This window comes from Rhagoletis pomonella, unplaced genomic scaffold, assembly GCF_013731165.1.
Source record: "Rhagoletis pomonella isolate Grant_MI unplaced genomic scaffold, Rhpom_1.0 Rhpom_scaffold_00004, whole genome shotgun sequence".
In the NCBI taxonomy this organism is placed as follows: Eukaryota; Metazoa; Arthropoda; class Insecta; order Diptera; family Tephritidae; genus Rhagoletis; species Rhagoletis pomonella.
This window is the reverse complement of record NW_023458558.1, coordinates 16,404,617-16,548,795: the sequence shown is the minus strand read 5'-3', so window position 1 is coordinate 16,548,795 and position 144,179 is coordinate 16,404,617. Positions and strand designations below refer to the sequence as shown.

At 34.0% G+C, this 144,179-nt stretch overlaps 3 protein-coding genes across 3 annotated transcripts in view; 1 reads left to right on the top strand and 2 right to left on the bottom strand.

The window, feature by feature from the left end:
* Positions 1-8,235: 8,235 nt before the first annotated feature.
* LOC118737105 (tachykinin-like peptides receptor 99D) lies at positions 8,236-20,226 on the bottom strand. Its single transcript, XM_036467402.1, has 7 exons — positions 19,658-20,226; positions 18,206-18,371; positions 17,560-17,692; positions 17,146-17,344; positions 12,009-12,223; positions 10,293-10,397; positions 8,236-10,205 (listed from the first exon to the last, which is right to left on the bottom strand). The coding sequence occupies exons 1-7, from the start codon at positions 20,139-20,141 to the stop codon at positions 9,069-9,071; spliced, it is 2,439 nt and encodes an 812-aa protein (XP_036323295.1). The 5' UTR covers positions 20,142-20,226; the 3' UTR covers positions 8,236-9,068.
* Positions 20,227-59,367: 39,141 nt separating this feature from the next.
* LOC118738124 (zinc finger BED domain-containing protein 1-like) lies at positions 59,368-108,832 on the top strand. Its single transcript, XM_036469045.1, has 5 exons — positions 59,368-59,666; positions 59,726-60,946; positions 60,989-61,040; positions 61,118-61,405; positions 108,645-108,832. Exons 2-5 carry the CDS (start codon positions 59,726-59,728, stop codon positions 108,830-108,832), a joined length of 1,749 nt encoding a protein of 582 aa, XP_036324938.1. The 5' UTR covers positions 59,368-59,666.
* Positions 108,833-136,013: 27,181 nt separating this feature from the next.
* Positions 136,014-144,179, bottom strand: part of LOC118737104 (pyrokinin-1 receptor-like) — a 37,896-nt gene continuing 29,730 nt past the window's right edge. The window contains exon 3 of the mRNA XM_036467401.1: positions 136,014-136,923. Coding sequence (XP_036323294.1) covers positions 136,889-136,923 — 35 coding nt within the window. The 3' untranslated portion in view covers positions 136,014-136,888. The remainder of the gene's footprint in view (positions 136,924-144,179) is intronic.

The following is a 144,179-nucleotide window of genomic DNA, read 5'->3' as shown; positions in this document are numbered from 1 at the left end:
ATTTTTATGCGTGTAGGTACTAGCGTAGTACAATAAATGTTTGAAAACAACAAAATATTAAGCTGTTTTGTGGCAGTGTGAAGCGACATTACTCAGCATTGCTGTATTTTCATGTCATTTGGCTCTTGTACTTTTGAGTTTGTGGCTCATTCAACATGGCTGCATGCAATTTTTTATGGACTATTCAAATTTTTCAAGTTTTTTTTTTTTATTACATTATTTTTCTGCTCAAGATCAAAGACGTGCGTGGGAGTGAACTTGCATGCATACATATATCGTCTTTTAAAGTACAAAACCGCGTATCGCCGTTCTGCAAAACCTCGTAACTGACATTTGTGCCAAAAAAGCGATTTGCTCACCGAAAGCTCTTGGTATCAAGCCCTTCGACATTTATACTTAAATATTAGTTAATGAAGAAGAGAAGAGGAATAAAGGAGAGAACCTTTTTGTAATAGGATATGCTTTACTCTCTTTTACAAAATCTTCACAACCTCACATACGAGGTTTTGCCTTTTCTAGATACGCGGTTTTGTACTTTAAGCGACGATATGTGTATATACATATATATACATATATGTATACATCCTTTTGCTAGCTATAACAAATCGAATAAGGGCGCGTGGTCTACATATATATGTATGTATGTAGTACGTTTATAAACCCTTTTTGTGACGTTGATGGAAATGGCGTTGGTGATGGTTTTGAGCGCACTCATACGCCACGGTGTCCTGCGCTGTGTTCAACATATTCTTTATCGGTAATGCAAGAATGCGTGTATGTGTGGTGTGCACATCATGCTTGAAATACATTTGAATAAATATACAACTGAAAAAATATGGCTGATTTATTGGTTTTCCTTTTTGCACTTCAGGTCTTAACCAAAGCTGTGAAATCTGTTTCTGAAACAGCATAATAAAGGGTTTGAAATGTGTTGCAAGAATTTGCATGTGCTTAAGTAAGCACCTTATTATGAAAATTTGTATAAATTCATATAAAATTAGGCGCATTCTCGCAAGGATATCATTTGCTGAAAGCGTGTTTGATGACACAATTTAAGCGCCTTTATTTAAATAAATGTGCTTGTTAAGTGGCTTTCTTCATTAGGCCAAGTTTTTCATTTGGTTGCTTTTTTTTATTTCTCACATTTCTTAAGTATGCGAGTAAGTGCCACAAAGCTGTTACCGATGAAACCATGGGTCCAAAACCAATTTGGAGTTTGGCAAATGGCGAAAATAGGTTTCTTTTACTTAGCATTTTGCTGTAGTATCGTAAAGAAGTGCTTAAATTTTGTATACAAACACACAAGTGGTTTTTCGTATGAGAAATCTATTTCTGGACTTCGACACAGAATACATATGTATGTATATGTAAGTATAAGAAATACAATTTTTTTACACATTTCTATTTCAATTCAAATTTTTATTAAATTTATTTACAGTCACTCACAAAATTTAGTATCCGACGTTTTTTTAGATGTTCACGATATTTACAATAGTAAAAATTTTTTAGTAATTTTTTATTTAAATATGGCTTGTATTTAACAAACACATATAAGTTTCAAACTTTGTACGAAAATTAGAATTCTACAAAACTTTATCAAAAATTGCAAACTTTACAATAGCCGTCATCGATTCGCCACTTCTCGCTCGCTATGTTTGAGTTCCGGTCGCTTAAAGAATAATTTTGCATGTGAAAGCAACAACAAAGTTAGCTAGCACGGATAGACGATAGCGAATTTGGTTATACCTCATTGAGTTCGTTCGTTTCGCCACTCGCTAACTGTTGGCGAATCGATGACGGCTAATAAGAATTAAAAAAAAAATTCGAGTATGCAGTTTTATAGCTCATTCAGTTTTAGTATAAAAATGTGGTCTTAATGTGGTTGAGCTTTTAGTTTTTTTTTTGCCGACGGTGCTAGGCATTTTCTTTCATATAAAGTACTCTGTGTTTTTGTTTTATATGGAAGAAAGTGCATAACGCCGCCAGAAAAAAGATGGTCAAAAATCAGCGCGAGTTCTACGACAATTACAAATTGCACATTATTATTTTAAAATTGAATAGGCCATAAACCTGCATATCTACTAGAAAATTTTTGATAAAATTTACAGAATTCTTATAAATTTCGTACAGAGTTTGAAACTTGGATTAATATGGTGCTCGTAAAAATATAAGCCATATTTTAAAAACAAAAATTTTTAACATGAAAACAATTGCGAATATATAGAAAAATCACCGTATACTAAATTTTGTAAGTGACTGTAATTAATTTAATAAAAAAATTTATCAAAATGTAAATGTATAAAAAATGTTGTTCCTCATGCACATAGTAGGTACATGTCTACATACATATGCATTAATTTTGTATTGAATTTTAGTTTTATGAAAAAAATAATTTCAAGGAAATGTAAATTATAAGTAGATAGTGTGACTTTATACAAAATTTAAGCACTTCTTTATGACACTACAGCAAAATTCTAAGTAAAAAAAAATCAATTTTCGCAATTTGGCAAACACCAATTTGATTTTAGATCCATAGTTTCCTCAGCAAATTTGCTTAGAATTACACGTAGAATCCTCTTTGGCTATACGCCTATAGTCGAAAAAATTGACCGGTCCTAATGTTTATATGTATGTAGGTACACTAGTTTTTTGCAGTTAAAGATTTAAGCTCAAGAGGTGAGTAATATATACATAGAAAACCCTTTTTTTTTTGATTTCTGTCGTGCCTCTTAAAGTTTATTTCTTAACTTTTAGTTTAACATTCCTTGGACCACATAGAAAGGGAAGAGCCAGTTCGAGCTTCTGGATATGGAGATCAAATTACTCAGTTTTACATAATTCTTGCGTCCGGGCATCCAGAGAAATGCGAATAACCTATGTGCGAAATGCGGTAACGAACCCAAATGGAGGTTTGGGTCTCAGTAGAAAAAATGGAGCTTTAATGAGGCCATTGATACGTGGTCGCTTTAAAAGCCCGTTGATGCCTGCAATGTCTATTCTACCAGAGGGGAAGCCTCATGAGGGTGTTTGTCTTGGAGAAAACGTCTCTTTATTGGCGCTATATGCACAAATGTATCCTCAAAAAACGCCCCTGGTTCCTGATTGTGTGAAGCGGTCGGGACTGTAGAAACCGTGCAATTGTAAATTACCGAATACCCCTTTTTTATCGACGAACGACAAACGTTTAAATGACTATGATTTGAGGGCATGCACTTGGAATGACTGTGCCCTTAATGGTGAAGGTGTCTCTGCAAGTCCTGGGAGAGAGTAATGCTGTTATTACCGTTATCAAAGAAATGCGATGGACGGTGAAAGATAGAAAAAATTTAGGATTTTGAAAAAACTACGTTGCCGAGTACTGTCATTCACTTTAGCAGACGAGTCTATCGCCACAATTCGCATACAAGTTATATTCTCTAGGATCTCGCTCATTTGCGTCTACTGACGATAGGGAAGCTCGGGGCATCCACGGATACCAACTACGAGTGCTTAAAGTGAACATATGGGCATACATTTGGTCCTTTGGTCCTACCTTTGGAAAACTGAGCCCCCACGACGAAAATACCGATAACAGACTGAGGGTGAATTACTTCACCCTTGTCCGGATTATCGTAATATCTGGATCCAGATCAAAGACGAGAAACTAACACGCTCCTGTGGAGAGAAAAATGTACGTTCAGAAATACAAGGAAAGCTTAGATTAGGTTAAAACGGTCACCTCCTGGGCAAGTCCATTTGTGATACCACTACTAGCGGTAACTGCTAGATTATAGTGAAAATTGCGAAGTTCCTTTGACCAAAAGTCAGGCAGCAGCCTGAATAATTACATATAGTTGTCCTCAATCTAGCTGCAATGAGGATCAGGATGTGATGTTTAGCCTCATTGCATGAGTCCCAAACAGTGACCAGTCAAAACACTACTACTAGAATGGAAAGCCGTAGATTTGTGAGCCTAGGGAGATCCCTAGATCGCCTCTGGTCTACGGCCCTTTATCTTTATACTCCCATTTATCCTGATCTTATACATATTCACGTTCCACTTTGTGCTTATAAAAGCAAGGTGTTTAGAATTACCTTGGTCTACATCTTTGTCTTTATCTTTAATACCTTTGCTTTTATTCTTTTACAATAATAATATCGATGAATGTATCTATAAATATATCGATAAATATATCGATAACAATATCGATAAATATATCGATTGTAAAATTGATACATTTATCGATTGAAAAAGTATCGATTGAAAAATTGATAAATTTATCGGTAAATATATCGATAGCAATATCGATTATTATATCAATAGCAATGTATTGATTTCAATATCGGAAATAGTTTCAATAAATATGTGGATAAATACATACCCTTGTGGTCAGCGGATTGAGTTAAGTAACATTTTGACCACTTTTGGCTACTTTTCTTTTGTCTATTTAATGTTAATATATTTTTTTTTTTTTTGTAAAATTTTAGCACATTAAATAACCAGCATCACATATGTAAGTCCACATTTCCAACTTCCCTGCAAACCAAAGTTCCCGAAATCTTAAGGAAATCGTTAGGAGTATCTCATTTCTGTAAAGATTTTTTTACGAATTTTCAAAGAAAATTATATGAAGTGGTTGACACGAACTCGTAAAGAAATTTCTGTACGAAAAATAAAGAAAATTCTGGAAAAATTCTGAAAGATATTCTTCACATAGCAGCATTATTTTCGTTGCTTTACAGATTTTCTTCCGAAATTTCGTAAAAGAATGGAAGTGTGCGTAATTTATTTCATTTTAGAAAATTCGCCAAAAAATCGAATTTAAAATTTAATTAATAATAATTAATTAAGTAATTCTTTAAAATTTCTTTACAGTGCAGAATACTCTGAAAAAATGGTTCGTACAAAATTTATAAAAATGAAACAAACGTTAACAATTCCAACCAAAAATTTTAAACTTTTTATTAAAAATTTTAAGAAAAATTAAAGGTATGTAGTTTCATAGCCCATTAAATTTTAGTACGTTAAAGTGTAATTTTTAACACGCTAGAGAATCGCGTTGAAATTTAATAATTTTTTTTTTGCTGACTATGTTGGGCATTTTATCCCATATAACTACCTGCTTTTTAATAGTGCCAAGTAGTTTGGCTACCAGAAATGCTCCTGGAGAACATTGAATGTTCACTTTCCTTTTTTCTTCGATAGCGGCAATATCCAGTTCAGTTTTTTTACAAGCAAAAAATACATAAAGTCAGCATGTTTGTCTTCTTTTTCCTGTTTTTGCAAGTGATGGCTAATTTTCTGTTCGTTGATTTTTTGGTTTCCCCCTCATTTTGCAGAGGATTTTCGCTTAAGCTCTTGATTGGATTGCTGCCTGGTGATAGCTAATTTTGTTATCGAACACGACTAATACCTTAGTGTAAGTGTTTAGCCGAGCTTCTTCTCCGGTGTGCAGCGAGCGCCTTTGATGTGGTCACACAAAGAGGAGGAATCTACTGTTTTACGCCGACTCCGGACGGCGATTTTATTTTTATGACAAGTTATTTGTCATGGAAGAAATACATACACTCACAGGTTTTCCACCGACTGCCAATTAAGTAATATGGTAAGAGTATCCCGAAAAAAGAATTAAAAAATTGTTTATAATTTTCCGCTGTTTTTGAAGCTGTCTGCCCCATTGTGCGACAATACGCTAGAGCACATCCTGTGTTAATATCCGGCAATCGTAAAAATGAAATCGGCTACCAAGGCGCATGCTGAAAGCATATTTGACCTTCAGGATTAGTTACTTCACCAGCGGAATTCAAAGAAAGAAATTTGAAAATGTTAGCTAATTAGGTGAAGTTGAAGATGTGCTAAACTTACTCGCATAAAATCCAAATACAAACACGCAATAAAAGATATTTACTTTAAGTTAAAACAGTTTTTATTTAGTTTTTTTTTTGTTTCAGAAATTCGATTTTTTGTTCTTAAGATTTGTAATATTACATAGCTACAATTGTGATTTAACATACACACATAAGTAAATATAAAATAACAAAATATAGTATACGGAAATACATATTTTTTTATTAACTACATATGCAAGTAAATTTTTATTTGCTACCTTGTTTAGGCCAATGCAGCGAACTTAACTAAATTTTAATTTTACATACATACATATGTATATACAATGCATACAAACTAGTTACTCATAAATACTTAATAGGCTTACGTAAGTATTAGCTATGCATTAATTTATGTAAGTAAATCGTAGGGCACAGCCATTCTCCGCTTCTTTATGTTTACAGACGCGCTCATATTTTATTTTATTTTTCAGTTTCTTACAAATTACTTATAACTCCAAGTTTTCTTTTTTTGCGAGCGAAAAAATTTCATTTAAGCAAATTTTAGCAGAAATTTGAACAATTATAAATGGTATTGTACAATAGTGATTAATAAGTGACTACTTAGTTTAAGTATTTAAGTAAATTCGCCAATACTTAAAATTTTAGCTCTTTAAAAAATTCACAACTATTTGGTTACATTTTAACACTTAAGTAACTAACAGCGTAGTGGCAATTCTTATTAGTGAGGTGTGAACACCAAAAATGCAGTGAAATGAAAAATTGTATGTGTGTGTGTGTGTGCGCGTTTTTATTTTACGCTCGAATTCACGGCAATCACTTTTCGATATTTACATACATAAGTACATTGTACCTTTTTATTGGTCATAGTGGTTTTCAGCACCAAGTAATTGAGAGTGAATCAGCATTCCCGTTATTTTTCATTTTCTTTTACGAATATATATAGAAAACAATCGAACTGGAAAGGCATGACAAGGAATTATACACGCGCTTTATTCCTTACCCATACATACTTCACAACTAGGCAATCAGAACCTTTGTCTACAAACCGAGTATTCTGATTATGTTGGCCGGCATATAAAAGGCCACTGATTTCATGGATTGTGGGAAACTTCTTCACTTATTTCTTATTGCTTTTCTGTAGCTTTATTGGCACGGAATTTTTCTTACACATCTTCCAGCTTTTTATTTTTAAAATTATTCGGAAAATTTCCAAGTCAGAACTGTAATACGTAAATAGTTATATATCAGCACATCTGAAGATAATGTAGTATTATCTAATATAACACATTTAAGGCACTGTTTACACTTATTCAACGATTCTTGAATGACAAGTTTGTTTGAAGTCGGCTAAAGAGTAGACATATTCGGCTTTTTAGTACACATCTGCTAACTGAGATCGAAAGGCCCATTCAGTCTAAATGGTTACTTAGTATGTGCGACTTCGTGGAATTGAACCGTATCAGAAGTTATGTGTGCAGCTCAGAGAGTCTCCAAAAAAAGAGCTGTAACTTGTATCGTTCAAGACGAGATATAAGCCAGATACAATTGTAGGGGATGTGCTAGGATATTCTAAAGATGAACAATATCTCGAAACTGCGAATACACTTGATGGCACTGGAATAGCTAATATTTGACCAAAACTGTGTAAACTGTGTGAACTTCGAAATGTCCTCTCTTCTGAGCAGCTCTTATATTATTTTCCTATCCATTTGTGGCCATAGTAGCCTAGCTATTCTAGAAGTGCCCTAATCTAACCATGACCTATTGGCCTATAGCTCTTTATGAACATTAATTTGCAGGTAGTCATGGGAATCCTAATTCCACCTCACCTCACTCAGTGGAAGATTAGTACTTTTCTTGGCTAGCTCAATGGCCCTGCAATTTTCTGCAATATCTCTATGTCCCAGGACTCATATGAAGCTAACCTTGAAGACTATGCTAATGTCATTTAGGGCTGAAAGGAATTCCTGTGCAACCTTTGACCTTCGAATTACCACATTCATTGGCTTGATGGCTGCCTGGCTGTCCGAGAAAAAATTTGTCGCTGTCTTTGTCGCGGCTAGAACCTATGCCTAATAGACGTTATAGTGATCCGGAATTCGTACTGATAATTCCAATCCTAAATTCTTAGAGAAAACACCAAAGCCACGTTTATTATTTAGCTTAGACATACTGAATCAAAAATCCATCTCTGGATCAAAGTTATGAAATGTAATATTTTGAGTGGAACCGGGAGGGAGGAAAGAACTAAGTTATATTAAAGATAAATTTACTTAAAGAGCGCTCTTTCTTATTGTTTCACAAAAAAGGGAAAGTCAAAATTGATTGCTCTTGAATTGAGTTGTAGTGAGGAGGAAGATGTAAGTTTTATTCATCAGTTAGGAATTTTTGCCTCTAAGATTCTCGCTAAAAATATATGACTTTGTTTTGCACAGAGAGTGTTTTTCTCACTTTGCAACACTTCTCAATTTTCAGCTGCTGAAAATCACCATTAACATATGTCACATTTCAATCGGGTTGTGGGCTTGATTTTCTCGAATCTTAATGTTATGGCATTTGAAGCGATTCGCTTGTCTGACTAGGGATTTCTTACGATTTATTTCATTTCTGTATTTACGCAAATATGGCAAATGGAAGCGATACGACAAGATACAAATGTAATGTGAATAACACCGCAAGCATTACTCGTAGTACATATATTTATGAAGAACAGCTCACATACATATGTAAGTATGCATGCATGTGTGTATGTAAAGGATGTGTGTGTGTGTGTTTTGTGGTTAGTAGGACGGGTGGCTATGCCAATAAATTGGCTTGATAAGTGGCCTAACACGCTGATGAGACAGACTGCTCAGATGATTTAGTGAACTCGCACTTAACGTGGCCGTGACTGCATAGGTGAAGTTGGTGTGAGAAGATTGTTCTTAACGTGAACTTGACTATGAAGAGCTGTGCTTTTTCTACTTAAATAATTTTTCTGTGGCTCTGTTTTATATCACTTACCACGTACATATGTATGGGCAAGCTGTAAGGGTCAGTGAGTTTGAATATGTCGGACGTTTGCACACGCGCACATATATTTGTACATATGTATGTATGAGTAAGTACGCAAGGCCTGAATTTGGCGTCATCTGGTCTGTGTGACCTGACCAAAGTCATACACGAAATATTAGTTCACTTTGTATGTACTTTGTTAAGTTGCAAAAAATGCTACGCATTGCACAGCGTGCGTGTCCCTTTTACAGCTTTTGTCCCGATATATCGGCGTTGAGTGTAGACTCGAGCATGCCTGGCGCTGTGGCCGATATGCTACGCATAAGCGCTACCCGAGTTGTGGGCGTACCATGTGTACTCGTGTGGGCGTGTGTCATAGAAGTGCTATCTCGTCGCATGCGTTTCTTGCCACCGCCATTGACAGCGCCACCAACATCGCCACCACCCCGACCAACATGGCGGCCATTTAACTCTTTTTTACGTGCTCGCCAGTGGAACATGCCGGTGAGTGTGTCGAATGTTTTGTGCGTACGTCCGTTATTTGCGGGTCTCGCATGCTTCGTCTTATCACTTTCGTATGTCGTAAACGGTGAACCAGGCACATTAGGTACGTTAACAGCGCTGCGCATTAGTTCAGCGCGCGGAATGGACTTGGCCAACAAAGTGTCCTGGTCACGTCGGCTGATAATTCGTGAAAGTTTGAGACGCGCGCGTGCCGGCGCATGCACGTCCAATTCCGCTATGGAATTTACCGGCTGTACCGGTTGCACAGGCTGCGTGGCTGGCAGGCGGCTCATCGTTAGACTAGCTGGCGATACTGGGTTTGGCAATTCGGACTCGGGCTCGCCAAGGCAATGTACTATGTCGCAAAGTTCATATTGACTGGCGTTGCTATCCCACTCCTGCGAGTTAATCGATGCGCGATCATCACACAAAGGTCGCGCATTACGCACGGCTTGCATCACATTATTGCTAATGACGGAACGTCGCAAGTTATTATTTCTACTGAAATTAATCGCCACCGGCTGCGGATGGCCGTGACAATAGCCATGTCCCGCACCCAACTCCATGTCGAGCAGTAAGTTGCTGTCGGCGCCGTTGGACCGCTGCGATAGTTGGGATTGCAGCTTGTGATGGTGTTGTTGCCTGGGTGTGGATACTGCTGTCGAACCGTTCACTTTATTCGTTGCGATTTCGTTATGCCTCGTCAGCGTCGCTGTGAGTGGGGATTGTGAACCAACTGAGGTGTAACGCGAGCGATGCGATGATTGACGACTGGCGCTATTGCCGCCTACTCCGCTCAAAATAATGCTACCCATAGCGCTGCCTCCGCCGCCGCTGCTGTTAATTGTTGTCGTTGTTGTTGTTGTTCTGATGCTATCCTGCAGAGAAAGATGATGGCTTTGGTCACGACAATGCAATTGCATAACTCGGTAAGAGTGGTAGTGATCGAGAGCATTGTTATTCACCGTTGTGTGGAGGCGCATGGAACCATTCTGTCGCAGGAGGGCGCTATAGTTGTGGCTTTGACTCTGATAGCGACCGGGGAATCCAAATTGACGTGCCAGAGTTACCTGGGAACGAGTAGAGAATACGTTTCAAATGAAATGATCAGCAGCGTGGTGAATTTAAAATAAAATAAAATAGTTGGTGGTAACGATAATGCAATGAAAAAGGGGGAGTGGTTAGAGGTGCGTTGTACCACTCCGTAAGACCTCGGTTCGATCTCTGGCGCGAGAAATATCTTATATTCAAAAAACTTGTTTTTTACAAGCGGCAGCTCATTGACAGGAAATGACAAAACCTCCGAGAGTATTTCTGCCTTGATCAAGTTTCTCAGACAACCATTTGCCACTTGGAGGGGCCATTAAATTATAGGTCCCTCGATTACATTATGTTACGCATAACATAAGGTTGCATACCACAAATTGGAGGACCAAACCAAAGCCAGCGCCAAGTTATTATTATTATTAAGGTAAAGTGCAAAGTTAAGTGAATGTAGTGAAGTGATTAAATTATTGTTATTTTTCCACAATAATTTTCAATTAAAAGCCGCCTAAAGTTAAAAAAAAAAATAGTTTAATATACATAGTTTTTTTAATTAAAATTTTCTAGTGATTTTTTTAGATTTTATTATTTTTTTATAAATTTGTTTTATTTTATTTTGTTCTTTATTTAAATTAAATTTGTTATTCTTTGTCAGTTTCATTTTCTTTTAATGTTTAGATTTTATAGTTTTGAAAATAAGAATACATTTTTTTTAATTGTTTGTCTTGTAATAAAAATATTTTTTTCTTTTTCTAATTAAATTTCCCTTTATTTATTAAATTTTATTATTTTAAAACCAATATAGGTAAAAGTAGTGGAATGGTGTACATTAATGATAAGTGAAGGAAAACGAGACAATAAAATATTTCAAATGAAAATTCCTGGAGCAAGAAATTTATAACATCATCGTTGGTATCAACCAGTTATTACCAGGTCTGGGCGACTCTAACTGCACAGTACTCTTGGGGTAGCGTCGCGTGTGCGTAAAGATGATGTTGACGGCGAAAATTAAGCGTAATCATGCATAACTTAGAACTTCGTAAATCAGAAAGAAACAGACATTGACGTGGCATTAAGTTACGTAAAGTTTCGGCTGTTCAAATATGAGCAATATCCCTTTAAGAGAATTTTCAAGTGCCAGCCTCTAAGTTACCTTAAGTTGCCATAATCTCACCTGTACTGGATTTCAAGCGAATCGGTATGAATCAGTAATTAATTTTTGCTTAATTTTTACCATAAAATTATATCGCAGTCGTCGTCGCTCAGACCTGGTTATTACCACAAAGGAATTCCAAAATGCGCCGGAAAAAGTCTACTTATAAGTATATAAATATATGTAAATACATACATATGTACTTATGTAAGCATTAGTTTCATATATTTTCCCCTCTTTGGAATAAGTTTTACTTGAAGTTTCGCATTTTAATAACGTTTCTTCTAAAAAATACTCGAATTCAGGACGTGCTCTTATCAATTTGAATTACAACTTCATTTCAATAACTACATTTGATATCAAAGGGCAACTTACGTTTTCGTATGCATACCTCGTATTTCAATCTAGTTATTTCCGGCATTTAATTTTGTTTTATGACCCCCCACCACTCAATCACTTCACATTGACGTGCGACTTCACTTACCTTAAAAGCATCACGAAATTTGTGACTCATGATGTTGTATAGCAGCGGATTAATACACGTCGATAGGTAATACAGCACACCGGATATAAGGTCGACAGCTTCGAAGACATCTTTAAAGAGTTGCGATTCAATGTTGGCACTGCTGCCGTATACAGCCATCAAGCGTTGTGCGTGAAAGGGTGCCCAGCACAGAAAGAACGCCACAGCAACGGCAACTGTTGAATGTTGTGCGCGGAAATGAGGACAAACGTGGGCGAATGGTGCGACATGCAAATAAAGAAAAAAGAAAACAAGGAAACACAAAAACGGAGGAAAGAGGAAACACGCAGCAAAAAAGGCAAGTGAAAGAGAGGTTTATTTAATTGTGAAATTACATTTATTTTCAAATCATGAAAATATGTACATATGTACATGCAGGCTATGCGGTTTCACCAGAAACTTAAGTGAAAAATCATTTTTTTCAATTCTGTCAGTATTCATATTAAATTCAAATCAAAAATTCTTTTTCGCTTAAATTGCTTTCGTGAAACTACGTATTAGTTTTTTAAATTTATAAGTAAAAAATTTGGATATTTAATAATGTCATCATCAGGGAACGGATTTTTTGGAAATTGCCTTTTTTTCTGCTAAAGAGATAGAGTATATTCGATTAAGAATGTCCACTATTTAGCTCTCCCTGATTCCATATATACACATTTGATGTTGCCTTTTTTTGCATTTTTTAAGATATTTGCCTTTTTTTGCCTTTTCTACCTTTAAAAAAGTGATTATAGCATTTAAAATTTTTTTTCAAAGATCAAAAAATATACACATTGCCCTTGCGGCTTATAGAAGCGCAGAGACCTCTTGCCAAATTGGTGTTGGAAAAAATCAAAGCCATTTTCTCAGCTAACGAAGGCTTGGAGACAATAAGGGGTGTGGATAAAATTATAAAGGGCGAGGAAAACGCCCTTATTCCTGATAATATGAACATTTCAAACGTTCCTTAGTTAAATTGGGCGCCGCTTGTATCAACTTACGTCGAGCACACATTTAGTATATTCAAGGCTTTTCTTCGCGAAAATCGAATGAAAATGCTGCCGGAAAACTTCAAAATGCATCTTGTGGATCAATGTTTCTACAACTATACAGATTAAAGTTTTATGAGTTAGAAACCCGAAAGGATAAAATAGCCAAAGATTCAAAGTACAAATTTTTCATATAATGAAACTAGTTCATTGTTTTTCTCTTTTTACTTGTAATATAAGCATTTCTAAAATAAATGTATTTTTTGATTGTTCTTCGTATTTTCTGTCTTTTTTTAGTGCCTTATTTTGCTTTTTTTTGCAATACCTAGTGCCTTTTCCTGCCTTTTTCGCTATTTTGTTTTGCCTTTTTTTGCCTTTTTTGCAACACCTAGTGCCTTTTCCTGCCTTTTTCGCTATTTTATTTTGCCTTTTTCAGCTTATTTCGTTATTTTATTTTGCCTTTTTTATAGGTTTTTAGGTCCTAAAAATCCGTTCCCTGGTCATCATTGTATCATTGTGGTTTTATTTAGATTACGCTAAGCATATTTAAATTAATGTAATGAAAAAAAAAGATGTTCAAATCGATTTTTTTATATCAATATTAACTCTACTCTGGCGGGTTTGAAATGAGGTATTTCGTACTTATTTCTATTAGATTTCCTTAAACAAGTTGTGGGGAACATTTATTGAGGGAAAATTCCAACCACAAATTGAGCTTCCATTGAAGAATGGGTTTAGGGAAAGGCCAACATGTGAATAAATCTGGAGTGATAATATCGCAAAAAAAAATGAGTTTGTTTTCAGTTAACTACAAACTGAATATTTTGTGTGTTGACAATTTTTCAATAAAAAGGACTATTTTCGAGAACCGTTTTTACGATTTCTATATTCAACTACCTGGCAGCACTGCATATATTACAAATTGCATTAGGGTGCATCACCAAAAAATCTTCTTAAAAAAATCGAAATATTTTGATTCGGTTCATACAATTTTTAAATATTTTTTTTTGCAGATCTTTGAAGCTTAGTCTCTTGTGTCCTCTGTGGTTATTTAAAAAAAATTAAATTTTTGGTTGTCTTTTCAAATGGGCACGCAAATCGTAATACTTTTCCGAATTATTTTGGCAGATGTCTGAAAATATAATAGATTTTATAATTCCTCAGGAAAAATTGTATCGATATTTTTTGTGGATGGAGGGTGATACACCGTAATGTACATAAATATATCATCAATAGACACAAATAAAGACGCGAGCTCAAAAGCTGACCGCGAAAAAAACTTCAGCTAAGAAAGACTCTTAACATTGTTGACGTTAAAACACGCGTGCATCTCCATTCGTGTATAGTGACGATATGTTTTTTTTTTCAAAAATTCACTCAGCTCTATTCAGTAAAGAAAGCATGATTACTTATACCCGAATCTGCTATATTTATTTTTACAAAAAGATTTGCAGCCATTCAAAAATTTTGTATTCATAACCATTTTGCAAAGTTTACTTTAAGCACCGCACAAAGTTTTCGTGAGGTTATTTCATATATATAACTTTTTGCTTTTGATGTTGGTAAGTGTTTGCTCGGCAACCACACTCCCGTAAAACACCACACTCAGCTGTCACGCGATAACGCAACTTTGTTAAAAGGCGACAATCCCTCAACACTACATCAACAAGGAACACATTTTCCATTCATGCCACAGGTGTGCGCATCTGTTTTACGATTGTTAAAATTATTAGGTGAAAAGGTACCAAGTGCACTATTTTTTATTTAGATTTTGATGCAGAATTATAGATAATGCGAAACTACATCTATTTTTCGTATCTCCTGAAAATGTTTAAAATAATAATAAATATGTAGTAGTGTAGTTATACCTTACACACCTCCGTAAAAATATTCATATATAAGGGAGGAAATGGTGTTGGCGGTCGGCGCCTACTGTGCAATATATGACATTAATTGCCCTGAGCGGGTGTGTTACTGTTAGCACTCGCACAAAATTATAAGGGTATTCAGACTACGCTCGTTAATGTATTAATTCGTTATCTGGTAACTCGGTAATACTTTCAACTTCGAATGCCCTTATTATTTTTCTGGTTAAAATTACCCTCGAATCAGCTGACTAGAAGTTCTTTAATTTATAAAACTTTATTAATTCCACGACAGAATGTTTTATTGAACTTTTGATAAAATGTATGCACTTTTCGCGCGAGAAAATCCCAGCAAATTAGTAACAAAAATGAATCAGCTGACATTTTAAACGCATGTGTTATCACATTATCAGACTTGCCACCTCATTAAGTTGGTAACGACATATTCGGTAATTTACAAAAACAAAACAATGGTGGGAGTTACCGAATACCGAATCAAGACCTTAACGAGTATACTTTGAATACCCTTTGTGTAAATATTTATGCAGGCATGTTTACCGGAAGTAGAGGGCGATTTGAAAGCATGTAAGGGATAATGGGGTTTAAGGCTTATTGACAGCTTAACTGGTTGAATGAGTTTTGCTTTGTTTGCTCGAACGAAATTTGTTTGCTGTGCCGCGGCGGGTATAAATTATCGAAAGCAACAGGCTTCAAGCTACGCGAGTATTGCATGTTTATAAGAATTATGTAAGTTTGATGATAAATAGGTCCAATTAATAACTGCCAAATTGTTTTTTATTATTTCGAGAGTATTTTGTAAAAGGTACTATTTACAGGTCTTCTGCACATTACCGAAAAATTTAGAAATTCTAGCATTGCATATTTCACGGGGCAATATTTTATTACCAGCTTAAGAGATAGTAACAAAAGTAAGATCTTAACAATTGATTTACAGCGCAGAACAGATACATATGTTAATAGAATAAGTGCGCCATGGCGTATGATGAATATAAAATATATGGTAAACATACAACTTTCGAATTATTTACGCTGTGCAACATAAATTTTAGGGCATCAAACAAAATATTTCCAAACGATATTATCGATGCATGGTAATTGCCCCATGTCATCACACTTTTTCAATGGTCTAAAGTTTCAAAAATTACACATAATTATTCTAACTTTTATTGTAATTGTCACTTTTGACCCTTATAAATATTGAATACGTGGGGGTAAATTAAAAAAAAAAACAAAAACAGTGTACAATTCGCCTGTGTTTCGGCGGTTTTTGGTGTCATTTAAAAACTTGACATTTTCCCTACAGTTTTATGGATCATCTTCATTATTCTTCGAAGTAATTAATAAAGGCGGTTAGGTTTAGTTAAGTAGTCGTTTCCAGTTGTGGACACACTACGACATTATAGTTGTTGTTCTTTGTTGCTCCACTCGATTTTGAACGGTACTAACAAAACGGCTGGCATTGAATGGACACCACCTGGTCATCCTTCCGACAATTGCGGCAGTAAAGGTCAAATGTTATTTTCATTCTTACCGCGTAAATTCTGACTAGCGTGGTCACCCGCAAGAGCCCACCAAAAGCATGAGCTATGGCTTTTCAAGCACAAGCCACTGATTTGACTCTCTCCGATCTGTCCTTGTCTGAAAGACCTTGCCATTGCGCATGCCATAGTTTTTCCACAGCGCTTCCATATATTTAAGATGGGGTCCTGCAGTTAATGCAGTCTCGCTGAGGCCTGGTGATTTGACGATTCCTTTCTGGTGGATGTTGTTGAACTCCCGCAAGAAAGGAAAGAGAAAGAGAAAAGTCTCTAAATTGCAACCAGCTTCTTCGGCATTTTTATTTGACCACTCGTCCCTATTTTATTTATACACCAATCAGGGCTATCGAAAAATAATGTTTTTACGATTTGTGGAGGATGTTCTTGGCTTTCATTTATTATACTTTGTATTAAGATTATTTGATTACTTCATAAGATAAAGGTGAATAAGTGGAACTATTTTTGTAGCCGATCAATGGTAAATTGCAAATATCTCGAAAACTTATACGCAGAAAAAAAGTTAACTCGATTTTCGGAATCAGCGAGCAATTCGACATAGGAATTGGATAATGACATCCATGGAACAATTTTTGCTGTAAGCCAGTGTCATACGAACGAAATGCATTTTTTCGTTTAGGTCCTAAATATTTACTAGTTTTTCAATACCTGTTCTCTTGTGGCTCTCCAAGCTTCTTGGGCTACTTACTCAGCATTCTGATCACACGACTTTGTGCGCTGATCCCGCGATGCACATCAAAACTACGCCGTGGCACTGCCTGCAGCAATCGGCTACGCTTCAACTTTATACCAATTAGTACATAGAGTACACAAATTGCCGTCATGGGACCGACAAAGAAGATAAAGCCCGAAACGGCGAAAACATGCTCGACAAAATGATTGCCAATCTGTGAATGAGAAAAGATAAGAAACGAACGCACACACACACACACACGCGTATGAGTTTAAACATCGACTGAATATGGCAGACAAAAACAAGTACATATGTAGGTGTTTCAAAGGCATAGGTAAAGGTCACCACTGCAATATTGAAACTAAAACGTACTTTTCATATTTTTTTTTTTTCTTTTGTAATCAACTCTATACAAATCGGTGAACTTACCGTGCACGAGGTGCCGCCCTGCTCTGACACAACCGAGAATTGCATTGCCTGCGGCAGGGCAAGTAGCAGCGCAGTCACCCAAATGGCGAAGATGAACTTGATGGCGCGCGATAGCTTGGACATGGTGTGCTGTCTGCAATTAGGCGATAAAAAGGGAAAAAATTCACTTCACAAAATTGACTGGTGTAGAGTATTTACTACCATTAAGCAAACAAACAAACAAACGGAAAAAATTTTGTAGTAAGCATAAAAATATATGTGTGTGTATGAAAATTAAAGTGAAAATCTTGAAAGCGTAACCAACAGTGTGCCCTAAAAAAAAGGGCAGCCGTATCGCAACAATTAATCGCTTAAGTTGTCAGTTGAAATTGAATAGTCCAAACGAAGGTAGAGCAATGCAGAAAAAAATAAATACTCAGCCAAAATTAAAAGAGATTTTTTTTTGTTGCGCTGTCGCCTGGTTCTTCTTTTACATCTCGTTCTCATCGTCGTCATATTTGCTTAAGAAAACCCAACTCAATTAAAGAAAAACACATTAAAATGATTGTAGAAATGCATTAAATTAAAGTGAAATGAAAGTGTCAGCTCAATGTTTTCAAAAAGAAGAAAAGAAAAAGAAAACAGATGCCTTCCAACTCGCACTCACCGAAATGGATGACATATCGCTATGTATCGTTCAACGGTAAATGCTGTGATTGTCAATACCGTTGCATTTGTGGCGGTTTCCGCTAAAACGCTTCCCAATATACATATCACATCCCCAAATGGAAAGGCATTCGGATACCAATAACTGTAAACGTCTTGCGGCGCGCCTGTTAATGAGAATAAAATAAATGTTACGAAAGTAAAAATAAATATTTACATACATATGAATATTTAAAGGATTCTTTAATGTAGCTTTTAAATTTCTTTCTAACCAACTAAAAAAAAACTAAGAGGTTATCAATTCGTCGGATATTTTATTTATTTTAATTTATGTACCACATAAACACTTGTTTGGAAAGCATCTTAGCAACATTTAAAGAACACCATATAAATCTCAGTTTCAAACTTTACAAAAAATTTAGGAAAATTCAACAAATTTTTATCAAAAGCAATATCAAAAAATAAATAAATCTCAAAAATCAACGCAATTTTTTTAGCCAGTTGAAACTTGAAATTTATTAGACTAAAATTGTATGTGCTATATGCATTCCCAAAAATCTTCTAAAGATTCATATTAAAAAGTAGAGATTTTTATAAAAACTTGTTGAATTTTCGTTGGATGGTAGTTTTATAGAAAATTAGCTCAAAAAACATTACTAATATTAAAAAAAAAATCTCAACGTGGTCACTTATTTGAGTCACTGTATATCCGTATCTACACAAAATAATGTCGTTAATATTTTGTTATAAGCTTTTATGATTCATATCCTTCACAGTAACTTTGCTGAATAGGCTTTTGTCAAATTGATGTATTGTGGAATGATTTTCCGTCATCCCTTGTCAAATTTGGTTTGGAGAAAAACCGGTTTCGGCATTGTGCCGTGTCATTTTTCGTTTCGTGACACTGAAGATGGCACAACGCCGAAACCGGTTTGTAAAATGACGTTTTCATACATTTTTCAATTTATAAACCTTTTGTAAAGCTATTTTATCTATTATTTAATGCCATATGGCATTAATAATAAAATTAAGTTTAGCTAACAGTAAATTTATTATTTATTATTATGCGAATAAGCCAAAATAACATTGTATTTTCCTATATTAATGAAAATGAGTGTAAATGCAATTTTACAAAAACTTAAAATTATTGAGAAAAAAGGAAAAAATATACTGAAATTAAATGAGCTAAAAAATTGCATACTCAAATTTTTTTTTTTGAAAATTCCGAATAAAAATTTTTCTATTTTAATGAAAATTTGTAATTTTTTAAGTTTTGTAAAATTTTTTTTGTTAGAATATGACCTAGTATATTTTCGTGAAAAATTAACAAAAAAATCACTATGAAAACCCATACGAATATTGTATAGAACTCACTGTACGCATAATTATTTTGACAAGTTTACATGCATACATGTTAAAGATTACTTATAAACTAGTCTCTATCAACACTTACCTGACAGCAGCAACATCAAATCGGAAACAGCCAAGTTGAATAAATAGAAATTTGTCGCTGTATGCATAAACTTATTTCGCGATATAACGATGCATGTGATAAGGTTGCCCAGCACGCCCGCCACAAAAATGATTGCATAGAAAATCGTGAGCGTTATTAATACGGACATGGAAAGCTGTTGCTGTGGTAGCTCTAAAGTTTGATTTAGTTGCGCCGTATTCAACAGATCTGTCAGATTTTCCGTTGAGATATTAAGTGTCAGTGACATATTCTGTTTGAATGCGTCACTCTGCAGCAACTGTTGAAAATCCACCAGCGATGATGAATCAAAGGCAAAGAGCGGCGAATTGCCGTAGTACGCTTGTGTGATGAGGATATCCTCATCGAGCAGCAGCATTTCGTCCGATGTTGCAGTCCCGGCTAATGCACCGGTGGCGATGGCAACTGTGGCCAATTGTGGGCGCAAAAGTGCGTGGGAAAACATTATGACTGTATATGTGAGTGCATGTGCCTAGAAGATTGTTTTAAATTTCATTTTTTTTTAGCGTCTTCGGAAATGGTGCGGGAGTATTTATCTGTAAAAAGAAAAGAAAAATTATTCTATATACGTACATAAATATGTAAGTCTGTATTTTGGGTTTTGTTTCGATTGATTAAGCGGTATATTGAATAAGCAGTGCGATTTACAACAACAATGTTTTTGATGAAGTTCGCAAGACGTAGTTGTCTATACAAATGTTTGTAAATTAACATAAGAATGTACAGTGTACACCCTATATAATACTATGCGTTTTATCGCGTATATTTTCTAAAAATTTACCGCAACAAAAAAGAAAAAGAAGATACCTATTTTTAGAACAAGAACACAAACAATTGCCACCTGCTGTAGGTGTAATTTAATGCGCCTGTCTTTTTGCGGTTTTCCACCTACGTCAAGCAGTCACTTTTAACGAAATGTATGTTTTTGCTTCGTTGTTGATCCTGTTGCTTTTTTAAGCGCCTACTAGCGTACACATCGTAAATTTAGTGGAATGACACAATTGGCAAAGCTACGAGAAAAAGTTTACAAAACAATTGAATGCTTGAACGGAAGCTCACCCATGTAAATCGCAAAACCGAAACTTGAGCAAGGTCAAACTGTAGTACGTGTTTTATATTAGCTGAAATTCAAACATGTGTGCGCAAGCCTGTAAATTTTATACTATTATACATATTGATGTATGAAGGTTTATGGAATCTACACCACTGATATTGCTTTTAGCAAACAAATCAAGTAATTTTCTTGATTACTTTGGTGGAAAAAAGCGAGATTCTTCAACATATCGCTCAGTTGTGCCCAAGCCCGACGGAAGAGAAGGGCGAGACGTTCAAGGATCTCTTCTATGAGCGCTTGGAGCGTACGCTGCTCGCGGCATGATATAAAAATTTTGCCTGTCGATTTAAGTGGAAAAGTGGGCAACGAAGGGGTCTTTAACGTCATTGTTGGAAAATTCCGCCTCCACGACGATGCGTCCGATAACGGACTGGGGCAGTTTGAGTTCGCTGGAGTACGAAAAATGGTATTATGTAATACTAGGTTCCAGCATAAAAAGACCCATCAAGCTAAAGGGCTGCCTCCAGATCGAAAAACGAGAATCGTCTACGTTGTGATGGACATGCGGTAGGTATGCTTCCATTGTATTAGACGAACGTACATTCCGAGGGCCCCAAATATCGGATTGGCCCACTTTCTTGGTGCAGAGGCGGGCGCCATGTGTTATAGGGAACTGAAGAGGGGAGCGAGTGTGAAGTAAAAATTTGAATCCCCATAAGCCCTTCCCTGCCTACTTTAATGTTGGATTTTGAGTCGCAGCTAGATTGGTCGCTTTATAAATGGATGAGAAAGGAACCGTTCAAACCCTTCCGAGGCACTGAACGGTACCCTGTAGGAAAGTTAATTAGTTTGAAAGTAATTTATAAACTACTTTATTTTCAATGATAACTAATTGAAATTCTCACTACTTTACCTACAACGAACTCATTTATTTAACATGGCGATCAGTGTTGCCAGAACTTTTTGGACGAACCGGCTAAATTGGCAAATAAAACCGGCTAAAAACGGCTAAAATGTATGTTGAAGAAAGTCGGACTGACAAGATATATACACGTAGATCCTGTTTTTTGCCCCTCTGAAAGAATTTTAAAAATTCTATGCAAATTTCTTTTATTTGAAATGCAACCGTGGACACTAGCTGGCAGAAAAACTTGCAAATTTGCGTTCGTACAGAAAATTGCAAGTTTCTCTACATGAGAGAGAATTTGGGAGAATTTTTTCTTACTATCTGATATTTTGCGTTATAATTCTCGCTGGATTTTCGACGAACAAACCTATTGTCTTCCCTACAAGGCCTTTTCAGACTGACCGATTCTCAATACACTCAAATAGAAACCAAAACACATAAAAAACGGTGTAAAAAATTCCCTTCAATTTTAAGGCAGTAAAACAACGACTTTAAGTTAACATCAACCGAGGCCATATGTTGACAAGGGATGCAAAATCACAGTTACACAAAAGAACTGGTCAGATTTTTCAGAAATCCCTTCAATTCTGATGTAAAATATGATGCCAAAAGACTGCAGATCTCCCATTTGGATGAACGGTCATATGACCGGCAGATGTCTGGTAGGATTCCCAGAGAGTTTTGCTTTACATAAAAATTTGCGCTCTTGTATTTTCATTTTGACTCACTTCAGTGTTGGTTCCTTTAATTCAAGTTGGCATTCGGTTTTTGGAATTTAAATAAGTTCTCAGCAAAAAAGTTTGTTTAAAAAAATACATATGTGTACATAGTGCTTGAAAATATCAATTTTTCCCTTACCTTAAACCTTTGGGAGTGGGCAAAAATGATGTTTTGTAATTTAGGCAGAATTGAATACGCCCTATCTGGGAAGACAATATCTACATGTAATATTTATTCTGTTTGTTGGCATTATATCCAAACACAAACGCATCTTAAGTGTCTTAACAGCGAAACAATTTCTTATTTTCTAAGTTTGCGAATAAAACTTCACACTTACAATTAAGACATTTATAACAAACATTTTATGAAGAAAATCCCTTCTTCGTTTAAAATAAAAATAAGCGAAATCGGCCCAATTTCATACAACCCTGCCTGACATGAAAATTTTCTCCACGATAAGGCTAGTAGCCATTTCTAACAGATTTTGGGTCGCTTAGTCAAAAATGGAAACATATATACATATTTGAAATTTAAGAAAACAAGGCAAATAGAAAAATCGGCTAAAAACGGCCAATTTTTTTCTGCAAAACGGCTAACAAATCGGCTTCCGGCTAAATCGAAATTTCTCCGGCTGTTTGCTATCGCAACCGGCTAAATCTAGCCGGAAAACGGCTAAAATGGCAACACTGTTGGCGATGTTCTAGGAAGCATTTAAAATGAATTTGGTTTAAACAACTTCAAAGTCAGTATCTTTCTTTTGATTACGCTTGTGTTCTGCACTCCACAGATGCTTTTTCATACATCCAAGACACAAGTTGTTTTTTTGACTAAAAAGAGTATCAAAATTCGAAACATTTTCTCATTGCATTTCTTTTAAAGTAATCTTTCCTTTAGTTGGTTTAAAAATAAATCACTTGTGTCTGTCAGGGTACCTATTTAACTGAGGGCACAATGTGCTTGCTGTTATTTATTTGAGAATGTAAATGATTGCAGCTGAACAGATACTTGAAATGGTATAATGTTCTTCAAGATGAGCAATACATTTTCGATTCCTTCGACGTTGCTACTTCCGAGTTAATTTCCTTGGAGGCAGCAGTTGCTTTTCAAGTGCAACCTGCAAACTATGAACTTTCCTAATTCATAACAACCCATCGGCTTGTTAATTAGCTGTTGAATATGCAAGTAAAATCGACTATCTTCTGAATGAGTAAAATGTAGGAAGTGTCAGCCATTTTTTATTGTATGTCAAACTTGCAACGACCTACATAATTCGCTTAACTTCTTTAAGGGTGGAAAAATGAAAATCTGCTTAAACATGCCTACACAATACAATTAGGAAAATGTATTTGACAAGGAGGACACACCTTTCAACTTTCATTTACGTCAGCAACTTTGCCCACAATTTGAACTCTTTACTGCCTCGCTGACTCAACTGACGTCCGACTGGCTACATCGCACGTCGGTTGGCATTTGTATAAACGAATATACATTTTGGGTATTCACAGCGGTGTGGTAGGTGTTGTATTGTTGTACTATGTCGTAAACTTGAAACGGCTGAAGTACATTTCTATAAAGTCGGTGTGGTTTCAGGTTCTCTAGATACTTACTAAATTATTTAAATGACACTTAGACTAGGTTAGGTTAGGTTAGGAAGACGCGTACAAATGACTCATAGTTCTACTCGGATGCATATTGGCGCATTAAAAATGCACGAAGCTACTTCATATTGTCAGTATCGTATTCACTACCCGGTTGAAACTGTGGAGCTCCGATATTCTCACCTCCGCTATCTCTTTCAAACATTTGCAAACAAATCCAAATCCTTGAGACGCCTTCTTAAGAGGACTGGGCATTGACATAGGAAGCGGTGAATCTGCAGAGAGAGGCTGTTGTTGGTGAAAGTCCTTGGAGTACAGACAGAAGCCGGCTCATTTGTTCATCTTTGAGTCATCGGGGCAGATGGAAATACCATCATTTACCGACAGTGGGCCAGCTTCCCAATCCTCCCCATTTGGAGAGTGTATGGGAATATTAAAAATAGTTATGCCAAGTTGGCGAGAGTTAATAAGCTTCGACATCTAAGTCGACCTTGATTCCGTAACGCCGTCCAGTATTAATTACCTTCAAGACCGCTGCGAGCCCGTAGTTCGTCTGCTGCCACAATTTCGATTAATTTAGTATAAGGGCCCCATTACGAATACTTTTGGTGCGACTAGGCCGATGTGAATACCACAAGTGTCTAGTTGTTTACCTTTATTAATTTGGTTAAAACTCAATTAAATTATAGAGCTCTCCGCATAATCTATGTTCATTTGGTGTTGAGACAGCAAAATGTTAAAATACCATAATACGAAAATTCCAAGCAATAAATCCAAATACTCCTCGTTTCATAAAACTTTTCACTACACTACGTCGAACACAAACAATTGCAATTAGCTTTTACTGTAGAGGTTCGTAATGGGAAGCGGCATAAATTGAGTACTAAGCCATGGGCGCTTAGGCGGACAGTTATGTATGTATGTACATACATAGTATGTATCTACCCTGTGGGGTAATTCTCTAGTTCTGAACTGGCGCACTTCAAGTGTATTTAGACCTGTACTGGAGGTCTACTCTGCGATTCGAAAAGCAATGCGATTCGAAAGTCGACACGCACTAATAAAAACTCATAGCGCCAAGTATTCGAATCCGAATAATTTGCTTGTAGAAGCGAAATGCAAAGTAGACGCCCTGGTTTGCGATAAATCTCTTTTGCACGCAAATAACTGCCTCAACTGTGGTGTAGTGGTTAGCAGTGCGCGCTACCACTCCCAAGGGCCTAGGTTCAAGTTCCAACAAAAAAGCCGCCAAACACATGCTGGCTCGTTTTTGGCGATAAAGCTCTAGTACGGAACTAGAAATTTGCTTCGTGGTTTCCCTGCAGGGTATGTATGCCTATTTGCTTAAAACACCTGAGCCTGTGCGTGTGGCTCGCTCAAAAGCAGTAAAAAATCTGCTACTGTTTTGTCATTTTGCTGACAACGAAATTCGTTCAGTTACCTACGCATAGAATTAACTCCACACACACAAGCAAACGAGTATAAAACCGTATGACGCGAAAAATGAGTGTGGAAATGTAAGGAAATACCCTGCAGAAGATTTCTCTAGTCCAAAAATAGTTCAGGATGCGTTCCATTTTCCGCAACATTACTTCCCGCTCATTGGCGGTGTATAGTTGTCCCATTAGCTTTTCAATGTACATAGTTCAGAGACAGTAGCCCCATAAGCATTCCAATGTGGACAGTTCAGAGATAAACTAAACGAAAAATTTCGTTCTTTGACGATTGTTGTAGCCGAGCGACACGTGAGCCGATGTTGCTTAAACAATAACATCGAAATACTTTGTTCGTGCATGTTGATGCTTGCACCGATGAACGAATCGTGGTTAGATTTGAATTTTTTACACTTCGTCTGCCAGCAGGAATCGGTATTTTTTTAAATATTCAGTGTCCCTCATCGCATAACAAAGCAACCAGTCCATGTCTTGTTCTGTTAGATAATATCTCTGAACAAGTAACTTTATTTCATGGGGACACTTACGCACTGCAGGGTACATGGAATATATCGGAATGTCTGCATTAGTAGCGGGGCAAAGCAGTTAGAAAAGTTTAGTTAATTTCACCAGTTTGAAAATTTAATTAAGACGCCTGAGAGTATATATGTATGTACATATATATGTGAGTATACATACGAGTATATATGTATATATGTATTTGTAAATGCTTACTTGGCACATTTCAGTACAATTAAATGCTTACATATGTATGTGTAGGTGTATGTCTGAAGCACACAGACGATTGCGTGATATATCCTTTTTCAAAGTACATATAGAAATTTGTTGGCTTAAGGTGCTTTTTTGAGCCCTTTTAAACTATGCCAAGTTGTGTTTTACATATGTATGAACTTGGAAGTGCAATTTTAAGTAAGCTTTTGTAGATTAATTAAGGAATGAAATTTTAAGGTACTAAAAGTAATCAGCTGTGTCGCAAGGTGGACATTTTGCAACAATGTTTCACACTTTTATATACAGTTCACAAACATTCCAAAAATGTTCATAAAAATTTTATAATTTTTGAGTATGCAGTTTTTTAGCCCGTTCAATTTTAGTGGAATAAAGTGCAAGTTTAAAGTCGCTAAAGTTGCGCATTTTCTTCTACATATTAAAAATTGATTTTGATCATGCATTAATAGAAGAAAATGCGCAACACCCTCCACAAAAAAAAAAAAAAATTCAAAAAAATCATCGGTACTTTTTAGCGACTTGAAACTTGCTTTTTGTGTATTAGAACAAGCTGTACACTAACATTTGACACTGACTGTAAGTATTTTGAATTGTTCTAAGATCATGAAATTGAATAATTTACCTACATACATACGGATGAGAGGAAAAGTTCTTAATATGTCACGCGCTGACTGAAGCAGTAACTTGAAGATAAGTTACTAACTGTTAATGCAGGAAATGTAAATTTTCTCCCAATAGGACTTTGGCACTTTGATAGCCTTTGTGGGCGGGAACATTCAAACAAAACCAAAACATGAAAACAATGCATAAATTAAGTTCTGAATTAAAACTTTGTGTATTATTTTTACATACGAGTATAATTTTTTTTGAAGAAGCATAACAGCAAATTGTTTTCCTATATTCCTATTTACTGCAAAACAGATTTCCATTACTCTGGTGAAGAAACTTTTTCCTCGTTTACAAATTGTTAAAAATTAGTTAAATCATACAAAAAGTGATACTTGCTAAATATTGATGAACATATATTGTTACCTGAAATGCAAAAAGACGTAACAACATTTCATAACTTTTTCATAAAATGATGCGGAGCGTTGAAATCCGTCATATCAATCAAAAAGTGAATTTTGAATTTTTTACCAGCTACGACTTTTTGCATGTTTTGAACTGCCTAAAATAGGCTACATAAAAATGAAAAAAATAAAATAAAATTGTGAAGGCAAAGCATTGAAAAAGCGGAAATTTAATCAATCAATTCGAGCCCTAACCGCCAAAATAACGTAAGCGACATTTTTTTCAAAATTTTATTTTTGATGCAGAAATATTCCTTGGGCATCTACATGTATTTCTGCATCGAAAAAAAAAATTAAAAAAAAAAATGGCGCTTACGTTATTTTGGCGGTTAGGGCTCAAAATGTTCAATTGTAAAATGCTGTTGAGCATGAAAGAAATAAGTTTGTGTATTTTGTTAAGTGATTGAACAATGAAACAATGTCAAATGGAGGCTAAAAATGATGTTCCTTGCAATTTCAGGTTAGCGTTTGGCTTAACCTTCTCTTAAAAGCGCCCTAAGCTCTACATTAATCGAATATTTAAGTGTTTGAAGAGCGAAGTATCTCATCAATCAAGTTCGCAAATATTTGTTTTATTGAAGCTTATTTATATATTTGTATGTAAATATATTTATGAGCATAATCAAAATATGCAAGCCGTAAACACTTCTTCATACTTTCAACGCTGATTTTAAATAAATTTATTTCGAGCTTATTTTCAAGTCAATTCCTTTGAAGAATTTTTGCATGTATGTACATACATATGTATGTTAATAGTAAATCATATCCCTGACCCTTAGCCGTATAGCCTAATATATGTATTGTTACATACATATGTGTGAAAGGATTATTGTGTGCGCATTTAAATATTTGTATCAGTATTTCATTTCAATTAACATCACGTGGCAATGAATGTGCTAGCAAGCACTGTTGGAAATTAATAGGTAATTCTATTTACTAGTTATACTTATGTACATATAATGTCAATTGTCACTTGCCATAAGCCAACAACAAAAACTTTTACTCATCTGCTTCCAATTGTTGATGAATACATTACGTATCACTAGGTCTGTTAATGTTTTTTTTTTTCATTAGTTCTACTATTGAAAACTTTTCCAACTGGTACACTGTATAATGGTCAGTTTAAATGGTAAATAAATATTGCAATGCAAACTAAAGAAACTGTTATTGCTATCCTAAATCACACTATAGACAATCAACGTCGTTAAAAAAAAAAAAAAAAAAAAAATATTTGTGATATGCGAAACGGTCAAATATTGATTTTAATACAACTAAGAACCGGTGCATGCAAGGATTATACAAACTCTAGGGAGGGTGCAGCACTGAATGTGCATTTGTGTTTATTGTTTCTTTTGGATTTTACATATGTAGATATGTATGCATTTTTTGTACTATTATTGCTGAGCTCGTGTCTGATTTCATGTTGCTTTCCATGGCGAAACCAATAAATAAAAAAAAAAAAAAAATAGCGTAAGCCTGCTAACGTAAAACGCGTTACATTTAAACTTCCAATTCATGGATTTTTATAACCACTTTCGTAAATTTTTCCAAAACCGTATAGATTATAAGAAATAATATTAATAAAGCCCTATAATTATTACTGAACAATGGGAAAGTTGTTTTCGTCTCGCGGGACGATTATTTTAAAATGTAAATTATTTTCATCATGTCGTAATAATTATAAGACGAAAGAAATAAAAATCCCTTATAATTATTATCATTTCCGTCTTAAAATTAGCGTCCCACGAAACGAAAAAAAATAAATGTCCCACATAATTATTTTGACAAGACGTAAATCATTTTCATTTTCATGAAAAAAATAAAAGTCCCACATAGTTATTATGAGAAGACGTAAATAATATTCGCCTTGAAATAAACGTCCCGAGAGACAAGAAAAATAAAGATCCCACATAATTATTATGAAAAGACGAAAATAATTTCCATTTGGCAATAATTATCCCACGAGACGAAAAAAGATATTTCTCGTAAATAATTATTATACAAAGACGAAAAAATTTCTCTTAAAAAAGGCATCGTTTTTGGTCTCTGAATTTTTTCATTATCAAGTATGGCGATTGCTAAAATACGCAATTAGGCATGTGTGTACTGTATATACATCGAACGTATGTAGATATTCAGTTTTATTATAATTTCCTGCAGTGCCTTCACGAAAACCAAATTTATGGCCCTATTCATAAAAAATAAAGTAGCTTTATAAAAGGGGGTATAAATTGAAAAATATATGAAAACGTCAATTTATAAAGCTTTTTAAACCTACTTTATTTTTTATGAATATGGCCATTAGTCCTTTGCAAATTACATCGTACTGCTATACAAGCAAATGAATACCGCAAATGACAAATTTATTAAAATACATATAAATCGCTACAATAAAGTAACAAAATTGCTGCAATTACATTGGTATATTGCCTTATTGCCTAACTCAATTGCCAATCAAACTTAGATACATATGTACATATATGTAAACAATGTACCAAATGTAGCCAATAAGCACAAATTTTGTAGGGAATCTATTTAGAATCAATAAATTAGGACCAAAATGGGAAAGCAATAAAATACATCTATACATACATAAATATGTATGTATGTACTCGTATGTTATTTGGGTGCCTTAGCAAAAAAGTTGCGGAACTTTCACTGGAATTATAAAATATGTATATATTTTTAAGACTTCCTCTTTTTTTGTTATTTATGGCCTTATAACAATTTTATTGAGTTTGAGGCTTTCTAATGAAAAAAAAATTGTGGAAAAATAAAAAAAATGTACACATGGTTGAAATTATAGCTGCCATTTCGGACATGACTACATCTACTCATCAGACGTCTTCATCGAGTTCACTGAATTTGAACTCGCATAACGGTCTATGTAGTGATTTTTTTAATCCTATGCACAATGGTCAAAGTTGGTGATTCTACATTTTTTTTTTAATTCTTACTTGGAAATCCATCCTTGTAAAGGAGTAGTGTATAATATTATATCTCACTAACTTCCAATTGTGTTACTTTTATTTGGCCTAACAATAATTTATGTTCAAAAATTTTATTGACTCGATGTAGAAATCGGATGAGGAGATGCAGTAATCTCTAAAATAGCAGCGATAACTTTTACCATCTGTATCATACAATTCTAAAAATAAGATGTGGGCTGTTCGTTGGACTAAACAATGAGCTGTCAAATGAAAGGACTTGGCCTTCTGATGTGCTATAAGTAATTTTTTTTTTAATAGAGTCGCCACCTGTCCAAAAAATTATAAGATTCAGACGCCTTTTATATGTGCAGTAAGGTTTTATTTTTTTTGGAAAGGGTTGCCACCTTATTTCTCCAAATACGTGTATCTGTATGAATTTTTTAAAACAATTTAACATAAAACTCACCACATAAAATTTTTCAATTAAATTCATATTTTTATTTCTTTAGATAATATAAATTAAATGTGTAATTAAAATGATAGCCTTTGTTGATAGAGAGGCAACCCTACTCAAAAACACGTTGGTGTTAAAGCTTGTCAAACACCTTCCGTTTGATATGGGTATCTTATGGTATTGTGTTATTAAATAAGCATTCATTATTTTTATAAACGCAATTATAACTTTGCAGAAAGGTGGCAACCCCACTCCAAAATATTTGTTTAATCTCTTCAAACTGTTTTTGTTTTGCTATAAAAATTGAAGTAAGCTGTGGAGCTTTTGGAATAATTATACGGTTTCATATATCTGGCAACCATGTTTGTAAAATTTTTTCCAGAAACTTTCTACACAAAATACCAAGTAGAATGAGAGAAAATAGAACAGTTACTCTGAGTTGTAAATACGTTTAAAGTTGTTACAACTGCAAACATTCAAAAACTTTTAAAGGAAATGCAACTCTTCTCCTTGCAGCAACTAGATTTATGTGTTTGTTTGCAACCCTGTTTTGTGCAAATCTTGACCCGCTATTTTCTTTTAGATTCAACAGATTTATTCTTTTGCTGGCTGAGAAAAGAAAAAAATTATATGGTGACCCTTTTCTTCATCAATGACCCCTTGTTTGCGACTTTCTGAAAATTCTCAATGGCAACACTGTTTATAACTATGACATAAATTTGTCATTTGCAAGAAAGTATGCGCCATTTTAACATAAATTACATTTGCCAGCGACTACTATAGCGGCATTGACCGTGGCTTCAATTTCGATTGGATTCACTTCGATTCGATATGCTGCTGATGAGCTGAATGGCAATTTACGATGTCGAACATACAAACGATGCGATAAATTCTCATGAAAATACTATATATGTATGTAAACGGCTGTGATGGTATATGTTTGCATTCTTATGTATATGTATATATGTTTATAGTACATACATGTGTACATACATATGTATACAAAATAAAGCATAGCTAATGCATCACTTAAACAAATGCATACATAAAACCTTGCTGAGAGCTGCATCACAGGCAACTTTAATCCGGTTGCAATATTTTAAATCTGAGACAATGGTTTTTGGCATAAATTAATACGGATACATATGTATGTATCTACTGATTGACATATACATTGATAAATCTGTACATTTATTACAAAAAAATTACCAAAGTCACGAAATTGCTATATGAGCCATTCTTTTTTAAGTCGGACGGATTTCGTAAAAAAAATTATGTCATGTCTCCGATTCGCTTCAAATTTTTTTTGTTGGTTGGTTCGAGGAATTTTTTTCTTCTTTTTTTCCTTTGGAGATCCGATCTGTCAAAGTTTGCATATTTGCGTCATTCTGACTAATCGTATACTTTATCAAATCGTTATATCTCTTATAGACTTCATCTTAACGTAATTTTAAAGCTAAGAAACGGGCTTAACATTTCTATAAATAAGATAATCAAGGTTGTCATAAAGCTAACTTAACTGTTAACAGTTGAACTTTTTGAAGTTGATTTGCATAGTGAAGACCAGTAAATTTAGGATTTAAAATTATACCATCGTAATCCTTGTTTAATTCTCTATACAACACGTGGTTCAAAAAAATTGGGGGTTTTCAAGAACTATTTTTAAAATATTTTTCTTTATGAGGAGATGGTATATTTTGTGAGCATCAAACAAATTTTTTGTATTTTTTTTCCCCCCAAAAATTTATGTTAGGATATTGGGATCAACTTGTCAAATAACCTTAAATTACAGGCATCTAACCCTAATTTATTTTTCATGCAAATATAGGTTGGAGTATTTTTTATGAAGTGTGAAGTAAAGTGTTTTGTGATCTGGCGATCGCCCCCATCACCCCCCTACCCACACCCCACTCATGTAGTGAAATTAGCTGTGGAGAGTTCAGGTGTGGTGATTTTAGGTGAGATGTGATAAGGTCAGATGAGGAGAGTTTAGGAAAGGTGTGGTAAGTTTGGGTGTGGTGAGTAAGGTTGTAATGAATTAACATATAGTGAGTATATTAGTGGCGAGTTGTCCCTATATCTGTGTCTATCTACATGCATGCATATGTGTATGTCCTTTTCTTTACAATTACTTTATCTAAACCTTTCTTCCTCTGCCTTTACTTTTTGGGTTAACCTCATCCTCATAAGTTTTCTTATATTTATCTTTGTTTTTACTTTCATTATCTTATTCATCTACATATTCACCTTCATCTTTGCCCTTATACTATATGTATATTAGTAAAGTTTTTAAATTTACCCTGATCTTCCCTTTCGCTTTATCTTAACGCAGAACCGTGACATAAGTCCAATGGAAGATATGTCGAAAAATTTGTGCGGTCGATCAATTTTAGGCCCATGGAAGCAAATATGGGATTTTCAATATTTTCAAAAGCTTGTAAAACTATTGCACCGATATGTTGGTACGGTTGGAAAGGTAATTAAAAGACTTTTTATTTGATATGTATGTAAGTATATCTATATATGGATATGTATATTATATACGTGATCCAAAACCTAAAAAACAAACTAAATCATGGGCCTTTGTTTTATTAAAAATTTATTTTAAAAAATGCGTAATTAACTAACTATTACTATTAATAAAAAGGACATAAAAATACCTTCAATTTGATGTATGACTTGTTGTAAAAAATTCTTTTGCGTAGGCTGCCCGGCTGCGCTTAGGGATTAAAACCCTTATCCTTTCTGTGTTGCCAGGAAGAAGGGGCAGAACTTCTTTCGGCGGGCGAAAATTTATACAGTTGTTTTATTTTACTGTTGGCAGTTGTTGGCTTAAACGTAACTATATAAAATTATATACCGATGTACAGGTATTTTTATGCTTTTCTGATAAACATTTCTTTTAATATAGTTAAATATGTATTTTTTATAAAAACATGCACTTAAAACAAAGGTCATAATTTCGTTTTTTAGTTTTTCTCGAAATTCATATCCATATTTTGAAAATCGTTGCAATAGGTTTTGAAAGATAAGCGCTTGAAAATATTGAAAATTACATCTTTACCCCAAAGCACTAAATAAATTTCGCATGACTTTTTTCTCATACATAACACGCTAATTGAACTGAGAAGATAAGAAGATGGCAACAAAGAGGCTGAAATTTTCTATTCGTGTAATTTATTAATGAAACCGAACATTGTTTATTCTTAAAGTTAACTTGATAATTAGTTAGCTGATGAGTCTGCAAAGAAAAACGTACATACATATGCATCTACATATGTATGTATGTTCATCGAGTAGCACATTTGCCCGCGTAAAACGAGTGTATTTTCTACATACCCGTGTGCGGAGTTTAATTAATTGCAAATCTTTAGCAGGTGCACGTGCTCATCAACTTGTTTCCAACTTTGTTTATTTATTCATTTGATCGGAGAGTTAACGGATACAATACAAAACTTAGCATACATATGTACAATGTATAGGACTAATGTACATCCAATGACTTATTACAAATATTTTTTCTTCATGATTATATACATTAAATAAAAAACTACTTCTACTATATACCTGTTTTTGTATTAATCGCGTTGAATTTATACGATCCACAAGCAGTTATATTTCCTTCCCGATCTGAATTTTGGGTTAGCTCACTTTAAAGCTATATAGTATGTATACATAAAGTAAAATAATCGCTAAAGAGGCGGTCACAGTATGTGGTTAATGGTGGCATGATTTGATTATATACAAATGCCTACATAGTTATAAGAATCGTAAACTATCTAGTATTCTTGATTTTACAAATGTAAAATGCTCTTGATGATGATCAATGTATTAGCGTGCTGAAAAAAAAAATCAGGCTACACTGAACCACCTTTTCAGTGTGGACATAAATTTGCGTATATACACACGATAAATATATGTGTACACTTTTGTTTATACATAATTTCTCATAATATTTGCATCATTTTTCCAATCAATTAATTAATTTGCAATTAGCCAGTTTAATGGGTTTTCACTTATGTTTAAGCAAAATTCTAAGAGAGAGAAAAAAAAAAACAAATAGACAAGTGTGTATGGACGCGTTTATATATGCATGTTTGTATGCGAAAACAGATAGTCGTTGAAGTGTGGCGCGTTGATGTCGCTCTCCCGCAAACGATTTAGTTAGAAATTGGTGAGGGATATATCACGAATGAAATAAATTATTTGTGTTTATTTTATGTATACATATATATGCATATGTACATATACAGTGACACAAATAAATGATCACGTGTTGATGGTTTTTTTTTATATTCGTAATGTTTTTCGAGCTAAATTTTTTTTAACCAAAACCATATATGTAAATCACAGTTTCAAACTTTATATACAAAATTTAGAATAACTCAGCAAATTTTCATCAAAACTTCAACTTTTTAATCAGAAACTTCAGAAATATCCCATACAATTTTAGTTAAATGAATTGCAAATTTCAACCGGCTAAAAAATCGCGTGGATTTTTGAGACTTATTTTTTTGGAATACTGCTATTGTAATTTTTTTCTTACATTTTTTTTAACGAGTGTAATTTACCAAAACTGGCGTTGGTTTTTTGAAATTTTGTTGCGAACGGTCTGGCGCATTTTATTTCATAAGAAATTCGTGCTTATGTGGAAAAAAGTGCGAAAATATGTCGCAAAAAAAATTCTGAAAAATCAAGGGGATTTTTTTAGCCATTTGAAACTTGCACTTACTAGACTAAAATTGTATGGGCTATAAAACTACATTACCAAAAATGTTCTAAAGATTCAGATTCAAATGCTGAAATTCTACTGAAAATTCATTGAATTTTTTTTAATTTGGTACTGTAATTTATATGGTTTTGGTTGAAGCTTGGACAATATTTTCACAGAAAAATAACAAAAAAAATGTATCTCGAAAACTATTATGAATTTGAAAAAAAGCAACACGTCGCCACTTGTTTGAGTCACTGCATATTTACAAAAAAATGAAAACAGAGTAGTGTATAAATATGCAAGGCCATGCAACAAGACGTTAGTCGTCAACTGAAAAGCTATTCCATAGTAGTTACAATAAACTGTGGAATATAAATCAGACGGAGCTTTAAGAAGACGTTGAATTGATTAATTAATACAATGCCTTTCGTGCTATTTCATTTAATCAAAACACCTGATTATGGACAATTGGTTGCAAAAAGAAAAGAGTATGGCTTAAAAAAGTAGAACATTGCTGCTATGAATCAGCGCTAGACGAAAAAAAATAATTTTATTTCTATGAGAACTCTTTTAAATCTATCTAAAAAAATTTCTTCTTTTGCGATCTATTTTATTTTTTTTTTTCGGAAAAATCATTAACATACACATAAAATGACCCACGAGAAATGGAAAGGAAATTTTCTTCTATCAAAATCTCTTAAATCACTTTTCAGGTCGAATAAAAATGCTTGCATATTTATTTCTTCAAAAAATTTACTGCGAAGCAAATTACTTTTCAGCAACAGAAATGAAGAAAAATATTTCTAGTGATTTTTCTTGAGAGCTGAAAATTAAGCCTAACAGAGATAAATAAAAAACAACACTTTGTAAATCTTTAAGTATTTATTTGCTCACGATTTTTATAGAGAAGAGATGTCTTTACATTTTGATTTTATTTTATTTTGTCTGTCTTAGCTTATCTTCGGATTTTGATCTAAGCTTGACTGTTTGTTAGAGAAAGATATCATTCGAAGAGCTGCTTTTGGGCTTTGAGCTATCTTACTCGTTTTTAAAAACTCAGGCAGAAGATTATTCGCTATATAGAAGTTATTTTGAAAACTTTATTTTTTGCTGCCTAAAGTAGGAGTTGGCTTGACCACACCGTAGTCTGCAGGAGACCTAATGGCCTTATAATGTTCCAGCGAGCGAGAAGCTTAAATATTGGTTTATAAAGCTGCAGATTCTTTTGACTGGACAACGAAGCAGCAACTCCTGATTCTTAAATGGAATTCATGATAAATAATTAAAAGCCATTAATTGAAATACTCACAACTTTTTTATAGCATATAATTTTTATACCTTTCATGAGCATGAAATGGTATTATAACTTTGGTCCGATGTTTGTAAGTACCAGAACAAAAAGAGATAGACCCATTAAAATGTATACTTATATGATCAGAACGTCGAGCTGAGTTGATTTATCCATGTCCGTCTGTCCGTCTGTTTGTATGCAATCTAGTCTCTCAGTTTTCGAGATATCCGGATCAAATCTGGTAGTTGGGTGTATTTTTATAATGTATTAATCATTTGTCGGAACCGGAAGAATCGAACCACTATAACATATAGCTCCCATACAACTGATTGTTCAGATATGAGATTTTTCGTTATAACTTCTCCATTTATGCAGCTACGAACATGAAATTTTGCAGTACTTGCATCCATTATCAACAGAATGCTTACAGTGAAAATTACGAAGATCGGGTCACTATAACCTATAGCTCCCATACAACTGATTGTTCAGATATAAAATTTTTCGTTATAACTCCTCCATTTATATAGCTAGGAAAAGGAAATTCCGCATTGTTTTCAATAATTATCAACAGAAAACTTACAGTGAAAATTAAAAAGATCGGATAACTATAACCTATAGCTCCCATACAACTGATTGTTCAGATATGAGATTTTTCGTTATAATTCATCCATTTATGTAGCTAGGACCATGAAATTTCGCGCTGTTTTCACTCATTATCAGCAGAAGACTTACAGTGAAAATAACGAAGATCGGGTCACTATAACCTGCGGCCCCCATACAACTGATTGTTCAGATATGAGGTCTTTTATCATATCTCCTCCATTTATGCAGCTAGGAACATGAAATTTCGCACCATTTTCACTCATTATTAACAGAATACTAACAGTGAAAATAACAAGGATCGGATGACTACAACATATGTCTTCCATACATCTGATTGTTCAGATATGGGATTTTTCTGTAAAACTCCTTTATTTGAACAGCTAAAACCGATAAATTTCGTAAGATATTTTATAAATAATAATACAAAGTCTACTGAGAAAATCGTAAAAATCTATGCTGTATAAGCTTTATCTGCTATAGCACTGATTGTTCAGATACCAGTTTTTGCGATATATCTCCTTTATGTAGGAAACTAAACCCAATAAATTGTGTTACCGGTTTACATACCGATCACATAGCAGTGAAAATCACTTAGATTGGTGCCATATAAAGTATATCTTCCATACCTCTGATTGTTTAGATGCGATTTTTTATATAAGTATGTAACTCCTCTATCGATGTATGCAGATGTATTCAAAATCAGTAATCTGTCAAACTAAAATTTGCAGATGTTCATGAAAGGTATGAAGCCTTCGGCATAGCCGAAGACAGCGCTGCTCTTACTTGTTTTTTCTTAAAAGCAGTCGCCCCTCGGCAGGCAATGGCAAACTTCCGAGTGTATTTTTGCCATTAAAACAGCTTCTCATAAAAATACAGTTGCCTTTCGGAATCGGTTACTGAAATAATTTGGGGTTCAAAGAAATAATGCCATAATTTTTTATAATAACAGCTGTAATGATTGTTTCTTATTAACTTCTTTATTCTTTTTTTCATGATGTTTTCTTCCTTTTTACATATGTACATACATACATATATACGCTCTAATGAGGCGTATACGCAACTTCCGCAAAAAAAAAACCATTAATAGTTGGCTGCGTATACGCCCTGGAGCAAAGCATATGCAAATATTTTCATATATATGTACATGCGTATGCATTCATGAATTTAGCCAGTTATTTAACAACAATAACAAAATAGTAAAATTAAATGAGGCATGCAAACAAACGTTGTTGCTCAGTTGCACACTTGCGCTCGTGCATTTAAATATGTACATACATATATAAGAACTTCAAATTATTTTTGCCTTATTGGATTTTCGTCGCCTCTTTTGGACTAAGCAAATTTGGCTTTCGTTAAATATAAACGAAAAAATAAAACAACTATGTACCTTAATCCTTTTCCAAACGATACATTTTTAATTTACCCTGCTTCTTTTGTTTAACTATGAGTTTTCAAAAAAAGTGGACTTAGCAACTTTTCCCTCTTAGCCAGCGATATACTGAATACATACAGTAGAGAAAAAGCGACACAATCGTGGGGATCTATGTAATTCCACACTGCAATGAAACGAAAAAGCTGCAGAAGAAGCTAGGGGATAGTGTAGGTGGTTAGGCACGATTAAAAGTCAGATCAAGATTTATATTAATATTAAGATTTCGATTGAGCCTCAAATTGAGGTTGAGGCCATGATTGAGATTAGGATTAAAAATAAAATTAAAATTGAGATTAAGTTTAAGTTTAAGTTTACGATTGAGATTAAGATTATGGTTAATTTTATGATTCGGGTCAAAATTAAAATTAAGATAAAGAAAGAATATTACTCATACGCCGCGTGCACCTAAGTAACATGCTTTCTGCCCTTATTTCATACAACAAATCTTTGCGCATTTTCATTTGACCGCTTATTATTTCGTATTTATGCATCGATTTTCTACATAAGTAACTTGATTTTGTTTGCTTTAGTACAAATGCAAAAATTTCTTATAGAACCTGTTATTTTTTTAATTTTTCTTCTGTTAAAGTTTGATTTTTCTTCATTTTTTCATAAAAAAAAATAAAAAAAAGGGAATGATTAATTAATTTGTCAGAAACTATAAGCCCTATTGGAAAGTGATGTATTTACGGTTTATGGAGAATTTCATTGGATTTCATTTGCCGTATTTTATATTAAGATTTTTAAATTGGTTCGTAAGATATACGTGATTAAAAGGAACCAATATTTGCTTTAAGCTGAATAACAGTAAATTACAAATATCTCGAAAACGTATCCATAGAAAAAAAAAAATAACCCGAGTCACGGAATCACCGAACAATTCTACATAGAAATTGGATAGTGGCGTCTTGAGAGCAAATATCAAATTAAAATTTGTGATCCAGTGTTATTTTTGAGCTTATGTAGGCTTTTCTGGGCACTTGCGAAAATCTTTTATACAGGCGAAGGTATATGTGTTTGTTATCGAAATATTGCTGTACAGCTATGAAATATACCGCTTCTCAAAGGTACTAATGGCTATTGACGCTAGTTTAGACACCTGTTCGGAACATCTTAAATAAACAATGGAATTTCTGTTCCATGTAGCAACATATTTAGCCAGATTACACAATTTCTCTTATTGTTTTCGTCTTAACAGGTTCTCGTTTTCAAAGTGGTATTATTAGTATAGTAGCATAATATTCTCACAATGTGGCTGTGAATTATGCCAACCTGAACTAAGATGAAATTCTAGTACTTCATTTGGCGTTATATCTATAAGGTGATAATACCAGAATTACCATACCAACCCTAAACAGGCCAAGATGTCAAGGTACCTGGGCCCCTTAACTAAGTCACCTAAATAAACATGGGTCTCTCGACATATAATTTCGTTATAGATATCTAATTATAAAATCTTGTTTGGGGGAAATGTGTTTAGCTGACTCTTTTTACAGTGTAGGGTACATCAAGAGAACGACATGCAAATGCAAATCTGGTTAAGAAGGTCTAAGGCCAGTATGCTGCTCCCAAGAAAAGCAAAAACTCCAAATAAATGACGTACAAGTAATGGCTAACAAATTTTCTTGAGTAAAATTTACTTAAGGCAGTAAGCAGTTCTTAAGAAATTTGCTACGCTTTCTACTACGGTTTTCTAAAGTTTTTTTTTGCGAAAAAGAGCACAAGGCAACCCATGTTCGCAACAGAAATATATGCCCGTTCCATTATTTCTTGAGGAAAGAGTGAGGCAACAGGTTGTCGCAGGCTGTGAAGCATCAGATATCAAAATTCGTTGCACACACGAAATAATGGCAGTGTTTTTCTTGACTGTTTTTTTTTTTTTTGAGAGAAAGAAAAATAAAAACATACTTGGCGCTTACACATTTTCTAGCGATTATCTAAGGGGAGATAACCAACTGCAATTTTTGCGTCGCCTACGAGCGGCAAATCGTTTTAATGAGAAGTTTTAACATTGCCTGCCGAGGCGTGACCGCACAAATATGTGTAGGTGTTATTCAATTTGCACATTAGGCTGGGCTGTCAGAAAAATTATAACTAAACACCGTCGTTTGAAAGCTCAATTTCGATAGCAAAATCTACATCATTCGACCAGTAAACTAAACCGGATTAGGCCCTAAGTACATACCTTAGCAATGAAATTTTAATTTTTTTTTAATTATTGAAAGTTCCCCTTGGCCTTAAAGAAATATTTCTCAAAAATACTGTTAAGCTAAAAACCATATTTAAAATTGGATTAAAAAACTTAGAAGATGTAAGCTTTCAAGTGTTAAATAATTATAGTACAATAACTTTTCTTTCATATTTCGGCCAACCGGGTCTAATATGCATTCATATTTACGTGTAGCTGGACATATGTATGCTTGTGGACATAAATGCCTATGTAATATCTAACTCTTAATGAACCAAAATTCGACAACAGCGCGCCCTCAGCTAAAGCGCATCCGTCATTATTATTCTACTGCACGAGTTGGTAACTGCCCGAATTAATGACACAGCAGGAATAGCAACACTGACGGTTGGGCCACAATTTAATGAACACAATGGGGTTTTCGTATTTGCATACACATGTACGAGTATATACCCACATACATGCATAAGTACTAGTATATTAAATTCCTCTGCACATGTCCTCATAGCATTACAGCAAAGAATGGACCAACCAACAAATACTTCCAGCGCTTGAATTGCACAGAAAAATTCCATCTAACTCGTGAATACATTTAGGCTGCATTGTAAAGTATTTAAGGTAGCATACTTACACCAATTCAACCATATTTATGTAGCCATGTGCTGTGGTGCTGTAGCATCCATGGGCGCATTTGTGCAACTCTCGCATAAAAAAGTATATGTAAGTATTTGGACCTCTATACATTCCCTAAAAAATCACAAATGTAGATATTCAGGCAGATTTCCATTCGTCCTGTACTGACACATACACCTAATCAAGTGCATGCCCTGCAGAAAAAAGTTATCAATTGATAAAAAATAACCCGCTTGTACTTAGGTTTTTGGCGGAATTTGGATAAGGATTGAGCTTGTGTGAGAAAATCTTTGTAATTTAAACGACGATATGTATCTATTTTGTCTCATAACCAATATACATACATACATATGTACATAGTATCATACATCTGCTTTTGCTTAAGGTTTTATTTTTTGTCGTTTTTATCTAGATTCCCAACTCTACCCCTGCTCGTTCTAATTACATTTATGTTATTCTGGTTTTCTTTATCCTCAATTTTATTTTTATGCTCTATCGATAACAAAATCGATAGTAACATCCAAAAAATATCGATAAGAAAATCGATGACAAATTCGATAAAAATTTCGATAGCAAAATCGATTAGAAAATCGATAACAAAATCGATAAAAATATCGATAACTAAATCGATAAATAATAGGATAAATTAGAAAAGATAAATAATAGATAACAAAATTGCTTTGAAAACCATAACAAAATCGATAATTAATAAATAACAAAATTGATTAGAAAATCGATAAAAATAACAAAATTTATAAATGATCGATAACCAAATCGGTAAATAATCTATAACAAAAGCGATCAAAAATCGATAGCATAATCGATAACATTATCGATAACCAAACCGATAAAAATATGGAATATAATATCGATAAGCCCCGAGAATCTCTAAAATCCCAAAATAGTTCCCAAATTAAGTCTCTGTGTCTATCTATACTCCTCTCTCTATAATTACCTTTATCTTAATATCTCTTTTTCTATCTTCACCTTTAGTTTTATCGGTATCCTCATCTTTTTTATTATTTTCTTCATCTACATATTCCCCTTCACCTTATTAAAAAGCTACACGGAACTGTTTTATGAATTTTTTTTTCAAACATTTACCTTTTTCGACTTAAAAAAAAAGTTTTTTGGGCGTAATTTTGCAAACCTTGGCTTTCCGTTACAGGAACTCTAGATCTAATAAAGGAGCTACAAACATGTTTTTTTTATACATTACTTTTTTTCGGATTTTCCGTATGCCCACTTTCATAGACATTACAAATGTATATACGTATGTATAAATTCGAATTAATAGTGCTGCCTCAACATTGTTTTTTAGTAAAGCATAAATCATTGAAATATGTCATCAAAAATTATCTATCGATAAGTAATATGCCACATCATAACCTAAGGTGATTTGACAAGTTTGACAATAATTGGAATTTTATTGACAACACTTGTTGCTCACTTACATAATTCGCACGACGGGAATTTAGATATTGTAGTGCATATGTTGTCGACATAACCTGCTGTGATAAATAACTATTACTCGTATCATATATTTCTGATTCGTTGTATGTACATATGTATGTAAAAATATTTTCGCATCAAGATATTAATCAAGAGATATTAATATTAAGATTTCGATTGAGCCGCAAATTGAGGTTGAGGCCATGATTGAGATTGGGATTAGGATTTAAATTAAAATTGAGATTAATATTAAGTTTAAGTTTAAGATTGAGATTAAGATTAAGGTTAATTTTATGATTCAGATCATAATTAAAATTAAGATAAAGATTAAGATTAAGATTATCATTATGATGTAGGTAAAATTATGTATGTATAGTGCGGGCTTGACTTATTCAGCAATCTGCTTGTAGTGAATTTTACACAACATATTCTTCTTCTTCTGATTTGGCGCTGTAACCGCCTAAGCGATATTGGCCGAGTTCAACAAAGCACCCAACATCATTTCATTGAAACCGAAAAAGGTTAACAATTAACCTCCTTGCTCTAGTTTTTGACACCTTCACAAATTGAATGAGGTGGTACAAGACAAACGTATAATATTTAACTCCATAGTTCAGGAGCAATCAATTACTATTAGATTTCAATTTTTTAGGTTAAACCATATGTGTACAAAGGCATAAAAACAAAAACAATTTAGCATGCATTCCATACCTACATTCCTGTGGCCTGAATTAATTGGCTTTCACAAACGATTCACAGACTGTGCGAAATTTATTCAAGAATTTTGATGGGGAAAAATCTCTACGTTGTGCCACCGCAATGATGCCTGTAGCGTTGGCTGAATCGTGACATAAAATCGGTGCACAAATCTATAAAATAAATTACAACAGTGGAATATGCTATTGAAGATACTACATACCTACATATGTACGTTTGTGATTATTTGTGTATGTACATACAATGTATGGAATACATGTTTCTCACCTTTGGCATAAATCGTCTGCGCTTGCAAATATGTGCGTACATACATAAATACACGATTGTTATTTATGCATGCGGATTTAGTGAGAAAGGCGACCGACTCATACATACAAACATAGGTAAATACTAAGGTGATTAACTCGATATTTCCAAGCCGGCGTCCATATGTATTTTTTTTGATCATTGTTTTTTCGAATTTCGGAAAAACGTAATTTTTTATCGAACAATCCGGTTTTTTTTTAATAACAGGTTTGAGATTTTTCGAAGTTTTCAAGTTTTATCCAGTGAGGTTTGCCGAGGAGCGACCATTATTTGAAAAAAATTGCTTTTGCTGTTGCTGGGACCAGAACTTGAATCATGTGCCTCCCGCGCAGCAGAGGGCAAAAAAACCACTCGGCTACGGGGGCGGAAGCACTACTCAAATCCGAAAAAAGTCAGAAAAAATTCATTAAAGTATTTAAAACTAAAGTTAAAGCAAGGCAAAGGTGAATTTTTCCCTAATTCGTTTACCTTTTATTAGAGCTGGAAAACTATCGATACTGTCCCCACTCGATAGTTTCGATAGTTTAAGTTTTTCACCATCGATAGCACCGGTTTGTATTAATGGGTAATTAAGTTTAGAGTTGCACTTTTATATGAACTCTTTGTTTAGTAACAACCTAAAAACGACACTATCCATTCGCAAACCACATAATCGTTATCGATATATTTATAGATATAATTATCGATATAATAGTCGATATTTTTATTGATATTTTTATCGATACTTATATTGATATATTTATGAACATATTTATCGATACTGTTATCGATATAATAATCGGCTTTTATCGATATTGTTTTTCGATTTTATTATCGGTATTTTTATCCGTATTTTTATCGTTTTTGTGACAGAACATCACACGATATGACATCTTATGGCATGACATGACATCCTGTCACATCACTTCACATTACATCACATGAAAGCACATGACATTGCATCGCATTACCTAACATCACATCACATAACATCTTATCACGTCATGGTACTATTCACAATTTTGAACTAATGGAATGCATATGTTCATAAGACTGCATCACTCGCCACACAAAAAAAATATAGTAAATTGTGTAATTCGGGCGGAAAACCGCAATTTTTTTTGGCGATGCAGTCTAATGTACTTACATATTTTGGTTTTGAGAAAACTAGATATGTATGTAGCATAAGTTTCACTTCACCAGCGTGACCGAGGCGTTTTTTCTATATTTTAGTGTCACTGCCGTGAAATTGATTTACCTCTGATCGTAGCTATGTCACTTTAATTACTTGGCTTCGCTTGGTATGGCGTACCCCTTACTGTAGCGGACCCTAACTCGTTTAATACATACCGTCGTTTAAAGTACAAAACCGCATATCACCAAAATGCAAAATCCCGTATGTGAAGTTATTTTCTAGAGACCAAAAACACTCATATTTCAAACCTGTTCTCTTTTTTATAAATAAATCGCATTTCTAGCTAGTATATTTCATGACGAATGGATAAGGATTGAGCCAAGGGCTTGTGCGAGAGAAAATCCAATTTTTGGCATCAAATGTCAGTTACGCGGTTTTGAAAAATGATGATACGCAGTTTTGTACTTTAAACGGCGATATGTATATTGTACAAATTTCCTCGAGAAATCATATTTTCCTGTGTGACTTAAATATGATTATGCCATATTATATCTATAGCCGAGATGATTGTTTCGAATACTTTAGTACCCTTTATGCTTTAAAATTTTCAGAATGCTTGCAATAACTCAATTTAGTGAATATAAAACATGAATTTTTAATAAGTATGCAAATAATTTTTCGCCCAAGCTATTAACTAAGCTACGACAGAAACATAGCTTACTATACACACCATCTCCGGCTTACGTTTCAGTAGTTAACACAAACTTAATTTACAAACTTTATACCAGTAAAAAATGTTTACATAAATGCATAAGTCATTCACATTTCTTTAAACGTTGTGTAAAAAGATATTTGGATATTAAGGCGCGTATATATGACCAATGTGTATAGTTCTCGTTCACAGACAATTTTTGTTTTTTCAGGCTTTTTCTGTAGGATAAAATTTATGTTTGCATGTGCCAATGTTACTTAAGTAAATACATATGTACATGTTTATGCACAGGAGTTCATATGTAAGTATCTACATTTGTTCACTGCCCAACTACTATACAAAAAACTATGTTTTCGCCAAAATTGTTAAAGCTTATTTTTCAAGAGAATTGAGTCCGTATAGAAGCTACAAAGGTATTCAAGCGATTATACTTATACTCTCGTATTTAAAATCAAATGAAATGTTAAAAAGTTCATTGGAATGCATTTGAGGATTTATTTTCCTGTTTAGTTTCAAGGCAGGTATCTTTAGAATGAATTTATCACAAAAAAAAAAAAAAAGAAGTTCTTCTGATTTGTGCAAAAGTGCAATATGTATTTGCATATATCCAACTGCGAAGGTTAAGATTAGCTTAGCGTTCAGTTCATTATATTCATAAAACAAAGTTTAATTGTACATTGTCGTGCTTCAATTTTGGAACTTAATAAAAACTTAAGTTTTACTTTCCACGTAAAAAGCATCATTCAATTTAAATTCTTTTGCTGTTTCTGGTTTTACTGGCCTGCGCTTTCGTACCCAAAAACTTGCAAGAAACTAGCAAAAGGGAGGAAATTGAGAGAGCGAGAATGACAGCTGAACTTGCAAGTTTTATTGAATTTTTACTGGATAAATTTTTATTAGTACAATTTAAATTGGAAAGTTTAAATTTATATTGGACAGTTTCTTACTGGAAAATACTACAACAGAGCTTTCATTTGTCTGATGCTTTATGCGCAAAATATACCACACAAATATTTGCGCATATACCAATTACTGAAAATTTTAATTGAATAAAAATTCGAAAAATATCTTATTTGTACCCATTTTAATTGCGCAAATAGTATTTGTGTGGTGTATTTTGCGCGTTACATCACTGACCGGCAGGCCATACCTCTCTGAGCACATGTGTGTTTCACACTTATACGAACAGCGTTTTAATGTGTTGGTATGCCGACCATTGCCTAAAACCGAAAGGGTAAGCAACAGGTTTGGAAAGTAAAATTTTTAAATTGTACCCATTTGTGAAAAAAGTTATACCTAAACTTAAAGAAATCTACCCAGAATGGTTTTTTTTTATGTAAATATTTTTCGATACTACCAGGAAACCTTTTCCTTGAATGACAGGCCACCTTTGAATTGACATACATTAAACAAATTTCCAATGGAGATCCAATACATATTCCACTTTCCAATATTGATTTTCAAGTGTACCTCAATGCGAGAGCCAACCCTGTCGCAAACAAAGGGGCTATTTTTTTAACGCAAAATAATTTTAAATCTCCGCTGAGAAAAACTTGGACATGAATTTGTAGACATACCTTAGGATAAATGTCCCCACTCACGCCTGGCAAATCAACGAACAGGACGGGTACTAGTAAAAAAATTTGCCACACCAATTCCTTTGCCTAACCAATTCAACATGGCGATGTCATTCGAGCGTACTGAGGGGTGCAAAGTGGCGATTACAAATAGCTAGCGAACTGCTTACGGACCAGTAATGCAAAAAACCGCTAGCTAGAATTGCTTAAATATCGGTACTGTATGGAACCATTAGCTTATGGCCGTTTCTTGTCACCAGCTGAATTCCAGCTGAACGGCAGGGTTGCTCTCTCATTACGGTCACACGCATATGCGGAACTTTTCATGCGGAAATTTTCACCCTTTCCCCAGACACTGCCAACCCCCTTCATCAAGCCGCTGTAGCCCGCAGAAGTGCCCGCTACCAGCACAGTGCAAATGTGTTTAGTTTGGTCATGCCTATCCTACATAAAAAGTAGAAACTCAACTTTATTACTGGCCATAAATCTACAATATTAATTTTTAAAAATTTTTTCCGCCAGTAGAAATATCATTTTCACTCCTTTAACGTAATTATGCAAAAGCAATTGGCGAAAATGTGAGTAGCGACAAAAAATGGTCTGCTTTTACTTGCACACATTCAAGTGTATACTTTTTCGCATTTGCCTATTTTTGTTCTTCCACAATTCTTTGTGGCTTACTTAACTGAGTCGGCCATTTATCAAATGGAAAGAATATTTATAACTGCATATAAATAAAGAGCTCGTTGGTAGTTAAATTTTTTCTTTGTGTACATACACACATACTATGTATATTTGTTTAGGCAGTAAAATTTAAAGGCATTCGACCGGTAGAACGAAAGTTTTTTTATTTTTTTCAAACATTTTAGTTGTCAATAATAAAAAAAGAGTTTTAGGACTAAAGACCGCGAAAAAATACGTAGCACATCTCAATATACAAATATAGTATGCGTTTATATTGTGTTATAAATTTGAAAAACTTAGGGAAAGACTTAATGAATAAGACCATTCAAACAGACTTAATGATATATTGACATAATTTGTTAATGCATATTCACCCATAGTGCTGCCATTAAGTATAATCTAAACCACATAAAACTTTTCAAATTCGACCAAAATGTTAATGGACGTACTTATTTTCACTAAAAAATGCTTGACTCTCATTTATCATAAAACTCGATAAAACGATATATTTATTAATAGTTTTATATATACGTATATAGTGTGTAGTTCAAAACTTTGAGCATTTGGAAATTCCCCGAATGAAATGCGAAAAGTTCCGTTAACTTATGCAATTAATATAACAATATCTATTCCTGTATGTATGTTACTGCAATAAAAATAAACAAAAAAGTTTGCGGTTGGCAGTTTTTATGTGGTGAACCGGAAACAAAACAAAAATTCTAAAATGATTTCATGGTATGCAAATTGGCTGTGAAAATCATGAGAAGAGGTAAAGTGTATGTATCAACATACACTGAAAGAAAAATCAACCAAAAATTTGTTCATATTACCAAATTCAAACTTGGAAGGCAATCAACGTGATTTTTGGTTAATATTAACAATGCCTTGGTTGATATTTTCAACAATGATTTGGTAATATTAACTACAGTTTTGTTTACGTTAACCAAACTTTTGGTTGGCGATTTTTCGTTTGAATACGTCTATGCTTTGCAATTCATAGATGCTTTTTCATAATTCGGAGATACAAAAGAACATTTTGTATTATCATTTTAACATGTTGCCTATGGCGGGATTAGCAAAGCAATAGCAGCATCTCTACACGCTCAGCTAGAGCCGCTTTATAAATGTGTCTTCAAATGTTCAAATTGAATCAATTTGCTTTGCCGTTTGATTTGGTTCTGCACTTCACAGAGGCTTTTTCGTAATTAAGAAAAACCAAAAACAGAAAAAAATAAAAATTATGTATCACGCTGACGGCATTCGTACTGCTGGAATGCAAAAAAAATAATAGTAAGCACCTCTACTCGTTCAGCCACTGCCATACATTCGAATTTATTCTTAAATGTTCAACTTATTTGACTTTGGCTTATTGACCATGACAAAATCAAACCATAACTTCGTTGATAAAACAATTGTGCTTTTGGCTCAGTTGTAGGTATAAGTTACATACGTATACAATTCCCTCCAGTACTACTGGAGTCTACAGCTACTTTTGAACCGCTACTGCACCGACTCCTAGGTAAATAGCTACTCTATTAACCCATGGGAGTGCACATGGTAGTGCAGAGTCGAACCACGCGGGAGCAGAATAGCGAAAAACTACGACAGAGGGCGTCCATAAATCACGCAAGTGACTACTTTAGTAACCCCCGGTAGTGCAGAGAGAGCCGATGGTGACTACCGCCTAGGACATTGCCTCGTAAAAGTAAACGATGAAATACACTGCAAGTAGTCTGTCGGTAATTGACGGAGTTTACCAGGTAACTACCAACTCATCAGTCCTGTAGTCGCTCCTCCGTACTGCAGAGTCACTTAGTTGTAGAACATTTCCTTCATAGTGAATTTTTCAATGACAGTTTTCATCAATGACTGTTATGTTCGGTCCCTGATCTATGGTTGAATTGATTAAGCATAATAATTAATATATTCTGTTTATTCCACCAAAATTCGCAAAATTAATTTGCAGTCTCCCAAGTTGTTACAAAGAATTATATTTAAGTGTTAATACATTAAGAATTTGGTAACCGTTAAATTGATATTAATCATCAAACGCAGGAGCCGAGTGTTGGTGAGGTGTCTTTGAAATTTTCCATGTCGGGTAGTTAAGTTAAGAAAGAGTTGAGAGGACACATGCTAAGAGCATAAGAACGCAACAACAAAGCGACAATCGCCATTTCGACGGTGAGCTGATAAGCTACACTTTTAAATGAGTGGGTGTAAAGTGTTCTTAATGAAAGCAAGCAGGCAGTAAACTTCAAATGGTAATTAGAAATTAATTTGCATATCCATGAGTACATAACACTGGTCTACAAATTTCAACTTTTTTTCTGCGAATAAGACGGGACCTGGTGTTTCTGAACGGATTTTTCGTGCTGAACACGAATCCGGGGTCAAAAATTCCCATCACGTCACGTTTTCGAGAAAAAAGGGGTTGAAACCCCTAAAAACAGCGTTTTTGGCCATTTTCGAAAAATTATAGAGCTGAACCCTGACGTGGTACAAATTTTGCATATATCAGAAATTAAAGGCTAAACCGTGCCCTTTCGAATGAGCCCTATGCCGAATTGATCGCGTGCACCCTTAAAGCAGGGGGTGTATTTGTGTTTAGGGGTGCAGGAAAAATTGATCACAGAAAGAATTTAATCTTAAACGATCATAGAAAATTAATAATGCCAAGGTTTTAACTATATTAAAAGTCGCTGATTACGAATCTGCAGTTAGATTTCAAGATTTTTAGAAATTCAACAAATAAAAAATTTTTAAGTTCGCCATATTGGATCCGCCATTTTGGACTCCTAGACACAAATACACCCCCTGATCTAAGGGTGCATGCGATTAATTCGGCATAGGGCTCATTCGAAAGGGCACGATTTAGCCTTTAATTTCTGACATATACAAAGTTTGTAGCACGTCAGGGTTCAGCTCTACAATTTTTCAAAAATGGCCAAAAACGCTGTTTTTTCCTGCACCCCTAGACACAAATACACCCCCTGCTCCAAGGGCACATGCGATCAACTTGGCATAAGGCTCATTCGAAAGGGCACAATTTTACCTTTAATTTCTGACATATGCAAAGTTTGTAGCACGTTAGGGTTCGGCTCTACAATTTTTCGAAAATGTCCAAAAACGCTGTTTTTAGGGGTTTCAACCCCTTTTTTCTCGAAAACGTGACGTGATGGGAAGTTTTGGACCCCAGATTCGTGTTCAGCACGAAAAATCCGTTCGGAAACACCAGGTCCCGTCTTATTCGCAAAACCCTTGTAGACCAGTGTAATTAACGGAAGCTCAAAATAATCGTGACTACGACAACAACGAAGCCAGCAAAGACAAGAGAATTTAAGCGGGAAATATGTCAGATAACAGCAAACAACTGTTGAAATTATGAATAAGGGCGAGAAAGCTTATATCCTATTTTGTATATAAAATGTGAGGTATTAAATTACTCACTAAGATTGTAGTATGTATGGCTGATACTAGACAGTATTTTAATGTGATTTCTGAACGTAATTTATGTACTGAGGCGTTTATTTATGTAAGTATGTATTTTTGGGTAAGCAAAAAAAGAGTTAAAGTGTTAAGGATTTTTCCAAATAGAAAAAGTAATACTCGTATTTTTGTAAAAATGGAGGCAAGTACTTTTTCGTAGAAATGGCCCAGAATTCTTGAAAATCGATATTTTCCGATCGGAAAATTCTGTTTCTCTTTCGAAGATTTCAAATAATAATACCAAACTGTTTACTTTACCATTTTTTAATACCAACAATTTTTATGGGTTTCAGCATTGCATTGTTTGAGGTTTTTGGGGGACCTATAAAATAATATATATTAAAAAATTGTACATGGAAAATTTCTTGTTCTCATTTAGAAAAATCCTAAAATACCGCAGGTGTTTTGGACCAACCTAATGTACTTATACGCATTAGGTAAAAGCAAGAGGTATGTATTTAGTAAAAAAAGGGGGGGGGGGGGGGGGGGGGGGGAATCATCTAAATATTGGCAAGTGGGATCTAATACGCTCATGACTTTGACGCAGGCTACTTTTTGATCTTGTTTACTTAAAATCATTACTCGCTTCCTTTTTTGTTTGCACATTTGCTTTATAACATTTAAATATTCATTTTATTTACTTTATTTAATTGCACATTTGCGCGCTGCTTGTTATTTTTTCGAGTGCAATGCACCAATTTAATTCCTAACAAATAACCGACTGTCTATAATTTATATAGAATTTGCTAACACAGCTAAAATTAAGGAATTAAAAAAACAATAAGAATGATAAATAAGTTGAAGCAATTAAAAGGAAAACTCTTAAAGTCAACTGATTCATCAGCTAAGAATGTATGAAAGTAATTTCACATACGTAAATAGGTATGTATTATGTACATTGTATATGCATACTTACTCATGCATACATATGTCATCCGCAAAGCATCAGCAGAAGCAAATCTCTTGGCTTGTTTGTGTCACTTCGGCAAAGTAGACTAATTAGTTTACTTCAAGCAGCTGAAAAATATGTTTTATCTAAAAAGAAAAAACATATAAAAATTAGTATTTTTTACATAAGTAATGCGTACATTATATTATTAGAGTGGTCCAAAAATACATGAGGAAAAAAAGTTTCAAAAGTCAAGCTTTCACCCATAGAATTTTTCTAAATGGAAAAAAAGAATACCCACATTTTTTTGTTAAAAAGAATTACATTTAGAACTGCCTCAAAGTCCATGAAGTTTTCCATGTTTTGTACACTATTTCGTAAAAATGGTACAGAATTAAAAAAATAAAAAAATAAATAAAATTTTTCAATGTCAACTATTTATTATAAGTCAAAAAAAAAAAATACAATGGGGGACTCAAAACCAAATTTTTAGTATTAAAAAATAGTGAAATAAACAATTGGATGTTATTATTGGCAGTTCCGGTAAGAGGAAATAAGTTTTCATATCAAATTATATTGATTTTTAAGAAGTCTATACCATTTCTACGAAATAATGTTAAATACATGGAAAACTTTGGGACAGTTCTAAATATAAATATTTTTAACAAAAAAATGTGAGTATTCTTTTTTTCAATTTAGGCACTTTTTAGACCACCCTAATGGACATACATACATATTTATGCAAATTAAGATGCTTTGCATTGAAAATTTGCTACTTAGACATGCAAATAATTATTTTTGAGGTTCCTTCAACGCACAAATGACCCTGAAATAGGGTAACGCATTTCTGTGAAAGATATGAAATAAACACGATTTTATAATTTGCCTGGTGAGAGAATTGCATTTTCTTTGTATGGAGTGTTATGTATGTACTACCCTGCAAGAAAGAATCTGGCAAAAATACTAGTAATTCTAATTTCGTGCCTTTTTTATATATTTTTTCCTTAGTTTGGAAATAACTTTTGTGTTTATTATAGGCTCATTCGGAGTTTTTCGAAAACTATCGGTTTTCTGCATGACTAGTCGGGAGTTAATTTCACATATTTTGCGATTTTTCAAAAAGCACATTTTTATGCTACAAAATCGCCGAAAATTTTTAAAATTGGACGATAACCACGCCCACATCCCATATAACGGTAATTTAGAGAAATACAAAATCTTCGATAAATCAGTAAATATTAAAGCTAATTTATTCAAAATTGATGCTTGCAACAATTCTTTGCCAAGAAATACGTTTATGGTAAAATTTTGGAAAAGGGCGGGGCACCGCCCACTTATGATCACATATATGTATATCGGTAACCGTTCTACCAATTTGTACCAAACTCGGTGTGGTTATTGTGCTTGCCACATAAAAGCAAAGCGTTGAAAATTATTGAAATCGGATTAAAATTACGGCCGCTTTTCATATAACGGTAAATTTCAGAAATGCTTGAAACTTCAGTAATTCGAAATTTAAGGACGCTAATTTACTCAAAATTGATACACCCCGGCTTACCATCTAGCGGTAGCTTTCGGAAAGGTGAAAAAACATATATTTAATACTTGCGCCGGGTATTTAATGTTCGGCTCCGCCCGAACTTAGACTTTCTTACTTGTTTTACATATTAGGAGCAAGGGTTTCAAGAATTAAAATGCAGACGAATCGCAAAAAGCGAATGGATCTCATAGAGTTTTTAAAAATCGTTATTCGTATCCAAATATAAAGCAGTACATTCATTCATTATGTAAATTCATATGTATGTAGTAGGGATGTTAATTTTTCGATTTTTGTGATACCGTGATTTTCTGGATATCGTTTTTATAATCCCTGGATCCTGGGATTTAGATATTCATCTGATAAAGTAACTTGAGGTATGATGTAATGTGGAACGATTTTCCGTCATCCCTGGTCAAATTAGGTTTGGAGACAAAGCGGTTTTGGTGTTGTGCCATCTTCAGTGTCATTTTTCTTTCTTAATAGTTTCTGTTTGTCCTATTTATAGCCGTGCCAAGCGGATTATTATTCTTTCGTTCAACCAGTAATTTTAGTTCTGTGTAAACATTCTTAGGTAGAAATCAGCTTATATCGTATGTAGTTCTTTGCTGTAAGCTTCTTTTTCCAATGGGGTTCGTTCAAGACTGGTTATTAGATGTCTAAAGGCTGCATTTTTGTGCTGTTGAGGGCGGTTTGAAGTATAAGTATAAGTTGTGTATTATCGTGTCTATGGCCTTTCTATATATCCCGAGTTCGCATTTATTGGTAACCTTATTTATTTCAATTGTTATGTCCAACTAGTTAATTTTTCCTTCGTTTTTCCTATCCATAGTGAAATGTACATTCGTGTGTTGGTCGTTGAAATAGAATAGTTGAAATAAATTTGTTCTTCCTTATCTGCCGTTACAAGACATATGATGTCATCGACGTATATTGAGTAAATATAACTTTACTCCCAGGTTTGTTGTCAGCTCCGTCATATACTTTTCCTCTAAATGTTTAATGAACACTTTCATTGAAATTGCAGATGTGTATGTCGAAAAAGCTCGATGCAAAATTAATTAATTAATTCTTTTGTAACGTTTTAAATGTGCATTTCAAAATTTGAACAAAAATTATAAAAATTAAAAAAAAAAATAAAAATATTTGCCAAAATTTCAAACGTTTTACTCAGCATTTTTAGAAAAATTCAACTAAAATTATTTTAGGAAGGCAGTTTTTAGCCCATTAAACTAAAATTGGATAAAATGCAAGTTTCAAGCAGTAAGCAAAATACCGTTGATTTTGGCGATTTTTTAAACGATGGTGGGCATTTTCTTCCATATAAATAAAAAAAAAAATCTAAAAATTCGGAGAAAAAAGTTTGAAACAAAATGGCTACCAAATGAAAGAGAACATTCTGTAGGATCTAAAAAAATTAAAATTTTTTTTAGTTCACAAGGACGAATAGGTATTGAAAACGCCCCTTTAATCAATTTTATTTTTTTAAGCTAATAAAGCTAGAGGAACTATATTCGAGGACGTCGTTGAGTTTACATTAGTCTTTAACATATAATTTTTCAAAATAAGGATGACAAAATTTCAAGGATATTCAAGGATAACATTTTAAAAGCACAGTTTCAATACCCTATGCAACAACAAATTTAATCTACTTTTTCTCTACAGGATTTTACCTTTAATTTGATTCTCATACTGTTTTTCTAAATACATTGTACCGAATTTTTTAAATAATTTTCTGAATTACTCATATTTTTAAATTTTCAAAGTCCTTTTAAAAAATCCTAACATCAGAAAGAAAAACTAAAAACGCAATTTTACTGCATAAATTTGGCCCATGGCTTCGCGAATATATGGATTTTTTGTGTGTGCAAAAATTGCCTGCCGCGTGGTGTTGGGTGTACATATATATAATTGGCTAGACATTAATAAAAAACAGCCGGCATCGCGGGATTAACATCCCTAGTGTGCATGTACATATATCAGAAATATATCATCGATTAAAAATGTATTTTATCCGTTTTGAACCGTTTGCTACAAAAAAAAATAAAATGTGTGTTTTGAAGCTATAGAAATTTGGCTATATCAAATATCCTCGTTTTCAATTACATAACATTTATATTTGCCCTTAGCTGATTAAACTCATTTAACCTGCTTGCTTTTTAAATAAATAAAAAAATCTAACGAATTAAATTTCATTCGATATGATAAATATTTATGACTTGTTACTTTTCGTATGCACAAGTGTGCACACATATTAACATAATATTTATTTAGCCAGTAGCACTGAATTGTTCTAATTATTAATGAAATGCAATTTTCGGTTGAATTGTATTTTACTCGTATTTACATTTGTTTACAACTTTACAAATAAATTAATACAAACACCTCAATTGCTGCTGTCATTAGGACAAAACAAACAAAATATATTTACACGTAAACATATTAATGCTTAATGAATTATTTTCTAAACACTAAACGAGCCGTTTATTTTAAAAATGGCATAAGTCGTTTCATGCCCTTTGACTAAAGTGGTAATTTTCTCGTATCTGATGGCGACTGTTATATTTTAATTGGAGACATTTTCAAAATGAATGCCTTGTGAATTGAATTTAAAGACAATTTCTTAACGTAGTGACACGAATATTTTGCAATGCCCAACTTTGTCGTTACATTTAGTGCCTAGTGAAAATCCAGCATTACACTTTATCAGCCTAAAACTATATTCACATTATAGCATAAATTAATTTGTTTCGATCAAATTACTTCACATAAATCAAGTAAGTCCAGATTTTCTTTCACAATTTTTCTATATATGTACGTGATTAACACGTTTACGTACGAGTGTGTGGTTTTTACTTGATTTCAAAAAACAAAAAAAAAACAAATGGTTGCATACCTTTAGGCATTTTTTTCCAAATTTCCTCAACAGTGGGGGCTAAAATAAATGAAAACTCTTTTTTTTCTTCATTTGGTTCTTGATTTATGATAAATCAACTATATCATTTATATTTAATTTATTGACAGATTTTACAGATGTGAAATTACTTGATTTCAGCATAATTTGCTTATAAATTACAAATGAGCCGTAAATTACGATAATGTGAACGGGCTTTAAGTCAAAAAGTTTTGTCATAAGTTTATGACGGTATAACTGTTTGCAGATGCATTGAGTTAGAAGTAACAACCATTAAATAAAATGAGGTGGAAATGACTTATGCCACTTTCAAAGTAAACGGCTCAAATGAAAAAACATTTAACAAATCACCAAAAGTAAACTTTGCCCCAAAAGCCAAGAGATCTTTATATGTATATCTGTGTACATTGAAGTAAGTTAAATATTAAAGATTACATATACGCAGATACATATACACTTACTTCCACTTGCTTCCACTTATAGTATCGTACAAACTTTTTGGCTTCTTACAGAGTCATAACAGACCAATATGAACTTTGAAGCTACATTTTTGTATAAAAAAACCCAAAAATTTTCCAACACCAAAAAAATCATTGTATGTACTGACTTCTTATAAATAAAACATGTAGGGGAAATGTCAACATTAGAGCTGACGGTCGATAACCGCGCAAACTCTATAATACCTATTTATTTGCTTAACTTTCTTCCTCCACATATACATGGTAACACACGCTCACGCACACGCTTACGCACAATCACACAAACAACACTTGCCACGCGAGTAAATTGTTAAATGACGATCGTCGAAACGAATATTGCAAACAAGGCAAACGGGCCCACCTAATTATGTAGGTTCTTTACAACGAAAATGAACTTACTTAGGGCCAATTTCACAATGCGTAGTTAAATCAGAATCGGGAGTTAACTACAGAATTTTGTACTGAAAATCTCTAGTTAACTGTCGATTCTGAGTTAACTACGCACCGTGAAATTGGCCCTTAGTATAGCCACTTGCTTTTTGGTGCATGAACATACATAAATACAACAAGTAAGAAAGTCTAAGTTCGGGCGGAGCCGAACATTAAATACCCGGCGCAAGTATCAAATATATGTTTTCCCCTTTCCGAAAGCTACCCCTACATGGAAAGCCGGGGTGTATCAATTTTGAGTAAATTAGCGTCCTTAAATTTCGAAATATTGCAGTTTCAAGCATTTCTGAAATATACCGTTATATGAAAAGCGGTCGTTATTTTAGTCCGATTTCAATAATTTTCAACGCTTTGCTTTTATGTAGCAAGCACAATAACCATACCGAGTTTGGTACAAATTGATGGAACGGTTACCGATATACATATATGTGGTCATAAGTGGGCGGTGCCACGCCCATTTTCCAAAATTGGTACCAAATGAAAGAGGACTTAAATAGCTTTTAAACAGAAATAACGAACGAAGGTTACCACTTCTATTTATACTCGCTTTTATAAATTAATACAAGAGTAATGCATATACCTGACCCAAGTTTTCTTCTATGGTAATTAAAAACATTTTTTATTGAAATATTTTTCAATAGCTGGCTTTCCGCTCGTTTTCCTCGTTTAAACATTTCAGTTTTAAAGCCTTTTTGGTCCTCTTTCAGTTGATACCAAACTTGTTTCATTTGGATAAGCGGTTTGTTTATTAATAGGAAAATACTTTTATTTTCCACTTAAAAATATCTGGCCAAGTTTAACTGTTCAAAAAAAAGTAACTGTTATTTACGGTCCCCAGCTTCTTTAGCACATCACCCTATAAGTTTTGTTGTTGTACATAAGTCTCGTTTTGCTAGGCTTAGCCTTTTCGTTTATTTTCAATTGGATTGCTTATTTATGTTGCCACAATAAATTTTCCAAGTATTTTGTTGACTTTTAATGATTGTCTCTTGCATATGTACTATAAAGCATACATACAAAGCGTGTCTATGGGTACATGTACACAAGTCTGTATATGCGTATGTATGTACATAGTTGCGCCGATTTGTTTAGATTTGTACGCCAATTTATAGCTGTGCGTATAAATACCTAATATACCTTTAGGATACAATTGCTGTATCAGTTTTGTGTATTTTTACATAATTTTTTATAGCCAGTCTTCGGTTGCGAGCAAATAAATAAAATATTTATGTTCTGCTGATTTGCGATTTACTCGAAAGACTTAAATTACAAGCAAGAGAAATTCGGATAAATCTCTTAGTGACAGTATATGTAATTATTAAAAAAAGTGTTGACTGTGTTTAATAAATTTGTTGATCAAAAATGAAGGACACGTCTCTGTTTTGCAAGGTAATCATAAAACAAACAATTAAATAAAAATAACCACAAACAAGTTTTAATTGCATATATGTGCCAATGTTAGGGCTGGGTATTCCCTCCGGCTTTTCAACTATCCGGGCAAATCGAATATTCGAGTATCCGTAGAACTAAACGAGAAATCCGGATATTCCGGAAGCTAAGTAAATAATCAGTAGGCTTGGGTAGTTCTTGAACTAAATGAACTAAAGAACTAGTTCATCTCAATGAACTAGCTCACTAGTTCGGTCTTTTCATTGAACTACATTTTTCACTACTAGTTCTGATTTTGGATCACGATCCAAATACTGACAATAAATATTGAACATGTAGCAGGCGCCTTATACAATTTTCCCAATTGTTCAAAGATACAAAAAATCTTGATATGGCAATCCTTTTTTTATTTGTACGCCAAAAGCAGATTTCACGGAAATATTTTCATTTGCATATTGTGTATTTGTGTCAATTGGAGATATAGAAAGTATATTTATTATTATACAATATCGAAAATTTTTATTGACTAATTTTTACTATGTGCAGATGATTGGAATGAGAAAGCGGAGTGCAGTATGGTCCCACTTCATTGAAGTAAATGATAAGAAGGCAAGGTGCCGGTACTGCCAAATAAATATCAGTTTTAAATGTGGGTCGCATGGCAATCTACAGCGGCACATGAAAGCCAAGCACCCGTTCATCTCAATCGAGCACCAACAGTGTGAAGAGAGGCAATTGGAAAAGGAGTCAGCGCAGGAGCAAGGACAGAAAGCAACACAGGCAATGCGGGAGTTATCACAGCCAGAACCAGCACAGAGAACGAGCGAGCAACATACTGTGGCTGAGCAACCAACAATTTCACATTACGTAGATAAACCATCAACGGGCAGAAAAGCTAAACAAATCGACAAGCAGCTCGTCCAGATGATCGCAAAAGGGCATCATGCACTACGAATCGTGGAGGAACCAGAAATGAAGAGGCTGATTCAAATGGTGTCACATTGTCCTAACTACCAACTCCCATGCAGGAAAACAGTTTCTGAAAAAATTTTACCACAAATTTATGAAGAATTACTTGCCAAAGCAAAACGTAAGGTTTCCGAATCAACTGCAGTATGCCTCACTACAGATGGGTGGACGTCGCGTATTAACGAGCATTTTATTGCTGTCACTGCACACTTAATAGACAAAAATACAAATCTTTGCTCCATTTTGATCTGCTGTAAGCAATTTAGCGAGAGGCATACCAGCGAAAATTTATGCAACTTTTTAAAAGAAGTTATGACTGAGTGGCAAATTTCACACAAAATTGCAGCTGTAGTAAGTGACAATGCCCCAAATATAATAAACGTTGTTCGACTAGGAGAGTGGAAGTCAATAGGTTGCTTTGCTCATCTTCTCAACCTGATTGTTCAACATGGAGTTGCAGAAATATCAGATGTTTTACATAAAGTAAAAGCAATTGTGGAGTTTTTCAACCGAAGCCCACGCGGACTTCAAAAACTTATGGATGTACAAAGACAACTGAATTTATCTCCCCTGAAGCTGAAACAAGATGTTTCAACCCGTTGGAATGCGACATATGATATGCTTGAGCGCATTTTAAAATTGAAGGAGGCAGTGGTCACCACTATAGCACTTCTGCGTTCTGATCTCATCATTGACCAACAGAGTTGGGAAATCATAGAGGGGGCTTTGCTTCTTCTTAAGCCTTTTTATGAGGTTACCATGGAGATAAGCTCAGAAAAAAATGTTACATTGTCTAAAGTAATAGTGTTTAACAAACTAATTCAAAATTTTCTTTTGAAGTATTCATGTCAAAATGAAAAAGTAGTGGCTTTAAAAGAGTCTTTAAAGAGAGGTATGCAAGCTCGATTCAGAAATTTGGAAATGAATTCTTTATATGCAGAATGCACTATGCTTGACCCTCGATTTAAGCAAAAATTTTCAAAGACGAAAGAGCTTGTTCTGTAACTATTGACAATCTAAAACGTAAGATTGAGAATATTGAGACGACTGAGACTGAAGTTGGCATATTAGAAGTTCGCGCTACTAGTACTGCGGATGTAGGAATAGAAAGTAATATCTGGGATGAATATGATGAAAATATTAGAAATATTTCTACACCTGAAAATACAACTGCTGCTGGTTTGCGCGAATTGGATAAATATCTTAATGAGGATATTTTAAACCGCAAGCAGGATCCATTAAAGTGGTGGCACGAACGTAAAGACGTGTATCCCCATCTTTACAAATACGTTTTAAAACGCTTTTGCATTGTTGCTACTTCAGTTCCATGCGAACGAGTTTTTTCGGGGGCAGGGCAAATATTAAACGAGCGTAGAACTCTTTTAAAATCCAACAAGCTTTCTAATTTAATGTTTTTGCACAGCAATATGTAAGTCTTTACGTATCGTACATATGTGCATGCATATGTTTTTATTCTATGAATTTGTTAAAGTTTTTTTTTATAAAAATACTCGTTTATTTGTATTGTATTTATACGAAAACTCTGTAAGTGATTGATGTTAAAATGAAATAAGCTACGTACACAACAAAATATTTTTGTGTAACAACAATAATGCTAAGAAGATGACCATTAGTACAAATATGCCATCCAATGAAAAAGGCTGAATAATTTTTATAAGACTTAAGTTCCTAAACATACGTTTTTTGTGTATGTAAAAGTATTCTGTGAATTCAAATTACCAAATGTTTTGGTTTGTATGTAAAATAATAAAAATAATTGAACTTTGTTTAAAATAACGTAAATGTATTCGTCAATTGAATTAAATGAAATAGTGAACTAAATGAACTATAAGAACTAAAGAACTAGTTCACTAAGGTGAACGAACTGCAAGTGAACGGTTCACTCAAATGAACTAAATTTCCCAACTCTAATAATCAGATATCCAAAATATCCGAATTTTTCGTTAGGTCTCCGGATATCAGATATGAATTAAATGCAACATAGGGAAAATGAATTAAAATTTTTTATTTCAATTCTTAAGTATACTTTGGACCACGTTAACCGATTTCTACAATGCTTTTTTTTTTTTAAAGGAAAGATGAAACCACCGGGGTGGTCTGATACCAATTTGGTTTAGATCCGATCCTTGTATTATGAGGAAATTGACAGAAAATAAAAAATCATTTCCCATTTCTATTGCTGGTGAATCCGGCTCTTACAGCCAATTTCACCAATTTCACAAAAGCAATTTATGTGAAAAATTATTTTAATTTTTTGAATTTTATAAGGAAACTGACAGAAAATAAAAAATCATTTTCCATTTAAATTGCTGGTGAAACCGGCTGTTAGTTGTTTGTATAATTTAAATTTATAAATATTCAAAATTCGACTTTGTGAATTTCAGAGGCTCCTACAAACGAATTAAAAAGTTCTACAAACAAATTGATGCATATTGAAAACTAGCTAATTCACTAGGGAGTTCACAAGGCGTTATATACTGCCATATTGTTGTATCTGGTTCGTCGTTTAAAATCCTGTAAAAATGTCAAGCAGCAAAACTACTCTCTGGAGTGAGAGTAAAATGAGAGTAACAACAAAAAGTACGGGAACAAAAAAAGCATTTTGTCTGTAAAAACGTCAACCAGTAATCGCTTGACACTTTTCATGATTTTAGTTCTTTACTTTAGCAAATCCAATTTCTCGCTCATTCTCAATTCTCGTAAATTTTCTCAAAAGGGAATTGGTAGCTTGTTCATTTCGTCCGTATTTAAAGCCTTGGTACTTACTAACCAACATTGTTACAAATTCGCCAAAATACGTTGAAATTTTAAGCTGAAAACTTAGGCTGAAGTAAAATCGTTGAAATACCGCCCACGCTATCAGCCCACACTGGTCTAACTTGTTTACCTCGACATCATTGAAACTCAACGCATAAAATGTGGAAACAATGGGGCCAAGTATTGTTTGTTTTTGCATATCAATTGCACTTTCGAGTCTTACTTACCAATATGACAAGCAACTAGTAGTGAGCTTTTGATTTTCTTTCATTCAAACTTTCTTCATTCTTAGGAACGTGTATGTGTTTGCGTGTACACATTGCATTGCAAATCTTCTTAGCAGTTTAGCTGTGCATTTGGCATTGAGAATGAGGCATATATATGAGGGTTTATGTGGCCATTGTTATTTCCTAAAAAGTCGAAGATATTTTATGTACCTCGGCGACTCAGTGGGCGGACTCTTTCATTTTCACTTGGCTGGGTTTCTTAGTTGATGTAGTTTTATATTTCTCTCTCAATAAACTCAATAGCTGTTACAGTGTCAAACAAGAAGAAGAAGCGGTATCCGCACTGACCGTTTTTCGTCAAATCAGTACTACAAGCGTAGAACGGCAAAAGCAACTCACATACACTTCCAGCTGTTTAAAATAAAAAAAAATTCAAATACGCATAATAAAGCAACAATAATGTGTGGATTTAGGTAAAAAAAATAAGTAGCTTCTACTATATTTGGAGCTCTAGCAGTTTTATCGTTTTTAGCAGCGAATTTGTTATTCGCATCTCGTCACACTAGTTACCATAATTTGAAAATGTACTTACATAAATAAAGAGTAATTCTTAAAATATCTGAGGAGCTCAACACTCCCTCGACTTAAATTTCACGTGTTGCCGCAGGATAGAATTTAAAGTTATTTTCCAAAAGACTCGTAACTGGACGATTCTTATGTATGTATATACATATATATGTACATTTTCTACTAGGCTGACTTCTAATATTCTTCTCGCAAAATGCATTTGTATGTGTCGTAACCCTGTGGAGAAAATCTCTAGTTCTGAACTGGTGGGCATCTGGTACATTTAGACCCAGTACTGGTTCGCGATAAATCTCTTTTGCATGCAAACAACTGGCGAATTTAACATGGCGATGTCCTAGGAAGTTTCAATTGCCCCCCGTTACATCCGTTTTTCGATAGTTCGGAACCAGTCCTAAATTCTATAGTTCCGAACCAGTTCTAAAAGCGACAGATGAAAGACTATCGAAACTATCATGATTTTTCGGTTCTTCCCTGCGCGATTTTTAATTATTTTCATGTTATTTAAATGTTTTTTCAATTCGAATTAAATTTGTTTGAATGATTGTGAGAAATGTACGTTTACATACATACCTTTGGCTGTGGCTGATTTTGCAGAGGTGCTCGCGGTTATTGGTTAGATTCCAGACGGTCCCAAGATGTTAAAATGTTAACAGAAACTTTTGTTTTTTATTGCCAAACTATGAAAAGTCATCTGTGAAGTGCAGAATAAAAGTGCATTTGAACGAAAAAGTCGCCAAACACCTATCTATGTAAAGTATCCCTTTTTCGATAGTTCCAAACTAGTTCTAAATTCGACAGATAATATCTAGTTCGTTCTGCATCCCTTTTTATATTATTCCGAACCAGTTTTAAGTTCGTCACCTTAGATATAGATTTCAAATAGTTTTTTTAATAGTACCACAGTTGGCTGATTTTGAACTGGTGGCGATATACATAGTTACTATCGGACCGGTTCGTTTTTGGCGATAAATATCTTGTACGGAACTAGCAATTTTATTCACTAGTCCGCGATTTTCCGGCAGGGAAGTACATAGAAGCCAACTTTGTAGCCAGCTGTGCGTCTGGACGATGACGTGCATATTATCACGCTTGAATACACAACGACTTCAAATTGCTGTGCCAGTTTTTTTGTAGACAGACTCTAAGGGTCTGAGCACACGCGCATTGCGTTTATAGATTGTCCTGTACCTTGCATAAATAAATATCTATTTATACCTTCCCTTCGCTGCGCTACACTTCAATCGGCATCATATGGCGCTAGGCCACAGGCTTACCGATACTTGATTTGATGCTGTATTTGGCCAAATATGCCAACCGCATAATGGTTGCGGAGCTCGATGTTATATTACATGCTTATGGACATACACACATACATACATACATATATTTATATCGAATTCCAGTCGAATGCACACAACGCACAGCGTTTTAGAAAAAAATATTTTGGGAGGTTTTTTAGTTTTTTTTAGGGAAATATGGGCATTCTGGGAATTCAAAATTTCAAGAATCTTTCACCCTCGTTTTGTTTTAGCGGCCATTTTGGTATAAAAAAAGGTCCTATTAATCTATAGTTTTTATATTTTTTTCAAAATAATCATGCACTTCCCTTTAAATTTGCGCAACATTTGTGATACATTTTTTTTGCTTTTATTCCGGAAAAAATACTTCTTTAAAGTACCTTATTCTCAAAACTGATGTTATGACTCTCATTTTCGCCTTTTTTCATTTTCGGTACATATTTTCAGCATGAGTGAAATATCGCGCGGGACACTTTTTTTAGTTTGGTTAGGTAAGGTGAAAACTGAAGAGTTGGAAGCAGTTGAAAAGCACATTTTGATAATAGAAATATAGCCGTCATAGCCGTTATAGAAATGGCCGTCTGAGAGCGCTAGCTGTTTGGATATCTACGAGCAATATCAAAAAGTTCTACTCATTACAAAAAAAAAAAAAATAATAATATGAAATTTAAATCGATAAAAAGTATCTCCAACTAGTCTTTTTAGGGATCGTACGGGACTAGTCCTCTTTGACACTAGCTGGAACTAGTTACTCACAACCGTATTGAATCATATGTTCTTATTAAAAATCATGCCAAGTTTCCAGTTGATATCTCTAACACTTTGGCTAAAATTGAAATTTGACGCCCTAGGTTGGCAAAATCTCACACTGTATAACGGCTGCGTCGCAAAATCTAATTAAATCTGTACATTTCGTGCCTTGTGGCAATTTCATGGTGCGCCTACTTGACACAGCAGCCAACTGTGACATCCATATATATATATATGTATGTATGTATGTGTATGTATATGCGTACGTATGGACGTCCATATATACTTATGTACTACCAAAGACCGTGCACAGACAACAGACTGTGGTGCTTCTTCAGGAAGCTGTAATCGCCACACCCACCATCGGTAACACGCAATGACACGTTGCTTCATAAATAACAATTTTCGCGCTTTGTATGTATCGGCTCCTTGTGCAGTTACTGCGGTTTTATTTGCTGTTGTTGTCTCTGTTGCTATTACTGTAGTGCTCGTATTGGTTGCATGCTTTGCATACCATTGACCAAACTTCTCAAAAGCTTAAGTGATTTACACTCACTTCCGTTCTGTTTGTGCTTTTCAAACCACTGCGGTTTTCTGCTGTATTAAGTCACAGTGCAGCTCACTTCTGCTTTGCTTTTAATGATAATTGTCGTCGAGATTCACTAAGCTGGATAAAGTAATGAAAAAAATAAATAAAATTCGATTAAGCCACTGCCAGTTAAGATTAATTCAATTCTTCGATAACACATTTTTGGCTTTTCTGCGAACATACTCCTGAATTGTATACGTGGAAAGCTAGTGTCCGTAAGTATGGATGAATAAAAGAGTAGGGATAAATTCAATATCAGAGAAAGCGATATGAATCGGAAATTTTCAATGCAGTTATTTCTGTATTCTGGAAAGACTTTCCACAATCATGTAAAATTTGGTTTGGAGTGAAGCTGGCAATTTTCGTTTTGAAACACCAACAACCAAAATAAGAAATACAAGATTAATACACTTACGTGGGTGGTCCAAAACTGCATGTGAAAACATCTAAGCTCGAATTTTAATTCTCTACCCAAACCCGAAATGAAAACAAAATCCTTCGGGAGTGTTCGAGAAGGTTCTCAACATCAATTCTATAAGAACAAAACCAAAGAGAGCAAAATGCGAACAATTCCTTCGCTAAAGATTCTAAGAAAACAACGAACAGAACGGGCGCAAAAGTCTAAGGAACTTCCTCTCGAAGACAAATTTGGAAACTTAAGTGCCAGGAACTTCCTGAACAAATCTTCTCTAAACTTTTCTCAAAGCGTTGCACTAGTTTGAAATTTTTTAATATTAAAATTTATGAAAAAAGAGTTGAAAGATAATTATGCAGATTACGTCAACGAACGACTTAAGACATAAACTTTTCTCGCAATGAAAATGAAAAATTTTTCCATAAACGATTCGGAAGTTGAAATGATGCAGCTTTCATGGTTCTCACTGAAACGTTAATATCTCGAAACTTTAGTTCTCTAGCAGAAAGTTCCTCAGAATTTGTTTCTTATTTGATCTTTCTTGAAAACGTTCTCGATACCATTTTTTAGTAACAACGATTTTTCATGGGTGCATTCTTTCGGACTTTTTGAGGAATTATAAAAAGTAGTGAGTATTAGAAATGGTTAAATGAAGAGGAAAAAAGTTGTATCGTAAAATATGAGAATTCTACACAATTTCTTCGACAAACTGTTTTTCACATATAAAATAATTATTTACATGCGAAACTTTGAGCGCTTTGAGTGACTTCTAAATATTTTTTATAAAAAAAAAAAATATGGATTTATTTTTTCAGTATAAAACAGTTATAGGGGGTGAGAGCATTAAAATTCTATTTTTACCTTTTTTTGGACCACCCTAATGTACTTACAAATGTAACATAGATAGCTATATTCATAAAAAAGCAATAGGGCGTCGAGAAAACACCATTTATTCTATTTTTATAAGTATTTTTTTTCGATTTCCCGTACATTTTATAAGGCAGAAATAAGTTACTAAAAAAAGCATTGAAAATTATATCTCTCTTCTAAGAAACATTAATCAAGAGTTACTGAATGCCGAGTTTCCATGATTATAGGCTTCAAAATGGGAAGGTAGTTAAAATGCCGAAATTTTCATAAAATTTTTGAATCTTGCATCCGCAAGGGTTCTCGATGGGACAGGGAAGGTCATATTACTGCAATGTAACCTAACTTTTCTTGACCTATTCGTAACAATTTTCATCTAATCTTACTTGATTTTGGTTGGGAAGTTAGCTATGCCGATTATAGGAATCTGGCCATTTAGCAATCGCACAAATTGTATGCATTCCCATCTCCTTACCACATTGTTTGGAAGCACTTAGTTAGGAGATGTGGCCAAAGTCTTGAGTGCAACTTGGTTTTGCCTAAAGGCACATAAATTTCTACTTGTCCATCTTTTTTCCAACACATAATTCTGCATATAATGTAGGAAATTATAAAACTAAGATTCGTTGTGACACCTTGCGAATATAGGATACATAGCTTACTCCAAAAAATATTCCTAAAACGTAAGACGATCACCTCGTTTTCTCCCTTCCTTAATCGTGTCAACACTTTTAGTAGGTCACATAATTTCTTCGGTTACGAGGGTGCTGATGTCATTTCATTTAAGCCGTTAGCTCAGCTCTTTATTATACATAGATATCATCGGTAAACCATAGCAATAATGATTCACTGCTTGATTTCTTGGCCACTGCTGCTAAGCTTACCGAACTGAATGAGTTACAATTTGTTCTTTAACAAATGCCTCGGGACGAATAGCACTTTTCCTTACTACAAACTTACAAAACGTTTTCCGCAAATAACAAAGGCAATGTATATATTTTTCCCATTGAAGCAAAGGAAGACTGACCTATATTGCTCGTATGTATGTGTTCCGATTTTTATAATCATATATACATCTGTACATACATATGCATGTATTTACTCAAGCACATGCATCCGCGTGCATTGGCCAGCATTTATATCTATGTAAATATGTGTGCACTATCATTATTAGGCACGTCTTGAACAGTTTGCTGTGTCAGAAGTTGTAAAAAGGTACAAAAAATACAAAAGTACATTTATTGTTTGTCATTCGAATTGATTTTTTACGCTATTAAAGGGAGATGAAATTGCTTAAATATAGTATGTATCTAGTATATCTGACACCAAGGAATATTAAATTTTAACACTTTCGCCAACAATTTACGAAAAATATTAAGATACATATGTAAGCTGAAACGATGTGAAAATACCCACAAAAATATCATTGTTTTGATTGCGTTGAAAAAATTTCTAAACATTCTAATATAGACCTTTTAAGCTTAAGCTCTTTTATAACACATTTTATAATAATTTCACTAAACTTTAAATACTGCAGTAAAGCATAGCTTAGTTTCAAATCACATAGACCGACAAGCATTTAGGTACCCTGCAGAAAAAATTATCGAGCAATTTGCCATGCCTTCTCGATTAAGACACTGATTGAGCTCGATTTACCATACACAATCTCCATTTTTAATTACTCGATTAGTGCTTAATTGAGTGCCAATTGGATGAATTTGATTGAGTTGTCCAATTGTGCCTAATTGGCGAAAAAACTTTACTTGAAAGTAGGCAAATGTTCCTAAGAAGTAAATACGTATTTTTGTATGTGCATTAGGGTGCAGGAATTTGTTCGGAGCATAATTTTTTAAAAAAGTGCATAGCAAGTTCAAATTCTACGATTAGTTTTAAGAAAAAATGGCGATCAAACTATTTAAGAAAAATTACATTTGATCCTCCCAATTTTGAAAAGAAAAAGCATTATGGGTGGCATACACCATGCGTCTGACTCGCGAGTCGGTTTGGATGTGTGTTGCGAAAATAAATATGTGTTAGTTACACCGACGTGACTCTAGGCATGACTCTAAATGATTCAACTAAGGTGGTCGAAGGCGAGTCAACATGTACAAAAATAACTCGCGAGTCAGACACACCGTGTATGCCGCCTATTACACTGTATGAAGAAACCACCAAAATTTTGTAAACGAAAAATCAATTTTGTTCAGAAGAAATTATAATACACTGGATTTTCTTTTAAAAATTGGGGAATGAAATTTAGGGGGGGGCCCTACCTGGCTACGCCCATGGCAGAGTATTTGAAATTGGTATTGGGAAAATTTTATAATGCATATATTCGGAAGGAAAGAGACTCATAAATGTGTGATTTTCATACAGCAAATCTCTGGAAGTATTTGAAATTTGTAATGGAGATTGGTTTTTTAAGACAGTTAAGGTATTTAGACCTTTTAAAACAATGAAATTATAAAATCTCGTCTGCACGCTAAGCTTTGTTATGGTAATATGAAATATGTTAATCCCTCTAAGTTCAGCAGCTAATTTTTAAAATTTGTAGCTCAAATTCACTAGCCTGGCAATGATAAAATACCACTGCTTAGCACTGTCTCCAAATGCCTCCAGAGCTATGCATTATGTAAATTTTAGATTATATGGCAAATACCGATCCCCCCTTCTTCATTAACTTAATTTTTTTTTTTTCAGTGCAGAAATTTTTTAAGTAATTGTTACCTGCATAAATCTATTAAATATCTCAAACTTGCACTTTCTAATGAACAATTGCATTAAATACACTTGCCAATGCATTTACGAGCAACTTTAACTCAAGCGTAATATCCAAATTTACTAATTACTCGTAATTGGCGAGTTGCTAAGCAACGTTTGGCAGATAAGCGTACCTACTTTTTCAATGAATAAAGTATTTTCTTAGTTGCAGTTGTATAAATGTTGTCAGTACTTGTTAGTTTTCATAAACATTACTTTTAAAATATGCGCCAAATGGCTTACCTAATTTGAAGAGAAAAATCAAGCTCGAGTTGTTTTTCGTAGTTGAACAGCTTCTCCTTTTATTTTGTTAAAGGTCAGAGAAATCAAATTTGTTTTTCATTAATGAAAACTAACGGAATTAAATATGGCAGCGCATACGAACTATACGTAAATATGTGTGCATTGCTCAGTGAGTATATACATAAAGCTTATAATTTATTTGAAGCACGCTCATCTCTAAAGCCATGTGCTACGGGTATTAGTAGCATACAAAGCGGAATCGTGGTAATTTAATTACAGCCCATGCATGGTTGAGTTGTTAAAAAAAAGAGAACTTTTACAATGTAATTAAATAGAATTTGTGCAATGGGGGGAAATAAATGCATATACCTTTGTACATTTAGACAAGTATTGTTAGAATGTTTCAAGGAAATTTAAGTAGTGAAATCTATGCTCGAGTATATATCGACATGTACATACACTTATTTACATACATACATATTTCCGCTTAAACTGAAATCACATTCCAATAATATTATACTTCGCTTCAATAAAGGGCTAGTGTGCCTAAGGACAGACAGTACCTAAAGAGCGCGTCAGACGTGGTGGTTTCCCAACTTTTCCACGCAATTTTCTGTCAAATTGAGTAAGAGAAATTTTATTTCCATGTGTGAACAGCCAGAAAGACCTTTCTGTCATTTTTCGCAAATCATGCGACCTTCAAAAAAAAAAAACAAAAAATTCTAAAAATCAACGGTAAGTCCTAGCTGACAGTTGAGTCATTCAGAGTAATGCCAGAGTGATGTCGGTGTAACTAACACATATTTATTATATCCAATACATTCAAACCGACCGGCGAGTCAGTCGCACCGTGTATGCCGCCTATTACTTTCCCCACACAGAAGTAGTACATAAGGATGTAAATTTTAAACTATCGCTCACGAAAATGGGGCTAAGTTATAGAGAAGAATTCCAGAAAAGATAATACGTCAAAAAAAAAATTGTTCATACACTTAGGAAGTATTTATAAGGGTAGCAAAAATTTTCAGATATTTTTAATAGAAAATAGATCTTATGCCTTCAGTTCAGTTGCAATTTACGATTTTCAAAATATCTGCAAAAATTTTGAGTTTCAAAACTAAAATGTGCTGTGAAATTCTGTAAAACGCAGTTATGTTTGAACGAAATATTTATATCTAAAGTCACAGCCAGTTTATTTATCACTTATTTGATAGAAGCGAAGCATCAGATGAGCTTTTAAATTCAGAATTTTATTTGCAAAATTATATTAAGAAAATATTGATGTCGATAGAAATTCTAAATATCATAAAATTTCATGTGGTAGACACTTGTAAAATTGAGGCTCACCCCAAGAAGGGGTTCTTTCTAAACGAGAAATATCGCAGCGAAATGTCTAAGGATTTCATTGGAAATTACGTACATTTGAAAAATGATTACGCAACCAAAACGGGAACTGGTAGAGCCACCAAAGTCGTAGAGAGGTAAAAGTGGGAGAAAATCATATGCGTACGAAGAGTTGAGCAAATATTTAAAAAAAGTATTACATTTTAATAAAACTTCAAAGACAAGGCGCTATAAATAAGCTGGACTTCGTTTTGCCCAAAAATATCGCTTTGAAATAAGGAGTAGAAATGTGTAGTATTTGCGGATAAAAAAAGTTCAACTTGGATGGCCCAGATGTTCTGTCCGCAAATATTGGAGGAACACTCCGTCAACAAAACAAAAACGTAAACTTTGGCGGAGGTTCACATAGAGTTTGGTCGGAAATCGCTTATGGCGGCAAAACTTATTTGTTTTCTATTGCTTTGATGTATCCGAAATATTAGGTAAATTTAAGATTCTAAGTGAGTTTGGAGAGGAATTAAATTTATCGTCCAACATGACCTTCCGGCTATTCGTCTTTCCAGAAAAACAAAGAACTTTTTGAAGTTTGGAAATATCAGTGGTTTGATTTCTCCCGCTATGGATTCGGTCAAAAATCCAATAGGAAACCCCTTTGGGGTGCATATTTTCAACAAAGTATTTCAGCATGAACGTCAATTTATTGACACAAAATATCTTTGAAATGCAATTGCCGACGAATGGGGAAACATCCATGCCTAGTCGTCTAGAAGAGGTAATAAGAATGGAGGCTACATACATACCATTAATGTGAAGAAATCTAATGTGCTACCTAAAAAATCAGTTAAAGCGGCTTTATATTTGTGTTTGCTTGTGAAACCTAAAATACCGTTGCTTTACTTGCATAAATATTATTTACATAAATACATACATATAATCTGAATTGTATTTGAACGCTTTAAAAATAAATATACGTTGCTTTGAAGTACATATGTAAATACTGTTATCGTGATTTACTAAGGTATGCATATGTGGCTTTATAATTATTTCGCAAAGTGTATATCACACACATACGCACATGAGAAAAAATTTGTGGCTGTACGGCATGGAAGTTAGTATTACCAGTGATATTAACCAGACCAACGCAACTCTTCCAATGAACTACGATCTCGTCTGCAGATGTAATCATCTACATATAATACTTGTAAATTTACATATTTTTACCTTTAGAGCCCTTTTTGATTACCTACATAGTATCTACATCTGCGAACACCTAAATCAATTTTTGTAATTAATTTTTTATGCAAATGTATATCTACATACTTACTATACATTTGTATCTATATTGTATGTACTTACATATATGAATGTTTTTTTTTTTTTGGTGCGAATGATTTTAACAAAATTTTGGTAATTTGCATTTGTTTTATTTTCTTTCATTAGCTTATTTTGGTGCGTTTCTCTTAAAGCGTGCTGTTTATTTTCAATTATTTTTTTTCGAAATTCTTGTGTTAATTTTTTGCATTTGCATATACATATATAGTATAAGTTATTCACGGTAAAAAGAGAGATAAAACATACAATTCGGCGAGTATAAAAAAGAGTCTATTCCAAAAGGTTAGCAAAGCGAAGATACTACATATATTTGCTGAAATCGCTTTAGCTACATATTCAAATAAAAATTGTGTGGTCAAATTAAACTGGTTTTGACCAACCAAAAAAATAAAATAAAAAATAAAAAATACTGAATATTAAAAAACACGCACACCTAAATATTTCTGCCACTGTTATTCAAATTTTGGAATCACAAAAATTGATATAAATGCGCGAAAATACATATGTATGTATGTTGGAAAATGCACATATACACCGGTATAGTAAGTAAAATATACAGCCAAAATACAAATGCAAAGTCGAATGTATATTAGAATAAAAACTTTGCAAAATCGTATTTTTAAGTAAATTTAGTAGATATAAGTATGTGTACGAGGAGAGGCCGAATTCTGAATTTTAATATTATAAACTTTAGTTCCAAATAGGGTCTCGTTCAATCCTATGCTTAGGCGCCATGGTAAGTTGCAATGCTGTAAGATTAAATGCGTTATCCAAAAATTTATAATTAGCTATTTACCTATTTGCTTTCGTAGTTACTGATTTATCGAAGTTTTCGTATTTCTGTAAATTACCGTTACACGTTAGGTGGGCGGGGTTATTGCCCGATTTCAAAAAATTTCAGCAGATTTCTTAGCTAGATCCTTAGCAAGGCTTGTATCGAGTTTTATAAGGATTGGTGAAGCGGCTACTGAGATAGAGTATTTCATCATAAGTTACGCCTATTTTCAAACATTTAATTTAAACATATAATAATATGATTATTTTTTAACAAAATTATACTTAACATACTTATTTTCACGAATTTGGATTAAATATTTAGTCAAATATCGTAGTTGTTGAATTTTTTCTAAAATACTCTTATATGGGATGTAGGCGTGGTTATAGTCCGATTTCGCCCATTTTCTATCACCTTTGATCAAGGGCAACGTACCTACCAAATTTTGTTGAGATATCTCAGTTTTTACTCCAGTTTTAGCGCGCAAATTAAAGATGATATGTTCAGGGAAAGAAACCAGCTTACCGTGTTGCACCAAAATCATAAAAGTCTCAAGATGGAAAGAGTTACTCACAACTTGCTTGTGATTTAAAATGTATCATAGTTTATACTAAGCTAAAAATAAAAATATCTTTTTAAAATTCGTTGAAAAACGTATCATTTTGATCCACTTGGATCCAAACGGCAACACTGAACTCAATCATAAAAGATTTTCGCTTTACACGAGTTTCGCTTAACCACGCAACAGACACTCACCTGGGGATTATTTTTCAGATAAACTCATATCTGCGATTGTTTGGCATTGTGACAAGCAGGAAATGCAACAGTGTTTGTCTTTTACCACGCTGAACCAACAGCCACATTTCAGCAACAGTTGAATAAGAATGTTGCTTGGCTGGCGATGACTGACAGTTGGGAATACATTTAAGTGTGGTGCAAACATAATAGAAACCCTTTTTTCGATTTAATGCCAAACAGTTAAACATACACGCATACACATATATATGTATGTATGTTGGACATATACGCACATACAATCACAATCTTATGTATGTATGTACATGCACACGGTTAAATTAGATTAAATTGTTACTTAAACTTGCAACTACCGCTACAATCGCTGGAAAATTCTTTTCTAAGAAAAGGTCGAATTTATTTCCCTCTGCTCTCAACTGCTGTGTATCTGTGGCTATTAAAAACGTTCACTTGTAATAGGTAAACAATGAAATGGGATGTGGCAGTGAAAATAAATTTTCTGCAATTTGTTCGAAGTTTGAAAAGAAAAAAAGAGTCTAACAAAATAGTTTACACTCCACTTAACATAGATCAAAAGCCCAGTTATGCATACTTTGCACTGCTATACCATTTTTACGTAAAACTCAAAACCCAACAGACTTCTCCATGTGAAGTGCTATGCGTTGGGTAATCGCGTACACGCAAACCTCATTTAACATATACCCGTTAGATATGAGTCGTGAACTAATTAATCATTCATTAAATTGATCTCGACTAATACCCGTATGAGACTAGTTGCGACAACTTAATGCCCAATTGTATCCGATTGAGTTTAATGCCGAAATACTCTCTTCAGAAATTAGTTGCACAATTTTTTGCAGGTATATTTCACTATTTTTCCTACTGTAGTAAAGAAAAAAAGCGATAAAGCACCGCAATTATTTCGCTTTAAGGTGTCACAGAACGTGTTTTTGATAAAAGATGTAAACTTTATTGCGGATTCCGGTAAAATATACATAAGGGTGAAAAAAATGTAGGGATGGAATTTTAATACTCTCACCGCATTGTCCTATATCAAAAAAATGTACCCCATTTTTTTTTTTTGGTGAAACGAAAAAATATTTAGAGAACGCTCCAAGCGCTGAAAGTTTTTCATATATTTTATATGGAAAAAAAACCTTTCGTAGAAATGGTACAGAATTCCTAAAAAATTTTATTTTTCGATCGGAAAACTCTGTTTCTCTTCGGAATATTCCCAGTAATAATAACCAATAGTTTATTTAACCATTTTTCCATAGTAACTATATTTTATAGGTCCACCAAAAGCACAAGAAAATGCAATGTGAGGACGAATAAAATATCTTTGGCAATCGCATTTCTGGTTAGTATATTTCATGACGAATATATAAGGATTGAGCCAAGAGCTTGTGTGAGCAAATCCAATTTTTGGCAGCCAATGTCAGTTACGCGGTTTTGTACTTTAAACGACGATATATATATACAGTGGCAGCAGAAATAATAGACGCGCCTTACTTTGAAGAGTTTTGAACTTGCACTTTGTTACACTAGAATTGAATGGGCTACAAAATTGCATACCAAATATTTTTTAAAAAACTCGGAATACAAAGTTTGAAAATTTGGTGGAAATTTGTCGAATTTTTATAATTTTTGTTCAAAGCTTTAAAAGGGGATTTACATATTAATGTTTGTTGTATAACTATCTATGCTTTTATAAAAAAATATTAAACATAAAATAAACAAAAAAAACAAGTAAGAGAGTCTAAGTTCGGGCGAAGCCGAACATTAAATACCCGGCGCAAGTATTAAATATATGTTTTTTCACCTTTCCGAAACCTTCCGCTAGATGGTAAGCCGCGGTGTATCAATTTTGAGTAAATTGGCGTCCTTCAATTTCGAAATATTGAAGTTTCAAGCATTTCTGAAATTTGCCGTTATATGATAAGCGGCCTCAATTTTATTCCGATTTCAATAATTTTCAACATTTCGCTTTCATGTGGCAAGCACACTAACCATACCCAGTTTGGTACAAATTGGTAGAACGGTTACCGAGATACATATATGTGATCATAAGTGGGCGCTGCCACGCCCATTTTCCAAAATTTTACCATAAACGTATTTCTTGGTAAAGAATTGTTGCAAGCATCAATTTTGAATAAATTAGCTTTAATATTTACTGATTTATCGAAGATTTTGTATTTCTCTAAATTACCGTTATATGGGATGTGGGCGTGGTTATTGTCCGATTTTTTAAATTTTCGGCCATTAAGTATGCTGCATCAAGGCCAACAACTGTGCCAAGTTTGGAAGAAATTGGTGCAGCGGTTACCAAGATATACACATGTAGGCATAAGTGGGCGTGGCTACGCCCATTTGCCAAAATTTTATAATATTCTTATTTTTCGTCTAAAACTCATTGCAAATATCAATTTTGAGTGAATTATCTTCAGTAGTTACTAAAATATCGCAGTTTTCGTTTTTCTGAAAATTACCGTTATATGGGAGGTAGGCGTGGTTATTGTCCGATTTTTAAAATTTTCAGCCATTTAATATGCTGTACTAAGGCCAAAAACTGTGCCAAGTTTGGAAGAAATTGGTGCAGCGGTTACCAAGATATTCACATGTAACCATAAGTGGGCGTGGCTACGCCCATTTTCCAAAAATTTATAATATTCATGTTTTCCGTCTGAAACTCATTGTAAGTATCAATTTTGAGTGAATTATCTTCAGTAGTTACTAAAATATCGCAGTTTTCGTATTTCTTAAAATTACCGTTATATGGGAGGTAGGCGTGGTTATTATCCGATTTCGCCCATTTTCAATACCATCCGTCCCACGCCCAAAAGAAGTTTCGTTAAGATATCTCAATTTTTACTCGAGTTATCGTGTGCACAGACGGACGGACGGACGGACGGACGGACGGACGGACGGACAGACGGACGGACGGACGGACAGACAGTCACCGCTTAATCGATTTCTCTTTTCATTCTGATCATTTATGTATACATTTGTCTATATCTATCTCGATTCGTTTTGCCTGTTACAAACAACCGTTATGTGAACAAAGTTATAATACCCTTGTGCACAAGTGCGCTCGGGTATAAAAATATAACCAAAACTCTTCAAAGTACGACGAGTCTATTATTTCTGCCGGCAGTGTATATGCATATGTGTATGCAGTTGAATGGCCGGTTTTCAACTGACAACACTTATACATGCATACACTCAATTAGTGTTGCTAAGTTGTTGTAAATTTTAATTTAATTGCATAACTTTTCCTGAACAAGTATACATATTTGTGCGTAAAAAAAATGTATCCTCCATTAAAGTGTTATGGTTTCCAGGAATATTTAAACTGTAGCCCTAAAGTTATTTTGTGCAAAATTATTTAAATACGATTACTTAACATTTCAATCAAAACAAGTAATCTCAAAAAAAAAGCTTGCAAATAAATCAACAGCAGTCAATTAAACATAAAAGAAAAGTTCGCATTCACTCCATTTTAATGTGTTTTCACAACTTTTATCAATGTGCGCATGTATGTGAAAGGAAATGCTTACTTCAAAGTGAATATAATATTTCGTGAAAAGTGTGAATGTATGTACATATTTATTCGCGTTTTTAAATTCCCAAATCTCTAAACAGCGCAGCGTTTCGTATTGACTGATCGGATCAAAATGTCAAGTCAAGGAGCCAACGTGAATGTACTTTTATATTGTATTTGAGCTTAAAAATTTTTAGGTAGCCAAACTTTCCCGTAAATATATTTGTAGATATACACACATATGCATTAATGCTCAAAGTAACACAAAAGAAACCAATACTTGTCACTCAGCATCGTAAATTTTGGCAAGCGCGTGTATGCATTAACATCAAAATATGCTTACACGTGTCTTCCATTGCATAAAAACGAATATAAATTGTATGTTCGTTTTTATTTGAACACATCTTAGATGGGTGAATTAAAATGTTAGTTTCAATCTCGATCGCAGCGAAATAAGCGACAATATGCAAACCATTAGATTCGTTGAAATGGGAAAAACAACAAATCTGTTATGTCAGCCAGCCAGCATGGCGACCAATAATTACTGAAGCTTATAGACTTTGAAAGCAATAATGGGAAAAACAAAAAGCAAACAACACTTCAACGGATGATTATGAAATTCTTCCCGGGAATGGTACCGCAAAGGCTATTTGGGTCGGTTTTCGTGTTGACAAGTTACGCTTGCGGTAACTAAAATATGACAGTCACAACGAAATCATCAATCAATCACTTACATATTCTACATTGCTCTGATTTGCAAAAGATTTCATTGCCCAACCGTACTTATGTAGGTGTACTGTTCGAGCAATTGTGGAATTGTGTGATTGCGCTTATCCTTTGATTGGGGCAAAATCTGTTGCTCATACGCTCCTACGTCCAGATATGCAATTAACAAGCAAATGAATAACGGGACGTAAGTATGAGTAATTTTGATGTTGGTAAGCAATCCATCTTGAATAGAGTTTTCTTCTCTATAAAAAATTTCGCCTTTTCATTGCCCTCTTCTTATGATTTGAGCTTAGAGGGCACTGAGAATCAACATTTTTCGGTAGAAAATAAAACGCCATTAGTTATGGATTGAATTGACTTAGTTCGACTTATGCCATTTTCTTTGAAACGTTTAAATATATTTGTTTCATCGAAACTAACACAACACAACGCGTGCAGAAAACAGCACTCGGACCACATCGTTACCAAAAGTCTCATACCTGATCCTTGCGGGAGCAGAAGCATACAAAATTGTCTGCCGTCTGATACTCTTCAAGGCGGCAAGGACAAATAGAGGTGTCATATAGTCAAGTGTTTACCCCAAGGAAAGTAACCTGTCCAAAGCCCCATACGTTTTCTGCAGATGTATCCACTAAATGAAAGGAAGTCCTCAGCTGGACCATCTGAGGCTGAGGGCAATACGAGGTTTGCCCACCTGGAAGTGGCGTGGCCCTCACTGAAGGCATGTTAACTAGCCCCTGCTTCTCCATCTATCCTCTACAACGTAGCCGATGCGTGTAATCTTTGAAGTGGAAGAAGTGAAACTTAATATGAAATATTCCCAAATCGAAAAATCTTGCATTATTTTTTCATAAGTTTTGCGCTGACTTCTTTGTTTTTTTGTTTTTTTTTTTTGTGAGGTTTATAGCATTTTAGTAGAAAACATAAAACTTTTATTTAAATACTTAAAAACAATCACTGTGATCTGGGCATCAATTCCTGTTGTGTGAGGAAATGAAGTGGAAACATTTTTTATGGCTTCAGATAAAATTACGATTCCGATATCTACTGAAAATAAATTTATTTGTGATTTTTTTTACAAAGTTTTGTGGCGTGTAAAAAGATAAGCATCGAAAAGCCTTTAGTGGCGATTATAGCTTAAAATGATAACGTGAAAAAATGAGGTTTTCAATAAGCTTGAATTTTTAATTTTCACTTCAGCATTTCAACGAACGAGAATTGGCCATCAGCTCATTTTATATATTCATGATTTAACAATTTTGGTGAGTATAAAAAAATCACTGCTGCTTAGTTGCTCGTAATTTGTACAGTTATTCTAAAAATCCAATCTCTTTTGCGGTCAAATAAAAGCAACCATTTACGCTTACAATAACCATATAAATTAATGCACAAAATAAAAAATAAAAGTCAAAGCTAATGACTGCGACAAATGTTCATAGAGTCAGAAAAACGCAAACCCAAACCATCTTGGGATCAACGAAAATGCTTTCATATTCTTTGTTTGTTATGTTGATATTATTAACGAAAATTATCGTACATTGACTTTGATTGGATTGAGATTATCATTAGCTCTTAAATAGGCTAAACTGAATGCATATTAGGATGGGCCGCTAAAAAAAAAATTTATAAATAGCCCTTGATGTGAAAGGTTACTGTGAGAGTATTTTTTCGTCATAAAGTGAAACACTTAAAACCGTCTTTTATTCACAACTTATTTTTATTTGTATCCCGCTTTAAATGTGTGACGTAGGGTTCAGAAGATAATTTTGAGTTCAAAAATTTTTTTAATTTTTTTTTTTAATTTGTGTCAAAGCTTGAATCTTGATATAAATATGGTTTTGTTAAGGAAGGGCGGTATAAAAATGTAACTCTCAAGAGTACTTTATCTACAAAGATGAAAATACATGAAGAAGCGATTTTTGCGATTTGTTTTCATCGCAGCCGAAATCCACACAAAGTAGGGCTTTTAACTAAAGATGGTAATTATAATGCAAACACTATTACATGGCGACCCGGTCTAATGCGCACGTGCTGCCACTTGCATGCACATACATTTGAAAACATTGAGCTGTTGCAATGTAAACTAAATACCAAACCGTGACCAAATGTCGTCAGTGGGAGAGAACAATAAAAAAAATGGCAACAAGGAGGCAAACAGCAAACAGCAAACAAACAAATTCATACAAAATTTGAGGTAGCTATGTATGTTTGAGTTCGATACATTTCAATGTCTTGAGTTTAATTTAATGGCAAATTATGCTTTGACAGTGTTGACATTACCGCACATGAGCGACAGCAGTTAATTACAATTTGCAAGCAAATTATTCGTACTGGATAAGCACCTAGTGTTTGCAGCTACAAATACTACAAATCTCTTAGTTCTCTTTAGAGAAACGCATGTAAACATATTAACTCAATTATGTAATGCAACGTAACTCTATTTGTCTTAAATGTGCAAAGTTAGTTTTGTTGCTTTTATTATTGTATTTGTTGTACAAAAATACACATACATACATATCTGTATTTGTCCTGTTTTTGGTTTACCGCTTGCACGCTGCTTATTAAAGCATAAACAGACGGCAGCGTTGATCCGAATCGACTCGGGCATTAACTGCAGCTGATTCGGATTAAGTTCGAGTTAATCCGCATCAACGCTGCCCTCTGTTTGAGCTTTTAGGCTCCTTTGTTAAGTCAAGTGAATATTCGCAATTAATTAATTTAAATTTTTGCGAAAATGGGTAAGTACTTCGCTTGGCGCACAATACCTCGCATACGCCAAAGGAAATACCACGTATAATTAGTCCGAAAATTTGAATGGGTTTCTATCTGAACTTACTAAATATGAGCTTATGCTATAATCATTCACTATCTATTCGATTTTCAGATTGTCATGCAAAGCCCAGGCAGAAGGTCCATTCTTTTGGGTTTACGAATGAATTTTGTTAAACAACTTAGTAATTTAATTGTGATCAGTGACGGGCATACTTAAGTACTTCGTATTTCAATTAGTAGTTGGGGTACTAAATGCCCAAAGACTTAGTATCGAAAGAAAACTTCAGAAAGAAAAGCGTTCGTACGTGGGGTTGCTAAACACTCCGGTATTTGGTATTTAGTACTTAAATACTAAATACTTTTGGACTTGGGAAAAACTAAATCAATTAAAACCTTGCCTAATACTCACCGCAATTTACCTAATCCCCAACCAGGGAAGTCAACTCGTTGGGAATTCCAGGAAGTGTGGGGAATTTCACTTTGCGTGTGGAATCGGGGAATGGGCCGTTTTTTGAGGGGAATTTCAGCTCGTGCAATCCTAATATGACAAAGTTTCAAATGGCCAAAAACTTGCGTTGGTTTTTTAGAATTTTTCTTATCACATTTGCTTTCAGAAAAACGAGTTAAAAAACTTGAAATTTGTGCGAAATTTTGTTGAATTTTTTTTTCAAATATATCACAAAGGTTGAAACTGGTATGCGGTGTTTGTTAAAGAATGAACTATATTTTTTTAAAAAAGAACTCAAATTAAATAAAAATAATAATAATAATAACTGGTGCGACTAAAATTTTTTCGACCACTGTATGTATGGAAATATTATATATGTAAACATTTATTATTCTCTATTTGTTAACTAACTTTATAAGAGTTTGGTTTGGTTTATGAATTAATAGAGGAATTACATTTAAAAATAAAATAAACAGAAAAATCAGCAATATATCAAAATATATTCATTTTTTTTTTTGCAAAATTTTATTAAAATTAAAAGATTTCTCTTACGACAAAAACAAACGAATTTCAAAACACAGCAAGCAACCGACATACTAACGAAACTATGAGCCAAATATAGCAAACTGCGTTTTTAGTTTGAAATTTTCAAGACATTATTATTTACAAAAATTGTTTAAAAAAATATGTGCAACAGTATGGGTGCCAAATGAAAGAACGAGTATTGTAGAATTAAAAAAATGAAGTTTTTTGAGTTGAATATATTAATTTTTTTATATGTAAAATTTACTGTCGCACAGTGTTTTTATTTTAAAATCCCACAATAAACACGCCCGCATCCCATATAACGGTAATTTAGAGAAATACGAAATCTTCGATAAATCAGTAAATACTGAAGCTAATTTATTCTTTAGCAAAAAACACGTTTGTGATAAAATTTTGGAAAAAGGGCGGGGCACCCGCCCACTTATGACCACATATGTGTATATTGGTAACCGTTCGATCGATTTGTACCAAACTCGGCATGATTATTGCACTTTCCACATAAATGCAAAACGTTGAAAGTTATTGAATTCGGACTTAAATAATGCCCACTTTTCATATAACTAACTTGTTTTAAACTAGCATGTTTTAAAAATATTTTTTTTTTTACTAACTATTATCTTAGTTATTGTAATACATAAACAAATACATATGTTTGTTCGTATAGATATTTATTATTGTTTATATTTATGCCAACGTACATAAGTAAACAGCAATCTGAAAAATATTAAATTTTCTTAAACGTTTATCTTCCATCTATTTATTTATTATCACAATATTTGTTATACCATTGCCCCTTAATCCAATACGCGCAACTTCAACCATTTCCATTGAGACTAAATTTTACTTGTAGCTTCTTTTCAAAATTTATGATAATTCTTTGTCTCTACGAGCTGACTCAATCGGGCGTAAATTGAAGACGAACCCAACGCAGTGCTTAATCCGACAATTTTCGCTTTTGTTTTGTGTGTTGGCTTGCGCAAATAAGAGTGCATATTATAATAGCTGTGCTAACTTTGAAGTTCTTATCTAAAAATTTCATTTTATTTTATTCACTTGCGAAAATTGCTGATTTTCGCTATTTCTTTTGAACATTTTGTTTTTATGAACATATCTTATACGAATAGTCTCTTTTGTGCTTAGCGTCTTAATTTTGGTATTTTTTTTAGTATTTTTTGCTTTTATTAAAACCGCCGTTAGAGACAACACGTTGCTTGTGCCTGTACTTGATTGTTGTTTTGTATTGGTCTTTTGTACATTGCTTTTATATTTTATCGACAATCAGTTTCAGTTCACAATATGCCGTTAGATTAAATGTGGAATGGCAACAAAATATAACACTCATTTTTCAGTGTTTACTTATAGCATCCCTGTAGTAAAGCTAAAGGATTAATGGATATAAGTATGCATGTAAATATGTATGTAAGTATGTGTTTGTAGTATAGGGGCAAATAAACCGGTATGGCATTTATGCTTTCAAGCAATAAATAGGGACGTGGCACATTAATAAGTTTGGCTATTTTTCTTTAGTTAATTCATTGCTCCTTTTAATGAATTAATACCACAAAATCGCACAAAAACCATGGAAGTTCGAATTTCAAACTTTATATAAAAATTAGAAAAATTCGAAAAAACTTTCAAACTTTTTAATCGGAATTAAAAAAATAAAATAAAAAAAAAATTTGATTTTAGTATACTAAATTCTAAGTTTGAGGTGGCTAAGATTTTTCGTTGATTTTTGGCAATTCTCGCGCATATTCACTCATACAAAGTAAGTTCGACAATTGTTTTTCGTAGGGACAAAAATGCACAATGCCGTCAACAAAAAAAAATCAGCAAAATTCACAACGATAATCCCTAGCTGCTTAAAATTTTGACTTACACGGTTTTTACTAGATACTGGACTTTAATTTTGTATAAAAAAAAAAACACTAAATTAGCAAAACAAAAATAGCCAAAATGTGTTAAATTATCGAGGCTCTATTTGTTCGGCTGCCATGGTATGTAAATCTTTTCACAAACGATGACCACCTACTGGTTATAATTTTATTCATTTAACCGCATTAATCATAATTCGAAACGGCAATCAACTTCATAATTTGCATACATTAAATAGCTTTTTAATAATTTTTTTTTAGTACTATACATACTTACATATGTATGTATGTACAAATCTACTTATTTTTCGTTACAAAGCGCATTTTTGTGAGTGAAACCTCCGTTTTTTTTTTTAAGAAAATTTTCGAAAGCGCGCTTAGGCTTAAGTAGTAATTATATTCACGCGTTATTTTTTTTACATATATACATATGTGGCCGCACACGTATGTACATGCATAATAAAACACCTTTTGTTCGCAAAACTTTGATGCAAATAAGGCTACCAAAATATTTTTAGTTTTAAGGATGAAGAGAATCTACCGCTAATAAAAAAAAATTGGATGCTGACGGAACCAGTCATTGAGCCTATTTTGCAGGTAGCATTATAGTGCGTACCTCCGACTGATGAACCCCAACAGCCGGTGTACTTTCTTTGCGTTTTACGATTTAAAAATTCGACCGTTCTTCTAGTTTTTGAAGACCCTTGGAGAGGTTTCCTAACTTAACACATCATTCGACTTATAATGTGCAAAAATCACTTACCGGGGAATCTCCTGCTTTGGAACTAAATTCTGCCATTTGGCCAAACTTTCGTGCGTTTTACTACTACATACATTTTCGATAGTTCTCAAAGCGGTGCCAACAAAGAAAACGTTCATTGGGTCAGCACCTTGATAGATATAAAATCACTTTATTTTTTTTATTTTTGTGTCAAAATCAATTAGTCAAACTGAAATATTATAAAATATTTTGCCATCTGTTAGCATGAGGCATTGGAACAAAATAATATTTTTTCGAATATTAGAATTATAGTAAACAAATAACCATAGCCACATCACTTGTGCATTGTGTACATAATTACTTATTTCTGCAAGTACGCTTCACATATTAAATTGTTTAGGAGGTCTAAGTAAACACACAAACGCCCAAACCCAAACTATTGAGTACTTAATTTTCTTTCGCATCTTTGGCTGTTTATTTAGAAATATATATCTAAATATTTTTACGGATTTTTTTTTTTTTTGGTTTATTTCGTTATTCATAAAAAATATGCAGCAGGTATTTTGTGTATTACTTCAAGCCCACTGGATTCCCCTGCTTAATTATTTACGATAGAAGAAATGTAAATCGGAAATTCTAAATTCTTCAAACTATTTTTAGTTTAATGTGTCTTAAAGACGGATGAAAGACGTGGTAGGATTTGAAGTCATAAAGGAAATGCACAACTGCACTCATAACCACTGAAAAGAGCAAAGCCGTGTTGGATTTTATAAGCACATACATATATGATATACATGAGATAACGGTGTATAGTTTAGGCCAATAATTTTGGATATGTACGTTAGATTCTATATCGTTATGAGCGTCTATAAACCGTATTGTTAGCAACGTATACAAATTTAAGATGGCTTCAGAAATGTTAAAGTTATGGGTTTCGACCCTAAATGTAGGTTTTTAGCGTAAATATATTTGGGATTTGAAAAATACAGTTTTTTATTACTCAATAAGGCCCATAGTATTTTTTATGTGATACTCTAAGTTTCGCATTTTTTCTTTTAATTTTTTTTAAGTAGTCTTATTAGACTGAAATAATCAAAACTTACTTAGCAAAAGTGTACTGATTTTTTTAGAGCTGGAATTTATTGACGTTAGGGTGGTACGAACTGAGATCTGGTGGGTAATTACTTGAACAGGTTACTCATGTTCAATGAACTTTGGAAAAAAATTTCCTCCTCGAGCCAAGAACCTCGATATATCTTACTTTAAGATCCGACTGTAAATGGCGGGGATATGACGGCAAATGTATAAAGGTGATTCTTACGTTGCACATACTTTGCATAACTTTACGACACACACATACTGACAAGATGTAACCATTTATCTAAATATTTATTTATTTTAGTTATTTGTTTATAAAAATGTAGTATATACTTCAATATTTGCGGAACATTAAAAAAAATTAGCAAGCTTTCGTAAAAATGTCGAGCTTTTTAATTCGATTCCGTTTAGATATATTCCGAGTAAATATGCAGTTCTTTAGCCCATTAAATTCTAGTATAACAAGGTGCAAGCTTAAAGTAACTGGTACTATTCGTTGCTTTTTGGCAATTTTTGTTTTTTGTTGAGTATGTCAGTCATTTTCTTGCATATAAAGTATGTTCGACCCTTTTTTTTCTATTTGGAGAAAATGAGCAACACCTTCAACGACAAATCAATCGTATTTGCAGTGACTTGAAATCGAACTAAAAACCTCGAAATTTTTACGAAATTTGTCGATTTTTTTTAATGTTCCACAAAGATTTGAAACTTGGATTTGTATGGTTTTTTCTAAAGAATATATCGTATTTTTATAAACAAATAATTATAACTAAAATATATTATAAGTAATGATCAAATCTTGTTAATTTGTGAGTGTGGTAAATTTGTGATAAGCACTATAGGGGAATTTGTACAGAAAAACCGGTCAAAAATCAGATTTACCAATTTTGGGAAAAGTCTATTTCAACACAATAGTCCCGCGTTGAATATTTTCAAAGCAGGGCCGTTTCTGTCCATTCGAACAACATGGCCAAGCCAGCGGAGCAGCTCAATTTTTATTCGCTGCACTATGTCTATATCGTTGTAAAGCTTATACAGCTCATCGTTAAATCGTCTGCGGTATTCGTCGGCGCCAACGGGTAAAGGTCCGTAAATCTTTCGTAGAATCTTTCTATCTAAAACTCCAAGAGCCGCTTTATCAGATGCTTTCATTGTCCATGCCTCCGCGCCACACACCAGCACAGGCATGATGAGTAACTTTAAGAGAGTGATCTTTGTACAATGAGAGAGGACTTAACTTCTCAATTGCCTACTCACTCCAAAGTTGTACTTGTTGGCAAGAGTGATTCGCCGTTAGATTTCAACACATTATTATTGGTGTTAATGCTGGTTCCCAAATAAACGAAGTCGTCTACTTTTTCAAACATGTAACTGTCAAGAGCGACGATCTGTTGAAAGGTAGCCATGTAAACTCCCCCGCTGTTTTTCCTTTGACATACGTCAACTTGAAAACAGTCAATATTTTGATCGCTTTTATGTTCTCCACGCTTTCTGCCCCTCTACTTGTTTCTTCGATAATTATGTTTTAGTGAAGACCTATTTCAACAAAAAAAAAAAAACTTTCAATATGGGAGAAGTAGGTCATTTCTATTATTATAAAACTAAATTTAAGGGAATTACTTTCAATATGATATTTTTTTGAAAATTTAAAATCGGTCCATTTAGATATTTTTTTTATTAAATTTTTAAATCAAATTTTTAAATATTTACATTTCAAGATTTGTCCAAGTTGGGTTCCTTGAAATATATGTAACTGTAAGTAACGTTGAGCAATTAAAGCAAAAACAATTTGCTCATATGTACCATTTTGGTTTTCGAAGAGGTCGTAAAATTGTAGTTTTTGTTTTTATTTGCAAAAATGCTCAATGTCTAGAACTAAGGAGCGTCGATTGTCACATTGTCAAAAAACAGTAAGTCTGACCTTTAATGATGTACGAGTAAAAAGTACGCAACGATCGAACACTATTTGTCAAAGAACTGATGAAAAAACGCGATCCATCGTTAGTTTTTTTCCAATTTTTTTTTTTTCAACTGTAAAAATAACTCAAAAATATAAAAAAAAACTAATGCGGAAAAGTTTACACGAGAGTCAATAGATTTCATCGGAGCCAGATACCCAGATTTGCTGAGGTACATACATCCTTTGAAGGACGATGAAACTGAACAATAATTCTTTCTAATCGTGTGCGGCGAAAACATTTGTGTCCTTACAAAAATTTTCCGCATTCTTATTTTTAAGCATTATATTTAACTGAAATTGAAAAAGCACAAAAATTTAGCAACCGAAAATTTTGCACAATAGCAGCTTATTCACAATCAAGAGCCGGTGTCAAAGAACAAAGTGGATATCTAAACTCGTCGACCTAAATATGTTGTAGAAAAACGAATGCAGTTCTTGTCCTTTTCTGAAAAAGTTTTTTTTTTGACTTAAGGTAACTGAGTACAACTAAATATTTCACGAAAATGGTCCTAAGATATGTGTAATTTTTTTCAGTACTGAGTAGAAAAACTCATAAAATTAAAATAGACCATTTCCACTATGCAAATATTCCTCTGTGCATTGGACCATAAAAAAATTCTTTAGACTCACAGATGTACGTCGAACTTTTTTTCTGGTACGGTCGGTTGAACACTCTCGTATAAATTTTGATAATCCAAAAAAAAAAAAATAAAAATAACAGGAAAGTATGGACGCAGACCTCTATCTGTAATTAATTTTATTTTTATTTTTCTTTTTGTTTTTGTTATTTTATGGCCTTATAACAATTATATTCAACAATTCTTATTGAGGTTGAGGCCGTTTTTAATGAAAAACTTATTGTGAAAAAGCAACAATTATTATTTTTTTTAAGCAAGATTGTTTTATTAGAAATTTTCTTCTTTTGAAGAAGTCTCTCGCAGAATTTTTATTGCTTTAACACATACAAACAAGGTAGAAGGAGATAACATTTAGACAATTGGTCATCTGCGGGTTCATGCGCTGATTGTTATAAGGCGAAGAAGTATGTAGTTTGTAACTACGTTCCTGTCACTTGCAGAAACATTTTGCAGTTCCGTTAGTGAATCAAATTTGTGTGAGGTAATTTTACGAATAGGTTAGTCAGTTTTCTTTTACTTACATTTAAAAAAATTGCATTAAAATTTTGAATGCTGAAGCATGCGTTTCCTTATTTCCCATTAGTACAGAAGACACGTGAGCTAATAAAACTTTCATAAGTGCTTTTCAATTTGCATAAATAGAAATTGGTTCGCGCATAAAAAACATTTTTTTTTTTCAAATATCTTTATCTCCATTGACTTTTTACAACACTGCTGTATTCATCTGCTTCATTACTTGTTACTTTAAACCTTTTGAACTCAACACCAAGCAGATATATGTAGCTTCGCACCGATCACGCAAATAACTCCATATTCTATTCAAATTTCACAGCCAACCTGTTTTTACATTTAAAACAAACAGAAAGCGTTCATTGGGTCAGCATTTAAAACAACGCAAATAACTCCATATTTCATTCAAATTTCACTAAGAGCAGCCAACCTGTTTTTACATTTAAAATTTTAGCATTTTTATAATTTGTGTTTGAATTCTCCGAATAGGGGCCACAAAAATGTGGTTTAATGAATTTGCATATTTCCACAAAAACAAAACTTAATTAGCACATTTGACCGTTTAATCTCGATTAGACGCCAGCAAAATCGAAATATTCGTAAATTCAAATTTCCAACAAATTTAACGTGCAATCCGTAAGCGACTAACGACCAACGCAAACAATTTGGAATTGTCGTTCTACGTGTCGAATGAGTAACGTTCTACCACCAGTAAGTAGCCTAACCAGGTTGCTTCTTCTATTTCACTTGCTGCATACGAAGTGTGTTTCCGACCGAATGTTCTCCATACGACCGGCAACAAAATCAGACTGAAGGCAAAGGCAAACAAACCAAACAGTTGCCGAGTGCCGCTGCCAATAATGGAGCAGCCAACAGACAGCAATCAGCTGCTACTACATATACACATACGTCGCTCGCTGCTGCGAAGTCGACGATGACGGCAGACAACGATGATGGCAGGCAACGACGCAACAACAGCAAAACCACAAACAAGATTAGCGTCCAGCTTGTCTTGACTTAACTTGTTACTGTTGGCACAAAAAATCATTCATATTGGACGCGCAAACATACATATATAAGCCACATAGCAGCGGTCGACTTGGTTGCTTGTTGCTTTTTTAAGAGCATTGAAGTTCAAAGTTGAGCTGCATGGTAGCGCAGTGCGGCAGCTAATGAGCGGTAACAGATATAAACAGCAAAGTTGTAAAACTGGTCAAGTTTTTTTGTTACCTTACCACCAATTATGTCTTGACCAAAAGACAGCTAGCAGCGTTGCCACACTTTTTACACACAACGCCGGCGGCACGCGCTCTTTCAAGCGAAATCAGAATTTGTTAATAAACAAACCTGCTCAGCCCATGCGCCACCCAATAACAACACAAAGATCTTCTTTTTTTGCAGCGAATTCGCTGCTTTGGTAACCAGAGCATCGTGAGTATCGAAGGTCGCCGAAGCGAAGGCTCTTTAGCATAGTTGCCAACTTGGTGCTTTAAGTACAAGATTTAGTGCTTTTTGAAAATTAAAGTGCCAAAAGAAATAGTATAGTGCCTAGTGCCTTTTTTGTGTTTCTTTTTCTAAACTCAAATTCCGCAAAAGCATTTTTTGTGCACCATAAAAGATCTGCACCGTTCGTTCAATTTTCAAAAATGGGGTGTCAAATTAAAGCGCTTGGCCTGTAGATGTGCACACAGGTTTTTTTCGAAAAGAGTTGGCGCCTGATAAAAAATTGCATTCAAATAATTTAATAATCAATGCCCACCACACCGTTCGTTCGATTTTCCAAAATCAGGTGTCAAATTAAAGGCTTCGACTATATGTGCAATAAGGTTTTAAGGATTATTTCTGCACCAAAATGAAAATTTGGAAAAAAAGACTTCACTTACATTATTTTGACAGTTAGAGCTCGATGTGTATAGGCTATTCAATCGTTATGAGCGAAAAACTTTTGTATATTGATGTTTACTTGTAAATATTGTTAATTTTTTTTACGTTTGTTAAACACAAACTGTTCCGAAAAAAATGTATCTTTGATTAAAAAAAAATGTTGTGCTTTTAGTGTGGTAAACGCTTTTTTCCAAGTTTTGGTGCTTTTTGAAAATCAAAAGTTGGCAACACTGCTCTCTAGCTTTGTGTTTACTTTGTGCTGTCATTACTTCCTTGTTTGTCTGTGTTGGGCATACAGCCCATGGGCGGTGTAGTGAGGTGTTCTTTTAACGGTGAGCAAACGCAGCGCAGCGTATGAAATGAGCTTTTGCCACGTGCTCATCGCTTGCATTTTTGGCACTGTTTACTCACTGAATTGCCTCGTATGTATGAATGGTGCTCGCTGTTTTCAATGAATGATGGGTTGCTAGTTTTGCTTTTTATTTTTTTCTTTACATTATCTTTTATTTGAAAATATAGGATATTTAGAGCCTCACCACATCATTTTCGAAACAACACACGCACGTTACACTACCTTTTGTTATCAATCTACAATATTTAACGGTTAGGGCACTTTTTTCTTATCGACAGTTTCGCCCATAATTATTTTACGCTGCTGACAAAATTTTTAACGTAGGCAGAAGTCAAGTGCTTCGGATGGTCAGCCATTATATGCATTAGGCTGGGTCGTGAAAAGTAGTTTATTATTATTCGCCTTGTTTCAGATTTTATCTTTAGAACCGTTTAGCATCATAGTATTGGAAAAAAAAAATATTTTTGCCATAATCTTATTACTTCAAAACTGATTGATATATCGTTGAAAATTGTTATTTTGGGTACTTATATCCTTTGAAGAAGAAGTAGAGCTCCGGTTAGAGGACTCAACAACCTCATTTTCATCTTGATTAAATTCTATTTCCGTTACCAGTTGTGGCAAACAAGAGATTTGGTATAAAAGCGTTATTACAGGTTAAATTAGTGGTGACATACCATAAGGCCATAGCCATAACCACATTAATTATTATAGATTATAGGTATCATAACCATAAACAGCTAATTAAACGTAGTCAACAATGTCGGTATTGCCAGTCGCAGAACAAGTCTATGTAGAATACCAAGCGTTTAGCTATAAAAAAAAATGCGGATCGATAGAACTTTTTACGCTTATTTCAACTATACCAAAAGTATTTGGTCCAAATTTTAGATTTAAACAACTAATTGTAAACAAGTGACTAGCAGTATAAAATAATAGTAAAATTTTTGTGTTAAAATAAACCAAGAAATTAAATTAAATGAAAAATGAACAAGTAATTTTTAAGCAAAAAACAAAACCGACTTCAATTCAAAGAAATAATTTAAGGTATTCCAAAGTTATGACCGATTATATCCCGATTTTCAGTGTTTTCTTTATTAGTTTAATAAGGGTCTCCTTGCACTATGGACGAAAAACAATTTTTCGTATAAACGTTGCAGCACTTTCGTTATCGGAAGGGGAGCTATAAACATAGCCAGTATCCTTATTTTCAATGATCTTTGGTTATGTTTTATTCTGTCAAACTGTCGCTATATTAGAGTCTATGATTTTTTTAAGGTTTTTGTAATGACTTGTAAAGTTTTTTTTTTGTTTAATGAAACAATTCTAACTTGACCTTAGTGAAATTATAAAAAAATAATACCAACTCCTTTAAAAAAATTGGGGATATGCAAAATATAAGCTGTTGTTACAGCGGCGGAAATATAAAGAGGGAAGTCATATTTTAGCATTCTTTGGCTATTCCCGTTTCGATTATATGATGTTTATTATTTTTTTGTATGAAAATGAAAGACCACGTAGGTCAAAATTTGAAAACTTGTATAAAAATTAGCAAAATTCAACAAAGTTTCATCAAAATTTTGAGCTTTTTTATTAGCTCTCTACGAAGCGTTCTGAGTATACATTTTTGTAGCCCATTCAAAACAAAGTGCAAATTTTAAGTGGCTAGGACTTACCGTTGATTTTTGTTGCATTTTTTTGTGAAGGTGTATATAAGGAAATGTGCGAAAAATTTCCAAAAATCAACGGTAAGTCCAAGCTGCTTCAAGCGTGCACTTTATTATACTAAAATTTAATGGGCTAAAAATTGCATACTCAAAACGATTCTAGAAAACATTTTTTTTGTTAGTTTTGATCAATGTTTGTTAAACTTCGTCGAATTTTTTTTTTTAAATTTTACAAAGTTTAAAATTTTGATTCGCATGCTTTTAAAGATAGTAAATTATATTTTCATAAAAAATAATAGACATTTTTAAAGAAAGCAAAGTAGCCAAAACTTGCTAAAATATCTTGTGTGTATATCATTTTCTTACTTAAATACTACAGACATCCTGAGTATTACTTTTCCGCTGAATTTCTATCTAATGTAGGCTGTAAATATCGCACGTGCCTGCATACTTATTATTTAGTCGTAGTAAGTATGAGTTTCTTTTTTGGGTATTTTCCCAATAATTGTGAATTACTAAACTTTTAACTTCAAATTTTCATTAGATTTAATTTAAATTTCCCAATAATGACAAATTCACAGCTTGATAAGTTCGCGTTGTCAGACAAAAATTATCATAACTTTTTCCTTCATCAAAGTTGAAAGTGTTTAAAGCATACTAACATACATACTTATGAACGGAAATTACAAAATATGTTACGCGCAGAATTGCGGCCATAGGCATTCTGAGAGTTCAGTGAAAGGTATTTTTTTATTTGACTGATTTTTTTAAGGCTGAACACTTGAGCTCTTTTATTAAAGGTTATCGAGAAAACTTCACTAGAAAACCTTGAAGAAGACGTATTGTACATTGAAACTGAGGACAAATTGGGTGATGACTTGATCGAGCTTCCTAAGGATTTCTACGTAAAAGTGACATTTTATTTAGTGCAGTGCAAAGTATTCATAACTGAGCTATTAGTGTCAGAGCTACCGCACCAGGTATGTATGCCTTACCATTATTGTAGTAAAACATTTTCACCAAAAAATGTACCTCCAAATACCCGATCTTTAAGCAAAACAAAAAAAAGTAAATAAAAAAATATAAATATAATTTTTTTTCTAAACTTTAATTTATTCTCATAGCCATACACATGTTTGTATATATGAACAAATATTCCTTTCCTTATATACTCACACTTCTTTTGGCTAAACATAAATAAATTCTATACCAATCGCTGAGCTTGCGCCTTTGAGTTATTTTGCGGTTGAAACGTGCTTATATGCCTGGAAAATTTGCCAACGACTGCTACAAACATATGCACTTGCTATCATGATTTATGAGTTGTCATAACTGAAAATATGGCAAGTAATAGTAAGCACTAAATGACATTGTGATTTACTTGCCTTAAAAGGGCAAAAAAAAAAAAAAACTAAATATAGTTTGCCAATCCAGTAAAGGAAGAGATATGTTTGCAAGTGTCTAGACATGACTCAATGATTTGAGAATGCAGTTATCATTGTAGGCTTATTTTTATTATATTTTTTTTTCATATAAATATTTACGTACTTTATACAGTCGATTTGCTCTTTACAACAACATTTGCCATTTGTCTTGTGCTTTAGATTTCGCAATTACATACTTAAAGTTCCAAGTCAAGCAGAGACTGACTTGCATTTGCCTTTTTGGGCCTGTCATTAGAGCGATGCCGCGAAACTTGGAAACTTTCATGTCTTTACTTCGTTTACTTTTATATCTTTGCATTAATGTGACCGACCCCTCGTACTGTAACCTGCCATACGGCAAGCGGCTGCTACTGCTGCATATTATGGCTGTAGTGTTAAGGGCAATAAGAAATTTGTTCGTCATAATTGTCATGCTGTGCAGGAAAATAGAGAAAAAAACTAAGAATGTACATATGTATGTATGCATGTATGCACATCGTATGTATGTATGAGTGCATCTGCTTTTCTATATTCAATGGCGCCTGGTGTTGTTGTATTTGCTTGCTTGCTTGCTGTCACTATTGACCGCTGACGCGCTCGTGTAATTGACCAAAACAAGAAGGTCGAATCGAGTAGCACAGTAAATTTACTGCTGACCAAATAGTAATTTCGTAAAAGTTTTTCCACATTTTCAATCAACTAAGCGAAAAAAGCAACAAATTTCTAATATTTATATAGTTCAATGACAATAACCGATGGATGAAAAAAGTGCTACCAAGCAGACATGCAACCTCCAATTACCGCTGACCGCCGTAAATTACATAAAGCGACGTTGCGATTTGATAGAAGAGCCACAGCAACAGCAGCAGTAAAGTAGTGGACGTGGAACGTGAACAAAAGCACTAAATTTCGGTTGACGAAGATTCCGAGGAAAGTTCGTAACAAAAGAATATCAAACCAAATTTGGTAGAGTTTCCATCAATATTTATTAGATATTAGAGAGGAATGTACGCAAAATTTCGCTGGTGACATATTGCTTCAAATCGAGTTACATACATACATACTTTCATAAAACTCGAGAAGTTTTTGATGAGAAATATTCAATTTTTGAATTACTTTCCATGTGATTCATGGCCGGCGGCTGTGACGCGTTCTACCAATTGGCAGGGCCCTGGATTCGATCCCTGTTCCGTTTTCTGCTTTAACTATACAAAACTATTTGACATTACCATCTCTAAGCTCATTTTCTTTTAAAAGTCTTTCCAAGTCAGCGACCCCAAAAACCCTAAAATACCCTATTTTGATAAAGTTTACTTAGCGGATCCGCTACTTTGCATTTTTGAAACCTGAGTTCAGATTCGTAATAACCGACCCCGTAAGCCAAATGTATGATTTGCATACCTTGTTTTATTAAAACACATTTATTCCTAAATGCACAAAAAGGTAATATCAAATTCAGTCAAAGCGTCTTTGAGCAAATAGTTTTGTCCACTTAGATTTAGATTTCAGACCACTGTGCGCCATATCGTCTACGAAAGGGATTGCAGCTCCATAGGAGAGGGTTCTTGAACGATAGCTAACACTGGGCAACAAAAATTTTTAGCAGAGTTTTGAGAGTTGATTATTTTAGGTCGGCTTTTAAATTATTCAATTGGCTCTAGTTTTCGATATGTTTAAGATTAAATGTGTCAAAAACGTAATTTTACATTTTTTTACCGATGCCATGCGGAATCTCTTGAACTGCACAAAAAGAAAGCTAAATTAAATTTGTTTTAAGAAAAATGCGGTGAATTTCAAAAATTTTACATTTTCAAACTATTCACCAATTTCACTATAACGAAAATCTCATGTTTTGAAATAACGCCAAAAACCTCGAAACACGTCAACTTAGGATTGGGTCGTAGATTACGGATCTGTATACCGTTTTTCCAGATCAGGTAATTCTTTCAAGATTTTATGAAAAAAATATTCAAACTTTAACAAGGAAAAAATTAAAAAAAAAACAACAAATCTTTTGTAATATGTTTTAAATTTTTATTAAAGCCTGTTCTTTCCCCAAAATTCAAGGTATCAGAAAATCGATGGATAAATAAACCATTATTGAATGGTTTGATGAAAATGTGCAATAATTTTTTGTTATTCAAAATAGGGCCAGGAAATAACACTTGTGCACAAGGGTATATTAATTTTGTTCACATAACGGTTGTTTGTAACACCCAAAACGAATCGAGATAGATATAGACAAATGTATACATAAATGATCAGGATGAAAAAGTAAATCGATTAAGCCATGTCTGTCTGTCCGTCCATCTGTCCGTCTGTCCGTCCGTCCGTGTACACGATAACTCGAGCAAAAATTGAGATATCTCAACGAAATTTGGTACGTGGGTTTCCCTTCATCCAAGGTAGGTTGGTATTGAAAATGGGCAAAATCGGACTGTAACCACGCCCACTTCCCCAATAACGGTAATTTCCAGAAATACGAAAACTGCGATATTTTAGTAACTACTGAAGATTATTCACTAAAAATTGATATTTACAACAATTTTTAGACGAAAAATAAGACGAAGAATAAGATTATAAATTTTTGGAAAATGGGCGTAGCCACGCCCACTTATGGTTACATGTGTATATCTTAGGAACCGCTGCACCAATTTCTTCCAAACTTGGTTGTTGGCCTTGGTACAGCATACAAAATCGCCGAAAATTTTTAAAATTGGACGATAACCACGCCCACATCCCATATAACGGTGATTTAGAGAAATACAAAATCTTCGATAAATCAGTAAATATTGAAGCTAATTTATTCAAAATTGATGCCTGCAACAATTCTTTATCAAGAAATACGTTTATGGTAAAATTTTGGAAAATGGGCGGGGCACCGCCCACTTATGATCACAGATATGTATATCGGTAACCGTTCTACCAATTTGTACCAAACTCGGTGTGGTTATTGTGCTTGCCACATGAAAGCAAAGCATTGAAAGTTATTGAAATCGGACTAAAATTACGGCCGCTTTTCATATAACGGTAAATTTCAGATATGCTTGAAACTTCAATATTTCGAAATTGAAGGACGCTAATTTACTCAAAATTGATACACCCCGGCTTACCATCTAGCGGTAGGTTTCGGAAAGGTGAAAAAACATATATTTAATATCTGCGCCGGGTATTTAATGTTCGGCTCCGCCCGAACTTACACTTTCTTACTTGTTTTCATTCGCAATGCAAACTTAAAATGAAAATATCTTGAAAAAATTACCTTATCCATAAAAGTTATATACAGATCCGTAATCTATGAACCAAAATGAAGTTAACATGTCGCGGCGTTTTTTGTGTCATTTAAGCACCCCCACAGTGTTTTCAAAACATTTGACAGATAAATTGAACTACTAAAGGAGAACTAATACAAGATTAATTGAATTTTATAAAAAAAACAAAATTTGTTATTTTTGAAAAAAAATTAAAAATTAAACCCTATGTTTGGGGAATAGCAGCCAAAGGGCCAATATTTCATCTTTCATGTCGTTTGCTTCAATATTCAATATTTCACGTCTAATATAGCTTTCACAATAAATTCAAAAAATATAAAAACCGATTATTGGCATTTTAAATCCCAAACAACTTAAAATCGAAATCGAATTGAACAATTTTAAGGACAAATTCTGCTCCTGCGTAAAAAACTCATCTAAGAATTATGTCGGTTCGAATGTCGGTTTTTCTGACTAAAACTAATTACGAATCTTTTTATTTATTTTATATCTTGACCCTTGACGACCGATGGGTTTACTTTTAGCTTGTTCTTTTCTTAAAAACGTTTGAATGTAGTGTTTATAAATAATATTAATAAACAAAATAAATTTTTATATGGAAGAACTTATTTTTATATTTCCAAAAAAGTGAAGACTTCAGTTTCTACGATAATCGCCAGTTTTCCGACCTTTATCAATCAGAGGTCGTATCCGTCTCATTCCCTAACGAGATTGCAGTCTTTTGTACACTTTTCATTTTGCACGTCATCCCTAAATGTCAACTTCGCTCCTTAAGATTTAAAAAAAAAATGAGACTTAACTTTTTTCATATAAGCAGATAAATTGTGTATCAGCGTGTTCAAATCGTATCTCTTCAGGAATCTTTAATCGTTCATCTGTGTATCAAGAGCCAATAGTAATAATTTGCACAAAATTGCACAATTTAAAAAAAAAAATCGGTTTTTTGGTGAGAAAAATTTAGTCGTTGCAATTTTTCTCATTTTTGAAGCATGGCCGCTACAAATCTCATAAAAAGATAAATTTTTTAAATATGGGTGAGTGGCGGGTTCAACTAATAAACATTGAAAAAATAAACCAGATTCAACCATAACTAACATAGGTATATCACCTTAGACTTATGGAATCACGCACATCCTTTGAAACCGTAATTATTCAGTCTGTGAGAAGAAAATAACTCTAAAAAAAACTATGAGCATAAATTATGGGCGCTATGATTTTCCTTCCCCTAAATTGCCGAAATAACGCACTGTGTGTCGGAACTTTACGTGAAACAATCTTCTAAATTTGAGAGTCACATTATCATGTATACCTAATGTAATAATAATAATAATATTTTGTTATATATACTTTTAATTGCCTCCTTTTTACTGAACAGTTGATTGTTTGGGTGGGATCAAAAGTATTTTCATATTTTAGCCATTTATTCATTGCATTTGATCGAAGCATTAAAATAAATACTAAACGCAAAACTTCTATTCATACCTGCCAACCCGATAGGTAGGCCAGGGTAAAAATAGACAAAATAACGTTTTCACACTTTATAGGCTTAATACTTTCGGTTGGTAAATAATTCGTTCATTAAACAAATGAGTACGGAATTAAAGAAATAAAAATAACTAGCCGACCCACTCGCAAAATATTTATTAACATGTTAAATTTCATATAAAAAAGATTTTGTCCATTAAAAAGACGGGTGAAGATATCAGATCTTAGACAATATACTTTTGTATATGCAAATGATAAACGAGCTGCCACTTCCTACTCCCATGCCTAATTACTTAGCATCAATTTTAGGAAAATAAATAATTTCTGAAGAGTTAAATGTAGCATGAATAGCCTAAATAATTGGGCTCATGCGATTACAATAAGTATGAGCACATGTTTAGAAATTCGTCTATTTTTGTCTCAAGTAATTCAATTAATTGATTAAAGAGGCAATAAATCAAGCTTCTACGGTTATTCGAACATAATTATTAGAAAGAAAGCATTACACAGAAATACATAATTGATATGAGAAACATATATCGAAATCAATTGATTTAATTGAATTGGCCTAATTATGTACATATAATTGAACTGCCAACGTCATATAGATTAATCCCCCGTTCATCAATGCATGTGGATGCACATAAGTATGTACTCGTATATACCAAAATTAGCGCAAGCCAATTTTTTTCGACATCGTTCCTAGCAGATACGGAGTCTGCATGAAATTCTATGTAAAAAAGTAATTTAGGCCATAGCTCTAAAGTAAATTTCGAGCCTGCGCAATTTTAAAAGAAGATATCTTTAATTAATACTAAGTTAATATGGAGATTAATATTTACTAAAGTGTTACATATTTTTTTTTTAATAAAAACTTGTGCTTGGGAATTTCCTGGTATCAAAAACTCATTTCTGATATCTGCTTTTTGTTTAAAGAACCGCAAGATGGCGCTACAGAGCAAATCTATACTAATACATATTTTGAAAGATTTTTTTGAAATTTCGGACCCCTAATACAGATGGTTATAGGCTGTAAAAATTTTAATATATAAAGGCAGCTTGGCGTCTCCCATATAAATGAAATTTTTCATACTGCATATGGTAGAGTCAAAGTCAAAGTACTGCTCATGGTAGAGTTAAACTCAGATTCAAGTATTAGCTAATTTGGTTTGCGTACTCATCATACCCGTCACAGTTACTAAAATTCACACAACTCGTTTGGCTTAAATGGTTTTTTAATTTTTTTTCCAGGCACTGTGTAAACCCCGGAAACCTATTAGATAAAAATTCGCTTTAAAAAAATTTTATATTACAGTTTAAAAATCAAGCATCAAAATGTGAGTTAAGATGTCACACCCGTCACCGTTGAATGAGCCATAGGAAAAAATTACAGCTTTTTTTTTAATTCTTTATGTGGTGTCAAGTGGCAAGAAATAACTACTAAAATGGGCATAATTAAGGCATTTTTGAATTTATTTATTAGCTTCAAGCCACCGCCCGATGTTGCTTTTCGGCTATTAATGATGCTAAAGAAATAATTTAAGCCAATTTTACTACAAGCCGAAAAAGCTCAAAATCGCCTTTGGCTTTGCAAAAGATTGCACTAATATTCATTACACAAGACAAACCTATTTAATTATGTGGACAGTGCGGCTGGCATTAGACACCACATTCAATGACCCTAAAATAATTATGGTACAATAATTTCAGCAAAAAATAATTTATAGTACAACATAAACAGACTAAAAGAGCTTTAGTTGTTAACAGTTTGAACTAAATGGGCATAAATAAAAGTTTCTTTACTTTCGTTTAATTTATTTTATTACCCTAATAATCATAGTCGTAAAATTTATACAAATATTTAATTTGTGCGCAATTTCAACGCAAAATCAAAGACAAGAATTTAAGAACGTCCTAAAGATGTATAATATACACCTAAAAGTATTAATACCGTTTCATACATTTCACCGTTGCTAAACTACGCAAGTGACTTTTATATTACATACTTATTTACTTTTACAAAATTTACTACTTTTCAGGCAATTTAACTCGCTGTAAGTCAGTGTTAACTATCAGCTGACTTTGGAACTACATTTATTGTATGTGAGTGGATAGCTAGACAATTTCGTTGTTATTTGTTGCTTTTCGTACAAAAATGTTTGCCCATAAATATGTAGATTGCACTCATAAAAGTGTTTTAATTTTGTATAAAAATATGCTACAAGGGTGTTTTTTTCTTTTTCTTAAAACTTCCATTTGATATTCTAAAGAGGCAAACAGACAGCATTGAGAATTTGATGGAAATTTAATAATATTCAAAATTCGATATATGTAAATAAAATTTATTATGTTTGTATGTAAATAAGTAACTTTTGTCATATCTGTTTGCCACCATATGCGTTTGTTAACGTACATATTTTAATATTTCATTCGACGCATTCCACTCAATTAACGTGTTAAAAATAAATTGTTTTCTTCCGCTCTTTGATGTCAACAGATTTTTGCCTTTGGCATGCTGTATACATTTATTTGGCTGCCACTATTTTCGTGAGTAAATTTTTTTTGTTTTTATAATTAACCGAACTGAAATTATTTTAATTGTTTTATGCCTCTCAACACTATGAGCTTTTGAATACGTCGAATTAGAAATGTTGAGTTTGCCTATTTTTTGAAATTTTGCACTTAAAGTTTTGGATCACGGAATATTTACATAAATAAACAAGGATAGTGGACTAATCTTCGTCTTGACCTGCAGGCTGATGCGGAGCAACAGCCACTAAACTTAAACGTAGAATACGCGATAGTATTATGAGAACATTCAAGTTAAAAATTGAATATGTGTACATATATGTAGGAACATGAAATATTCGTTTTGATTTTAATGAATTAAATGTAATAAATCAATACATATATAAAATATTAATCCATAGCTATAGATAATCTGCTAATAAATATTTGCCATGACCAGTATTTTCTGTGAGTTAATAAATATTTGACCTGCGCCATCTGTCATTTGATAGTTGAAAAAGAAGGAGTGCTCCTGGGCAACACCACTTCGATTCACTTTAAGTTCGTTTCACCAAGCACTTAAAATTAATACCTGTATTACAATTCGTCTTCGTATTTGTGAGCGTACGAAGTAATAACGGTAATATTTAGTAATTGTAATGGTAATGATCAGGGCTGGAAAAAACATGCCTTAAACGAAAACTGGAAATAAGCCCTATAAAAAGTTTATTATTTTTATACAATAATCTCCTCGGAATTACCGCATAAAATAATATTCCTTTTTTAACTATCAATCAACGCTCTTCTTTGGTCATTTAAAATAAATAAAAATATTCCGACGAACTGATAACCTCCTCCTTTTTTGGAAGTCGGTTAAAAATGTAAAAAAAAAAACATTTCATTGAATACTGGGGTATTTTTCTATATGCATCAAATTGATGCACAACGTACTTTGTGTTACAAAAAATTTCCGATGGATGCGGGATAAAAATTAAAATTTTTTAACGTTGGTTCACACGGTTTTAGAGATTTGACCACATAATTACTCGCAGCACTGATATACTAGTAAATGTATGTTCACATATAAATATAATCTCAATCAAAGCTTGTTTTTTTTAATAATAATTACAGATTAACGAGGGAGGAATTTTGTATGGCTAATCACTTTTTCTAATTACAGATAAGAGAGTTAAGCTCGAAAATGGGGATTATCTAGTTATATGTAAACCTAGTATAAGAATACAAAAAATTTGTCTTTTTTTATTACCAAAAATTAGTTTCTCGGGAACTCATAGAGTTGCAACAACATTCACTTTTTGTTGTGTTGCTTGAAAATTTGCGACACGCACACATTGATATTATAGCGGAAGTACGAGTATGTTCACAGCTGGTTGCTTACAAGAAACAACAAACAAGAATACAGAAGCAAGTCGTTCACTTAGTTAACAGTAAAACTCGAGCAAATAAATTAGCGAATAAATTTCCGTGCACAAGTAACGGGTGATTTTTTAAGAGCTTGATACCTTTTTTTTAAAAAAAAACGCATAAAATTTGCAAAATCTCATCGGTTCTTTATTTGAAACGTTAGATTGGTCCATGACATTTACTTTTTGAAGATAATTTCATTTAAATGTTGACCGCGGCTGCGTCTTACGTGGTCCATTCGGAAAGTCCAATTTTGGGCAACTTTTTCGAGCATTTCGGCCGGAATAGCCCGAATTTCTTCGGAAATGTTGTCTTCCAAAGCTGGAATAGTTGCTGGCTTATTTCTGTAGACTTTAGACTTGACGTAGCCCCACAAAAAATAGTCTAAAGGCGTCAAATCGCATGATCTTGGTGGCCAACTTACCGGTCCATTTCTTGAGATGAATTGTTCTCCGAAGTTTTCCCTCAAAATGGCCATAGAATCGCGAGCTGTGTGGCATGTAGCGCCATCTTGTTGAAACCACATGTCAACCAAGTTCAGTTCTTCCATTTTTGGCAACAAAAAGTTTGTTAGCATCGAACGATAGCGATCGCCATTCACCGTAACGTTGCGTCCAACAGCATCTTTGAAAAAATACGGTCCAATGATTCCACCAGCGTACAAACCACACCAAACAGTGCATTTTTCGGGATGCATGGGCAGTTCTTGAACGGCTTCTGGTTGCTCTTCACTCCAAATGCGGCAATTTTGCTTATTTACGAAGCCATTCAACCAGAAATGAGCCTCATCGCTGAACAAAATTTGTCGATAAAAAAGCGGATTTTCTGCCAACTTTTCTAGGTAATAAAATTCAATGATTTGCAAGCGTTGCTCGTTAGTAAGTCTATTCATGATGAAATGTCAAAGCATACTGAGCATCTTTCTCTTTGACACCATGTCTGAAATCCCACGTGATCTGTCAAATACTAATGCATGAAAATCCTAACCTCAAAAAAATCACCCGTTATTAACGCTCGTAACCATGCTTAATTGTAACCATGATTGATGTTGATCCCACTATGACAACTGTCGCCATGTTTGTACATACATACATATGTACAAATACAAATAAATAAATCTAGCAGAATCTAGCAGAATTTCATCTTCATCTTATTTATTTATTCTAAACAATTTGTTTACCTCATTAGTCTGGCGAAAGCACAACCAAATCTTTGTGCGTTCTACATATTTACGTTTCTATGTCCACACTTATACTTCTATGTGCATACATACATATTAGTATGTATAGCGCCTTACAGTGCGCTGTTGCTGCTATTAAGTAAGTCTGTCACAAATTAATCACAGATATGCTCTCACTTTTGTGTCAACATGTATTTAAAGAAAGCATTGTATTTACTTAATGCAATAAATATTTGTATGTATGTATATACATATGAACATGTAATTTCAAAAATGGGCTTCACATCTTTTCACCTTTAGGTAACGATATGTTAATAGAAAGTCACAAAAACAACAAATTAAGCATATTTCATTATCATTAGGTTGAGTATCATAATTAAGCCGTGAAAGAAATCCATTGAAGGCTTGTTTACACAACCCTTAATTAGGTGCATAACGAAAATCACACAATTAGTCACATGGGGTCCCGAGTGGCCCCAATAAAAAAAAGGGATGGCAAAGTCGAAAATTTTAGTGATCGACTTTTCGTTTATGGAACTCGAATTTTCACATTCTTTTTTTTTTTTTTAATTTATTTGTAGTGGCGTCTCTTAAATTAAAACTGTTATTCTAACAAGGGCGCGGAGTGCTTTATGGTCGTTTAAAAAAAAATTGCCAATAAAACTTAAGTGAAATGTGAAAAGTGTGGTAGAGAAATGAATTTTAATGACAGTACAACAAAATTGTCAAATCATTTAATAGCTGCGCATAAAATACCACTCATTTGTTAGTCGTTTGTCTACACAATCTTCAGTAAATAATGAGGTAAGATATACTAAGATGGGCCTTCAGTTCGAATTTGACCAATCCGTAAGGCACAAAATTTTTTAACACCGATCAAAATTTGTCTCGTAGCATTTCAGTTGATATGCGACATTAGTCGCGTGGAGCATCCCAATCCACTAGCTGTCTGGGCTAATTTAAAGGGAGAATACCCAATGTTTATAAAGTGGCATTTAAATTTCTGCCAATACTCGCCACCTCTGTTCCATCGGAAAGGCTATATTTTCAAAAAGCTTTCCGTAATTAGCAAATATCGATTCAAGAAATTTTTGGATTTTTTATAATTATAATTAATAAATTTAATGATATACTACTACTACTTAGGGGCCAAGCGAAAAGGTTTAAAAAGCTTTATTTCGAAATAAGCTTTTATGCTTTCTTAGCCATTTAAAAAATCAAATTCACTGTTAGTCAATATTTGCAAACAAAATATTTTTCGATTTTATAGCAATTTATTTTGAAAGCATTTTACAATAGCATACATAAATACTGTGCCATTTTTATATGGAAATCGATTGACTTTCCGTTTTTTGGCGAGAATGCGTAGCTTTTCTGAATTTTATTGAATATTTATTTGTGAATATTTTTTCCTTTTCTTGTTCAGCCTTTTTTTAACCCAAACACTGTACAATATATTCAAATAACCACACAAAGGATCACCGTATCAAATCGTTTCACAATCTGCATAACGCATAAATGCTTGTTAAAGAAAATTTCGCTAGTAACAGCACGCTAAACAACAAATAAACTAACATACAAAATGAGCTTTTAATACGGCCTATCGCCAAACATGTTCAGTAGGGTGGAGCGAAGAGTTAAATTCTCCGATTTGGAAACAGTAATAGTGCGGAATTGTTGAATCGGGATAAACTATTTTCCTTTCGGATATTGCGGTCGCTAAAAGAGCCTTAAAGCTTTGAAAAATTTCTCAAATTTTGTTATTTTTATACTTTTTTTTTTAAGAATTTTTTGAAAGTTTTGTAGCCCATTAAATTTTAATATAATAAATTATAAGTTTCAAGTTACATGTTACGCAACTTTTCCCTACTATTATAATACCCAAATCGAAAAATTTATTTTTTTCGCTACACCCTAATGTCCAGTTAGACAATCATTAAACCCGCCTGCAACCGCCATGGTAAAGGCAAGAAGTGCAATGAACCCGTTCGTATGTATTTTGTAGCTAATCGAAGCAGTTTGTTGCCGACAACACTGAAGTACTATAGCGCAACATGTCATCGCCACCGACTGCTGTTGCCATAAGATAAAGATGTTGTTTTTCCATATACATACATACATATGTATGTACATGTATAAATTGTTGTACATGTGTTTGGTTGTTTTTTTTTTGTTTTTGCTGCTATTTTTATCGTTAGTGTTGATGATATTAGGCGATAATTTATGAAATATCTAACACGCCATTAAATTGCTTGAAATTGGTAAAAAGTGTGCCGCCGACGTCACTATCGTTCTTGCAGTTAACGTCGACATCGCCTGGGACTCATTAACGGCACGCGAATCATTGACATCATTTATCATACAAACTCGCTGTCATTGTATATGTATGTAGCTGCTAACTGCCGCCATTGGGACGGACCTGTCGCGCTTGCCGGCTGCTGCTCTACGAGTAGTTAACCGTTGACGACTTTTGCACGACCATTTTCGAGATGTTGGGAACATGCTGCCAATCAAATCACTGCAATACAAATTCTTAAAGCACCAAAGCGCTGGCAATTGTTAAAGTTTCTAAGACTATTATGTACTTACTCAGCAACATTGTTAAGTGGTTGTTAATGCCATTAAGATGCCAGATTAGATTGCAAATTAATGTAGTCGAATTTTTGCTGGTTGACAGCATACACGTGCTACACATCCTGAGTATAGCAGCAAAAGAAGTTTATAATAAATTAATTTCATAGATTCAGTGAATAATGAAAAATTTATAATGAATAATGAGTTAAATCATACAAATATTTTGTTCATCCCTACATTGTCTTTATCGGACTCTCCCCCTTAATAATTCGGTATCCTCTATTTGACAGCACAGAAACTGGCTCTAACATGAAAAATATTTAGTAAGTAAAACCAATCAGTTTCTGAAAAAACTTTCAAATTATTGCCCGTTTTCCACTGTTGATTAAATTTAAAACAATTCTAGAGCCCGGGGCTGAAGGAATACCGACTAAGCCAGCGGCGATGAACTGGTTGCGCACGTGTGCCAATCGTTAAGTTCATTTTAGTCTTGTTGAATACATCATCGGGTATTGGAATGTACTTTGTCCAATTCATAATAAAGGAGAAGCTGTTGGTTCCGAGTATTACCGAGGGGAAAAGCCTTCTTAAATTGGTGTACAAGGTTCTACTGACGATACAATGCGAAAGATTTAAGCCCTTCAGGGCAGACACTTCGACCATTGAGCCATATACCAAATGTGTTCTCCTTAGAATTTTTGAGGATTTCTGACCACGGAAAATCTCCGATTGGTTGGTCTGAACGCAATTTGTGTGTTCTAACTTAGTGGGAAGGGTCCTTTTAATAAAGTAATAAGTGAATATATACACATACACATATGTATGTATATGATTTGGTACAAATTGGTTTTCCTTAAATTTTTGTGTTGCACTTAGAATTTTTTGTAAAATTGTTAGCTTCAATTTTCAAAAGTACGAAAGAAGTAAATAGAACCTCAATGGCAAATGTAATCACACATAAAACTGTCACATAAACGACCATATGTTGCTTAGTGAAATCATAACTGAAAACTAAAACTGACATTTGCCAGATGCATTTACTAATTAAGTACGATTCTCTTATGTAAGTCAGAGCGAGAGCAAAAGCGCAATAGAGTGACTGGAGTATCTCATTCATATCAGATGATATTGCAAAATAGTGTTATAACATTGAATTTCTTGCGAAGGACAACCGCGTGGATTGCAATTGGTTAGCTCAAGTGGAAACGTAAAATGTGAAAATGCAATAAAAAGTGAAGCAAATGCAGCAACGTTATCGCCGTTAGCTTTGCCACTGCGCAGGCAAACACAAATTCACTACAACCTTCGCAGCAATGGAAAATATGCGACGGAAGAACGGAATGACAGTGTGTAAATACTTAATGATGCGAAACAAATTGCTGTAGCAACAGTTGAAAGTCTGAGAAAAAAATTCGAAATTAAACAAAAACATATATGTACATATGTACATTGGACCAAGTAAACAAAAAATCAATCCTGCAGTGCGAACGGAACATGAGCAAATTTTAGTATTTGTTGTGGTAATCCGTTCCCTACGATAATTCCAAGAGGTACACCCAGGGTTTCCGTTTGGCGAGGGGATGAAATGGGGGAGGGAGAAGAGGGGGTGGAGGGTTGTGTATGTGCGTGTTTAAACAGATCACACACTACGCAGTGCATTTTTTTATTGTCACCTGGACAAACAGACTAAAATCTAGGATTGTCCGGTCAAAAAACGTAAACATAGCAAACCTGGGTACGCCATCGAGGGTTTTGATTGATCGTAAAAAATTTTATTAACCTAAAAAGAAGAAATAATTTTCTTGCGGGTTATTCCTGCGTAGGGAGAGAGGAGATTCGTGGAGTACTAAAATTTGAGTCTGGTTCCGGGCGAATTACAAGATTTTATTTGCACCTTGGTCTCATGTATATTAGGGTGGTTCAAAAAAAAGTAGGTTCGGATTTTCTATATCGAAGAAAATTATACCCTCAATTTTTTTATTTGGAAATCAAGAAATATTTTGAAGTCGCTCAAAGCGCTCAAAGTTTCCCTGTAGTGTATATGGAAAAAAAATTTCTATAGAAAAATTATATTTTTCGATTGGAAAAGTTTTATAGATCCCCTAAAACCTCAAAAAATGCAATCAAAGGACCCATAAGAAATCATTAGTTTTAACAAGTAAGAAAGTCTAAGTTCGGGCGGAGCCGAACATTAAATACCGGGCGCAAGTATTAAATATATGTTTTCCACCTTTCCGAAAGCTACCGCTACATGATAAGCCGGGGTGTATACATTTTAAGTAAATTAGCGTCCTTAAATTTCGAAGTATTGAAATTTCAAGCATATCTGAAATTTACCGTTATATGAAAAGCGGCCTCAATTTTAGTCCGATTTCAACAATTTTCAACGGTTTGCTTTTATGTGGCAAGCACAATAACCATACCGACCTTGGTACAAATTGCTAGAACGGTTAGCGAGATACATATATGTGATCATAAGTGGGCGGTGCTACGCCCATTCTCCAAAATTTTGTCATAAACGTATTTCTTGGTAAAGAATTGTTGCAATCATCAATTTTCAATAAATTAGCTTCAATATTTACTGATTTATCGAAGATTTTGTAGTTCTCGAAATTACCGTTATATGGGATGTGGGCGTGGTTATTGTCCGATTTTAGAAATTTTCGGCCAGTTGGTATGCTGTACGAGGACCAACAACTGTGCCAAGTTTGGAAGAAATTGGTGTAGCGGTTACCAAGATATACACATGTAACCATAAGTAGGCGTGGCTACGCCCATTTGCCAATATTTTGTAATATTCTTATTTTTCGTCTAAAGATCATTGCAAATATCAATTTTGAGTGAATTATCTTCAGTAGTTACTAAAATTTCGCAGTTTTCGTTTTTCTGAAAATTACCGTTATATGGGAGGTAGGCGTGGTTATTGTCCGATTTTTAAAATTTTCAGCCATTTAGTATGCTGTACTAAGGCCAACAACTGTACCAAGTTTGGAAGAAATTCGTGCAGCGGTTACCAAGATATACACATGTAACCATAAGTGGGCGTGGCTACGCCCATTTTCCAAAAATTTATAATATCCATGTTTTCCGCCTGAAACTCATTGTAAGTATCAATTTTGAGTGATTTAACTTCAGTAGTTACTAAAATATCGCAGTTTTCGTATTTCTTAAAATTACCGTTATATGGGAGGTAGGCGTGGTTATTATCCGATTTCGCCCATTTTCAATACCATCCGTCCCACGCCCAAAAGAAGTTCACGTACCAAGTTTCGTTAAGATATCTCAATTTTACTCGACTTATCGTGTGCACAGACGGACGGACGGACGGACGGACGGACGGACGGACAGACAGTCACCGCTTAATCGATTTCTCTTTTCATTCTGATCATTTATGTATACATTTGTCTATATCTATCTCGATTTGTTTTGCCTGTTACAAACAACCGTTATGTGAACAAAGTTATAATACCCTTGTGCACAAGTGCGCTCGGGTATAAAAATTGTTCATATACCGATAGCTCTGTATGTAATGTATACGCCCCGTAGCACCATAAGCAGTCATTTAACGCCTTTACTCCTACGCCTTAACTGGCAAGTAATTAACTATTGGCGTGGAAGATTTTTACACAGTATTCCTTATGCACATGTATAACACTTTTTTCATGTAGTTATGTAACAATTTTTGAATGAATTTCGAATGTGTTAAAAAAAATTGTCAAAATGGAATTTTAGTTTCTCAAACCATAGTCATCTTTTCTTCTTCTTCTTCTTATTTGGCGCTGTAACTGCCTAAGCGATTTTGGCCGAGTCCAAAACAGCACGCCAGTCATTTCTCTTCTGTGCTAACTGACGCCAATTGAAAATGCCAAGTGAAGCCAAGTCCTTCTCCACCTGGTCTTTCCAACGCAGAGGAGGCCTTCCTCTTCCTCTGTTCCCAGCATCGCGGCCCGCGTTTAATATTTTCAGAGCAGGAGCGTTTCTGTCCATCCGAACGACATGGCCAAGCCAGCGGAGCCGCTGAATTTTAATTCGCTGCACTATGTCTATATCGTTGTAAAGCTCATACAGCTCATCGTTAAATCGTCTGCGATATTCGCCATCACCAACGCGTAAAGGTCCGTAAATCTTTCGCAGAATCTTTCTCTCGAAAACTCCAAGAGCCGCCTCATCAGATGCTTTCATTGTCCATGCTTCCGCGCCATACACCAGCACAGGCATGATGAGTGACTTATAGAGTGTGATCTTTGTACGACGAGAGAGGACTTTACTTCTCAATTGCCTACTCAGCCCAAAGTAGCACTTGTTGGCAAGAGTGATTCTCCGTTGGATTTCAAGGCTGACATTATTATTGGTGTTAATGCTGGTTCCCAAATAAACGAAGTCGTCTACTTTTTCAAACTTGTAACTGTCAACAGTGACGTGGGTGCCAAGACGCGTATGCTCTAACTGTTTGTGTGCTGACAGGAGATACTTCGTTTTGTCCTCGTTCACCACCAGACCCATTCGCTTCGCTTCTCTATCCAATCCCGAGAAGGCAGAACAGACGTAGCCCTTGTTTTTACCGATAATATCGATGTCGTCGGCATACGCCAGCAATTGTACGCTCTTATAAAGTATTGTGCCTGAGCGGTTCAGTTCTGCGGCTCTTATTATCTTCTCCAACATAAGATTAAAGAAATCACACGAAAGGGGGTCCCCTTGTCTGAAACCTCGTTTGGTATCAAACGGCTCGGAGAGGTCCTTCCCTATTCTGACGGAGCTGGTGGTATTGCTCAACGTCATTTTACACAGCCGTATTAGTTTCGCGGGGATACCAAATTCAGACATCGCGGCATAAAGGCAACTTCTCTTCGTGCTGTCGAAAGCGGCTTTGAAATAGACAAATAGATGGTGTGTGTCGATCCTATTCTCGCGGGTCTTTTCCAAGATTTGGCGTATTGTGAATACCTGATCTATGGTGGATTTTCCAGGCCTAAAGCCACACTGATAAGGTCCAATCAGCTCGTTGACGGTGGGCTTCAGTCTTTCGCACAATACGCTCGATAAGACCTTGTAACCTATGCTTAGAAGGCTAATTCCGCGGTAGTTGGCGCGTATGGCGGGGTCGCCTTTCTTGTGGATTGGGCAGAGCACACTTAAATTCCAGTCGTCGGGCATGCGTTCATCTGACCATATTCTGCATACGAGCTGATGCATGCATCAGCTCCTCGCCGCCGTACTTGAATAGCTCGGCTGGCAGGCCGTCAGCTCCAGCAGCTTTGTTGTTTTTCAGCCGCGTAATCGCTATTCGTACCTCGTCATAGTCAGGCGGTGGGACAGCTACTCCATCATCATCGACTGGGGACTCGGGTTCGTCTTCCTCACTACTTTCAGCGCTGCTACCATTCAGTAGGTTATAAAAGTGTTCCCTCCACAATTTAAGTATATTCTGGACATCGGTCACTAGGTCGCCATTGTTGTTCTTACAGGAGTTCGCCCCGGTCTTGAAACCTTCCGTAAGTCGCCTAACCCTCTGGTAGAATTTTCGGGCGTTCTTCCTGTCGGCCAGCATCTCAAGCTCTTCGCACTCACGTATTTCGGCCTCTCTCTTCTTATTGCGGCAAATACGTCTCGCTTCCTTCTTCAGTTCCCTATAACGGTCCCACAAGGCTCGCGTTGCGCCCGATCGCAGCGTGGCCCTGTAGGCGGCATCTTTTTTCTCTGCGGCTTCTTGACATTCCTCATCGTACCAGTTGTTCTTTCGGGCTCGCTGAAATCCAACTACTTCTTCGGCGGCGGTACTTAATGATCGGGAAGTGTGGTTCCACTGCTCGCGTACGTCGGATTGTTGAAGAGTGCTCTCAGAGAGCAGGTGTGTGAGTCGAGTGGCGAATAAATTGGCCGTCTGTTGTGATTGCAGCTTTTCGACGTTAAGCTTTCCTTGCATTGTTGGGCGCACATTTTTTGCTGCACAGAGGCGGGTGCGTATCTTGGCTACAACAAGATAGTGGTCCGAGTCGATGTTTGGCCCTCGGAGTGTACGTACGTCCAAAACGCTTGAAGCATGCCTTCCGTCTATCACAACATGATCGATTTGGTTTCTCGTTTTTCGATCTGGAGACAGCCATGTAGCTCGGTGGATGTTCTTATGCTGGAACCTAGTACTACATATTACCATATTTCGGGCCCCGGCGAAGTCGATCAGCCTCAGTCCGTTATCGGACGTCTCGTCGTGGAGGCTGAATTTTCCGACAGTGGCGCCAAAGATCCCTTCCTTGTCCACCTTGGCATTAAAATCGCCAAGCACGATTTTGACATCGTGTCGGGGGCAGCGCTCATATGTACGTTCCAAGCGCTCATAGAAGAGATCCTTGGACGCCTCATCCTTCTCTTCCGTCGGGGCATGGGCGCAGATGAGCGAGATGTTGAAGAATCTAGCTTTGATGCGGATTGTGGCTAGACGTTCGTCCACCGGGGTGAACGCCAGTACTCGGCGACGGAGTCTCTCTCCTACCACGAATCCAACACCGAATTTGCGCTCCTTTACGTGGCAACTGTAGTAGACGTCGCAAGGCTTCACGCTTACTTTACCTTGCCCCGTCCATCGCATTTCTTGGATGGCGGTGATGTCAGCCTTTGTCTTCCCGAGGACATCAACCAGCCGGGCAGAGGCACCTTCCCCATTAAGGGTCCGGATATTCCAGGTGCATACCCTTAAATCATAGTCCTTTATACGTTTGCCGTGGTCGTCATCAGAGAAAGGGGGTCTCATCCGAGGCTTGTTGGAATTTTTCATTGGGCGGGGTTTTAACGTGGCGGGACCCAAACCCAGCGCACGCGAAGTTTTACGCCTTCTCACTTAGTCATCTTTTACTCAATGAAATTTTTTTCATTTGGTGACACACTAGTTTCATTACACTAGACTTGTTTGGTTTGGCAAGAAGAAAATTTGCATTGTTAAATTTTAATATTTTGAATATCTTGAATTATTAAAATAAAAAAAAAATCATAAATTTTCAAAAATTACACAATAGGTATTCTGCACACTGCCATAGTTTCTAATTTCGTAGTAAACTCTTCAAACTTTACACATATGTTTTATCTGATGCCAACGTCCATTGCCTCTAATATGATCATTCTATTTAAAAACTCTTCTAAGTTGCTAAAAAATCAACTACGATTTCGGTACTTTTCCACCTAAACAAACCCAAATATAAATAAAGCCCGAAACGCAATTTTAAAGCCATTGAGATGTCAGTAATATTTTAAAAAAATTTTAATAAATTTACAAAAAAAATTTTGTGAATAAATAAAAAATAAAACTGGGAAGAAACCATCATAATTTTTAACTGTTTAATAAGTTAGCAGAATCGGCATTACCAATCGCAAGAAAACAAATAAAATCTAAACAGTTTCGAAAAAAGTTAATAGCTATAAGTTGCAAAATAATTCGTGAGACTTGTATTTGTTTTTAATTGTTGTGAAGCATTAACAGATAATTTCACAAAAAAAGCTCGGCCTCCGAAAAAATTTTGGCAAACTTCACAAATTTTTGCTCTATGTATAAATAATATTTATTTTCTAGGCAAATAAACAATCAGTGACGTAGTCTTTAAGTATTTAAGCAACATTCTTTCAAACTTTTCTTTTATTCCTACCTTATTTTTATAGCGTGAATATGTATTTATCAAATTTCATATGCACATATTTTTGAGCGCAACAAAGGTCATGCACTCTTTGAGTTGACTCTGTTTAATAAAATAGAGTAAAAACGAAAATAAAATTCAGGCTTAATTGTGAACTTTTAATAATTAAGATCACCATCGCTGTCGTAAATTTGCCGCTAGTCTAGACTCGCAGTGAATTTAGCAGCTTAAGAGTATTTAAAGTTAATAACTCGCTGGCAGTAAATATCTTAGGGTAACGTTGAGATTGGCGCAAAACTCTGCAACACACACAATTTTCTATATGCATACATACATACATCTAGATACCTAGCACCTACCACTGCACATGCATACCCACACATATGTACAGGGTGGGCCAAATAAGACCTACCTACCTACCGCAGCAAGTCCATAGTTTGCCTAGCAGTGTGCGCAGTCGCTTCATCCTATTGGAACCACATACCACACCGATATAAAAAGATTACATAAAAAATTAATTTGTGTGTCTAATTATGTAAAACGAATTGCGTATTGTAGTCGTTGTTGGTGGTATTGCTGCCAAGAGATTAACTATAGCATGCAAAAAGAAAATAATAATAATATTAAAAAATAAACAAGCTATACGTGTTTAACATAGGTAGACCCTATTGGCCCACCCTGTATGCATTTATTGAAACAAACTAACATAGCGCTGATATTGACTTGTAAGTCAACTCTCAAGTGACTTCACTTGCAACACGACTTGGCTACGCATATGTGGGGGTGTTTGCCTAATTGCGTGTATATAAGTAATTGTAATTGTATTAAAAATAAGCCTAGACCGACAACTACAACAACTGTAGCTGACATGGCCACGACTGACATTCAATTAGTTGCGTGCATGTATGTAGCCTTGCTTGCAATAATTTACGATGAGTAGGTAAAACTTTGGCGCGGCTCAACTGTGATTTGTTTTGACGCACTGTATGTAGCCTGCAGTAAACCGTGCTAGTGCAGAACTAGCGCGGAACTAGCTCTTTAAGAGGCGGGACTGGTTCTCGATCTATCCCAACACAATGCTTTCAACTGTTTCTTTTTTTTTACATGGCGAAGTCGTACGAAGTGGAAATTGCCCCTTCTCTGCTGATTCTGCACAATTCTGGGACAATAAGTTTTTTTATGAGAAAAAGTGTTAAACTCGAATATTGTATACTTCTGTGCATTTATTTATCAACAAAGCGCAACTAGCTAGCTGTCCCTCTTTGCAGCCGTTTTGTACTAGCTCAGACATAGTTCTGAAATGTGTAGAGCGGAACTAGCTTTTTAACAGACTGTCTCTAAATTTTACTTTAGGGTAGATATTGAGGTGTATTCCTTCAAAAGCACCTATACATACGTATGTGTCTATACATTAACAAACATATGCTAGCCAAGAACACCGAAATGCGTATCCAACGCGCACATGCAATGAGTAACATGAAATGTCAAAAGCAGTAAAAGTTTCTTGATTTTATAGTTTTTGTGCGAAGTAATATTATTAGGTAAGCAAAGCGGATTAAAATTCCGGCTGGTTGCGGTTACAAGCTATGACTTTGCATGGAATTTTATGAGCACCGAAATAGCGTACCTAAAGTGAATACTATCTCGAGCTCAGTATGCTGCTTAGTGGCCCGAAATTGAGTTGTCACTTTAAGAGAAGGGGCCACCGTGATCGTGTGCTTAGAGGTGTACACTGCCACTCGGTAGGTCCAAGCTTGTTGCAGATCGATAACTTCAGCATTAAAATAATTTCAGAAAGGTCGGCGATATTTAATAAATTTTCAGATCTATACTTTTCATTCGCTGAAAGAGTGGCATGAGTGCGTGTAATACCGAACTTAAAATCACACTGCGTTGAGGTAGAGAAATTATCATTAATTCACATGCCCATGTATGGCTCAGACTAAAATTTTGAATAAAAAAATTCTAAAAGTATTTTATAAAACGTCTATATCTAGACAAAACATCAGAATAAAAGTGTAAAAAGAAATCTTTTAAATTATGGCAAACCCATGAGTAATAAATCGGTCTTGTTTTTGTTATACGGAACAATATTTGAAAATGGACAAAACATTTTTCTAACACAAGAGACAATTTTCTCGTATAATCAAATACTTCACTCAGTTTTTCTATGAAAATATATTTATAGTCACACTAGAATGTAGCATATAAATAGTCGTTGTCTATCAACCAACATTGCTCACAAATCATCATCATTCATCAGGCGCAATATGATTTATAAATGCATGCCTAAGTCCATATCTTACTTACATATGCCTTCTTTCGCTCACATTTTCTGTCATTTTGAATTATAGCCTGATATTTGAAACATATTCAGCTATGTAGCTCAAATGTTATTTTCCTATCGCCCACGTGCACATGTTTGTCATGAGTTATTTAAGATTTTTGCTATTTACCATTTATGTACACATTTCTAGTTTCATGTAATTCGCAATGCTTCACTTGACATTTTTTAATGTCATGTACCATGTATCAGCATACATTAATGCATATACTCATACTAGGACATAAGTCACTCATACGCCCTGTTGACTATGGCTTCAACACACAGCGCTGGCTGTCTTAAGTTGGTCACTTGGGATCACTTTAACTTCTGTGCTTTCCGCAATGCTAAATGTTGCGCACATTAATATAGTACGGCTGTAGGCTAAAAAGCGAATGCGTGGGACCGACGTTGGGCATCATGTAGATTCTTCAACAGCCACATCTATTCAGGGGTGGACTAGGCGGAGTGAAATATTGGTAACGAAGGTCAAGCGAGCTTATTAACGTAAGAAGCCGAATGTTAATATAGTTGAAGGGGTCTTCCACAAGGAGCTCTTTGTCAAAGTTTCATGTGGCTACAAAATTACGCTTATTTTTGATTTTTTTTTTAAGAGAAGCTTCTTTAGCGGCAGTTGGTTGGTTGGAAGTAAATTGGCAAATACAACGGAAATTGCACACGGAAATGGTGCAACGGAAATGGTGAAACGGATATGGTTGGGGCTGAAACAAGTACTTCTTGTGTGTATGCCTATAGTATTAATTTAACAAAAATTTGCTAATGAAAGGTTAGAGAATAACACTTAGAAAAGGAACAAAAGTAAAGGTGAGTACGTACGTAGGTAAAAATAAAAACAACAACAAAGATGCGTAGGGATAAAGGCAAAAATGAAGATCAAGGTAAATTTAAACATTTTGCTTATATATATAAGGACAAAGGTGAAGGGGAATATGTAGATGAAGAAAATGATAAACATGATGAGGATGGGGATACCGATAAAAGTAAAGGCGAAGATAGGGAAAAAAAGATTAAAATAATGGTAATTAAAGAGGAGAGGATATAGAGAGAGACACTGAGACTTAATCTGGGTACTATTTTGGGATTTTAGAAATCTTCGGGATTCTCGAGACTTATCGATAAAATAATCGATATTTTTATCGGTTTTGTTATCGACATTTTTACCTTTTCTTATAAAAATTTTTATCGATAATGTTATCAATTTTGCTATCGATATTTTCGGAACTTATAGATGTAATAATCGATAATTTTATCGAATTTGTTATCGATTGATATTTATCGATTTTGTTATCGATATTTATCGATTTATTTATCGGTATTTATCAATTTTGTTATCGGTTTTTATCGATTTTGTTATCGATATTTATCGATTTTGTTATCGATATCTATCGATTTCGTTATCGATGCTTATCGATATTTTATCAATATTTGTATCGATTTTGCTAGCAGTTTTTGTTATCGATACTTTGTTGGACGTTATTATCGATTTTGTTATCGATAGAGTATAAAGATAAAAATGGAGATAATGGAAAACAGAATAACATGAATGATACTACAACGAACAGGGGTAGAGGTACGGATCTAGATAGAAAAAAGAAAAAAAATTAAACCTTTAGCAAAAGCAGATGTGTGTATGTAATGTATGCATTTGTACATACTTGGTTATGAGACAAAATAGATAAGAAACGTAAGTTTCACGTCTCCACTGTGACCCAGGCGCACTTACTTTTTTGTTGTTGGCAGTGTCATACATTTTAATTCATACAAAGTATGCATGAAAAAATTTTTGTATGGAAGAAAATGCGTAGCACCGTTAACAAAAAAATGTCAAAAATCAAATTTAGTACCCATTTTAAAATTTTAATAGGATACAAAACTGCACACAGGATATTACTAACTCAAGCACTACAGGTCGTTAGGATAGCACTATGTTGACATGTTTTTTAAATTTTTATAAAATTATAAAATGAAATTTACAAGTAGAATATGCTAAGGTTTTATAAAAAAATTTATATTTAAAAAACAAAAGTAAAACTTTACATACTGAGGATCAAAAGGGTCTGCTAATCTAATGACTGGGAGTGTGTGTACATAAAATAATTCAATAATAATATCAAGCTTTCAACTTGTAGGGTGTAGCGAAGCACAGCTTTGTAGATTTCTAAAAAGGAAAGCATTTGAAATTTATCAGCTAAAATAAATTAGGAAGAATAAATATTATTTAGCCCCGATATCAGGACGCGTTTTTTCATGGGCTAATATTGACGGGATTGCAGGTTATCTTATTAAAACAGTGCACAGAAACTGAGTCCGCATTAAACAAAGTTTTTGCATTAGTTGAAATTGCTAAGGTCTTTAGGAGTTTACTGCAGCTCCAAAGGAAATTTTATTCAATTTATCTTTATTATAAAACTCGGGGTTTTTAATGCTTCAAAAGTGTCCAGGGACTAATATTAATTCCGATTTATCAGTCTTTAGTGGGTTTCGACAACTAGGCCCACAAGCTTACTGTACTTAAATTTATTTGTTTGTATGTTAAATTACTAGGCAAGAAGTGAGACGAAGTGTTAAATTAATTAACCGTTTGTAAAAGAAAACACTGAGTACTAATCGCAAAATATTTCTCTTGTTCACAATGTCACAATAAATTGCGATTTAATTCCAGCAAACGAAATTTTTCCGAAAAACTTCTCCAAAAGTTCCACTGGAATAAAAATGCTTTCAACGTTTGAACGTTAGCAGGCGCGTATTACACCAATGCTTTTATACAAGCTTAGCATAAATTTAATTGCTTTACCGAATCACAACGAGTGTTTTTTTTTCTTTTTTTTTGTTTGCATTGGCGAGTGCCAACTTTGTTTAACCTTGCAGCTATTTATTTGCTTAATGATGTTGGCAAGTTTTTTTGGTACATGAATATGTAACAAGAATAAAGTATTTTCCTTTTGTTCATAAGAGTTTTCAGAATTTTTACTTACACACTGGAGTATATGCTTGTGATACCTTTGGTATGCAATAACAATAAATAGGCACACTTTGTTATCAAGCAGTATATGCGATCTCATCATTATATTCGTACTATTTTGGTTTACCTTATCAATTATGACTCGCCATGGCAGGACAATCACTTTCAGTTAACAACAGCTTCACTGGCGCTTAAAATAATGTATTTATTCAGTTTTTGTGAACATGTTTGTATGTACAAGTATTTTATATAAATATGTAGATGCATACACATTTATGTCGTTACATTCATATAGAAAGGCCCCACCTCACAAAGCTGCTGAAATACAGAAAAGCCGCATATTATCTTCTATTTCTACTCTCTTATGATGTGATAAAATTCTTGTTACCTAAAAAGCTTTTACTAAGTGTCATTCCACGATCAACAAAATACATACAAAAATACCACTTGACTTTTAACAAGTTTATGACATTTAACCAAAATCATGCTACCAGATACACTAGCAGTCAAATTTTTGTTTCGTGAAAAAGTAAAAAAAAAAATGTTTGAAATTAGTGAAGTTGGATGAAACTTGTGAAAACACTTGTGTAAAGTTTCGAAAATAAAGGTTTTTGCTTTTCCAAGAGAATAGTACGTAATACAATGTAATGCAGTTTGATGAAAAATTGCTGATGCAAAATATGTTTATACCTCGAAACGATCCACTGTTATCGGTGAAAGAAGGAGGAGGTGTAACAATAGCTCTTTTTGGATTCTCGGAAGTTTCTGATAAAGATGAGGCGCTGCTAAAATACTATGTATTTGTGACAAGAATTATCTATATGAGATGAAAACAACTGGAGTTTAATTTTATACAATTTTTATTCAAAGAAAAATGCATAAGTAAGATATTTCGGGTACGGTTCTGTTATTTGTATAAAGATTTTGGGTTATCGAGCCCAAACGAGAGACCCATTTCAAAAAATGTTAACAGTCAGAGAATTAATCTTTAATATTAAACAGATTTCGGATTAAAATATGCACCTTTTTTTTATAAATTTAGAGTTAGATTTGGTGCAAAAATACTGTGGAATAACCGGACTTGGACGAGGTAATTTTTTCTAGTGCGGCCGAAGGCCACTAAAAAGGAAACGAGTTTTGGCCAAGAATACTGGTGCTGGTCTAGCACAAGTTTAATTTTTCTTAGCGAAAATGTTAATTTTCGCCCATTTTGAAATGGGGCACTGAGTGCCTGTAGATGGAGCAAGGAGGTGAAGGATGACCCCCCACCAACAAGTCATTGTACAAATAACAGAATATTTCCCACACCCAACATTAAATCCTCCAATGCATTGTTTGACTGCTATCAATGTGGCAAGGTAGCTCATAATTTTGCATGATTTGGTTGCATGACCTCTCTCTATGTTTTTAAAAAATCATAACTTGTATTTTCAGAGAAAATAAATGATGGTCTGGACATACAACATTCCTTTCCAATTGTACACACTTGAATTGCTTCCGCGAATCAACCCAGATCCTGATGAATTGCGTGCGTGACTTGAATAAGTCAGCGGCATTTCAGTGTTGTAGGCATCAAAAAACATTGATACATAAATCAATACAGAAAACATTGCGCTGCGCCTTAAGATATGTAGGAGATAACAAGCCTACATACATATATACATGCAAATTGGCTCTGTGCTAAAACTTTTCGTGTCTTCTTTACTAGATTTTCACTGCGAACATTGAAAGCTAAATAAAACTTTATGCCAGGTCATACTCCTACACGGTTATGATTTTTGGCATACAAGCAGAAAAACGTTAGTCGACATCGCATCCCTCGATTGATTTTCAATCACTAAATTACACAAAAAATTGTTCGATGTTAGCACATTAAATTGCCACATTAAATTTTATGCGGTAATTTTCAAGACTTTTCGGCAAATATCCTGCGATGCGTGACCGATATACATATGTAACATTAGACTTTACGTCTGTTGGAGATATTTGACAAAGCTTAAAGGGTCTTTAATACCGCTGGTACGAGGCACTAAATTTTCAATAAATGACATATAAAGATGATCCAATAATGTGTTTAGTTGAATGAGTTACTTTTGCATTTACGCTAGCGTAAATATAGGGACAAATTACTCTTCTTTAATCTAATAGATTTTGCCGAAGCTAATTCGATGGATATACATATGTATGTACATATATATCGATGTTATGCATCATCAGCGTTCTTTTAGAGCAACGTCGTTGTTCTAATTGCGGATTCATTATCATAATATAAAAGCAAAGGATTAAAAATAAATTTCGCTAATTGATACGCGCATTTAATATTTGTGCAAATTTATTCATACATACTTATTCAGTTACTGACATACCTACATAAGATGTCAGAAAAATATACTACAGGTATGATTAATTCGGGCTTTTGAGCCCGATTTTTACAGCATTTTTTATATTTTTATTTGTTTTTTTTTATGCTTGGGTTTTCAAGTGCCAAGTAATTTATATACATAACGACAGCTTAAGATTAATTTCCAATTTTTATAACTAAATATTGTATTATTTCTGACTAGTCACAGCTTCTGAAAGTATGCCTCTTAAACAACCAAACTGGCTATATATATACAGTTACTCCCAAAAGTGAGTGTACGGCTCGGAAAATTTGTTAATATTCTCAATGTTTTACATGCTAAAAATTTTTTTGTTAATTTTGTATTAAAACATGGCTTAAAATTTAGCAAACTCCATTTAAATCCAAGAATGATACTGTGTACAAAAATTAAGAAGTATCTGCAAAGTTCCAGCAAAATCGCGAACTTTTCAATACGAATTTCTAAAAAGAATAAAGGTATGCAGTTTTCAAGCCCATTATATTTTAGTGCAATAATGTGCAAATTTCAGATCTCTAAAAAATCGCCTTGATTTTTGAGATTTTTTTTGCTGACTGTCGCACGCCATTTTTTCCATAAAAAAAATTTCAGAATTTTTTTTTTTATATGAAAATTTTCCATATAACAGCCAACGAAAAAATTCTCAAAAATCAACGCGAATTTTTAGACGTCTGAAATTTGCACATTATTTTACTAAAAGTTAATGGTCTACAAAACTGCTTATCTGAATTCTTTTTAGAAATTCGTATTATAAAGTTCGCGATTTTGCTGAAATTTTGAAGATTTTTCTTAATTTTTGTACACCGGTATCGGATATGTACAACGGTATCGGATATGTCTGACACCAAACTATTACCTTTCCAGATGAGATGCAAAGAAAGGAGTTAGGAGTATGTAAGAATTTGCTTGAAGAAAGTTTTTTTTGCCACAATAATTTTTCATTAAAAACGGCATATGAAACAATGGAAAAAGCAACAGCAGTTTACGTGGCGAACTTACTGCGAACTGCTTCTTATCCCAGTGAACGCGGTGAAGAAGTCCGATAAGGAGATGTGGTGATCTCCGAAGTAGCATCTGTAACTTCTATCATTTGTAAACTATGGTTGTTTTCCACAATAATTATTCATTTAAAAATGGCCCCCAGCTCAGTAAAATTGTTGAACATAAACAAATTTTTTTAAATTTTTATCAATTCATCGTAACTGTTGATGCCACCCAAACCATTTTCATAACGTAATTATGCCTACAAATGCAACAGCAACTGTCCGACCATTCATGCTGCTGCGGTCAATAGCCTGTGACTAACGCCTTTAGGACATATTTTTGATGCGCATCCATAATAACCTATGTATATTACTTATAATAAAAGCTGTAAAGAAAACCACGTTTCGTCATGCCAAAGCCACAGCAAGTCATTAACATTTATCTTTCAGCTAAGCTCATTTCCTGGTTAAAAAAAAAAAAAGTTACTTACACCGTTTCGCAGAATTATTTTAATATCTACTTAAGTTGAAAATGTTCCAATTTCCTTTTATTCTATATTTTTCCTCACACTTCCACACATTCCATTTATTTTCTTCTTTTGCTACTTGCCCTCTGGACCCCTAGCGGGCGTTTGTTGCTACTCCTTCTTTGCATAATTGCATTCATGTGCTTCACGTGCTCCAGCTGCAAATCGCCTTTTTGGTAATTAATGCGGTTTTTTAATTGTTCATAAAATTCTTTCTTGGATGGGACATGGGATGCCAAGACAACTTGACGCTTGAATGGATGATTACCAAACTTTATGTATGTATATCTTAAGTTAATAAAAAATAATTGAGTACCAAATTTAGAGAAGATGTTTTGTGTACATATTTTTGGTTTGATACACTCCACTCGTTCTATTTGTTGAAGCGAAAATTGTGGCATCTGCTTTAGTCTTTATTGGTAGTTGTATTTTTCTTTTTTAATTTCCTTGTATTTAGAAATTCGTCAAATTAAAGGAGATTGCCTTAGTCAAGTATGAAAAGACTGCCCAATTTTGAATGACGCAATCCAATCTCTGAGGTTAACTTAGTACATATTGCGGTTGTCGAGTTGAACAGAATAAAATTACAAAATTGCAGAGATTTTATTTTTGAATTTTCTTTTTACTCGCAGGCTGTTCCCTGAGCTGATTATAGCTGCTTTTTTATAGATGTTCTCTTTAAAAATTTTTGTATCATTCTTGATTGCATACCTCAGTTTGGAAGTCGAAAATTGCACTATAAAATACCTTATATGGTGAACGGGTGTGCGAGAAAGAGATATAAAATGAGTGATCGTTCGTCTTCTCATAGGAATACTAATGGGTTACTGGACCATTTTACACCTAACCGCCAAGCTCGGAACCCTGCATAACGATATCTGCAGATGCTTTAGAAATGAGGAAGATAATGAAGAGTACTTCTTATAAAAATGCCCCGAAATTCGTAGAAAACACCAAAAATTTTTGGTGGACCAGTTCTTCGAGGTCTATACGGTCTAATCCATGCTTTTCTGTTGCCTTGGTTCTTAAAAACTAAAATTCTTTTTACATCTATTTCAGGATCAACTGCCAAATGAGAATATTGCAGGAACCAAAAAAAACTACTAAATCCATTAAATATCAACATTTTTATTTAGATACCTGTAATGCAGCTATTTTTTAAATCTATAATAATCGATAAATGTAGATTTTTAATTTTTCAGTAAAAAATTTATCGCTAATTTTAGACTTATATTTTTTCGATTATTTTTCATCGTTTTAATTAAAGCGTTTTTATGGCGGTTTTAAATCCTTTGTGATCTAAAACGCTATATCTACTAATAGCGGTTGTGGAATGATCGAAAATATAAAAATCATATTACAACGATCAAAAGGTAAAATGTTTAAGATTGCTTAAAAGTTCGTATCAGAGCAATGGACTCTGAAAATCACTACCAATGAAGAATTGTTGAAATGGTGGCCAATATTTCTTCATAGATGCTTCATTCAATCGCGGAACCACGAAAAATTTCATGGCATAATTTTTGCCTTCGGCAGTGTGCAGGACAGCGACAAGTATCTTTGTTAATGCAAGGAAGGTCAATGTCTTCCAAAGTGTGCGTTGGCTTAATAGTAAAATAATACAAATATACTTGCATATACTTATGTATATACATAAGTGCCATTTGTTATGGTCATTGAATGCCTGACCTTTATCATTCTATAACCAGTTTCAACTATTTCATCCTCGCACAAACATTTATAACATTGTTATGTACATATGTATAAAAAAAAGTTCCTCTGACATTTCACCCTAATGCTACATTTATTATTATTTTTATTTGTATAACAATTGAACTGCTTTGGATTTTTTTACGAATATTCAAGGAAAATTGTATGAAGCGGTTGACACCAACTCAGAAATTCAGTTCAGAAATTTCTGTACGAAAATTAGAGACAAGTACGAAAAAATTCTGCAAGAAACTCTTCACATTGTAGCATTATTTTCATTGCTTTATCGATTTTCTTCGAAATTTCATAAACGAATCGAAGTGTGCACAGTTTATTTCTTTTTAGAAAATTCGGCAAAAAATCGGATGAGATCTTTACGAATTCTTTAAAATTTCTCTACAGCTCAGAATACTCTGAAGAAATGGTTTGCAGGGTACCTACAAACATGTGTACATATATTTGTATTTATTTACGAACTAGCATTCTGCACGAGTTAATTCAAGCTTCCAGCCACACTGAATACAAGAGACTTCTTATTCTACTTCCTATGTATACAAAACACTCAGCTTTTTGAATTTTGTAAGTTAAGAATATATCGAGCTCTAGCCGCTTATTTTGATGCAGAAAAGCATATAGATGCTCTATGAGTATGTCTGCATCAAAAACAAAATTTCGAAAAAAATCGCTTGCATCTTTTTGGCGGAGTCGATATGTATATTTTGTTTTAAATTTAATATCTTCAAATCAGGGCAAATTGCACAGGCGGTCGCAGTAGAACAGCTGACAAATATTTTTTTTCTAATTATTTGTTCTGTAAAATATCAAATATGGTTATTTATTCCACAAAAATTTTAAATTGTAAAAACTTTGAAAACCTAGAAAATATTTAATTAAACTCGCCATGTGCTCAGTTTTGCACCACAGTGTATATACTTGCGTACATAAATATTTCTTTAAACTAATTTAAATTTAAAAAAACTTATTGCTAAAAGGCGAACCGCATAACGCTATGACCTCCTCGTTAGCGGGTATTTCCATTAGTCTTTCAGAAAACAGTAAAGAAATTTCAAGATAGCTACCAGAATTGGCAATTGTCTAACGAATGACTTTTGTCTTTTGAAAGACTGAAGTAAGAGAAATATGTGTGCATACGTACATATGTACATATGTATGTATATGTAAAGCTCAATGAACGAATTAAAAACATATTCATATTCACAAAAAAAAATTGTGATGTTATTCACATCCACTCAATTTGATTTGAATGGTTCACCGTTTGAGTGGACTCATGCAGACTTCTATTACAATTCAGTAATATCTCAACAAGATGTTTATATATAATGTGATTTTAGTATTTATGGAACTATACAACGTTGCTAAAATGCTGAAACACATATTCAAACATATTCACATAAATTTTTCCAATTCTTTGCAATGCGAGAAGCGCATTCGTTGCAATTGTTAATAAAACAGAATAAATAAATATGCTATTTGCTGCTGGCCCTGTCATTCCCGGGTGTCATGAGGCAACGAAAGTGATTGCGGTGCATTAATTTCAATGGCGTTGCAGATGCCGTCGGCTGTACTGTTATGTTGCGATGGAAAGCGTGCGGGGAGCTCCTCTTGACAAGGCAACATAAGTATGTACGTATGTCGCCACTGTTGATGCAGAAATGCGTACGAACATTATAGCGATACAATGGCCAACAGTTATTAGAAAAATTATACACTTTTGTTTGTAAGTGGGAGTGCACAATGATCGTTGTAAGAATTGCAACAATATGAGAGTGTAAATAGTAATCGTAAATTTCAACTATTACCACGAGTGCGCAACGGCTACAAGTCACTATAAATTTTAATTTAATTCTGCGTCTTGCAACTAACCGTGCAACTTCTCTTTGTACATCTGCGAGTATGAAAAATTGTCATACTATTCCTAATCAATTTTTAATTGGCATGAAACAGCTAGAACAATAAAAGGGAACTGATTTTTCTCACTTCTGAAAATCCTGGTGGAATTTGTATTTATACTTAAAAAAATGTTTAAAAATTACCAAATCATCATTGTGGCTAAAGTTCAAAAATTATCTTCGATATCCAATATGAGTGTTATGTAAACGAGCGCAACGCTGATTTACTTCGAAACTGTCGTATCTTTAAAAATAATTAATGCATATATTGTTCTAGTGAGCTTATGGTAATCCGGAAATTTTTTCCGCAACATAGAAGAAGAGAATATTTGGTTCGGTTATAAAGTCCTTAATAATTGGAAAACGAATCTCTTGTCTCACCTTCCATAATGAATGGGGTAAGAGGGTGGTCGAGCCGAACTCGATAACTTTTCTCCAGCTGAACAGATCCTTTGTTATCCAATGTATTCTACTTTCTTCATTTTAGAGAATGGACTTCATCACAGTTATTTCTCGTTTTCTACATTTGTGCTTTATTTTAAAAGTAAAGTGATTTATAGATATACGCGTCTAACACTTATGAAATATTTGCCTTAAAAAACTTTAAAGAAGATCTTTGCTATAAACTTTTATTTTACTATTTTTTATTTTGCAAATAGGAAGGCGTCATAAAAGTGAAGAAATGTGATTTTCATCTACTTTTTACGTTTGCCTTAAAAGTATTTGGAAGTACTTCGATACTTTTTTGCAAACATTTATGAGTACTGGCATCGATTCTTCTTTAGAGTATTCTAAATGAGTACCTACTAGTTGTAAAAAGTTGTATCAATAGTCACAAAGGAAAAGTCGCTCTATAAAAAAATTCGTCGTAAAGAGAAGACTTCGTTAGTACTCGGAAGTTTGTTATTAAAGTTTGACAGTATTCGTAACGTATACGCCACATCGAACTAAGTGTAATGCCTGCATATACCAATAGAGTATTACGTATTGGTAACGGTAACGCTCGTATTTACACTTTCTTTTGGCAGTATAATACTTTTATTTGGATTCCGAAAATTTTTTCCAATGCATATATTGCCAGCTTAAAGTGAAAGTTGCTAAGTCCACTCTTCGCTTCGAAAAGGATTAATTTATTTGTTTTTCCTTTTTTTTACGTTCAATGAAAGACAAATTTGCCTAAAAGTCCAAAAGAAGGAAATGGCTATAAGAAGTTTTTTTCCTCTCCTTTTATATTAAAAAAAATGGACTTAGCAGCTTTGAACTCTAGGCTAGCGATATGTAACTATATGCGGTTATGTAAAAACAGGGACACGACATCTTGACCAGTTTTGCCTATTTATCTTTCGTTTGTTTAATGTTTATTACTTGTATAATACTTTACACCATATAAATCAACATTCAAATTTTGTAGAGAAATTAAAAAAAAGTTTAACAACAACAAACTTTGTGTTCACAATTTTTTTTTTTAAATTCTAGGTATGCAGTTTTGTAGATTATAATTATTAATATAAATGTGTTAGGCAACCTTACATACGAGGTTTTCAATTATCTTGCGACGCAGTTGTTTACCTTAAACGACGATTTTTATCCTTTTTTCGATTTTGTACGAATTCCACCTGGGTATATTAAAATGCATAACCTTACCTTTCACACACATTGGCATCCAGTGTCTGGCTTACATATTTGGAACCAATTTCGTTTGCAAGTTGCATATGGCACACGTGACTCACCATTTTCGCCTCAGCAAAAATTCAATATAATTTTTGAGTCTAGTGCTCAGAGGATTCAACAGGAGTGCACTCAGTGCACCATATTCTATAAATGCACGAAAATGCGTTTATTTTGATTTTATTAATTTTTTCATATTCCGTCTGCAAATTGTATTTGTGAACTACTTTGCATGCAAGTCAACTGCTCCAACAGCTCCTAAGTACTAGGAACATCCATAAAAATCTGAAAGCACCTACAAGTGTTTACTTGAGCGATGGCTTTTTGTTTGTGAATCTGAAATGTGTTGCAAAGAACTTCAATCGGTATGTGTGCATAGTTAATAAAATTTGCGTATGTAAATATTTCCAAGCAGTACCACATATATACAGGTAAATTCCGTGACAATTTACATCTCCACTATGCGAGCATCTATGTACTACTTTCTGCGGTATTCAACAACTAAATTAGTGCAATGAACAGGTGCAGTAAGGTTTCTAATTCGAAGTACCATTCAGGCAATAAATCCCAATGCGCAACAATTTAATTCAGTGGCTCCTCTGCAAAGTGAATGTTGTGGCTTTGAGCAAAAATATGCGGATCTTGTTCTTCAAAAAAATTATTTTTGGGGTTTCAATTAAATTGATCAGTTTAGCATTTGTATATTTCTATTTACATATATTTGCACTCATATCTACGTATTTGTGAAAATTTACCAATAAGCATCCTGCTGTACCTTAACCTTTATATGACACTGAAAATATATTTAGGAAATAAATTGTAGAAAAAGTCCTCTTTTATATAGCAAATATACGTAAGGGCAGAATATCAGGCTAAAAGTCGCGTTCGGATTTGTTTCTCTATTTTCTTAAAAATTTTCTACATATACAGATATTTACGAACAATTGGAAAAATCATTTGCATACGATTTTTCACGTAATTTACTGCGCAGGCTTTACTAAAACTATAAACTATGGTACTTTTCAGCCTTTTTTTGGTTTTTCGCAATTTACACAAAATTTTGAGGGTGTAGAAGTCAAACGGACCTCAGCTTCGGATTCAGCGGGTAAAAGTACAAGTCGGAAGGTGGGTCTGGTTAAAAGCACCACTTTTTGGTGTGCTATATGTATATGGGGCATTCCACCGCCACGTGTAGGACATTTGTACAGTAAAAATGTACTTTATATTTTAAATTTAAGTATAAAATAGTTAAAAAATTCTACATTTTGGTAAAGCTACATCGAATTCACTATTATAGGAGTTATTATCAAATACGAAAAAAATTCCAACTTTTGTGATAAAAAATCTGAGTTATTTCCTCTGTCATGGTGGGACAAAAAACCAGAGCCTGCTTTTTGGAGCAGAAATCCGAAATTCCTCTATCACGGTGGGATAGCGTTTGCACGGGTGGGGTACGTACGAATTTTTATACGAAGAGGAACTTTCAGTGTGGTCCATATTGAAGATTATTTATTAAAAAATATAATAAGCCAATTAGAGGTTCAATCCACCCACGTTTTATCTTAGGATAATGCATTTTATATGGAAGTAAATGCCTAGCACCGTCAGCCAAACAAATTATTAAAAATCAACGCGATTTCCTAGCGTCTTGAAATTTTCACTTTTACCTACTTAAATTTTAAAAGTTTTAGGTGTAATTGTTAAAGTTTGTTTAATTTCTGTAATTTTTGTACGAAGTTTGAAACGTTGTGCTTATGTGGTTATGTAATGTGCTAGACTTTTATAAAAAAAAAAAAACTATTCTTCCTTCCACTAAAAAAATTGCCAAAAATTAACGCGAAGTACTAGCAACTTCAAACCTGGACTTTGTTATATTAATCACACAATTTAATATATAACACAATGTTATCAAAAGCTGAATTATGAATCGGAAATTATTTGACAGTAATTTCAACACAACCTATTTGAAACTCACTCAAATAATTTACTTAGAACTTGATTTCGAAATGTAAAAAAGGTAATAAAAATGAATTTAAAGATTTAGTTTGTTATTTTTTGGTTAACTCAAGACATTTACATATGTCTTATCCACACATTTATTAGTTTTATAAAAACAAAAATAATTTTTGCTCTAAGGTTCACTTTTTCATGAAACCTATAAACCTATATGTAAGTATAATAGCTATTATTCTGATCTTTTTTTTTTGCCTGAAAATCTTTTTTTAAGTATAAAAATCAGCAAAAATAAATGTACATATTTAATGCTGTCAGACGCCGTTTTCTTGATTAAAAGGAATGGTAGGAAAGATGCCATTTGGTAGGCTTTTGAACCAGCTATTGGCAGGAAAGAAAGTTTTTCAGTGGTAATCTTGATTGGAATAAAAAGTCGCACGAATGTTAACGCAAATTCACGCAAAAAAGAAGGAGGAATGTGTTGCTTTTAAGCACAACACACTGTTCATTCATACATTTGCAAATATGTACATATGTACGCATATCTTGGTGGGGTATCTTGTGCCATACATGGTAATGGCTTGCAGCTGCTAAAAAATTTCATTCCGTCTACAAAGGTATTTATTGAGTCGCATTGTCAATTTTATTGCTCGGGCCACGCTCACGCGCATTTCTACCATAAAATTGCCCCTTTAAAACACTCACAATACAGTCACCTACCAGTGCTGCCAACTCCGAAGGTGCGAAAATCAAATGCCGCTCTGAAAAACGCCCTGTTTATCGCAATTTTAAAGTCGAAAAACCCATCTATGAATATTAAATATTAGAAGTTTTTAAGAAGTATTTATAGCTCCAGTTCTGCGGTTTTTACTTTTCTTGCGTTGCACGTGGCCCTGTGTTTGTCTCTGCAGGTATAGATACAGCCGTCATGCGACTATCATTAGAGATATTTTTTAGCAAGTTAGCAATGCCTTTGTGTGTATTGAAAGTGACAATGCCAGAAATAATTATCCAAATATAAAGCAAAATGCATGGACTTTAAAACAGTGGTCAGTTATTATAAAACTACGTTTATGAAAAAGTCGTCAACGGTCAAAGTAATGTGTCCTCTATTGTGATCGTCCCCCCGTCAGGCAATTTTTTTTTTTTGCAAATATAACAATACTATCAAAACATAAAATGGACCTTAACATTATATTAACCACATTCGAGAAAGCTGCTGCGCACGAAATATTTTGGTGTACATAGTTTGTCTAAAATTGGTAGGCAAATCCATCAACTCCTAGTGTCATCGTTGTTCCACCCATCACATACCGTCAATTATATAATTAAGTTTCATAATTTAACAGTTTCGTATTAAGAGCTTACCGCTTGTCAAATTAAGGGTAAAAGAGAAAGTACTTAAAATTTCTGGAAAAACAGTTTAACTGTCCCATCCGTCACGTTGGAATGCCCCTATATGTTTGCATAAACATATGTATGTAAAAATTACTAAACAGCAAAAAAATATTAAAAAAGCGTTGTAAAATAAAACAATTAATCCACGAAATTGTATTTAGCAAAATCCCACGTGCCCTTTTATGTTGCGAAAATCCCGAATTATTAGCCAAATCCCACAAGTTGGCAACATTGGTATCTACAAACGCATATTAAAAGGAAATAAAATACAAGCAGGTTGTTATGTATGTATGTACGTACGTAGATGGACAAACAAGAAACACGACAATTACTGTGTTAATAGGAATGGATTTCTTCCTTCTTCGAGGCAGAAATATCGCCTTTCACTTTACACTTTCTGCCATTTTGTTTGCCTTCCGTTGGTTTTTATCTGTGTTTTGAGTTCATTGTTACTTTTTTCTTCACTTTCTTTGTGTGTAACTAAGGCAGCGGTGGTACAAGCCAAATTGTCGCTGGCTCTTATCTGCGATGATTTATGGCCGCAAGGATATTCATCAACAAACAAGCCATCATAAAGCAGTCTAAAGGCGCTTACGCATATCAATAGTATTTACGAGTGCTTTTAAATAACAGTCAAATACGTTTTTGTTATTCATTCTCAAATGAATGACCGTAGGTTAAGATTACAACGCGTATGGGTATATATGTACATACATATGCATGTTTACTTAATTATCTAGGTATTTTAAGTACGTGCACGCTTGTTTATATCTTCCGTTGTTGCATTTTTTTTTTGCACCAAAGGCTTTTAAAAGCAGAGGGATTAACAAATGTTCGCCTGTTGCTTATGGCTCTTGGCGTGTCTGTTTTCTACAACGTGGCGCTTTATCGACAATTTTTACTTCATATCCATGCACTGAATTTTGCACAAAGATCAGTACCTGCCCTGAGTCTCTTGTTATTTCTTCTGTTGATGCAAAATGGGTGCCTCGAAGTGGTTATATAAGTTTTGGACACATAAAAGAGTCGACCATAGGTGAATAAGGTAGTGGTAAGGTATTGAGTAGGTATTTTACCAGATAGCCCTATATTCAGTTGACGCAACTACACGCTTTTCCCAGTATAATCGCAATTTACCAATGTAAATTTCTTAATGTAAATTTTAAGTAAATTAAAAGTCTTAATTATTTGACTTTCCTAAGCTGGGTTTAATAAGGCTGCTCCAATATCAATCGGAAGTAATACAATTCACCAAAGTAAGCCCCAACTACTCTGCTTCTTTAAAGTATAGAGGTAAATTAAAAAAAGGAAACAATGTCACTAAAAACCCAACAACAATAAGGGACTTACAAGTCGTCATAACGAGTCAGAACCGTAAAATTGTTTTTACCTCTATAAAAAGGCATTATTTTTCTCCATTCTTACGATTTTCAATTATTACGTGTAAACATCTTTGCTCCCGGTAGGGCTAAATTTCCGCAAACCGTCACGCTTAAGCCAAGACGAATTATAAAGTTGTACAGATGAAAACAAATCGAAACAGTCGTTCTAGCCATACCGCTTTTAAATGTAGCTCGGGACTTTTTCGGGACCATTTTGGAACTATTTTGGAGGCCGCTTCGGGGTTAGTTCGAGAACAGTTCTGTATTTTTTCTGGACAATTCGGGTCTAGTTGGTGACTCTACCAGCACTTCTTTGGGTCTAGTGCGGGTGCAGTTTAGGACTAGTTCAGGACTTTATCGGGACTACTTCGGAATGCCTGTTTACACAAAACATTGCATGAGTACCTAGTACTGACGCCTATTTTTAAATGCTTTTATTATGTTTCACCTGTGTGTAATCAAATGTTAGAGACTTGAAACATCATACTTAGCTCAGAACACTATGACAATGCAATATGAAAGATAAATAACTCCGCTAGGTGGCACAGGTATCGAGATACTTGAAAATCCCGTTTTTATGGTACGATATTGTTCATATTTGGAATGCATATTAATAACGTGAAAACAAATTATTCAAACCAATTTGTCCGATAGGTGGATAGGCAAGAGACCAGATACTCGGAAAATCCTTATTTCTCGTCAAATTTGGTTTAAATTTAGCACATACTTTACTCAGATGTAAAGAAGTACCTCCACACAAAATTTAGACCTTAGGTATTGAAACTTGTCTTAAAGACCTTTTTTTTAATTAATTGTCGATTTTGAAGATAGTTTGAAGACTGCCTCATTTAAGGGAAATTTCTGAGCTTAAAATGCCTTCACTGCTTTGAAATCTTGAATGAATGAATTTTGACACAGTCACATCCCAAAATTAATCGAAAAATATGGTAAAAGTTTTGTTTGCTGATCGTTCCAATTTCGAGTTGTCTTATTTGATGAGTAAGGCACTTGCCGAAACGAATGCATGACGACTCCACTTCTGAACACTTGCACGACTTGCATAAGCCCTGGTGGCACACACATTACACATTTTCTGGCCGTTCTTTCTTAGTGATACACTTTCGCAATAAAATATTGCATAAACGCTTATGGTTTAATATAATTGGCACGAGTTTTAGCACAAGATCATTTATTTTCGATTATTTACTATTGAAATGACAAATAATTTTTATTTCCAACACAAAAAAGTAAACAAATGACGAGTTCAAAATGGCAAGCGCCTGACAATGGAGCTTCATTGAAATACATGTGTTCGGCATAAAAGCTTCGTACTTTAGTATGCCGGAACGATTGCACTACTATGACTAGGAGCTTAATGTGCAGAGTCCCTAACTAAATCTCGACTGTACATTTATTAATTTAACTGACCCTTCGGTGGCAAACGAGTCAAAATTCAAAATTTAATTTGTAACTTCGGAAAAATTATTTCACTTTATCGCTTTCAAGTAATCAATTGATGGCGTGTAGAATGACTAAAGTACATACATACCTCTTGGTTAGCATCCACAGCACGAACCTACGTTGGTAAAAAATTAATGGATGTAGAAATGTAAGACTGCAAATTCAAAGAAATATTTGCACTGAAATTTTCATTAATAGATTTATTAAAAAAAATAAAAAATTAACCCTCATGAAGTTACGTGATGAGTATATTACTTTCATCGAGTTGGAAACATACAACTTATATGGAATAAAAAGAATCTTAAGAAAATTGATGACTTAAGTAAATACGATTTACAGTGAGTATTTAATTTATTCACTTGATGAGTAGCAATGAACATTTTCAGCAAACGGACACCAAAGCTGACGAGTGACATTAATGCGAATTGGTGCCGCATATCCATATATCTTGCATTACATCTATGTTTATTAGCGCTAAGACGTGGAATATTTATTATATACTCAAATAATTTTAATATTTGCAAATAATAGACCACTAGATACTTTTTCCAATCCATCTTATAAAAAAAAAATATTTATTTTATTCATATTTTCGAAGCGCACTTGCTCCAAATTGCCATTCTCCTGCATTTGCGATAGTTTTATCTTTTTGCTGATCTTGCTGCTGCTTCTCTCTGCGCTCGATCAGAAATTTGCAATCAACATCGTGTGGTCCGCAGTGTACCAAGTTTCGCAACATTGTTATCGATCGGCTCGTTCAAGTAACAATTACTCATCTTCGTGATAACACCGAAATTCGCATACTACTTGGTCGATTCAGCCAAGGCGTGGCATAGCTGGCTTATTTCCTTCATGTAGGCTGGAAGCCCAAATTCAGCAAACTCGCCAAATTATGGAGATTTCCAAAAAAAAATCAATAAGGAGATCTTCAATATTCGGCGTGCTGACAGTTATGCTTCAGACAGACGAGTACTATGCCAGCAGTGAAAATGCGCATCCGCTGACCGGTATGCATCTGACCAAGCAACTGCCATCGACATTTGACTCCACGCTGATGTGCACAAAGTTTGACAGTTTTTGCTCATTCAGGTCGCAAGCAAAGAGTACTACAGAGACAGCCAAGTTGAAGCGGGGTTAAATGCTGAAATGAGTGAAATGAGAAAAAAGGCAAAATATTCATGGCAATTAATTAATGTCAATATTAAAACGTTGCATTGTATATTGCTGTGAAAATGCCACTGACAAACTAGTCATAAATTCCCTGCGACAAAAGCCAAAATAACTTCCAAACATACGCGTTTCTTTTAAAGGATATGTTTGAAATTTTTAAGATATACATAATTACTTCAAAAACTACAAACAAAAATGGAATAACAACATTGGGACCAAATGAACCAGACATTTTTTTGAATTAAAAAAATTTCTAAACAATTTTGTTTAAAAGTTGAAAATTTTGGTGAAAATTTGTCGAATTTTCCTAAATTTTGTAAAACCTTTGCAACCTTTGATGCAGAATGAACTATATTTCTATTAACTATATTTTTTTTATCGCTATATTGTTATTCCACACTGCACTAAATTTTGTAAATTATTTATTGAGTTAATAATATCTTCGAAATTTCTAAATCCTTTAAAAAAATCTTGCGAGAGAAAAACTAAAAACGCGGTTGTCTTTTGTTTGCCCTCTACTTTCGGGGGTATGCTGATTTTTGTTGTCTAAAATTTACTATCGTACGGTGTAATATAAAATATTTTAAATAACTTTAAAATTTAAAATTTTTCTTCAATTTGTTTTATCATTGCAGTTCAAGCCAGCCGGTTTAGTGACTTTACTGTGAAGAAAGCGCAACGAGTTACACCATTGTTGGCCTTGGTACACTTTGACCAATTCAAACATTCATCAACGCCAGATAAATTTTGCCTAATTTGTTCTTTTTCTAGCTGGTCAGCCATTTAATCTACAACAGACTGCTGTGTCCTGGCTCACAAAGTAGTATGCATAAATTAATTGTACGAGTAACCCGAATAATGTCTCACACAATTAATACTCAAAGTACGGTAATTAATACTCACAAACAAGCTCGTCTGGTCGACCAGTTAAAGTGAAATTTTAGTAATTTAAAATACGAGTGGGTACTTTATGGTTAACGCAAACACAAGTGCTCGTATGCTCGTTAAGGTCAATTTAGTTTGAAGGCACATATACATAGCATGGGTCTGACATTCTCAGTTGAGCTTTAAATAACGAAAATTTTGTGGAATTCATATACTGCCAATTCTAGTTGTGGTAACTCTCCAGCTGAGGAAATATACTTATTGTATACTACTTCACTGCAAACTGTCGTTAGCGCCTTCATCTTAAGGAGAGGGCAAAACAAAGCACGAAAAAAAGATGAGGAGCTTCGTAGGAGTTTATCGCACTCTTTCTCAAATTGGCACGCCGAAAACTTTTACTCAAAGAAAAGAATACGTACTTATTTAGGATATACATAGATAGGAATGCACCAATGGCAGTAATCCATCAAGAATTTAGAGTTAAAAACTGTCTAAGCCAGACTCATGTTACGGGGAAGTTTGTGTGCTACGATCAGAGCACTCTCTGAACTGCCTGACACCAGATGATCCCGGATCTGCACTTCGGGATGAAATTCAGAGTCACAATATTAGTAATTCCTCATAACTCATAAAGATGGCGATGGAATTATTGAGCAGCAATTGAATAAAGAGGCGTGATTATCTATATTGACAGTCAGGCTGCGTTAAAGACAATTATTTTCGCACAGAATTTCCTAAAAAATTTGTATCTATTCCCGAGGCAAATAAGTTCAAATGGTAATCATGTGTACGAGTACAGACTGCATCTATGTACATATGTATGTATGTATGTATACACCACGCATTGGTGTGAATGAACGCACATCAACGCTATATGAAAAAAAAGAAAATACCACAATTATTTAATATCGATGATAATATGTAGCGGGAGTATATATGTAGATAATATCAGTGTATATGTATGTATATGTGAAATGAGTATGCTCTGGCAGAATAAAATTCAATAAAAGTTATAATATAATATCATGTCCAGTCGAAGGAAATCAAATGAAATGAATGACACTTCACGCTGTTATGAGTGTTTGCTTATTTGCATTTTAGTATCTTTCAGCAAGCGGAGATATAAAAAATAAACCATAAAATTTTGTACAACAACTAGCGAAAACCCCACTCAAATTTTGTTTTTCAATAATCAGGTCAATAATCTTCTGATATTTTGATATTGTTAACATAGCCAAGCACACTATTTGTATTATTTCAAGGTTTTAATCGAATATTGCATTATAATGTAATGTTTTCATTTATATATTGTACAAATATCTACATATTCGTGCATTACATATTTAATATATTAATCTATTGTTATTTTTCTTTTTCCTTTTTGCCTCGTGATTTTCGAAATGCGCCCCACAGCATTTAATAATTTATAATAAATGAAATGGCATTACCTCTGTTCTTTGATTGAACACTTAAAGCCATTAACTATTTTCTTATTTAAGTTCAACATGTGTACTGATATATATTTTTAGTGAAGAATGTAAAAATGTTATGAGAAAATAAAGAATAAACAAACAAGCACAACAACAACAACAACAAGTATATAGCACTGCTTGCGTGCTTAGACATGTACGAGTATATATTCAAGGTCAAAGATTGAAGTATTTTAAGGAAAATAACTTTTTGTTTTGAATTTTGTAAGTTACTAAAAAAAAAATGTTTCTGGTCAATTGAGTTTTAATTATTTTTATAGAAAATTAATCGCTCTACAAAAGAGGTCTCATGTAGTTAATCGATTACTCTAACCATTTAGAAGATATTCGCACCTTCTTTTTCTGAAATAGATCATAAATTATCTCAAAATTCATAAATTAAATGGATAAATTGGAAATATTTATTAAAAAACTATTAGAATCAGTAGGCATTAGAGTTCTACTGCGAATATCTTCTAAATGGTTAGAGTAATCGATTAACTACATGGGACCTTTTTTGTAGAGCCTTTAATTTCCTATAAATATTATTGATACAACAGGTTTAATGATCTACTGGTGATAAGATATGACCAGTTTTATATGAGACTAAATTGAAAATGAAAAACTTCCCGTTAATATTAACAGCTCAGAATTGGTAAGTACTTTCTAGAGGTATCTAGGAACTAGTTTTCGGTTGATTTTTTTTGACCCACCCTAATATATATGTACATATATATGTATATTAGATTGCATCGCAAAAAAAGGTTTTAGTTTTTCCGCCAGGATTACAAAATCTATTATATTTTAAGACTTCCACCAAAATATTTCGGAAAAATATTAAGATTTACGTGAGCTGGACCGATTTGAAAATATCCCCAAAAATTAGTTTTTTATTAAAAAATCTGGTTTCTTAAAGGACTTTTCGGAAAAAATCTCCTCAGATGATAAAACGGTTTAAGCTTTAAAAATCTGCAAAAAAATATTCAAAACTTTTTTAACGGAATCATAAAAATAATATTTTAGATGCTGTTTTTTTAACTTTTTTCTAAGATATGTTTAAGAAAAACTTGAAAAACTGGGCGAAAACTATACCGTTATAGACTTGCGAAATATCAGTGGAAAAGTATTTTTTCACCCTTTTTAGGCTGAGTTATTCGAGTTTTTTTTAGAAAAGATGAGGTGTAAAATGAAAGGGATAGGCCTCTAGAAAGGCACTAATGTTTTTTTAATAGGGTTGCCACCTGGTAATAAAATTAATATATTCAATCATAAGCGTAGGCACCAGTTCTGCACCGTCACTGTCAAACGAAAAGACTTAGCCTCTACATGTACAATAAGGTATTATTTTTCTGAGTAGGGCTGCCACCTATTAAAAAGATAAAAGATTTTCGCCGTTCGTTGGATTACAAAATGAGATACCGAATGAAAGAGCCTGGCCCTCGCAAGTACAAAAAGCTTTCTTTTTTTGAATAGGGTTGCCACCTATTTAAAAATTACTATCTTCTATACATAGTATAAAGGAATGTTGAGATATTTTGATCACACTAATCTCAAAAACTACTGAACGTATTTATAGGAGAGTTTTTAATTATAATCTGTATCGACAGAAATATTATTTTTAGTACTTCAAATTCCTATAGGGTTACCACCTGTTGGAGAGGTATCAAAGGAAAAAGCTTGCCCTTCCGATTTGCAGTAAGGTTTTGTTTTTCAAAGAGGGTTGCAACCTGTGCAAAAAATTAAAAAATGTGGGCTTTGCTTTTCGATTACAAGAAATGAGGTGTCAAATGAAGGTCTTGGCCTCCAGGTGCGCAATTATATATTATTTTTTTAGTAGGGTTGCAACCTGTTTAGTTGTCAATCGCATCTTATTTAATATCTACACATTCAGCGCGTGACCAAGCCTCGCACATACGAGGCCTGCTAGCAGGGTGTCCAGATTGTTTAAAAAAAAGGCGCAATTTCTGCCGTTGAGGCTGTTTTTTCGCTCACATAGCTTATGTGGACGCTCAATGAAAGACGCTTGTCTAGATGACCTCTTATAGCTTCTTACGACTCCAGATTTGTATTGCTCCTTTTTTTTTGCTAGGCTAGATTGAGCCCGAAGCTTTTTATCCAGTTTTTAATAACGCCGACTGGTGAGGATACGCTTTCGTGTATGACATCCAGCTATTTCGCAGTCGCTTCTACCAAAGTGTCGTCTAAAAAGCCTATTATAGAAGATGCCTCGGGTAATTCGGTACGAAAAACTCCATCATACATAATTTTCCATAGCATGGGCTATGTGGATCTCCGAAGTTTATCCCTTCCCGTTTCAGGAGTTCTTGCGTTTCGTACCACAACAATCACGAATGTGTGTATGTACGTAAGCATGTGTGCTTGTGCGCCCGCAAATATGTTTTCATATATGAATGCATATGTGTACAAGTAAGTAAGTACAATAACTGCTTTATCAGCATTTCTAATATTTTTTATGCGTGCACCAGTGCACAAGATGCTTGAAAACAACAAAATATTAAGCAATTCTGTGGCAGTGTAAAGCGGCATTACTCTTTACGGCTGAATTTCCATGTCATTCTTGTTTTTGAGATCTTGTGGCTCATTCAATTCGGCTGCATGCAATTTTTTTGGGCTATTCAAATATTTTTTGTTTTTCTCTTTTACGCACATAAGGCAGAGAACACACACATACACTCATATGTACGCGTATCTAAGTAAGTTAACATACTTTTGGTAGTTGTGATGAATACTTAAAATAAGATTGTATGGTGTGCGTTTTTTAACCCTTTCTGGGTCGTTAATGACGGTGGTGGAGGAGTTGAACTCATACGCCACGGTGTCTTTTGCTGTGATGAACATGCACATATGTATGTATGTATGTATATTTACGTGTAAATATTTCTTTAACAGCATATCAAAGTGTGTAAAATGTATGTACACTTTAGTAAGCACACTATTATGAAAATTTTTCCCAAATTCATATTAAAAGACACGCGCTTGCAAACCCGGAATGTATGATTCACATCGCAATTTATGTGCCAAAATTTTAGTAAACTTGTGTTTTTTATCTTTATTATTTTGCCTAAATGGAGTCAAGTAACTAAGAAACAAAACTACATTCTTCAGTTATTAGTTAAAAAAAAAAAATGTTGGCATCTAAAATTGTTGGTAACAAGTAGGTGGTAATAGTAGTAATAGCAGGTTTTTACCAATACCATTGAAGTTACCTACGTGAACATATTGCTGGAATTATTGCGGTGAGGTACGCTTTATTTTGCAAAGGCCATTTTTTAGGCGAATACTAAACCATGCACTGCTGTATATGCAAAAATTTCCTTTATGAAATTTAATATGCACTTCTCAAATGCCACATAACAAACTTTATAAGTAATAAGTTTGTTACTCTTCAAAGAACTACGCTGACCAGTCTGACGCATCCACCGACAACCATGTAAAGTTGGTAATTGATGATTACCAATAGCTTTACTGCCTACCCACTATTTTTTGGTCCAATACATATGCACAATACACAAGCCTCCATTCAACGATTTCGAGAGCATTATTTGACACTGCAAAGCATATTTTTAGCTCATACAAAAATGTCTGTGTAAAAGTATTTTAAGTTTTGGAGTATGTTTGCCTATTTATGTATTTCCTACATATGTATGTAATTTTTTTTCTCATATATCTATACTTAGGCGGTATAAGCTGCACCGTACAACCGATTTTGGCAGAGCTTAATAAAGCACGCAAGTCTTTCTCTACTGTGAAAGCTGACGGCAATTAAAAACGTTAAGTGCAGTAGGTCCTTTTCCACCTGGTACATATTTCCTACTTCCGCAGACTCTTTCGCTCAATTTACTACCCAGTCAAAAGTAGTACTTGCTGGTAAGAGTGATTCTTCGTTGGATTTCTGGGCTGGCAGTATTCGATTGCTACTATTAAGAGATATTGTTTGCTATACTTATTACAATATTTTTATCCATGGCAGTTGACAACAGTTACTTATGTAGCTTTATCTCTGAGGGAAAGCAAGGCAATTATATATATAACAAACTTTGCGAAATTATATTTTCTGAAGCTTGCGAAAGTTAAAGGAATAGGAGCACATGAAATGGAGGCGTATAAATAGAACACTTTCAAATTTTATATACTAAAATTCGCTAAGAAAGCTGCATACATAGATACTTATCGAAAAAGCAAACATACATACATACATACATATGTATGTACATTATTGTGTGCATATTTAACAATGAAAATAACAAGCTCTAATCAGCTTTTTAACTTTCATAAAGCTTGCGAACAGCCTACCAATACTTTTGGTAGTCAGCTTTTAAAGCGCCCTATATTATTCAAAGTTTTCAATATAATACTTTAACTCGTATACATATGTATGTATGTATGTATGAATATACAAATGTGAAATTGTTGAGAATTTTATTGGAAGCATTTTTTTGAGCTGTCACTTTTTATCGCTCAAAAATTCAATATGTGTATTTTGTTAACAAAGATATGAGGTATGTAAACCACAGCATATTCAAACAACAAGTGTAGCAGCTGAAAGCTGCATTTTTTAAAAATTTATATTGTGCCCTAACCACAATTTGCATTTGATTAAGTGGCCATTTTACAATAATTTTACTTGTTGCGATTCAATTGAAAATGCAATTTATTAAAGCAATGTACATAGCTAATAGATTTACAGTCAGAAATAAAAATACTCACACAAATTTTGTGCATTTGCTGTTTTATTCAAAGTGTTTGGATGAGATTAAAAAAAAAAGTCTGCTAGGGACTGATATCTGTGTACCTATCGGAGTTGTGTGCAGTGTATTACTAAACTATATCCTGTCGAATTTCTCAGTCCTTG

Bases quoted from the DNA above. Each gene is read 5' to 3' on its own strand.
- LOC118737105 (XM_036467402.1), bottom strand. From the start codon at position 20,141: ATGTTTTCCCACGCACTTTTGCGCCCACAATTGGCCACAGTTGCCATC. The intron at 17,693-18,205 runs GTGAGTGCGAGT...GCCTAATTGCAG, and splicing joins GCGATATGTCATCCATTTCG to ACAGCACACCATGTCCAAGC. The intron at 10,398-12,008 runs GTAAGTGAAGTC...ACTCGTTCCCAG, and splicing joins AATTTCGTGATGCTTTTAAG to GTAACTCTGGCACGTCAATT.
- LOC118738124 (XM_036469045.1), top strand. From the start codon at position 59,726: ATGATTGGAATGAGAAAGCGGAGTGCAGTATGGTCCCACTTCATTGAA. The intron at 60,947-60,988 runs GTAATAGTGTTT...TTTCTTTTGAAG, and splicing joins AAAATGTTACATTGTCTAAA to TATTCATGTCAAAATGAAAA. The intron at 61,041-61,117 runs GTATGCAAGCTC...CCTCGATTTAAG, and splicing joins AAAAGAGTCTTTAAAGAGAG to CAAAAATTTTCAAAGACGAA.